The sequence below is a fragment of the Delphinapterus leucas genome, chromosome 2 (genome assembly GCF_059928025.1).
Source record: "Delphinapterus leucas isolate spDelLeu-1000000601 "Yukka" chromosome 2, BTC_Dleu_Yukka2, whole genome shotgun sequence".
NCBI classification, from domain to species: domain Eukaryota; kingdom Metazoa; phylum Chordata; class Mammalia; order Artiodactyla; family Monodontidae; genus Delphinapterus; species Delphinapterus leucas.
In genome coordinates, this window is record NC_143130.1 from 123916993 (window position 1) to 124061171 (window position 144179).

The window sequence follows — 144179 nt, forward strand, 5'->3', positions numbered from 1 at the left end:
CCACAGGTGATTTTATTTAATACTCACAAGACTCTTTGAGTTAAGTGTCATTACAGAACTGAGGTGAAGAGAAGTTTAGTAGCATTCCCCAGATCACCAACTAGAAAATTATAGAGCCTGGATTTAAGCTCATTTAGACAAAGCACCATTATGTCTTAGGTAACATTTATCCCATTCATAAGGTTTTTGGGGTTGTTTTGTTGTTTGTTTGTTTGTTTTTAGTTAGAGCAAAGAAACCACCCTGTAGATAGGCAAAGACATCCAAACAGTATTTATTTTTAATCCAAGAATATTAAATTGAAGTACTGTGTAGTTGATTTATAATGTTTCAGGTGTACAGCAAAAAGAGTCAGTTATTTTTATATATATATTTGTTTTCAGATTCATTTCCATTTTATGTTATAACAAGATATTGAATATAGTTCCCTGTACTATACAGTAGGCCCTTGTTTTTTGAATCTATTTTATATATAATAGTGCATATCTGTTAATCCCAAATTTCTAATTTATCCCTCCTTTCTTTTCCCCTTTGGTAATCATAAGTTTGTTTTCGAAGCCTGTGGGTCAGTTTCTGTTTTGCAAATAAGTTCATTTGTATCATTTTTTTTTTTAGATTCCACATACAAGTGATATCATATGATACTTGTCTTTGTCTTACTTCGCTTAGTATGATAATCTCTAGGTCCATCCATGTTGCTGAAAATGGCATTATTTCATTCTTTTTATGGCTGAGTAATATTCCATTTTATATATATATATATATATATATACATATATATGTATACATATATATACGTACACACACACATATATATGCCACATAATCTTTATCCATTCATCTTTTTTTTTTTTGCCGTGCGCGGGCCTCTCACTGTTGTGGCCTCTCCCGTTGCGGAGCACAGGCTCCGGACGCGCAGGCTCAGCGGCCATGTCTCACGGGTGCAGCTGCTCCGCGGCATGTGGGATCCTCCTGGACCGGGGAACGAACCTGTGTTCCCTGCATCAGCAGGCGGACTCTCAACCACTGCGCCACCAGGGAAGCCCCCATTCATCTATTGATGGACATTTAGTTTCCTTCCATGTCTTGGCTATTGTAAATAGTGCTGCTATGAACATTGGGATGCATATATCTTTTTGAATTACAGTTGTAATCTTTTCTGGATATATGCCCAGGGGTGGGATTGCTGGAACATATAGTAACTATTTTTAGGTTTGTAAGGAAACTCCATATTTTAAACAGTATGGTTTCATGATCATGGTTTCCATCTTATTCATAGGACTGAACCTGCTGATCATAACCTAAATTTCAATTAAATTTTGGTTTTAGCTTGGCATGTCAAATAATATCTATTATGATTTTAATCATGATCTCTGTCAAAGGTTATGGCACTTTATGCTCCACTGACTCTGATTGCAGAGAAAAATAAACAATTTTAGTTTAAAGAGTAAAGGATGGGGTTGGGGGAATGAGAACTTGAAGCCAAGAATTTCTTAAATATATGAAGACAGTGATTTTAATGTCGCTTTATGTTTTATTATCACTTAAAATATAAGCAATAAATAAAATTTCTAAAATATACAAAATTTCCTATAAAATATAACTACTCTATATGGCTCAAAATATTCCCTTTTTTAATTTGACAATTGTATAGACATTAATTTCAGTCATTGTTTCTGAACGTTTATGAATAACACAAGTAACTACTTTTAATCCATGTTTATTTGCCAAGAAAATGTTTAAAAAAATACTTTGGACGCTTACATATTCAAATACATACATTTTTATTATGGGAAAAATCCAAAAGTACAGTGTTCCCACTAAATCCTGTATTTTACAGAATTGAAAAAATTATCAATGATTACTATATTATGTGTGGGTTTATGCATATGTTTTTGTGTCTGAGTATGTTACTTTCGAAACATTATAATTTTGGAACAAATCATTTCATGGGAATTCCCTGGTGGTCCAGTGGTTAGAAAGCTGTACTTTCACTGCCTAGGGTGTAGGTTTGATCCCTGGTCGGGGAACTAGGATCCCGCAAGACACACAGCATGGCCTAAAATAAAAATATTAAAAAGAACTTTGAGCATAGTACGGGTAATGCTCAAGTAGTAGATGTTCAGTAAAGATTTTAGTAAATACATGAGTTACAGAGAAACAAACTACAGTATTTGGGGCTACCAAAGGAGATAAGCAACTACTATAATTTTATACCCAGTGAATGGAACAATATTACAAAATAAGTTTTGTTTTCAGTGACTGAAGAGAATTAGTAATTATAGACTTCAGGGTAAAATTGATCTGTTAATTCCATGCTAAGCTACACATCAGCACATTTTCCCAAAGCTCCAAAATCACTTTGATTAAATTGCAACCATCTTCCAGGAATGTGAAATTCCAATTATAACATCAGTATTAGCAACTTCCTTTGGTTTATATAGAACATCTCACTGACTCATGAAATCCAGTATTTAGATAAATGTTTCTTTCTTAAAGCAAAATAACCAATCACTGTATCCAGTAAAGACAACTCTTTAGAGAATGGAATTTTGGAAAACTAATGTCAAAGTCAATGACCTAGTAATTATTTTAAAATATTATTCCATGAAGTATGAATTTATACACTTAGCAATGAATAAAATGTCAATTGTTAGGTCATGGTACACATTTATACATGTGGGAAAACTGAGATGGTTTATAAGAAGTCAATTTTGCACTTGATAATTACAGAAAAATCTTCATTAGCAAGTACAGGAATTCAGATTATGCAGTGATCAAATATGCTTTCAATTTTTACTAAAATGTGCAATTGTTATTACCAGTCAAGCTACATTCTTTCTACTAATTCAAGACCTACTATTATATTCCATGCCCACCCTATTCATAAATGATTTCTTAATACTTCCCCCACGCATACTTCAAATAAACCCCCTCAGTATTTTTCCATGTTATTTCCACTGCAGTGATTTGGCTCATAACACTCACTCTAACTAGGATACCTTTATCTCTCCTTTACCCCAGCAAAATCTCCCAATGCTTAAAAGTTCAACTCAACGATAACAGTTCATAGGTATGATCATTTATGTTCAAGGCATTGTGACAAACATTTATCCAAATTACCACTTACAATATTCTAATGTAGGTACAATTATTAACCTTACTTTACAGATGAGATTTGGCGTTTGGAAAGGTTAAATAACTTGCCCCAAACCTCACCAGTACGAATTTGTGGGGCCAGACTATGTAAGAATTCTGACAATCAGTTCCAGAGAGACTGGAGGGGCCCTGAGGTGACATGGAAAGGGAGAGGAGCTCAGTCATCCTTACAAGGGCATCAGATATGTGCCTAAAGCCAAGTTAGTTTTTCAAGACCAGAGCAGCAGCTCACCAAATCAGCAAAGAACCACAGTCAGTGTCACATGGAGATGAGTAATTTTCTAGCTGAGCCCTTTTCAAATTCCTGACTCATAAAATTATGAAAGTGAAGAAAATATAAACTCCAAAAGAGTTCAACATCAGGCCAATCCTCTAAACTAATACACTAGACAGTAGTCACACACAAGGCCCACTTTCTTAATTTTTTGCTTTGTTCATTCAACAAGTACAGCAAATGCCAACACTTCTCTGGAACTGGGGATCCAATAATGAGCAGAGAAAATTTTCTGCTTTCATTTGCCTTTCATGGGAGCGGTAGAGTAAAGATTAGACAATTAACAATAACCTAAGTGACAAATGATCTTATATTTTGGTAAAATATTTCAGTATATTGAATTATGTATCTTTCTGTAATTCTATTTTTGTTGTATTCCAGAGTGTACAATTCTATACTTAGTAGTTTTAATCCATCATTGTTAAATGGTTTCATTAACTAAGAGTATCCCTTTACTTCTGTCTATCTTCAGTATCCCTAAAAAGCACTTTGAATATAACCTGCATTCTTTCATACATTTGAGACCCAACACCATATTGACTCCCCTGATAGATTATCTTATAAATGATGTTATTCAGACCATTAAAGGTATGCATTTTGATGCCCCTCAGATGCAAACTTCCACAGCAAAAGTCAAATTTAGAAGGCAAATTTCAAAGACATCAATATCCCAAACTAGCTCCTAGTTTATTTTTTATTTTCTCATTTTCTGCTTACATTCATTTTCACCTTCCTTTTTCCTCAAGAATATATCTTATTATCCAGTTAAAAAAACAAACAACCAAAAAACAAAACAAACAAAAACACTTCTCCAGTTAGTGTATGTAATAGTCTTAAATTTAAAAAAAAAAAAACAAAAAACTGCAGAAGATTGCTTTTACCATGAAAAAGGTATTGAAACACCAAGTTGCATATTACTATGTACAAAGTACACAGATGGTTTTAGGAATCAAAGGAGTACCTGGTGCCTATGTATAAATAACAGCCAGGTGCCAATTTATCTTTATTTCTGTCTATCTCAGAGCCTGAATACATTATGGGGTTGATTTTTTTTTAATTCCTGAAGGCCAGTTAAGCACCAAGAATTTCCAAGTAAAAATTAAGTAGTCATTTTTTTCAAGTGATAAAAACATTTAATTTCTCCAAACCCATCTGATGATATGAAGAGGAAAGTTTATGAGTTGAAAGACAGTGCTAGGCAGGGTTGAGAAATAGAAGTGTGGAGTTATTTGCTGCTGGTAGAACTTCCTTAACTACCAGGAATATTGGTCCACATCTCAAGTTTTAGATAACTGAGAAAATAACTACCCACATATAAAGATGTTCTTGTTATTCTAAATTCAAAAATAAGACTAAGTTGTCTAAACCATTATTAATGACAAGGTTGACTAGCAGCTAAGATCATGGACTTTGAAATCAGACTGACTTATGTTGGAATCCCAGTTTTGTTACTCATTTTAATTCTGAACCCAGTTTTCTCAGTTGTAAAATGATAACAATGATCATTGGACCCACTATTAATTTATTTCCCAAAAACTTGTTTATTGAACAAATGCTAGACATTATTCCATGTGTGGGAGATACAGTAGTAAACACAGCAGACAAAACACATGGAACTTACATTCTTTTAGGGGAAACAGACAATATAAAAAAGGCAAGGAGTGTTATGGGGGAAAGTAAGCAGAAACTAAGGTTAAAGACTTCTGGGAGTATAGAGAAATTTTATGAGGGTATTTAAGGAAGCACATATTGAGAATGTGACATTTGAACAATGTATAAAAGGAGGTGAGAAAATGTACCATTGGGTTTCTATTTTAATAAATACATCCTAGCTGGAAAGCACAGTTTTAAGTGTGACAATCCAGAGGTAGGAAGTGAGCACTCTAGTACTGGGCACTGGCACCAGGTGTACAGTGAATAGAGGCCAAGGAGAGCTGCATACTCTTGTTGTCAAACAGAGTTCCCATAAATTTAATTTTTCAAAATAAGTAAAAACAAATAATACATGGGTCTTAGAAAAAATTTGGGAAAAACTCAGGAATAATATGCTGAAGTTTCAGAGGAATAATATATTTTACTTATCCTAATCATATTATTTTGATATATTTTGACACATCTGACATTGGGATTCAGATAACAGTCAATGTGTTAAAAATTTTATGATTTAATGGTCATTTTTTTCTTAGTTGTACAAAAAACAATGATGCATCTTTTAATTGATGGCATTATAGACTCAATGAAATATGGTAGCTATGTAAATTACTTGAAAAAATAATGAGGATGAAAAAATTAGAAAACTTTTGCATCCTTCACAGAAGGTAAGAGTTCTCAATTTCTTGGGAAAAAAAAGAAACAAGCAAAAGGACATAACAGGTCTAGGTTTAAAAGGTGATAGGAAAACACACACCAAAATGAAAAAAAGGGTCAAATGGAACACAATGATCATACAGAAAACCATATTTCATTTTGAGAATTAAATGTTGCTGTGGAGATTGTAAATGTTGAGATGCCTATGGAGCAGTAATGAATAAGATAAACTTAAGAAGTTTTCCTTTTCCTAGAACTAAGCAGAAAAGTGCAAAGGGGTAAAATTGATAAGTGAGAAGGTGATAGTGATAGATTTGCCTCCAACAAAATGGAGGCCTCATACCAGGACTGAGGAAAAAATGCTGGACAGGAACACAAGCAGTCATTAAAGACAAAACAAAATAAATATTCTTGATCTGAAAGTGACACAAGTATATAGAACAAACTAATTTGACATTTTGCCAGTACATATAACAATTTTTTTGAGACAAAGAACTGTAAACATTTAGTGAGAAAAAAGTGAAGAAAGATTATTCATAAATGAGCACAAACCAGGACAAACTCTGGCTTTCTTCTGCATCAGTAAATGCTTAAAAAATAAAACAACAGTGAATACAAAGAAGTAAGGAAAAAATATGTTCTCCTAAGAATTTTGTACTCAGACAAATTAACTTTCCAGTGTGAGGGCTATAACCCCCCTTCCAATTAGGTGGTGTCTGTGCTGGGTGCTCTCTTGTCATAAGGAAAATTAATCCTAACTTCAGCTGAGTAGCTACATTTGAAGACTTCACCAAAATATAATCTTGAACTTGCTTCTACTTAAGAAATTTCAAAAACTTGACTGTGAGCAACAATATTTATGAGGATTTTCTGTAGGGTACTACTGACATCCAATTTCATAGACAGGTATTCATCAACTATGTTCATGTGAACATAAATATTCCCAGAATTATTTGTAGAAACACAAAAAACTTTCTGTGATGAATATGCCAGGAGCATGCTGAGCTAAACTAAGTTAAACAGAATTCTCTTCTATAGTATTCCGCAGAGCTTGTAAGAAGCAAACATGCTTTATAAATCTTTAAGAGTAGTATATAGTGTACAGTATTCAAACGTATCCATTTCCATTGCATCCCTAAAACACACGGAAATCCCTTATCATTATTTCACATAGTACTAATACTCCGTAGACCATTCTTTGGGAAATGGACTTGAGATAGTTTTAAAATGTATCCCTGTAAATGCCGTGTTTGTTTTGATCTGTTCAGCCTGCATTGGGAGAGGTTATAAGAGATTTACCTATAAAACTCTTGATCATATCAACTACATTGCATAGTGGTGTTGTCTTTACATGAACCAACAGGAGAAATATTCCACTGGTCTTAATACTAAGAGTGGTTGTGATTCTCCTAAGAAACAAATATATTTGTTACTATGAACCTCCTAACTTATTGAGTTTTTCTTTTTACATTGTCTGCTAAAAACCCTACAGAAAAAAATTGTGGTCAACTTCCCTGGAATGTGTAAAAGAGAAAGATGCAAACAGGGAAGAGAACAGCAGTACAATGATGGGCTTGGCAGTGTCTGTCCCACCACCCAGATCTAGCCTTCACAGTGGACTTGACCCCATGAGTCCTTCCAGAGTTGTGAGCAAAAGCTACAGAAACTGCTTTTCATGAGAGATATTATGAGACTCGGTATAAGCAATGCTGCTCTGGACACAGGTGAATACATGGCAGGAGAGAGCATTTTCCTTCCCATTTGTGCTCTGACACAAGTAGGACTGAGTTATTGTTTTGGCACCTTAGGAGTTTGGCAGTTAGAGGACAGTAGGGTTTATGCTAAAGAAGGACTTGTTCTTCCCAGAGGGGCAGTGGCACCTAGGACAGCAGAGTCTCAGTGAAGACAGCCAAGAATGGCTGCAGACTGATACTGAGACACACGGAAATTTCAGAAATGCTTGAGGAGAAATTCTCAGGCATGAGTTCCTGCACTAATAAGGATGAGGGCTAAACAATGTGTGGAATTTAGGTACAAATGCTAATATTAGTGCATTATTTCCTTAGGATGGTGGGGCCTGGGATTATCTGGGCTTCTTGTTTTGATACTAGCTCCAATTACCTACTCTTATTTTCTTTAATCTTACTTTTTTAACATTAAAAAGTTTTATATTATGGTATATCTCTTATTAATGCACATTAGATAATGACTTAAATAATTAGATAAAACTAATTATTAAATACATGATTAACTAATTGATATTTCACAGTAGAAGAAACTCAAATGATCAATAAACATGTGATGCCAGTAGGAGCTTGTGGTGGACAGAATAAGGATCCCTCGGAGTTGTCCACCACTTACTCAGCAGTACCTTTGAATGTGTTGTCTTATATGGCAAAAGGAACTTGATGTGGTTAAGGATTTTAAAATAAGGAGAGCAACCTGGATTAACTAGGTGGGTCCAGTATAATCACAAGGATGCTTATAAAGCAGAAGGTGGAGGCAGAAGAGTCAGAGGAGATGGTGCAATGCAATCAGAGGTCAGAGGGACACAGCCGCGAGTCAAGGAATGTGGGCAGGCACTAGAAGCTGGAAAGGGCAAGGAACAGATTCTTCCCTAGAGTGTCCATAAGAAATGCAACTCTGTAAGTATCTTGATTTTAGCACTGTAAGACCCATTTAGGACTTCTGACCTCAAGAACTGTAGGAAAATAAATGTGTTATTACAAGCTATTAAATTGGTAGTAATCTGCTACAGCAGCAATAGAAAACCCATATAAAACTTCAGTGAGATACACTTTATTCCTACTAAATTTTCTTTTGTGGATAGCACTAAATTTTTAGAGAGTTTAGGAAATATAGAACTCATATACCACTAGTATAATATAAATTGGTACATTTCCAGAAGGTAAGCTACATGGACCAAGTTCTAAGTCCTTAAAATAATTTTAGCATTTTGACCCACTAAACTAAACTTCAGGAATTTATAGTGAGAAAATAATCAGACACATGTACAAATATTTTTGCATAGTGATTGTATTTAGATATTATATATGCCAAAACTGGAACCAAATTAACGATCCAATTATATGGAAATGGTTTAGACAAACTTCACTATATCCATGCCAAGAAGTATTATACAGTGGCCAACTCCATAAAATGCTAAGGGAAAGAAACAGACATCCAAACTTATGTAAATTACAACTCTAATATTGTAAAGGTAGACATAAATAAAGTTATATACAGGAAAAAATTAATTAAAATACACTAAAATAACTGATTATTTTTGTATTATAAGATTTTGTGTGATTTTTATTTTCTCCCTTATATAGTACTGATTTTTAAACGTATTTCCCACAGAATTAATGCATTACTTTTATAATCATAAAAATTAAATATGAAATGTATATTTAATATACTGTTATGAGGAAACTCAATACATAAAACATATCATTGTTGCTATGTCAGGAGTGGATGTGGCAAGCTCAGAATCCTCACTGTTCTCCTTTTTGTACGATTGTCCTGCAGCCCTCCTTTTCCCCCTCCCCTCTTTCCTGGATCCCCACGGACCTCTGAGCTTCTAGGGAGCATAGTGTGAAAATCACTGATCTAATCCAGTTCACTCATTTTGCTGAAATCCAAGAAACCTAAGTGAAAAACTGTTATTGTAAAGCTAGATCTAGAAGAAATGTTTTCTAGCTCCTAAGGCAGTGTGCTTCCAGTTATATCAAACTGCACTTCACATTTCCCCCCAGACTGGTTTGAAAAAAGTATGAGTATCTGAATGTCTCCTTCTCTACTGAGACATCTTGCTATAGAAAAAGAAGAAAATAAAAATAAAAAGAGGAATCCAGCTCATGCTTAGCACCTCAAATAAGAGGAATGTTTAGTCCACAAATCCATTTGGAATCTTGAAAATCTTAGCCTTTTGCCTGTGCCCTGTAATCCTTTATGGGAGAAAACATATGTATTATGTTTGTCAATAAAAGAGTTGTAGTGTTTTGTTTTTTTTTAATTGGGCCCCAAATACACAGAACTTACTGTAGAGTTGCTTATTCTTTCCACGGTGTGTTCACTGGCAATGTTGAGCTATGTCCTGCAATTGCTGCCTAGCGAAAGTGGATAAGTTGTGCTGCACCTCAGTTCCTCTCATAGAGCAGGAACACCAAATTGTGTGGCTGTCTTTGTTGTGTTGTACTGATAGTGATGTTCTGGGCTAGGAATGCCTGAGGCAGTGACCTGGCCCATATTTCTCATAGGGAGCCCCCATGGACATTTTCCCCACTGGGGCCAAAGTTGTGGCTGGACTGACCCTTATGGTTCTTATGACTGCAGGATGTACTTCAGCAAAAAGTAAATTTTGACAAGATGTATCACTCTTGTGATATCACAAGTCCTGGAGGGTATAGGCAGGGGTCCCCTGTTAGTAACCAGGCCACACAGCAGGAGGTGAATGGCAGGGAAGTGAGCGAAGCTTCATCTGTATTTCCAGCAGCTCCCCATCGCTGGCATTACTGCCTGAGCTCCGGCTCCTGTCAGATAAGCAGCTGTACTAGATTCTCATAGGAGCGTGAACCCTACTGTGAACTGCGCATGCAAGGGATCTAGGTTGTGTGCTCCATATGAGAATCTAATGCCTGATGATCTGAGGTGGAGCTGAGGCAGTGATCCTAGCACGGGGGAGTGGCTGCAAATACAGATTATCATTAGCAGAGAGGTTTGACAGCACAGAGACCATAATAAATCAATTGCTTGCAGACTCATATCAAAACCCAGTCAGTGAGTGGCAAGTGACATTTAAGCTGCATCTGGTGGCAGGCTTTATAGTAGCAAGTGAGTTGATGTACTGCAATTGTACAGCTGCATCTGGTGGCAGGCTTTAAGTCAGAATCCGACACTTATTTTAGTCTGAGTGTGGCCTGCACATTATTTCATTTACATGAAATAATGTAAATCATCCACGCCTCTTTCCCACACTGCGCACTGTCTCAGTCATAGTTTTGGTAAGCTAACCCTAGCCAAAATGAGTAAAAAACAAACGTCGCTGGAGAGCTTCTTTGCAAAGGGGGAAAGACCCAATGATGAGACAGCAGAAGACTCTCTAAGACTGCCAACAAAAAGAAAGCTGCATTAAAAGAAAATATTGAGTCCTATTAAATTACAACAGGGTTCATTGGAACAGGTGATTCACATTCTTCAAGCCTGCTTTGTATAATATGTGGCAAGTGGCTATCCAGTGAAGCCATGAAACCTTCAAAACTGCTTCACCACATGGAGACCAAGCATGTTGCATTAAAAGACAAGCCTTTCTTTGTAGAACAGAAGCAATTATTGAAGGCCACCACTTCATCAAGTGTGTCTGCACTGAGAACATCATTCTTAGTGGCTAACCACATTGCTAAAGCTAAGAAGCCCTTTACTATTGGTGAAGAATTGATCCTGCCTGCTGCTAAGGACATTTGTCATGAACTTTTAGGAGAGGCTGCAGTTCAAAAGGTGGCACGTGTTCCTCTTTTGGCTAGCACCATGACTAGATGCATTGATGAAATAGCAGAGGATACTGAGACAATTGTTAGAGAGGATTAATGAGTCACCGTGGTACACAATACAAGTTGACAAGTCTACCGATGTTGACAATAAGGCAACAGCGCTTGTTTTTGTGCGATATATTTTTCAGGAGGATGTGCATGAGGATATGTTATGTGCACTTTTTTTGCCAACCAACACCACAGCTGCAGGCCTATTCAAGTCTTTTTTATGATTACATAGCAGGAAAACTGAATTGGTCAGTTTGTGTCGGTATATGCACGGACGGAGCGGCTGCCATGACTGGACGGCTTTCTGGTTTCACTATTTGGGTCAAAGAGGTTGCTTCTGAATGTGAGTCTACGCACTGTGTCATCCATAGAGAAATGCTGGCTAGCCGAAAAATGTCACCCGAACTTAACAATGTTTTTCAGGATATGATTAAAATTATCAACCACATTAAAGTACATGTCATTAACTCATGTCCTCATGTCTGTTCATGCAGCTCTGTGAGGAGATGGACACACGTCTTCTCTTATACACAGAAGTGAGATGGCTTTCTAAACGTAGATCACTGGCCAGAGTTTTTGAGTTATGGGAGCCGCTCCGGAGATTCCTTTTAGAAAAACAGTCACCACTGGCAGCACGTTTCAGTGACACAGAATGGGTTGCAAAACTTGCATACTTGCGTGACATATTCAACCTGCTCAACAAAACTCAATCTGTCACTTCAAGGGAGAATGACAACTGTGTTCGAGTCGGCAGATAAAGTGGCTGCATCCAAAGCCAAACTGGAATTATGGGGGTGACGAGTGAACATCGGGATTTTTGACATGTTTCAAACATTAGCAGAGATTTTGAAAGAGACAGACTGAGCCAGGGCCTTCTTTCTCCCAGCTGGTGCATGATCACCTATCTCAGCTTTCTAAAGAGTTTGAACATTACTTCCCAACCACACCCCCAGATGGGACCATCTAGTTGCAGGAAAACAAGCTCAGGGCTCCCACTGATTCTGCATTATGGTGAGTTGTATAATTAATTCATTATATATTACAATGTAATACTAATAGAACTAAAGCACACAATAAATGTAATGCACTTGCATCGTGCCGAAAGCATCCCCACCCACAGTCCGTGGAAAAATTGTCTTCCACAAAACCGGTCCCTGGTGACAAAAACCTTGGGGACTGCTGGTATATGGTATGCTCATGGTTCACACAGCGAGTTCTCAGGTAAAGAGAGTGAGAGAGCATGAGAGCAGATCTGGGGCTCTACCTTTGTTAGTGTCCAAAGGTGGGGTGCCTAGAGTTTCCTAGAAATCATTTTGTTCTCAAATATTTATCCTTTACCTTCCATTCCAATTGCTGCCACCTTTCAGAACCAATTCCCTAAGAGTTTGGTTAATCTCTCTGCTTCCAATCTCTGCTTCACACTTGAACCTGCCTTCCTATCCCTGCCTCACCAGCACCATCACCAGTCTCTGCTGAAAAGCTCTCAAAAAATCATCTTTCAAATCACATATTTCCATATCAAGGAGTGCTCAATAAGAGCTAGTTCTTCTATCCACAAATCCAAAATCTTTAGTTATATTTGTAAAGACTTTTACATTCTCTGAGTACATATTTCACCCAAACTTATTTCTCAAAACTTCTCAGCATAGATACTCCATTTCAACCAAGTTTACCTCTTTATTGTTTCTTACACATCCTTGGTCATTTCATTAGCATATGTATCTTTGCTCAGCTTTTTCCCCAAAACCATTTCCCCCAGTTCTTTGGAAAGTCTCTCTTTGTCCTTCCTATATAACCAAACAATATTTATCATGTAAAACCTAAATCAAGTTCCATTAATTAAGCTTATAATCAGTCTCTTAGAATTCTGGATGCCTAGAATTCTAGAATTCAATTCTAGCATATTGAATTCCATTAAGTCTGGTACTTTGTTATTTTCTGATTTGATAAGTATACAACACCAACACATTCTATTGTATTTGAAGTACATATACTCATCCAAATTATGTATGCATTGTACTTGATGAATGGTTAACCCACGTAAACTCATGAGATGTGCTTATAGAGATAGGCTCTACTAATCAAGAGTGAAGTCAAGGTTTCTCCTCCAGTTGTCATTCTCATATCACCCAGTCTCTGTACCCTTTTTCACCTAACCCATGTGTCTCTGCCATCTTAATGACACCACATTCTCCTGCATATCATTTCTCTAAAACCTTGTATGTTTCTCTTGAGTGAGTCGCTTCCTCTGAAAAATACCTCTGAACCAACATATTCTATCTCCCTTCTTCATTATCTCATTCTTCACTTTCTCTCTCCTTCTCTTTCTTTTTCCCTCTTTATATAGTGGGCTCATCTTTTCTCATAACTTCGCCCATGTCCTCCAGGTGAATAAATCGTATATCCTCATTTCCTTTCTGATGTCTCTCCTAAATTTCATGCTCATATTTCTAGTAGTTTCCTGCATATTTTTATTTGTATTCATCTTTTGTGTATTATTTATAATAGTTAAACTTCTTGATTTTTTTTCAAAATTCATGTTTTTGAAATCTTCTCTCTACTAATGTAATTACCATCTTCTCAGTAACTCTTACCAAATGTCTCAGCTGTGTTTTCTATTTCTGCTTTCCCAAAGGTCTGGTGTCTTCCTGAGCAGCATGATTCAGTAATTGATATAGAACTTGTCAAGTGAACCACATTTTTTGCTGTGTTTGGAACAAAAGTGCATGAAAGTTCTTTTTTTTACTTGGGTAATGTTTCAAAATTTATGGGGGATATTCCACTAAAATAAAATACATCCCCTCTCACCACTTCATTTCAACATTGTACTGGAAATCTTACCTAATGCAATAAGACAATAAAAAGAAATAAAAGATATGCAAATGGTAGAGGAAGAAATAAAACTATCTTTGTTTGCAGATGACATGATTATCTAAAAATCCAAACAAATTAACAAAAAAATTCCTGGAACTAGTAAGTGATTATAGCAAGGTTTCAGAATACAAAGTTAATTTACCAATGTCAATCACTTTCCTCTACACCAGAAATGACCGAGTGCAATTTGAAACTAGAAACCCAATGCCATTTACATTAGCAACCAGGAAAACAAAATACTTAGGTATAAATCTAATAAAGTATGTACAATATTGATATGAAGAAAATTACAAAACCCTGATAAAAAAATAAAAAAACTAAATAAATGGAAAAATAGTCCATGTTCATGGATAAAAAGACTCAACAAGATGTCAGTTTTTCCCAAGCTGATCTACTGATTCAATACAATCTCAGTCAAAATCCCAGCAAGTTGTTTTGTGGATATTGACAAACTGATTCTAAAGTTTTATATGGAGAGGCAAAAACCCCAGAATAGCCAACACAGTATTTAAGGAGAAGAACAAAGTTGGAGGACTGACATTGCTTCATTTCAAGACTCACTCTAAAGATACAATAATCAAGACACTGTAGCATTGGTGAGAAAAAAAATAGACAAGTAGATCAGTGGAACAGAAAAGAGTGACCAGAAATAGACCCCCATGAATATAGTCAACTGATCTTTGACAAAGGAGCAAAGTTAATACAATAAAGAAAAAAAGTTTTTCAATAAATGGTTCTGGAACAACGGGGCATCCACATGCAAAAAATGGATCTTACTCAGACTTTACACCCTTCACAGAAGTTTACTAAAAATGGATCATAAACCTAAATGTAAGATGGAATATTATAAAACTCCTAGAAGATAACTTAGAAGAAAACCTACATGACCTTGGGTATGACAATGACTTTTTAGATAAAACACCAAAGGGATAGTCCATGAAAGTAATAATAAACTGGACTCCATTAAAATTAAAAACTTCTGCTCTGCAAAGGATAGTGTCTAGAAGATCAGAAGACAAGCCACAGACTAGGAGGAAGTATTATAAAAATACATCTGATAAAGGATTATTACCCCAAATGTACAAAAAACCCTTAAAACTCATCTATAAAAAAACAAACAACCCAATTTAAAATTGGACAAAAGACCTGACCAATGTATATCAAGAAGATATACAGATGACAAGTAAGCACATAAAAAGTTGTTCAACATCATATGTTATTGGGAAACTGCAAATTAAAACAGCAAGGAGATACCATTACACTCCTATTAAGATGGCCAAAGATGAAAACGCTGACAACACCAAATGTTGATAAGGATGTGGAGCAAAAAGAACTCTCATTCATTACTAGTGGAATGCAAAATGGTACAGGCACTTTGGAAGACAGTTTGGCAGTCTCTTACAAAACTAAACACACTCTTACAGTGCAATCCAGCAATCAATCTCCTTGACATTTACTCAAATTAATTGAAAACTTATGTCCACACAAAAACCTTCACATGGATGTCTATAGCCTCTTTACTTATAATTGCCAAAGCTTTAAAGCCACGAATTTGTTCAGTAGGTTAATAGATAAATAAACAATGGTATAGCCACATAATGAAATATTACTCAGTGCTGAAAAGAAATGAGCTATCAAACCATGAAAAAGCATGGAGGACATTTAAAGCTATATTACTAAATGAAAGAAGTCAATCTAAAAAGGGTACATATTATGAATCCAATTATATGACATTCTAGAAAATGCAAAACTATGGTGATAGTAAAAAGTTCAGAGGTTGCAAGGGCTTGAGGGAAGGAAGGATTAAATAGGTGGAGCACAGAGGATTTTTTAGGACAGTGAAACTATTCTGTATGATACAGTAATGGTGGATACATATCATTATACATTTTTTGTCAAAACCCAGAGAATGTACAACACCAAGAGTGACCCCAATGTGAACTATAGACTTCCTGTGATAATGACGTGTCAATGTAGATTTATCCATTGTACCAGGGGCAGGGCTTTATGGGAAATCATTCTACCTTCCACAAAGTTTTGCTGTGAACCTAAAACTGCTCTCAAAAAATAAAGTCTGCTTATATGCCAAAAAAATTTTTAAAGACACAAAAGATAAAAATACATTTTCTTTCAAAGGCAAGATAACAATGTTTTAATTTCTTAAAAAGTACAACATTGGTATTTTCTACTTGTAGATCACACAATAAGTTTGAAGTTGTATGATAAATTATCACAGATACTTAGGGAACTACATTTCTAGAAACACACTTGCATTTCTTGTCATTGTCCTCTTCCTTTGTAATAGGAATAGCCCAAGTTTAGCTTGCATAAATTTAGGGGGAATGACTTTTTTTTTTTTTTTTTTTTTTTGCTGTACGCGGGCCCTCACCGCTGTGGCTTCTCCCGTTGCGGAGCACAGGGCTCACGGGCCCAGCCGCTCTGCGGCACGTGGGATCCTCCCGGACCGGGGCACGAACCCGCGTCCCCCGCATCGGCAGGCGGACTCCCAACCACTGCGCCACCAGGGAAGCCCAGGAATGATTTCTTTACATGATTGAGAGGATGTAGAAATTAAAAACTCTAAAAAGAGTCTGGAGAATAAAAACCTAGGGAAAGCATACCTCGAATATTCTAGACCACTAAGCAGAGTTTTCAGGATAGGTGGATAGCTTTCATTTCCTAATTACACAAGTAATATACAATAAAATTCTACACAAGTGAGATAAATGCCTAATTGAGGTCAGCCCGGCTAACACTGAAGTCTGGTTGTCAATGTCTCCCAGGATTCTTGTCTATTTTTCTCTTTGCTTCTGTCTTTGCTCTGATACTGATTATTTTCTGCTCTTTGCCTATCATTCTATTTTTGAACAACTACCCTAAGATAGAAACCAATAATGCAAGAGGAACTGTAAAAGCTGCTTTCAACTTTCAGATGAACGGCTTTCCTGTCTGAAAGTTACCACAATTGCTTTCACTGAATAACCAGCTCTCACTGTTTTATGAAAGGTTTTCATCTGCTATGCCATGCACCTAAAGACTAAGGCTTACAACACATTATTTTTTCATGCTGTACCTTGATGCCTATTGTAAAGCTTCTGAATGATTGACAGGTGCCAGCTAGACAAGTTTCCATGTGGTAAATCTTAAAACATATTTAGAAGGCAGTAAAAAGAACACTGCTAAAAATGTTTTGCCACTTTTAAGACTGATCAAGCAGTTTAACTGATAAATCCCCCCTTAACATAAAAGAACAAAAGCTGTTAAACTACTACATATAATTTTTATTATTAAGCAGTAATGTTATTTATTTTTTGAAAAAACACTTTACTTCCTTGCAAAGTAGGAGAACACCCTAAATCAAAATGTTTATTTTATAGAAGTAATGCCACTCAGTTGACTAATATCCAGCCACTGACTAAGGGTAAAATATTGAAGAGTGATACACTCAGCTTCTTAAACATCTAAACAGTAACTAAACTGAAGAATGTGAGGTGACAAATTTTATTTCTCATAATTTCTATGTATTCAGTTTCATAAAGAAGAAAAAATATATTCTCTGGCAATGGTATCTTTTACAAATAGAAAGTATAAAACTACTTTTGTAGAGGAGTAGCAAAGAATTTGTGTTCATCTTCATATTATCACATTAGTATCTATTGAATTCCTACCAATACAAGGGGCTGTGAGTAATGTAATCTTCAGACCCTGTTAGCTAGACAAACTGATAATGTAGTTGTACTCTTTTTGATCCTAGTTCTCCTCAAGATTAAGATCATAGGGTAAGAAATGTACTCAGTGTAGTTAACTTATTCTGCAACCAAAAATGTATGGATAGGGCTTCCCTGGTGGCACAGTGGTTGAGAATCTGCCTGCTAATGCAGGGGACACGGGTTCGAGCCCTGGTCTGGGAAGATCCCAGATGCCGTGGAGCAACTAGGCCCGTGAGCCACAACTACTGAGCCTGTGCGTCTGGAGCCTGTGCTCCGCAACAAGAGAGGCCGTGACAGTGAGAGGCCCACGCGCCGCGATGAAGAGTGGCCCCCGCTCGCCGCAACTAGAGAAAGCCCTCGCACAGAAACGAGGACCCAACGCAGCCAAAAATAAATAAATTAATTAATTTAATTTAATTTAATTTAAAAAAATGTATGGATAGAACTTGGAATTTCTTGAGTGTATAAGTAAATTTTAATTATTTATGCTGTTTCCCTTCCAATGACATAATTTTTATGCTAAAAATCAAAATCTCTACAAATCAGACCTCTATAGCTTTTCCACTAACTGTAATATTTTAAATGTGTATTTTCTGAGAAAATAAGGTTTTGAAATAGCATTGAAATAACATTTCTTCTGATTTTGGGTTATACTAATGTTGTGTAATGTGATAAATAAACGTGTAAGTTTGTTGTGGTATATTATTTTGTTGATTTTTCAAAGAATATGAGAAGTATGGCATAAAACATATATATATTAAACATTCAACCAATATATAAAATGACATAGAATAAGAATCAAGTCCCAAAAGAGAGAGGAGGAAATAATGAGTGTGTGTGTGTGTGTGTGTGTGTGAAAGTACTCTCATAAATAAAATTTTCTGTCCTGTCATGAGAATTTTTTTCTAGATGAAAATACTAACAAGAATATCTCATATTTCTTCTTATTTAAAGAACACTGACCTATGTACTGGGTAGTCTTTCAACAAGATATTTATAAAATGATATTCCATATTATCCATATAGATATTTTCATATAACCTTCAAAGAAACTAAGGCATAATGTTAAATCACAGCCCTAAGGAAATTTCTATGGAGCGTTAAAGAAATTGAAATAGGGTTGAAGATTTCTGGTAATCTGACTTGCCACAGGTGCAGAACCTAAGGAAACTAAAGCAGTGATTCTCAAGGTGTGGTCTCCAGATCAGAAGTGTTAGCATCAGAGAGGATCTTATTCGTGTGACTATTCAGGTCCTACATCAATTCTATTGAATCAGAAACTTCTAGGGCAGGGAAGGAAATCTTTATTTTATCAAAGCTCTTCTGATGATTCTGAATCACACTAAAGGTTGAGAACTACTAATCCAGTGCGACATTTCTCAGAATGTGTTTCATGGAACATTAGCTCCAGGAAGTATTCCAGGGAGGAAAAAATAATTGTTCTAGTTAAAAAACAAAACAAGACTTTGTGTGAAAGTTAAACAGATTTCTTTAAGCTTTCCTCTGGGTTTAATGTGATACACTTGCCTTAATACCACAGAGTTGGTTCTCCAACCAACAGCATTAGTATCACAGGGGAGCCTGTTAGAAATGTATATATCAAATCCCATCCTGAAACTACTGAATTTGAATCTACATTTTACTGCACATTAAGTTTGCAGAGCACTGTGCTGAAGTGTGAACTAGGGGATATGACAGAGTGCAGATATGATATGCAATCTGTTAAAAATGCAGTGGAGCCAGTAATGGGAAAATCTGATCCAGAGATGTGTGTCCAACATATGGTTAGAAATCATTCATGTCTAGGATGACCTGGGTTGCAAAAGGCAGAAGAAAAGCATCCCCTTATACAGTATTCTTTTTCACTGTGAGCCGGGGGGCAGGTGGCAGAGCTGGGGTTAGATGAAGAGGCTGTCTTAGAAATAACCAGAACACTTGTTTTCAAATGTTTAATGTTGTTTTCAAGGTACTGTCAACCAGAGAAACGGAAAGTAAAAATATTAGTCTATGAACATAGGAAAAGGAGATGTGTACAAAGATAGTTGATTTAACAGAGTATATTTAAAATCTCTTTTTACTAAACGGATTTGACTTTAAATGGCAAAACCTGATAGTAGTTTGCATTGAAAGAATGGTTCCAAGAAGGATTTAAATAGCTTTGGAATTAATACAAAATGAGAAAAGTCTTCCAATAATAACATGGTCATATCCAGTGGTTTCTTCCTTAAAGCCACATAATATTTTCCTCACATTTCCAACAGAGCATCAGCTGGATGGTCTAAAATTACCAACAACTATAAATAGCTAAGGTATTAAAGCTATCATTAAGAAATCAGAAGTAAGATATAATAATGTGTTTTATGCTATACACTCTAGCAATATACATAATTTATAAAATTAGAAGCAAAAATGTAAAAGAAGATAATTCATCTAATTTTTATAAAATGTCTGTATGAGATTAAAAGTAATTGTAGTTTGGAAGTTTTGCCTACTTGGGTAAAAATACTAGCTATTATTTCACTATAGTTAAAGTGACTCACAACTGTGAACCCAGTAAGATGCAATTTTATTGAACTATTAATTTAAAAAATAATAATTTTCTGAAAAACAGAAATATCTAGAAAGTGATCATTCTTCTTACTATTATTAGAACATAATTATGATGCTATTTGATGCTATCTCATATAGTACTGTTGTAAATATACCAAAATATTTTCAAGTAGAATTATATTATAATAAAAACATATAATTACTTTAATGGAAAATAGTATTTTTCTTCTTACTATCTTGTGAAAATTATAACACTTAATTTTCACATATTAACTGTGTATTTAATTAAAGCTAGATAACTAGTCAGGCAAAGAAATAACCAGTACTAGAATTTGTAATACTTGCGTCCAGATAACAAAAGAGATATCCTATTTTGGAATGTAGTGGAAATTCTAATATGCTTAAAGTTATTATACATAGAAGAACCATTTAAAAGCTACCATTTTGCCGTGAAAAAAGAGTATTTATTAAACACTTACCTTTTAAAAGAGTTATTGAAGGAAAGGACTATGATTTGGGAAGCTGGTGCCTGTTAAGGAAAAACAGATGCTTTGATGCATTCATGCCCTCTACTGTCCCCTTTTGGCTTGAGAATCCTTCTTATATTTCCAAAGACGAAGATTTCTTTCAGGCCCACTTGTGAAAATATCACTTATATGGAACCCCTGCTGCGTGAAGCAAAAAAAAAAAAAAAATCACTAACTGTGGGAGAGATGTGTTTTTTCCTCCTCACCACAAATGCATTTTCCTATGTTGCTTTCTTAATGACCTTGGAAACTTCTAAATAATCATTACAGGTCACAGGGATCTTGCGGCCATATATACACGTTTTTTTGGTCCATGTATAAACTTTGGCAAGACCAGTGTCTTTTTATCTTTATATCCCCAGCACCAACAACACTCCTCCTCAAGAAGATACTCGTGTATTTCTTGAACGCATGAATAGCCAGGTCAGTAAATATCAGAGTGTCAAAGCAGAAGGACCCTTCTGCTTTATGAAATACAGAAGTTTTAGAAAGGTATTGGACTACACTGGGATTCATGAGTCTAAATAAAATCAATTATTTATTTAGTAGAATTATTGAACTTGAGGTCATTTAGTACTGCAGTGTCTTGTTTGGGATTTGTGGACTCAATTTAGCTGCCATTGTATTGGAAGTATCTGCATTAGTTTTAATATTTCAAAAGGCCTAAACATTTGCACAGAGTAAGTAAAATTCTAAGATTCTTTGCTTTAGCTGAATTTATACCAATTATGATGAGTTTGTAGAGGCAAGTATATATGACATTAAATAATTTAATATATGTATTTTAAATGTGTGTACATGCATATATGTATAGGATTTATATAAAGAAAAGTTAAAAGATAGGTTAAAAAATTAGAGATAATTTCTCCCATGCCAAATGATTCATCTAAGTCAAATGTCTACTTGGTAAACAGGCCAAGACAAACATCTGACTTTACTTCCTAATCTAGTATTCAGTTTCTGGAATAATAGGGAAGTTTATTTCACTACGAGGTAGGAACTACATTAAAGGACAAAATGTAACAGCATTACCTTTCAAATTTAATAAAGCAACAACGGTAAAAATCATGAATTTATATTCCATAAATAGTAACTAGGCTGTAGAAATACATGATAAGGCAATTATCTTTAATTGCCTTAGAGGAAAAGGATTTAGGATGATAGAATATGTTATAAGCCTAAGGCAAACAATGCATTCCTGTTTAGAAGACCATTATGGTTTTTTTTTGTTTTAGAATAATTTTAAATTTACAGAAAAATTGTGAATGTAGAAGTTTTCCTGTACTGCACATCCAGTTCCCCCTATTATTAACAACTTATATTAGTATGGTACATTTGTTATGCTTAACTAATTTTGATACTTTATTATTAATTAAAATTCCATAGTTTATTCAGATTTCCTTAGTTTTTACATAATGTCCTTTCTCTATTCTAGGATCCCACCCAGATATTACAGTGTATCTATCATGTCTCCTTAAGCTCCTCTTGGCTCTAGTAATTTCTCAGAATATCCTTATTATTAATAATTTTTACAGTTTTTAGAAGTACTGATCAAGAATTTTGTAGAATTTGCCTCAGTAAGGGTTTTATCATGAGTTTGTTGTTTTTATCATGATTCAGCTGGGCTTATGTGTTTTGGAGAGGACTGCAGAGATAAAATGCCATTTTCATCACACCATGTCAAGGGTATATAGCATATGTGACTTACTGTGTTAACCTTTATCACCAGGCTGAGATGGTGTTTATCAGTTTTCTCCACTTTTAAGATATTTCCCCTTTCCATGCTGTACTGTTTAAAATAAAATCATTACAAATAATTCACACTTAAGAAATGAGGTATGCTTGACCTCCTTGAGGGAGGAGTATATCTGTAACCATTTGCATGTATGTTTAGATAAAAAAGAGTTCATACTGTTTCCAATAATCCCCCTTGGATCCTTCTGGTCTCCTCCCCTTATCTCAGAATGTGATCTTATTTGGAAATAGGGTTGTTACAGATATAGTTAAGATGAGGTCATATTGGAGTACAGCAGATCCCCTAATCCATTATGACTGGGATTCTTATAAAAAGGGGAAACTTGGGCACAGATAAACACACAACGAAAACACTGTTGGTTCAAAACCTCAGGAATTCCCAGGTAAAATCTTAAACTGGCCCCCATACACACAAGGCAAGGACAGAGCAAAGAAAGAGGCAGATCACTGCAGACTGGTAGGTGGCAATTTTAAAAAGCAAGGGAACTTACTTGCAAGGTTTGTCTTGGACAGTGATAAGTTGAGTAGATCTCCACACCTGCCTGCCAAAATCTTAAGTATTTACATAGAAAGGTTTGATTGGGTTCAGTCACATACACCATCCAGATGGTGTCGATAACATATTACTTTCTCAAGGCTATATCCTTGTAAATGGTTCCCACTGTGGGAATGCTGGGCAGAATGTACATTCCAAAGACAAGTGAGGAATGAGGAGCCTCAGATGGCCTGGGTCCAACTCCTGGGTCCACTGGCAGTCTCATCTTCTTGTTGACCTCCTCTAACACACACCATGTTAAGATTAGAGTAAACATCTCCCAGCTACAAGCCAAGGAACTACCAGAATCTAGAAGAGAGACCTGGAGCAGGACCTTCCCTATTGACTTCAGAGAAAGTCAATGGCCCTAAGTACACCTTGATCTCAGATTTCTGGTCTTCAGAACTGTGAGATAATACATTTCTGTAAGTTAAGCTACCTAGTTTATAGTACATGTTATGGCAGCCCCTAGAAACTAATATGAGCAGTATCATAATTGCTAGCCTGTACCCTGAGGAGAACAGGTTGATCCATTAGAGTACAGTGTTATTGTACAGCTTTTCTTGCATTGAGTCGTTTTAAAATCCACTCCTTTCCAACGTTATTAGGTCAGCAGCCTATTCCTCACGTCTCTTCATTGAGGCTGTTTCATATGCTTGATTCACATATTAAGGTGTTCCATCACATTCTGCATTCTATCCTTGTGTCATTCAATTTTCTAAATGATTTTTTTATCTGCATAAAGTGAGGTTCTCATTTTGTGCTATAAAACTCTAAAGAGTTTGACAAATGCATAGTGTTATTTATTCAACTTTACAGTATCATACAGAATAGTTTCACCATCTGAAATAATCCCCTGTGTTTCACTTATTCAAACTACCCTACCTCTCCAACAAGCAAACTCCTGGAAAATATGAATCTGTTTATTGTCTCTATTTTTGCTGATTTGGAATGTCATATAATCGGAATCATACATTAAGCCTGTCCATACTGGCCTCTTTCACTAAACAATATGCATTTAAGATTCACCCATGTCTTTTTGTGGAATAATAGCTCATTTTTTATCACAATAATATTTCACTGTGTGAATGTATGACAGTTTGGTAATCCAGTCACCTACTGAAGGACATCTTAATTACTTCCAGTTTTGGGCAGTTTTGAATGTCTGATATAAACATTTGTGTGCAGGTTTTTGTGCGGAAATAAGTTTTCAAATAATTTGAGTAAATACCTAGGAATGAAATTACTAGATCATAAGACTCTATTTAACTTTGTAAAAAAGTGCCAGGCTGTCTTCCGAAGTGGCTGTATTATTTTGTATTCCCATTAGCAATGAAAGAGCATTTGTTGTTGCTCTAATCCTTGCCAGTAATTGGTATTGCTAGGGCTTGGAATTTTAGCTATTCTAACAATGGTCTCTGACTCTTTTGAATTCTCACAACAAATGATGTTGATCATATTTTCACATGTTTTTTTTCCCACCTATATATTTTTAAATTGAGGTAACTGTTCAGATTTGGGGATAATTTTTTATCAATTTCCTTATTGTTGACTTTTAACATTTAATTTTTATTTTTTGAACATAAATCCTTTATCATATATGTGTTTTACAGATATTTATTTCCAGTGTGTGGCTTGTCTTTTCGTTCTCTTGGTAGTGTCTCTTAGAAGTTCTTAATTTTAATAAAGTTTAACTTATCAGTTTTTCTTTCAAAGATAGTAGATTTAATATCCAAAATATACGAAGAATGCATATAGCTCAATGGTAAACACACACACACACACACACACACACACACACAATCCTATTAAAACTAGGCAGAGGATCTGAATAGACATTTTTCCAAAGACATACAAATGGTGAACATGTACATGAAAAGATGCTGAATATCACTCATCCTTAGGGAAATGCAAGTAAAAACCACAATGAGATAACACCTCACATCTGTTAGAATGGCTATAATCAAAAAGACAAGAGACAAGTGTTGGAAACTGTATAGAAGTTTCTCAAAAAATTAAACTATCACATGATCCAGCAATCCCATTTCTGAGTATATATTCAAAAGAATTGAAATCATGATCTCAAAGAGATATCTGCACTCTCATGTTCATTACAGCATTATTAAAATAGCCAAGTTATAGATATAACCCAAATGTTCATGGGTAGATGAATGGACAAAGAAGATGTGGTATATACATACAATGGAATATTATTTAGCCTCTTTAAAAAAGAAGGAAATTCTATCATATGTGACATCATGGATGGACCTGAAAGACATTATGCAAAGTGAAATGTCAGCCACAGAAGGATGCATAATTCCACTTAAATGAGGTATCTAAAATAGTCAAAATTAGAGAAGCAGAAAATAGAATAGTGGTCACCATGGTTTGGGGGAGGGGGAAATGGGGATTTGTTGTTCAATGAGTAAAAAGTTACTATTATACAAGATGAATCATTTCTACAGATCTGCTGTATAACATAGTATCTGTAGTTAACAGTAAGGTATTTTACACTTAATTTATTAGGAGGGTAGCAATCATATTAAATGTTCTTACCACAAGGAAACAAGCAAAACAAAGGGCTCAAGGAAACTTTTGGATGTGATGGATATGTTTAATACTTGGATTGTGGTGATGTATCAAGGGTGTATGCATGTGTCCAAACACATCAATTTGTATAAATGAAATATGAGAAATTTAAAAATATTAATTATACCCCAATAAAGCTGTTTAAAAAAATACAAAGAAATTTGCAATCCTCTAACCACAAAAAGTCACAAACAAGTAAATTTAAGATGAGGAGATTATCCTATATTATATGGATGCACCTAATATTACTATAATCGTTCTTATAAGTAAAAGAGGGAAGCTGAAGTGTTAGTATCAGAGTGATGCAATATGTAAATAACTTGACAAAAAATTGCTGGCTTTGAAAAAGGAAGGAGTCACGATCCAAGGATGTAAGCATTCTCTAGAAGCTGGAAAAGGCAAAGAAATGAATTCTTCCCTAGAGCCTTCAGAAGAAGCACAGCCCTGCAGACACTTTGATCTTAGCCCAGCAAGACCCATTTAAGACTATTAAACTCTAGAACTCTAAGACAATAGAAATACATTGTTTTAAGTCCCCCAGATTTTGGTAATTTGTTATAGAGGCAAGAGAAATCTAGTGCAGGTGGTGTGAGTCATCCAAATTTATTCCTCTTCAGTATTGTGCTGGCTATTCTAGGTATTTTCTTTTAACATATAAATGTTAAAACAATTTGTTGATATCTATAATATAGATTGCTTGGATTTTGTATGGATCGAATCAATAGATCATGTTGAGAAGAGTTACATGTTAACTATATTGAATCCTTTAATCCACACACATGAAATATCTCTCAATTTATTGAGATTCTCTTTAATTTCTTTCATCAATGTTTTCTAGTTTTCAGCATATTGATCCTGTTTATACTTTATTAGATGTATACCTGTTTCATTTTCTTCTTGCCATTTTGTTTTGTATTCAATTTTTAATTATTCACTGCTACTAGTTTATAACAAAGCAATTGACTTTTATATAATAACCTTGCATCCTGCAAAATTTGCTAAAGTCATTTATTAATTCTAGAATGTTTTTGTTGATTGTTTTGGAGTTTCTACATAAATAATTGTCATCTGTGAAAAAACACAGCTGTATTTCTTCCTTTCCAATCTTTGTTATTTCATTTTCTTGTGTTATTGCACTAGTTAGCACTTCATGTACAATGTTCAACAGGAGTGGTAAGTGAGGACATCAACCTTTTTCCTAGTATTAGGAGGAAAGTGTTTACTCACCATTAAGTATGATGTTATTTGTAGGTGTTCTCTATCAAGTTGTTTCCATCTATTCCTAGTTTTCTAAGAGTTAATATCATGAATAAGTGTTGGGTCTTTTAATATTTTTCTGCATGAATTGCTATGATATATGGTTTTTCTTCTTCAGTCTGCTGATGTGGTGGTTTACAATGATTGATTTTCTACTATTAAACCAACCTTACGTCACTGGAGTAAATTCCACTTGGTCATGAGTATAATTCTTTTTTATAAATAGTTCTATTCTAGTTGCTAATTATTGTTGAGGATTTTTGTCTCTATATTCGTGAGAGATATTGTCTGTAGCTTTCAAGTAATGACTTTATTTGATTTTGGTAATAATGATTTCACAGAATGACTTAGGAAATGTTATCTCTGTTTCTATTTTTTGGAAGAGATTTAGAAAATTGGTATAATTTCTTCAATTGTTTGGTAGAATTCACTAGTGGAATTACATGGGCCTAGTGCATATATTTTGGAAAGTTAATAATTATTTATTCAATGTCTTTAATAGATATGGGCCTATTCAGATGATCTGTATTTTCTTGTATGAGTTTTGCTAGTTCGTTTCTTTTAAGAAATTAGTGCATTTAAAGCAGTGTTGGTGGTTTAGTGGTAAGCATAGCTGCCTTCCAAGAAATTAGTTCATTTAACCTAAGTTATCAAATTTATGAGAATAAAGTTGTTCATGTATTATTTTGTAGACTTTAATGTACATGGGATGAATAATGACAAAGCTTCTTTCATTACTAATTTTGGTAATGTGTGTCTTCTCTCTTCTTTCCATGGCTTGATATAGCCCATTTGTTTTTAGCACTGAATAGTAGTTCATTGTTTGGATATACTACAGATTATCAATTCATCTACTGAAGGACATCTTGGTTGCTTCCAATTTTTGGCAATTATGAATAAATCTGCTATAAATATCCATATTCAGGTTTTCTGTGGATATAATTTTTAACTCCTTTGGGTAAATACTGAGGAGTACAATTGCTGGATAATATGGTAACAGTACATCTAGTTTTGTAAGAAATTGCCAAACGGACTTCCAAAGTGGCTGTACCATTTTGCATTTTGCAATGAATAAGAGTTCTTGTTGCTCCATTTCCTTTTAAAATTTTTATTGATTTCTACTCTAATTTTTAAAATTTTTTTCTGCTTGCTTTATGCTTAAATCTCTTTTTTTCTCTAGTTTCCTAATCAGGAAACTTAAGCCATTGTGTTCAGATCTTTCTTTTTTACTAAATTACACTTAGTACTATATATTTCCCCCTAAGGAATCCTTTTACAAGGTGTATTTTTATTTTTGTTTGGTTCATAATATATCTTCTCTTGAGACTTTCTGACTCGTGTATTATTTAGAAATGTGCTTTTTAAAATTTTAATACTTGGGGAATTTCCGGATATCTTTCTGTTGTTGATAATCTATTTTCATCAACAGAAATCATAGTTTCATTATGGTCTCAAAACGTACTTTGTATAATTTCTATTTTTTTAAATTTGTTAAGGTACATGTTATTATTAAGTATGTGGTCTATCTTGGTGAATATTCCACGTGAGTTTGAGAAGAATGTGTAATCTGCTCTTGTTGGATGGAATATTCCATAAATGTCAGTTAGATCAAGTTGACAGATAATACTAATTAGGTCAGTTATATCCTTAACTGATTTTCCATTTGCTTGGTCTAATAACTTTGGAAAGAGATTTGTTGAAGTACCCAACTATAATAGTTGCTTTGCCTATTTCTCCTTTCAGTTTTATCAGTTTTTACTTCATATATTTTGACACTCTTGTTAGGAACATATACTTTTAGGATTGTTTTGTCTTCTTGGAGAACTGACCCATTTTTTATTGCATAATACCTCCATTTATTCCTGATAAATTTCCTTATTCTCAATTCTGCTTTGTCTGAAATTAATATTGCTACTTCAGGTTTCTGTTGTTTAGTTTTAGCATGGTGTATATCTTTTTCTATCATTTTACTTTTAATTTATCACAGGCTTTATATTGAAAGTAGGTTGGGGTTTTTTTGTTGTTGATTTTTTGTTTTGTTTTGTTTTTTTGTATACAACATGTAGTTGGGTCTTGTTTTATTACAGACTCTGACAATCTGTCGTTTAATTGGCATATTTAGACCCTTCACATTTTAAGTGTTTATTGACAGAGTCAGATTAACATCTATCATGTTTTTAACTGTTTTCTATTTATTACATTTCTTCTTTGTTTCATCTCTCTACCCTCTCTTTTTTTGCCTTCTCTGATTCTAACTGAATATTTTATATAATTCCATTTATATTATCTCTTATCAAATATATTTTAAAAGAAACTTTTAGTTTTTTCACTAAATTTTTCATTATAATGTATCTACTAGTCTAACTAAGCCTACCTTCAGATAATGCTAGAGTCCATTGCTTGTGGTGCAGGCACCTTATAACAGAATATTCCTAATTTTTCCCTCCCATCCTTCTTGACATTGCTGTACTTATCCATATGCTGTACTCATTGATAACAATGTAACAATTAATAACAATTAATAACAATGTAATACATTGTTATTATTATTACTTTGAATAAAAATATCTATTATTATTTTTAAAGGAATTAAAGTTTATTTTAACAAAAGCTCCATAAGCAAATCTGTGTCAACAAAAGGCAGAGATTTGTACTGATTATAGTATAGACACCGTTATAGTATATCTGGTCCTTGACTACTTTGCAACTTAATTAATTTAAAAATGAGAAAAATAAAAGATTTCATTTTACCTTCATATATTTCTTTTTTGATATTCTTCCTTTCTTTGTGCAGAACCAAGTTTGTGACCTATATCATTTCTTTCTTCCTGAAGAATTTTTCTTTAACATTTCTTGCAGGACTGGTCTGATGTCACAGTTTTTATTTATCTTAGCCTTTTTCTCCTTCACTTGAAGGATTATTTCACTGGATATATAATTCTGTGTTGTTGGTGGTGGGGGGTTCCTTTAACACTTTAAATATTTCACTTTACTCTCTTATTGTTTGCATCATTTTTGATTATAAGTCTTCTGTAATTCTTATCCTCTTTCCTATATAGAGAAAATATTTTATTTTGCTGGCTTTTTTTTAAGATTTTCCATTTGTCTATGGTTTTCTGCAGTATGAATACAATATGTGTGTACAGATTTTTTGGTATTTATCCTGGTAGGTGTTCATTTTTGGCTATTATTATTTCAAATGTTTTTTCTACTTCATTGCCTCTTTCTTCTTCCAACTACACATATGTTACATCCTTTGAAATGGCATGTGGTTGAATATTGTGTTATGATTAAAAAATTTTTTTTTCTCACTGCATGTCAGTGTGGGAAGTTTCTATTGACGCACCATCAACCTCACTGTTTTCTTTCCTTAGCCTTGAACAGCCTGATGAATCCACATCAAAGGTATTTTTCTTTTGTTATGTTTTTAAAATCTAGAATTTCCTTTTGATAATTTCTTAGAGTTTACATCTTTCTGCTTACATAAGCCATGATTTCTTTCATACTGTCTACTTTTTCCATTACAGCCCTTTACATATTAATTGTGATTATTTTAAGTTCCCTGTCTGATAATTACAATATCTGTGTCATATCTTAGTCTAATTTTGATGCTTCCAGTGTCTCTTCAGACTGTATTTTCCTTGCATTTCTTTCAAAGCCTTTCTTTGGCATGCTTTGTAATTGTTTTTTTGTTGATGAAATAAAGATGTATTTAGTAATAGAAACTGAAGTAAAAAAGACCTTTAATATAAGTATTTATATTGACCTGATTAGGAGTTGTACTGTGTTTAATGTTTAATATAGCTAGCTCTAGGGGCCAGCATCTTTCAATTATTGTAGTGCTCTTGTTTGTGTCCCTTCCTGACTTTGTGCTTCCCTGTATACTCCTCAGGGAAGGTCTATGTCTTACAGTTCTTTCATCCATAATCCACTCTTACACTGGTGTCCTGTTGATGTGGTGTTACAATGTGGGACAGGCGCAGCTTTCTACATAACTTTATGGTTAAATCTCAGTATTTTATTGGGCCTATATGTCTTGGCTTTGACCTTAGCTGGTATTTTTGGGATGATATAGGTTTATTTTCCCTTAGGTGAGGCACAAGAAGCCTAGAGGAGGCTGAAGTGGGTGGGAATTCCTGTCCCCTTTCCCAGCTGAGATAGGGCTCTGATAAAGTCTTTTCCCCTGGAAAATAGAACACTTCGGGTGTATTTCACTATGATTACACTTTCCTTTCCCCTGCCAGAACCAAGAAGATACCTTTGTCAGATCCTTACCATAAAAACATTGTAGGATTTCTAATGAAAAGGCCATGAAAATGTGAGAGACCCTGTAATACTGTAGTCCCCAGGCGTTTCTAACTATCATGCTAGTCCACACTCAGCCTCCAGCGATATATCAAGATTACCATTTAAGTGTTCCTGCCTGTTTTATTTTTTTCCCAAGTGTATATTGACTGTGATTCTCCATATTCACCTGTCTGTCCAGATTCAGGATGGCAGTTTGTCCTGAAACCTCGTATCTCTGTTGCGTCCAAGAAAAGTTGTTGATTTTCAGTTCGTACAGGTTTTTCTTGTTGTAAGGATTAGGGTAATGACATGTAGGACCTGAAACTGTAAGTTTCATTCCTTTTTCAGTTACACAAAAAGTTTCCATCTTCACATTGCTGTTGAAAACTTTGTTCTTACTTTGATAAACTTCACCTTCAGAAGGCTATTTTTTTTTAATAAAAGAGAAACCCTATATTTCCTATTACAATTTAGAAAAATTCTAGAAAAACACCATCAATTTTAAGATCATATTGTAGACTTCAGTTTACCTGATGTGGCTAAACATTTATATTGCCTTTTATGCCAGTAGACAGAGCATTTGTTTTATAAAGGAATACATAATTTTCCCACAAGGGAAAGCAAATTTCATGCTAAACTCTATCTCCTAGATTTCTTCCCTTACATGGCAGAGTTGTAGGTGATGTTACATTCTGCTCTGTTCTCATCAAAGACTTCTTACCTCAACCATGGATATTCTTTGAATCAGACCATCCCACCAACACACCATGTAGCCAACATCCAACAATCTGACCATTGTTTTCTCTGGCTATTTCAAGAATAAACTAGGCTAAGGCAATATTTTGTTAGAAATGTTGTTCTAGGGCACTAGAATCATGAAATGCAGTTATAGTTATCACCATTTGGGCATGATTATATTTTACCACCTTCAGGCCCAGTTCACTGTGAAAAATAAAAAATAGAAACCACATTTATTCTGTGTTTCCGTCTTCCCAATTGCCTTTCTTTTTCCTGACTCGAAACAGGATTGGTTTCTTCAGCCGCTATCTTCTTTTTATTCTTGCGTGACTATTGTGATTCTCCCTGAGAGATGAGCCTCCTCACATTACTTTCATAAAAGTGAAACACCACTGCTACTTGAAGGGCAAGACTTCTCCACGTGAAGCCTTCCCAGGCTTTGTGCGGAGATGTGGGCTGAGAGCTTCCAGAAGGAGGTGTGATTATGTTCCAGAAAACAGCACGTGGTTTTATCACATTTCTACTGTGCTCACTTTTGGCTTCTCCAAATGTTAATCTTAGCTGTTTACCACTGAGCCTGGGACAAACAGCTCCTATATGGGATGCTTAAGAACAGGTCAGTGGAAGAGGTCAGTCCCCCACTTGAGTCTCTTTTCCTATCCACACTCAGGAGCAGAAGCAGTTTTTGAGGAGTTAAACTGTTTGGTGCAGACCATCAGGAAAATCCATATCTTATTCCACTATAATGTTTCCTTGATTTTAGTCTCAGACATTGTTGTTGTTGTTGTTCTTCCCAGACATTGTTTACTACTAGGATAAGAAGTAAAAAACCTTTGCTATGTCTGATACTGAGCCACTCCAATGTTGCGGCATGTCGTCTTGAGAACAGCTCCTATCTTTAGAAGTATTCAGCAGTTCCTTCTCCTCCAAGTGTCTCCAACCATTCAATATGTCTTGTTTTTTCCATGGAAGTGTTTCTTATGTTTCTTTGTAAGATAAAAGGAAAAGTCTAGATGGTCCCTGAGTTCCCTTTGAGTTCTTACATTTTGTAATGAATACAAATGTCTTCACAAGGATGTAGTTATAGAGAATCTGCTCATAATCTCTCATTTTATGTAATTTTCTTATAACTTACATTTTACATATATTTTCCAAGTAATTAGTGTCATAGATAGAATACAACCATTTTTTGTTAACTCCTGGGATACAACGAACTGAAATTCTTACCATACTTCTAAATAGGAATTCAGTGGCACAACTAACAATTACATACTGTCACATGAAAAATAAAAGCCACACAATGATATTTGACTTTTTTTTCAGTCTTTGGATGTTTAACTCTCACCCAGGCTTGGAAGGGTGGGGTAACTTCTTAGGTATCTCTCAAGTTCAATCTCCAGTATCTCCGAAGACTGCAAAACTCTAACCATGACTTTATTCATGTATTCTTTATTGTTTCTTTGATCCATTTGTTCAGAAAGTAATTGCTTAGGCACTGAGGGAAAGACACAGAGCGGATCAACAAGTAAACATTCATAATTAATTGTGTTCTGTGCTCTGTTAGGACCAAGCACAGAGGGCTAAGGGAGTGCACAAGAAGGGCACTTGAATCTCCTTTGGGAGGTGTGGGCAATCAGGAAAGGCTTCTAGAGGTAAGAGGATAAGGGGGGCGGGGAACGGACAAACAAACAACAGTAAAAAAGATATTCCAGTAAAAAGAAGCAGCATGTACCAAGGCCAGAGGAGAAATAGAGTAAAATCATGGGAAACAAATCCTATGTTCAGAAAGCTTGAAACATAGGATAGAAAAGACTTGATGTACCATGACAGGTGTGGGCAGGGAGCTTAGAGGAGCAAGTGTAAGTGACAGCAGTAATGAAAGCCTTCTCCTTCCCTTTTTTCTCCTGCTCATTTCACCAGGTCAGGAATACAGTCTCTGTTCCTCAGTCTTCTTGCTCTAATCTTATTCTCTGGTTTATTCCTCTAGACTCGTCTTGTTAAAACATTTTATATTTTTATTTCAAAACCTTTTAATGTTACATTCAAAAATATTTTAATCTGGTAAATCTTCAAAAAACTAAAATAAATGAAACTATTGATCTAAAAGAAACAAGTAAAGCTGGAGGTTGTCTTCTATGATGGAAACAACCAGGTGAGACATGAAGCCGAAAAGGTTGTAGAAAAGACAGTTACAAGTTTTTATTTGTTTGTTTAATGTAGGCCAGTGTAATATAAAACTGTGTGATCTTTCCATAATTTTCATTCTTTCTTTTCTACTCTTAAGCTGGCAAAGGCATGGGAGGGCAAGAGAAATCTGGAAACTTAGATTTTTAAGTCCTGATAAGTCCTATTAAAATGAAGATGATAGTAATAAAAATTTATAACATAAAAAAACCTAAACATAATGCTGGCATTTAGCAAAACTATTCAGATGTCTCAAATATGATAAACCTATTACGTATGAATAGAAATAGAGTAAAAACACATGTGGGCATATCCTGAAGCAGAATTTATTATCCTTGGCACTATTAAAATTTGGGCCAGATAATTCTTTGTTGTGGTAGTTGTCCTGTGCAATGTAGAATGTTTAGCAGCATCATTGGCCTCTACACACTAAATGCCAGAATCAACCCACTGCACAAGCCATGGTATATAAAAACATCCCCAGACATTGCCAGAAGTTTTCTGGGGGACAAAATCACCCCTAGCTGAGGCTGCAAAGATAGATTGAGGGCATGTTTTGAAAGATCTTCCAGGCTGTGTTCAGAAATTGGGGACATTTTTCCATCAAGTGCTAAAGGACTAATTAATATGTTAGAGTACATTGGCACAATATTTGTGTTATGAATGTAATTTTTGAGCTTTATTTTTAAATAGTTTAAAATAATATTATAAAACAATAGTCTACTATCCATTACTTAGATAACAAGACTAGGAAGAGGTCTAAGTTTTGCATCTTCAAAGCCCTATCTCAGATTAGTGATGGTTTATCAAATTACAGATCACACATCTTCAATGAGATGGGTAACTTCAGGAAGATTAGCCTCACAAGCAATCTTCTCTGTTTTGCTAATGAATAGATGACTACTTTAAACAACAAAGTCTGAAAATTATTTAAGAGATTTTTATGACATTGTTGTAACAAGTAAACCAAAATATAAATATACACTGAAATAAAGACTTTGATTGCATTAGACTACATTAGGAATATTTTGAGGTGATGAATGCAGCCAACAACTAGATTAAGGTTGGCACGTGTCCATGAATAGAGTTGAGAGCCACTTGGATCCTCCCAGAAAGGACTCCAGTTCTTAATTAGCATAGACAATATTTTGGCTGTGTGCACAGTGCTCAAGTTTTGATAATATTTTGATAATCAAATAATCAGAAAAGATTATATTCATCACTATTCTGCTGTTTTTAAAAAGCCAAGTAAAACATGTTTGTTAATGAAGAATTATTGTTCACAAGTGATCCCAAATAAGCCCCACAGTATTTTGTTGTCTTAATATTGGTGGAAATGGTATGTAAACAAAATATCATACTTAAATGAAAGAAGTTATAATAAATATAACCTTATACCTGTGTTATTTATATCCCTGGTTTAAAATATAGCTTATATTTATTCTTCCTTTTTCTATTCTATTGTATTTTATTGTCATAAAAGTTTTGATATATTCTAATAGGCAGAGATATGAAATAATTGACTAAACAATGAAATGTAAAGCATGTCAGTTAGTGATAAATGGTATGAAGAAAAACAAAGAAGGGTTATGGTTGTAGGGTATACTTCTGTGGGATGGAAAGAAGAAGTGAGATGAATGTAGTCTTTACTACAGCAGAGACCAGAGGAGAGAAAGTAGCCATCCATGTAGACATATGGTGAAGAGTATTCCAGACAGAACTAACAAATGCAAAGCTCCTGGTAATGTGTATATTAGCTCTGAGGAAATGCAAGGAAGCCCCCAGAAGTTGTTTACTGCTTTGTCCATAGTATCTCAAAAGTGCTCACCTCATTGTAGGAACTCAATAAATAACATGCTGAATCAGTCCAGCATTCTAGAGTTGAAGGAGTGAGGGGAAGAGTATAGGAGATTGAGTACAGAAGTTCCAGAAGGCACTTGTAGGCTAGTCTAGCAAAACCTATGGCTTAGTCTGAGAGAAATGGGAAGTCATTAGGGGATTTGGAAAATACAGGTGATATCAACGGACATATGCTTCAATAGGACCTCTGGTGTTGTGCTTTTAGAAACTTAAGAAGAAAAGTGAAGAAGCAAGGAGAGAAATGATAGCATTTTGGACCAAGATAGTCACAGTGGATGTTGTAGAAATGGTCAGATTCTATATATGATTTGAAGATGTAAACTGTAGCATTTGTTAACAGATTTATGAGTGTGATTTTTAAAAAAAGAGTCAAATAGGACCCTAAGATTGTAAGTTATATCTGTAAGAATGTTATAAGGCATCTGTAAGAGTTATATTTACTGAGATAAAGAAGACTATGGGAAGAACACAAGGGAAAAAGTTGTGGAACAAGGAGTTTGGGAATACACTGAATTTGAAATGTGCATTAGACAACTCTATGAAGTTGAATGGACAACTAGAAGTACAATGCTGAAGTTCAGGTTACAGTTCTAGACTTGGGAGTTCTTAACATACGTGGTATTTAAAGCCATATGATGAGATCATCAAGAGAGTGAGGGTGTGAAGGAAATATCCACAACTGAACTCTGGGGCACAGCAATATTCAAAAGATAGGGAGATGAGAAGGAACCCATAGATGAGATTAAGAAGGAATGTCAAGTGAAGTAGAAAGAAAATAGAAAAGAATCTCGGCAGGATCATGTATTAAGGAGAAAGTGATGAAGTCAAGACATCCATAAGATGAGAACCGGTATATCAAATGAGTTGAAAGCTGAAAATTAATATGACAGTCTTTGGTGATATAGACAAAATCTGCAAAAGAGAGATGGAAACAAAAGTCTAATTAGGAAGTTTCAATTTAGAAAGGAATTATAAATAGCAAATGTAGACAAGTCTTTGGATAAATTTTTCTTTAAAGTTAACAGAGAGATTGAGTGGTATCCAGAGGGATATGTGTGCTCAAGGTTTTTGTTTGTTTTAAAAAGGATAGTATTACATGATATTTGCATGATCACAAGAATGACTCAACAGAGTGGAAAAGTTGACAATGCAGGAGGGGGAGCACTTTGATACAATGATGTACTTTGATACAGTGTTGTACTTAAATGGATGAGAGCCAGTATGATGAAATGAGTGGTTGTTCATACATATGAATCGGCAATTCATCCATAATTCCAGAAAAGAAGGCAAAAGAGAATATGGGTAGATTGGTAATATGTAGAAATCATTTCCTTTATTTCATTTTTCTCACTGAAGCAGAAAGGAAGATCACCTACAGGGGGTGAAGGAGGAGGAAAGAGGTGCTAGAAAATTAAATAGAGGAGAAAAGAGGCAACCATGGTTGTCTAAGATTGGGAGCATGAACTAGGAAACATATGTATTAGATTTACTAGGTAGTACTAGAGTCTCATGTAGGCTTGTGGTCATTAAGTTAAAGTAAGGTCAGTGGACATAGTTATGTCCTTTTCCCCAAACATGTTCAGTCACCTGCTATGGACATGGAGAACGTGTAGAGCTGCGTATAACTAGGATTGGGTGTGAGATTAGTCACAAGTTAACAATATATGCCGTATGACATGCATTCACATATAAATAACTTCACGCTAAAAAAAAAAAAAATTCCCGGCCATATGAACATATACATAAAAAACATGATCCTATTTTTGTCTACTAGTCTTAAACTTAGAAACAACAAATGAACTACTCTTGTTTTGGCTGTATAATCTTCAAGTAATCTTATTTAAAATAACAACAACAAAAAATAACATATACTTTATTTCCTTGTAGACACTGATTTTTAAATTAATGTACTTTTAGCACAGGTCAAATATCAATCTCTCTGCCTCTCTCTCTCCTCCTTCCTCTTCACCGCTAAACCCCACAAAAGCACTTTAATGTGTTTTTATGTGATAGGGAAATAAATGGTGCCTAGACCTGGTCAGGCATCAATATAACTTCAGCTCGAAAGTCACCCTTGTATCTTCATATCTGAGAACTACAGCTCCTTCTAGTGGAAGTGAGTGCTTTCTTTCACCTACAGAGCGATGAAAAATGTACCTTTCTCTTTCACTGGGGGCATGGTCATTGTTCATACAGCATTTAAAACAATGCTTTTCCTATCTCCTAATAGGTATTTTGGCAAAATAGACTGAAGGCTTCATTAAAAATATAAGACTAATCCTGGAAAACAAAACAAAAAACAAACAAAAAATTTTAAATGGCCTTTTTTCACAGTAGGTTCTCATTGACTGGTAAAAAAGCAATTTCATGAAACTTGTGACTGATTCCTTTATAATAATGTGAGTGTGGCTGGAACCTAGCAGTAATTCTCCTCATTTGGAGCAATAATGTCTTAGAAAGAAAAACAGAATTTGCTCTTAGAAATATATTTTTTGAAAGGACTCTTTTAATAGGTTTTTAAAATATATTAGAGGCAATTGAATATTTGTGTGGTAGAAGACTTCATTATTATTCTCATTACAATAATTAATATAACAATAAAGAAAGCAGTCAGCCATGAGCTGTATGATATTTAAAGTGATTTACATAGTTCAAGTTCATGCTTTTCAGTACCAAACATTTTTGAGGGTCTACCTTCTTTCACAAACCATTTTGACAAATTTCAGAGGAAGAATTATTTTAAGAAAAATGAACTGAATGACTTGCATGTCTACAACCTGTATTCAAAAATGGACTTCCAAGTTTTACTAGACAGTCAGGAGAGCTGAATTATCCTTTGAGCTTACCGTTAACTGACAGTTCAAAACAGGAACAAGATAATGTGTCGGTGTCTCTTTCTACCTCTGTACTTCATCTGTAAAATGAGAGATGGAGTCCAATGGATTTGTAGAGGAGGGAAAAGGAAATTAAATATATAAGTTCTTTCCCCCTGTTTTTAATTTTTAAAAAATATGAACTTGTGTCCTTTTGTGTATTCTTTTCTGAATATTCAGCTCTTGCACGATGTTATTGGTAATCCAAGGGTATACCTCTCTGACTCTCAGTTACCGCATCTGTAAATGAGAATAATAAACCCAGACTGCTGATCTCAATGGATTGCTGCCAGACATCAATAAAACTACCTATAAAACTATCTTTTAAATGCTTAAGGACCATTTAAATGTAAAGTATCAATATTAATCCTTAGGTCCTCTTAATTAGACATTCTATTTAGAGCAAACTGGATGTATAATATTTTGGCAGAAATATTTGAAGAAAATCTTTTACAAATGATCAGAAAATTATTCCTTAAAGGAAAATTATACTATACTCACATTCTCTTGCTATTTCTGTTAATAAGAAATTATAAACCTCTAGGAGAAAATTCATGTAGATTTGATTCCAATGGGAAATAATTTCTGGGAAAAAACTGTTAAAAATAAACAAGAAAAAATTTAGAAAGCTTAAAAATGAAATTAGATTTTGAATGTCTTTTCTGATTGTTCGATTTTGTGGTTTTTAGTTTTTTTCTTTATTTCCCCTTTATTTTTTAACTATGGGGGACAAGAACAATTTGTTAGTTCGTCCAGGCTTTTGCCAAATAGCTTGCATTATCTTTGTCAGCCTTTGTTGTTACTTATCTATCCTCTGTCTTCCGTTACTTTTAAAGAATTTTGTCTTACCTTTTCTACTCTGTGTTGTTATTATATTATTTTATTACTATTAGAAGGTGAGCTGAGTAAATATATATATTTTCCTATGCAAAGTATATCAGAATGAAATACACATGGTGGTTATGGTCAGGAATCCAGGGTAGCAAAATGAGCTAAATGAAATTTATCAACTGGTTTAGTGATGGATTGCCAAGAGAAAGGAAAGAATCAAAGGGATGAGTTCTCAAGTGGATAAACCACCAGGTGGAGTTTGGAAGACTGGACAAACAGCCAGATGACCCAGAGGGTCAGATATGTGGTATGACCCCAGTAATAAGGATAATGATTATATTAGGGGTTATTGTATTATGTCATAGTGTGATATTATGTGATAAATTACAGACAGGAGATAAGGAGCATATCCATAACCTTAAAAAGGAGAAAGATATTTTCAGAGTATAAGTAGAAACAATCTGCTTGTCTTGCACAATAGAGTGCTTTCTGAAAAAAATATTTTTATAGAATACAGTGACACCAATTCCATGCATCATCTGGTAGTTAGGGAAAATAACACCATTCTGTTTTCAAATTCAGTCATTATAACATTACAAAAGCTAATTAATAATAATATCTAACAACTATTGAGTACTTACAATGTGACAGGTAATGATCTGAGCACTTTTAATCCATACAACCACCTATGAGAGTTAATACTTTTCCCTATTTTATAAATGAGGAAACTCTAGCATGAAATAGTTATGTAAATTAAGCAAGGCCACTTAGCTAGGGAGTTTTGGAGTGGGCTTTCACACCTACATGTTGTGATTCTAGAGCCCACACACTTACAGGAAAAAAGAATAGTGAACCTGGGAATCATCAGCCATTCATCAGGTCTTACTGAAATCCATATGTGCCCCCACCATGTAAAGAGGATGATGAGAGATAAGAAATCAAAAGTTTTCCCAAGAAGCTTATGATCTAGTTGAGAAGTCATGAAAGAAAAAAATGGGGAGTCACAATTTTAACTGTCCATAATTTAAACTAGAGCTTGGTTTATATAAACTAGAATAGTTTTTTTGTTTTTTGATTTTTAGAAGGCCTGATGAGGACACGGACCTTTTAAAAGGAATTAAGATGTTTATGGGTAGAAGGGAGAGAGGACAATACTTCTAGTGACAGCATTAAGAAAACTGCCACCCTTTTCTAGGAAACAGTTTACTTCAAAGAATCACCTTCCCCATACAACTTGGATAATACTCACACATGCTCTCCTGTTCACCTATGGCAAAGCCAGACACAGACCCTCTGAATTATTCTTTCATAAATGATCAGCTGAGTTGTTTGCTTCATTGACCAATCTGGACAAAATGTCCACAAACTTGACTTGTCCAAACTTACGTTCCTCTCCTTCCTCAAGATTCCAGAACATTGATCCCCCTTCAGCATGAACTAGCATACAACCCCTCTGTAAGGGACTCTCCTAAGAATCAGCTAACTCAAGGGAAGATATTCTTTAACCAACTATGTGATCATGCCACTCACGCATTCCACTATTCAGGGTCTTTCAAATTTTCTTTACCCCTCCCTAGAAAAGAAAAGCCTTTTCCTGCCCAAACACTGCACATCTCATGGTTAGAGTGTTCTATTGCAATAGTTCCCTTCACCCTATTGCAATCATCCCTTTCCCACTCTTCCATTAGTCTCCAAATAAAGTCTTCTTACATAAGTCCCAATTTGTTATTTGACACTAGGTAAAGAACGATATAAGGGGAAAAAAAGACTCACAGAGGAAAAAACCAAGGATTTTATTATGTATAGGACAGTGAGGGACTAGCCTAAAAAGAGCAAAAAAAAGATATAATTTTCAGAGTACAAGGAAAATATTGTGTGAGCAACCCAGAGTAACATAAGACTTTGATTTGTTGTTTACCTGAATAATCATAACCAAAGCTGTAATAAAGACATTGCCATATAAAATGAATTGAGTGCTTATATCATACCAAGTGCTTTACAGGGTTAGCTTCTTTAAGGCTCATGGGGGCCCTATTAATTAGAAATTGCTTGTAAGCACTGAATTGTGTCCCCCAAAATTCATATGTTGAAGCCCTAACCCCCAGTGTGACAGTATTTGGAGATAGGCCTTATACGGATGTAAGAAATGCTAAGGGAGGTCATAAGGGTGAAGTCTTATTCTGATAGGACTGGTGTCCTTATAAGAAGAGAATGAGAGACCAGAGAGAGATCTCTCTCTCTCTCTGAGTATGCACAGCAGAAAGGCCATGTGAGGGGACAGCAAGAAGTTGGCCATCTGCAAGTCAAGAAGAGAGGTCTTACCATTAACCAACCCTGACAGCAACTTGATCTTGGACTTCCAAGCCTAACAATGTGTGGAGCTGCACCAGTTTTAGTGAGGTCTCAATGGAGGGCTTCAAGTATAAACTGGTCAACAATTTGGCAGGAAGTTTCAAGTCTTAGAAAGCGGGATAAATAAGGTAAACTTAGAGACCTTCACCTCCAGATTCTTTCCTTCTCTAATCTGGGTTAAGGTGACCAGACAACAGACAGGGTGATGATAGTGGACACACAGAGGCAGGCAGCAAAATATTGTCTTTCAAAATATTAATTATAAAAACAATGCACAGCACTCACTGCCCTTGAGGCAATGATGCCTTAAATTCAGTACAATTCCATAATATTTTCACTATTTGTTTCTACTAAATCAGGTTCCATTTGCTTTATTCACACAATAATATATTATGGACATTATTTCAGGGTAGTATGTACAATCTACCTATTTTGTTAGCTGTTGTCTTGTATTTATTGCATTTGTGCCATAACTTACTTAACTCTATTAATGGGCCTTCATATTGTTTTCAGTTTTTCCTTTTCACAATTGATAAGAGCAAACTCTGATAAGTGCTTTTGAGAATATATGTATAAATCCATACAGATGTTTGTAAAATTTATAAGGATTTATCCCAGGATTTCTAGGTATAGACTTGCTGGGTCAGATGTTATACATATTTTAAATTGTGAAAAAATTGCCAAATTATCTTCTAAAACTGAATGGACTTTATGGTTCACTAGCAAGGAACTAAGTGACTATATTCCTTGCCAACCCTAAACTTTATTTAATCTTTTGCAATTTAGTCTTCCCATTCAGTAATAAGAAAAGTATCATTTGTAAGAATACATAATTAAAATAAAATACGACTTTTTTGTTAGAACTGTTTAACTGACCTTCTTTATAAAAAAAGAGGGGGGAGCATGAAGTGAAAAGTAAGTGTTCTGAACCTAGTCTCAGAGTTAATCTCTGTTAATGGTTTTGGCACTCCTCACGTAACAGTGTTCTGTCACTTGTTTTCTCTTTTCTTCTAACAGAGTTTATATTTTAGAGTAGTTTTAGCTTCACAGCAAAATTGAAAGGAAGGTACAAAGATCTTCTGTATATCCCCTGTCCCCACACATGCATAGCCTCCCCGACTATCAGCATTCCCCACCAGAGTGGTACCTTTTTTTAAAACTGAAGAACCTATGCAGACATATCATAATCACTCAGAGTCCATAGTTTACATGAGGTTTCACTCTTGGTGGTGTGCATTCTATGTATCTGGACAATTTTATAATGACATATATCCCCCATGATAGTATCATACAGAGTAGTTCCGCTACCCTAAAAGTCCTCTGTGCTCCACCTGTTTTATTTACTATATCCTGGATATTCCTACATATTATTAGTATACCTTTTTAACAGGAAGTTTTCTACTGAAGACACTTACAATACTTTTTTAAACCAGCTTCATACTGATAAATAAACATTTAATTGTTTTTAGGTGTTTGCTATTATTTACAAAAAACATAATAAGCATTCTTGATATAAAGTCTTTATTGCACTTTTGTGAATATATCTGTAGGATAATGAAAGATTTTAAATGAGGAGGAAAAATGAATGAGTCAGCAACTATGAACATAGTCATGAACAGGGCAACAATGAGACCATCCAAATTTAATGTTAGAGAATAAATGAGAGACAGGAAAGGATGGGAAACTAACATTTGTTTGGTGCATACTATGTACCATAGGTATAATCACATTTTTCCTGTGAACAAGATTTCAAGTTAACAAACATCATCCCCACATTTTAGAGGACTGAACTTAAGTTCAGAAAAGAACAAATGTCTTTATGTGGTCATTCATATTGGGAGATAGGACTGTCCTTCAGACCAAAAGGCATATTCCTGTATAGCCTTCCTGAGGCCAAGGGACTCACCTTGGACCACCTGCAGGCTTTGTGGTAGAACAGGTTTTGAACCCCAGAATCAGCCCTCTTTGCTATTCTGGAATAGCAAAGGAAAAGTTGTCAGAAACAAAGTAGACACTATTCCTCAAAGGCCTAATGTTCTGTCTCAGTTACCAAGACAAGGATACCAAAACTGAGATAAAGGCAGATGTCCAGGTATGACAACCTGGGGAGATTGTTCTTAGCCAGCCTGGTAGCATTTATTCCTTTGTTGAGAATATCAGAGAACTGGACCTGCATGTGAAGGTCAAGGGGCCTGTGAAAATATAAATGTCACAGTTGCTGAATACTGGAAAGCTTTGAAAGTGCTACTCTGATCTGGAGAAAATTGGCATTATAAAAATGTTAAGTAAATGGAGCAAGAAGCTATTGTAAGTAAAATTGCCCAAGCAATATCAGTCATAATGTAGGCACTAAATAAATATTCATTGAAATTTTGTTTTATTATTTTAAAATGTGCATATTTAATAACAACCCATATTAGAAGTAGGTTTTGAATACATTTTATTAATTCAATGGAAACTTTACAATTTCTACAATTCCCACATTAAATACTAATAAATAAAAACATGAAAATAGCACATAACTATTGTTAGACCCAGAAAGAGTTAGAAACTTTAAATGCTGCCCTTATTGAGAAAACTAAACCAAACTATGTCACCTAATAATAACAGATTTCTCTTAATGTATGTAAAGTCCTGAACGATTACAGAATTTTTAAAAAAAACCTATTCAATCAAACCAATTTCTAAATTATTGTGCTTTAAGAGCTTCACTGTATGTTAGAGATGCATATTATTTAAGAGAGGATGCAACAATTAAAATGTCAAGTATGGCTGAATTCCATTAATGGAGGAGATGAGAGATAACATCACCCATCACAGTTTGTCACAATGAGAGAATGTACTTTATCCCACCAAATACATACAAACATGACTTGAGACTTAATAAAGCCAATCAGTGATATAATCATACCTAAGTTTAGCAAAATGTAATATGTGACTAGTTCTACAAAACAGTTCATAATATGATGCCAGATATCTTGTTTTACAAATAAATTTATCATAAAACTTCTTAAATGTGTTCTCTAATGCATCTTAAACATTTTTTTCAGGCATGTAAAAAGTAAGCACAGTTGAATGATGAGGCATGTGAAAGCAAGTTATGGTAAAATATAATGATCTTTACTACAGACACCAAACCAATTCTACAAACTGCCAGTCAAGAATCCGATTTTCATAAGCCTATAGATGAAAGTCTATAATTTCAAGAGAAAAAAGAAATTAATACCTTCTCCTCCTATAAAATAAACAGAAGGAAAGAGAAGTTTCTCCAAGTGGTAGCTCCGAAATTATTCCTCTGGATCCAGAAGCAAAGATTTCTGCAAACTATAATCAGGAAATACTAAGTTACGTATTTTGGTTCAACCAAAATTAAACGAACCACTACGAAGCAGGCACTGAATTTTGCACTGGTTCAGAACACAGATGTCAGGGCTGTACCAGCTGGGTTCTGACACTTAATCAGCTGTGAGCCTTTAGCAAATTCCTTGGAATCTAGTTCCTTCATCTGTGCTTCAGTTCCCTCATCAGTAACACATTAGCTGATGCTAATAGTAATAAAAATGCCTTCAAAGCGTCATGAGGATTTTGAGTTAACATATGCAAGGCACCTAGAATAGTGTCTAGAACATAGCAGATGAGCAGCTGCCATGTAAAGTTCAGCTGTTATTGTTAGTTTTTTTAAATAGATAAAAATTTTTCTGTTCAAGTATCTCACAGTCTAGGCCTCGTTAAACTAGAGAGTACCAGGAAGAAGTGTTATTGCAATGTGGTAAGTATTAAGATTGTTACCTGAAGAGTGCTTCATATCTTACAAGTAGAGTGCTAGGCACTCTATTAAATCATCAGGGGTATGATTTAATACTTACATGTATATATTTAGGTTTATATCATGTCAATATGAGCTTCACAAAATTATAAAACTCCTGGCAAATATACTTGATTGACATTCCATTTGAAATATTACTTATGATAGGGTATCTTCATCAAAATTATTTTCCATTTAACATTTTCTTTGACTCAATTATGACTGAATTTTCCTTTTGCAAGGCTTGGGGAAGTTCCACATAAAAAAGCATTTGTAGAATATACATAGGAACTAGCATAACCCATCGCTATATAGCTAATTTAACAAAAGAGGAGAACACTGGAGATTGATGCAGTCTATGGCCTTCAAATATTAAAATGTTATTTAATTATTGCTGCCATCCATCTACAGCCCATATAATATTTAATGTTGGAGACAACATCCATAAAAGCCAAATAAACTAAATGACATTTTCCAAGTTGTTATTGTTAAGGTCATAAATATGCTTGGCACAATTAAACTAGCTCCAAGACTTGTCGGATGTTTTAACTTTATACGGCAGTTGGTTGGATATTTAGGGGTAGGCTGGCCTCTAGATAAGTCTCTCTGCAATTACTCTTAAGCTTCTTTGGGGGAAAAAATGGAAATGTATTGTTTTAAAATACATAAGGTTTTTTACTTTATAACTGACAATCTGTGGTATCAATCAGGATTCTTAGGAGTCTAGGTTAGCTATTAGGTGTATTTGAATATCTCAATTAAAAATTATAAAGCACAGATGTTATTTTTGTCAAGTACTTTATCTCTAAACTTTTACAATCAAGCATCATTTTTAAACATTCAGTTATTTATCTCTTCATTAAACTGTAGTGTTACTTCTCTTGGTAATACAACCAATTCAGACTTTGGTCATCAGGCTCTTACAACACTCAAGACTGCCCTGGAGACTTGACATTTATTAATCCCTGGACAAGATCTGTGTTTAGAATATAGCAAATATCTACATCCATATAAATCTTGATATTGCAGATAAAACCAGAATCATGGCCTAGAAATTCAGTCAACAAGTATCCAAACCATATCTTTGGACAAATACAAAGAAGTGACTTTTTAAAAAATTCTCAAAGAATCATAATAGACCAGCTAGAAAACAACTCAAGAAACACAAAGATGTGGAGCCCTATTCTGAAGAGGCTACAGGAAATGAAAGCAGACTGACTGAAATTACAAAAGATGCCTACTGAAGATTGGTTACTCAGATTGCTAAAGAGCAGCTACTCACAGGGCTATAAAGGGAAGAGGTGAACAGTAATTAAAAGAAAGCTCTAGAAGGAGAGATATCATTCTGCATTTTATGTTCTCTTGATCTAAGTATAAATATCATATATGTGAAGGGTCTCAACTTTGGAACTCTTAGAGATAGATTTATTTCACAATTAATCACTTCTAAACTTCTCAAAATATCATTATTAGAAGAAATATTGTAAGGTAAAATATGTAACCAAATGGAGTTTCAGGAATTGCATTATCATTATTTTGTGATGAAAATTATCTTACATAGACTCATAACCTGGCCACAGAGGCGTCAGGTTTATCACCAGTTTGTGTTTCCCACAAGAGCTAAGGAAAATGATAGGGATTTCAGAAGGCAACAGAAGATAAATAGACATTTTCTACTGGGAGTTGAAAAGAATCTTTTCTTCTTAGGGAATCTAAATCTGAACAAATCTAAATTTAGTTGTGTGTGTGTGTGTGTGTGTGTGTAGTTACACAAAGTTAGTTCTCAAATGGTTATATTTTTCCAAATATGTTGTTTAAATATAATAATTCTACTAGCCCAAAGTTCACAATTAATTATACATAATTATGTATCTTTATATATTCTCCTTTTTACTTGGAAAAAAAGATGATATTACAGAAATAATATTCTTGGGAGTCAAGACAGATGTGTGTTCCTCCATATTTATTTAACTTTCTGAATAACATCTTTAGTCATTATATGTGTATTACATTGAATGAGCACTAAATATGCCAAGCACTGTAGCAAATGCTTTAGAGACATTATATTATTTAATTTTCACAATAATTCTAAGAGGTAGATACTATTATTATAACCATTTTTCAAGCACAGAGGGTTAGATTATGTAACTTGCTTAAGAACATGTCACAACAGCAGTGAATATGGAACCAGGACTCATCCTAGGCAGGTTGACATCAGAGTCCACATGATTAATCAATGTGAGAGTCTGCCTTCTTGGAACATAAAAGAATGGTCTTGGAGATATAGGTTCCCTATATTCTGGAGTCTTGCTGAGTTCAAACCCCATTCTACTACATATAACTCTGTTTATTTAATTCTTAAAATGGGTATGTAAACCAGGAGTTTTTTTTTTTATTTTTAAACAGATAGATAAACTGAGGCTTAGGGAAGTTAAGTAACTAAGTTCCCTGAGGGAACATGACTAGGAAGTGGAAAAGCCAGTATTTGACATAAATTGTTTTGACTCCAAAGCCTATTCTCTTCCCAATACACTGCAAGGTAAGTCAGTCCTATTATCTACCTTATTATAAACAATGGAACACGTCAAATGACTTGCCTAAGTTCGTCCAGTTATTAACTATCGGAGCTAGGGTTCTAGGCCAAGTCTGTGTGACTCAAAAGTTCATTCTCTATGATAAACCTTTGTCACTGAACAATTCTTATGATCAAGCTGCCCATCATATAGAGGTTTTTGACAGATTAAGAGCTTGTTCATCCTAGCCTTTGCTATAAGATCCTGTTTGTTGGTAAATGAATCTCAAGCACAAACTTGACCATTTTATAGCAGTCATTTGTTTTCCTAATCTGATCCAAATGATGCTTGGAAAACATAAAAGACTTAGAAAGGCAATAGACTAAGAAGACGATATTGCCATACAATATTTGGAAAGTTTATTTTTGGAAATGAGTTTACAATATTTGGACTATTTTAAGTGAGTTTATTTAAATATTCATTTAAATAATTGAAAATGCCTATTTCATTTATTTATATACTTCCTCATTTTACCAACAAATTATTTAAGGAGGCTTTAGAATGGTATTTTATTTTTGTTAATAGATGATCTCTAGAATAGATCTTCTTTCAAAAATGGAATTAATAATGATAAAAGTCATTCTTGATTTAGAGATTACATTATGCTTGGCACTTACAGCAAATAGATGGCACACTCAAATTAGGATCATCTGGGGAGGGTTTATTGGTAAAGCAACCCTTTACTAAAGTTGCAAAAGCATGGGAAAAGGTGGGAGAAACACAAGGACTAGAGTATATGTCTCAAGCTGTTACCACCCCTCGTCCTGTGTGGATGAGGGAAGGGAGAGGTTGCTGGAATCGGGAAGGATTGAGCATTGAGTAGAAAAGGCCAGTCTGAGTAAGCAGTGACCTTCTGTCACTAGGCATACCAGCCTAAGGTAATTGCAGAGGATGCAAAAAAGAGGGAACTACTGACCCTATATTTCTATCCTCCTGCCTTTTAATCTTATTTCTTGTGCCTCAGGTTGGCCTAACTCAACTGTAAGTCAGCGGGTGGGAACCTATCGATGTTAGCTATACAGGTTGGTCTCCTAGGACAGAAAGTAGGGTGGAGAGGGCAGAGAGCAGAACTGGAGGGACAAATGGAAGTATCCAATACAGAAATTAATACTCATGTTAACTAATTATGTACTCATGTATTCATATGTATTTTATGTAATCAACCAAGTTACATACATATGCTGCTGCAGTATATCAAAACTTTAGAATAATAATAATTGTGATTAATAATGTCTAATTATAAATACATAAATATTTGTAATCTATCTCTTAACAAGAAAACAAAGAGGGCCAGAGTAATATTTTAGAAAACTCAAAAGGGCAATGAGTTAGAATTCCTACACTTAAGTCATTTATTGAAGGTGTGATCTTGAACAAATCAGTTAACCTCTCAATATTTCAGTTTCTGTTCTGTTAAATAGAAATAATAAATGCCCTATCTCTCTCCTGAGGATGTGGTGATAGCCTATTGGTTACAGTGAATGAGGCAGTATTTTGAAAATTTAAAGTATTATTTATTTTCAAGAAGAAAGTATCACATTGAATTAGATCATCTGGAAAACAATCTTAAATTCTGTTTTATTTGATTTTTTAAAATGAAAACTCATATTAAGAAATTATGTCTACACACTATTTATATATATATATATATATATATTCAATTTAGCTTAACCTGAATGTCCTAATTTCTGTCTTTAAGCACAATTGCCTTTTAAGCACAATTTCTGAATAATTGACAAATATAATCCTTACCATATGGTCACCTTACATAAGCCTGGAATACTTGTAAAAGGAACAAATGTAGCAAGTATACTTTGCCATTCTGAAAATCTCAAGCCTATATTAGCAGTTGTGCTTATTTAGATAAGAATATTAAAACACTCCAGAAACATAAAATAGTTTATGTAAGTTCTTAAACATGAATTTAATGGTTAGTTAACCTTCCTATTTTCATTCTATGTACTCTTCCTGACATATTGCACAACATGGTTCAGTCTATCAGCTATAAGACAACAACTTCCAGGTCGTTATTATCATTATTATTAGTTATTATTCATTGTAGGCATCTCTACTTTTATAAATCATAGGTACCTGAAGCTCAATATGATAAAATGCAATGAGATTATTTTTTATCCAAAATGATACTGCACCTTTATTCAACATCTCATTATCTATCCAGACACCCAGAAATTTGGATACTAGCCAAGTAGTCACCACCTCCTAATCACCTACAACTAATTCATGGCAAAACACACAATTTGGTGGCCCTCGTCTCTAGGCTAACCTTTTCAGTCTACTGTTCACAGTGTTGTTGGAGTGATCTTCTAAAACACAAATGTGAATAGTTACTTTTCTGCCTAAAACCTTTTCATATCTTCATAACAGCGAAGTACCTGATGATGGGAGACCATTATTTGAGCTTTGTCCAGTTACCTCTACTTTACCATCACTCCCACCCTACGCTAGTCCCCAACAGATACAGATATCTCCCACCCTCAAGCCTTTTCCTAACGATCCATGGTGTTTCAGGTCTCCATGTCTTTTGGTCACACTATGCCCTTCCCATAGAATAGTCTTCTTATTCTCCACCCCATCACCACCACCAGTCTGGCAGATACTCATCATCAAAATATGCTCAGTGTTACCACCTCTATGTGTGCTCCTCACTTTTCCCAAAGAATAGACCACATCGTCTTTTGTGGTCTCTTATCATAGCACCCTTATTTTTTTATCCATTCCTTTCCCCTGACTGGAATGTAAAACTCCTTAAGTTCAACAGTGCTGACTTGGTATTAATAATGATTAGAAAAAGCAGAGGGTTAAAAATTACATATTGAATGAAAGAATGACCAGAAGGACACAATTATATAAGAATAATTTTCTACTTTTACCATTTTATCTCTGGATTCCCCAACCGTCCTTGATGAACCTAAAAATAATGATTGTTTTTGATACAGTAAGAGGAGTGTACTAAAAATGTATAAAAGAAATGGTTGGATAACTAATAGTTATAGTAGCATAGTTCTCATATAATATTTCCCAACAGATTAAACATGCAAAATAACAGTAAATCTGTTATATTTCACTGTTTCTTTTCAGACTAAGCTCAGGATTTTATTCATAGTTTTATCACATAACTATTCTTTCACACTGAACTTTCTGCCCCAAAAGAATTAGATACTAAGAGAGATAAATTCCCTATATTTTTTGCCAAGATGAAAGAATTCTCTACTAAATTTGTTCTATCTTAAAATAAGATAAGAATTAAAACACATAAATTTGCATTCTCAATATAAAAGTTTACATTTAAAAAATCAAAATGTGAGTTAGTCATGTCTTTTTTTTTTTTTTTTTTTTTTTCTGGACGCGCAGGCTCAGCGGCCATGGCTCATGGGCCCAGCCGCTCCGCGGCATGTGGGATCTTCCCTGACCGGGGCACAAACCCGTGTCCCCTGCATCGGCAGGCAGACTCTCAACCACTGCGCCACCAGGGAAGCCCTAGTCATGTCTTTTAAGTATAGAAACATTTTAAAATTAGAGCTGTACTTATGGGCACTTGAAAAAGAGACATTATCAACTTCAAGTCACAATTCTTTTCCACTTGAAAATTTTTTCAGATCAAATTTCTCTGCCTACCCTTATGTTGAACTGATATAATTTTGGACTATTTAACGATAGAATTATATGAACCTTATGTTAATTAATCTATGGTATTTTATTGAGTCCATCTTTTTCCAACCATATATTTTGTTAAAAGTAAGATTAGGAGTCTATGTTCTTATTGTGTTTTTTCTAAAGTAAAACAGAAAACATTATCATAGCTAGCATCTACTTTACCCCAGGGGAAAGATTTTATAATAAGAAATACAGCATACATATTTTCAGTATGTTTCATATAGTGTAAAGGAAATGGAATTTCTTAAAGTTCAAGTATTTGCAACAAATTTAAAAAGAAGCAAACTTTTGAAGAGAAATTTCTAGAAATTCTTGTCACGAGATTTACAGAAATCTTGTTAGAAGGCTGTATTGTAAGCCAGAGTAGGGAGGCCTTCTAACAGAAACTGTGAATTATTTTCATTTATCACACAGCCCTATGGAAAGCAATGACCTGACGAATAAGTCATAGCACAGTTCAGTTAAGAGTATGTGACAGCAGGAGCCACAAAGAGGTAAATGAACTAAGGCAACTAAACAGGCAGAAAGCCCTGGATGGAGCATGAAGCGTATTCCTCTCAGCCATGACTTGTTACAGCTCAGAGGAATCAGACTGGCACAGTCTGATGTGTTAATTTTTTTCCTTTCAATGCATTTTTTTACTGAGATATAATTGACATATAACATTGTGTAAGTTAAGGCATACAACATGTTGACTTGACACATTCATATATTCAGTGTGATCAGTACCATAGAGGTAGGTAGCAGCTCTATCACATCACATAATTATCATTTATTTTTTGTGGTTAGAACATTTAAGGTCTGGTCACTTAGCAACCTTGAATCATATAATACAGTATGGTGGTGTGTTAATTTTTGAGACAAAGAAACAAAGGTAAATCAAGTTTAAATTACCAGTCCCATATTACATAGCCAACATCGATCAATTCAGAAGTAGTTATATCTCCTTACAGCCCTTCTCTCCTAACACATCACATATTTCTATTCATAAGATGTTTCCTGATAAAGAATGCCTGGAGCTGAAGTAGAAAAGATCCCAAACCCCATCAAATATGAAAGTAGAGACATACACAACTGTGTCCGCAGTTGCTTGTGATTCTGGGATTAGCGTGAACAAGAGGGCAGAAGCATAGTTAGCTGTAGAAAATATTTTGTAGTACAAGTCTCACTTCTGGGCCTCATGCTTAAGTCTATTTCTTTTTCCAGTGTCAATCATAATTCCACATAGCCTCTATTTTCATAAAACACTATAAAAAGATATATTATGTAATGACTTAAAGTATAATGTAAATTTTCCAAGTCAAGACTGAATTTTGTGGAAAAGTGCTGGTGTTTGACTGCTTAGGTTCAAATTTTAGCCCTAGTTTGAGCACATGTGGGCAAATTGTTTAATCTCTTCATGCCTCAGTTTCCCTAATTATCAAAAGGCAAAACTAACAGTATCTTAGTGTTGTGAGGCGTATATAAGTAAAAATGCCTAAAGCCTTTAAACAGTGACTGGCACACAGTGAACCCCATGCTTAAATTTTTGTCATTATTGTTATTTTATTACTAAACTTTAACAAAGGCATTCACCTCTAAATAACAATATGGACAATTTTTTTCCTTGAGTTTTTATGATATATTTAAAACATATGAACTATATGTGTTAGTATTTTACATTAAAATATTTTTTCTATTTCAATTCCCTCTATATTGTTTTAAAGTCTTTCCCCTTTCAAAGCTGACAATATTTCACCCCTTATTGAATATTTTGAAACTGAATATTTCCTTATTCAATCTCATTTCTTTTTTATTCCTCTTCTTACTGTTTTCCAACCTGATTTAAAGAACCTGAAGGGAATTCCTTCACTCCTTGGATGAGTCTTATACCTAGTAAGGGAATATTAAGAAGGTAAAGAAGCCAGTACATCAGTGGATCAGCAAGAAAGTGGCTCTATACTCAACCTATCCCTCCCCAGAAAGGAATCTTGTATGTTTATTTTTTCATATATTCATTTATTTATTCATTTAAGAAACATTTATTGAAATCTGCTCTGTGCCAGGCATTGTGTTGGGCATTCAACATACATTATCTCTTAGCCCTCACAATAACACCATCTATCTATCTATTGTTAGTAGTACTATTATTATCAGTTAGCAGTACTATTATTATCAACTAGCAACGATTGTGCCTTGGATAAGCCTTACTGTGTATGATACTGCTACTGCACAAAGCTGGCAGTACTGTTTTTATCAATCTCAATTTATACATGAAGAAACTAAGGTTCAGAAGTTTTAAGTAACTGATCCCAAATGGCAAGTGTTAGACACATCTTGCTGACTTTCTCTACAAATAAGTCAGTCAGATAATATTCATACAAAACTAGAGCAGGCCATCATTCACTCATTTATTCATATAAGCATTCATTTTTTTTTCTACAAAAGGTAATTGTGTGCCCAGCTTTGTGCTAGGTATTAGGATAAAGTCTACTTTTAGGGAAAAATTCAGTGATACTTACCAGTGCTGATGCTTTATGTATGTTAACTAACCTGCTTCTAGAATGGTCTGGCCAAGTTTTGGTCCAGAGGACTAAATAAAATTGTTCTGCCAACCTGGCTCAAGGGTATTATCCTGTACAATTTGGACCTGATTGCCAAGATTTGGTTATTCTTTTTGAATAACGCTCCTTGAATTGTTGCAAGCCTTTGATTAATTTTCAGAGTTCTGAAAAGGCTGACTTTGACAGCTTTTGCTATTGTTCTCATTGGTTTATTGAAATGCAGATTTTTAGGCTCCTTACTCCATCATTCCAGAATTCCCTCCCTGCTGTGGTTTTAAACTCACCTCTAGCATCGCATTCCTGTCTCATTCTTTGTGATCAAATTCATTGGCATCCTTCAGTGGCAGTAACTGAGTCTTGGCTGTGATTTGTTTTGTAGTAGTTCAATATCTCCATTGCTGAGGTGGTGCTACCTAGTTTAATCCATCTTCTTAGAAATCATGTTGCTGAATCCTAGTATTGATCCCCACTCTCTGCTTAAAGACTATTTTAGAAAGGTGATCCCCTTGCTACTCTCTGTGTATATATCTGACATAGAACTTAGAAAGGGGATGAAGTCACTTCTCATATTCTTTTGTATTAGTCCTGGTATTAATCCTGGTGTATGGTGTAATTTATATAGAAAAGAAAGTCACCTTTCTCTCTCTGGGCCTTATTCTTTGGACTTAGATTTGCAGAGGAAAAGTTATCCTAGATGCAATTGTTTAAAAGATGGTCCTTGCCATATGAAGACAAAAGTCCCAAGCTGAAGATGAGAAAGCTATATTTTAAAACCAGCTGTCTTTGTTGACTGCTACTCTGAGTTTATTTTCCTTTTATTTTAATAAATTTCTTAGTAAATTCCTGTGTAGAGATTTTAGCTCAATCTACAGCGTACTAGGAGCATGTGATGAAGGGTATTTTGATATCAAGGGAGGACCATAAGCCCTAAGGTCAATATGGTAGAGAAAACTACAATTAGTGAGAGACCTCCAAGAGAAATGTTTATCTTTTTACAGGGTAAAAATAAGGTTAGAAGGGCCACTACACCTCAACATAGATAATTCCCTTAGTAACCTTGGAACACTGAAAGTTATATTAAGGAAACCTAGATTTTCCCTTACATAGATATTATCTGCTAACTACCCATATCCCTGAACTTCTTGAGAGAAGCCCTCCATGAAGATCTAAGTATTTATATCGAGAAATCTGCCATGACCTCCCTCCCCAACTGCAGGCTGGATTAGATCCCCCCATGTCCCCGCACCTCACTCTGTACCTAACCATGCCTCCTCTATCAGCCTTTCCTTAATCTATGGACCTACAAGAATTTTGACTTGCCTTGGAATTTCAATGTCTAGAACAGGACTTGGTGCTATTAGATGCTCAATAAATTGCTTGTGGGACTTTTATTTAACATTCCTCTTGCTAGTTCAGACTTCTTTTCGTTACTTCCAAAAAGTCTGCCAAGCTGAGCTATTTGTTCCAGAAGGATTTTCTTACCCTTTGAAGTTCGACCCATCTGACTTCAAGAGTTACTATACTGTCTGGGGCTTCCCTGGTGGCGCAGTGGTTGAGAGTCTGCCTGCCGATGCAGGGGACACGGGTTCGTGCCCTGGTCCGGGAAGATCCCACATGCCGCAAAGCAGCTGGGCCCGTGAGCCATGGCCGCTGAGCCTGTGCGTCCGGAGCCTGTGCTCAGCAATGGGAGAGGCCACAACAGTGAGAGGCCCGCATACCGCGAAAAAAAAAGAGTTACTATACTATCATCTAATTCTCTTTTCCCACTGGCATTTTATCTTGCCTCTGCTTCCCTATAAAACACACTAGTATTATTTTTCCTTTCTTTTACTAACAAGGATCATATTGGGGAATTTAGCTTCCTGAATTAATTTCCTATTCCTTCATTTCCTTCTACTTGCTTTCACTCCCTTTAATATGTTGAAACTATATGTATGTTGAAACTATACAGTAGGTATCACAAACTTCTAGTCTCTAAATAAATAGTTTTCCTCATCTCCCATAATTCTAAACATTGTTTCACATTACTGATCTCACCTTCTTAAAGCTTCTTGCAAAACTCTTGAATTGCTACCTGCTTTGTGAGAGCTCCTTTTTCAGTGCCCTCCAGAGTCTAGACCCTTCTCACTGGAGCATCCATGACACTAATCAGCTATGAACGAAATACTGCTTAAATCAGGTTAGAGGGCAGGTGTCCCTCTCCTGTGATTTACTCATCTGCAGATGGTTTGGATCCAGAAATATTTCTCTATCTCTCAATGCAAATTCCGTTCCCTACCAACCACGTTGTGTCTGATTTGAGCCCTGTGTTGTTATTGTATACAATATTGTTATTTTATACAGCGACCTTAATTCTGCTTGTGATCACTGTCGATCAGGGGGCTGCACAGAAACTCCACTCCTGCTCAAACTCTGTGTGCTGCCCCACCCAGAGGGGATTTCAGCCTCAGTTCTGCTGGGAGGACTCAGGAACCACACCCATGCTTTCCCTTTCCCTCTCCGTCTCCCTCCCTTTCTCCCATTCTTCTGACATGGTTGTCCCTTTTCTGTCTTCCCTCACTCGCCTTATCACTCACAAGTCTTAACATGACTTTCCCCATTTTCTTCCTTGGAGGGTACTCAGCCTCCCATCATTTTTCATTACCACAGATCACTTTAAAATTTATATTCTTTGCTGCTTTCTCTTAAAACAGTACCTGACCCTGCAATATCATTCAATAAAAATCAGCTTCTATTACCATTTTACTTATACCCATTCCATACCCTGGGAAGGCCCAGGGGCTAGGATTTTCTCGGACATATAATCGCCTGTGCTGTGTAGTTTAGCTCAAGTGATTTCTCCATCTCTCACCAAAATGTGTGTGTTGAGGGTGGAGGGATGGGGGAGTTGACTTAGAGCTTTTATAAGAACTCCAGTTATTTGAGACTTGTGTAAAACTATTTACTGGCATGTCGAGATGACATATAAATTCCTGCCAAGGCTTCTTTGGTCTTTGTGCTCATCTTTTCGGTTCAATACACAGAGGCTACCTCTTTCATGTATCTTTCCTACCCATTCCAAGCCATTGTGTTGTTTTCCTTTGGTATCCTAAAAATGTTCCACCCATGTAGTCTCTTGCATGATTGTCACTTTTCTGTATGCCTTTGACCCCAGTTTTATTAGGTCCCTTGAGAACCCACCCTATTTTATGGGCTGAGTGTGCACACACAAATACATGGTCAGGTATGTGACCACATCGTGGTATGTGACCACGTTCATGGTCACACACAAAAGAATGAAAAATTTTCCTTCAATCCAGAATAACTAGTCGGAATCTAAGACCTTATAGCAAGTTAAATCAGAAGGGACAAACACAGCACAAACTTACAACTGTATCATAATAAAACCTTGCACGTTCATAAAAAATTCTTCCAGCATAAGGACTGTTGAATTAAACTCTTTGATGGTAAAATTTATTCTAAGTAAAACCTCACCTCCATGCTGTGCCCTTTCTACATAAGAATTGGAATGAACTATGCATATCCTGCACCTGTTGAGTTATACAGAAAACCTGCAGGAGACCAAGAGTATGAGTACGTGTCATTAAATACAAAAGATTAGAATAAAAACCTTAGGTGGCTTTGGTTTCTGGTGTTATTTTAACTCTCCATGCTCTTGTACATTGTATAACATTAGTGGGCAAAATCTCACATAATAAATTACTAGCCTTATGCTTAAAGTTCTTAGACAATGCATATTATGTGAACATCTATGGCTGTTCTGAGCACACAAAATGATTAAGCCAAACAGAAAGGTTATCACGTTGCGTTTATGAATTTTGATAACAGTGGCCTTGTGTTCTGCATGTCTGTGACTCTGAAGAGCAGATTTGGGTTCAGGCTTGTGGCAGCTCCTGTAGGGGCTAATCAGGAGAGCTGCTGTGACTAAAACTGAAGTGGAAGTTGCAGCTGCCTGGGAGATGATTTTCATTAAAGCTGCCTGGCAGTGTCAACACAGAATCCAGACTGGATTTTAGAAATGAAACATGGCACTTGCAAGGCACTCGGGCAGAGTATTCATAATTTTCTAATGGTGGGATTGCATCTTTTCACTTAGAATGGAAATAAAATCACTAAACAACTAGTGACATAAAATTCACTAAACTGGCTAACCGTGAACATTTCCTTCTAACTAATAATTAAAATATATATGGAGGTTTTGTCATTAAATATACATGTCTTCAGCGTTTGAAAATGAATTATAGCTATGGGCAGAGATTAGAGTATAATCCTGAGTTGTGTTAAAGTAATGAAATTGTGAGTATCTTTCTTCTTTTTTCTATTACACTTATTGTCATGTTGCTTTATCGCAATGAGATAAATGTAAAAATTTTGGTAACAAATTTTGGTTCATTTAAGGACAAAGGTTAATCTTGAGTTAAAATTATATTTATAGTACTATACTTTTATCCTTGGTTTCAAAAAGTAGCTCTATTTACAGAAATTTTTCTAGTAAGATAACAGATATTTAGGGAAAAAACGCATGACTTTCAGGAAACCTCTAATAGATATCAGAGTTTCTATGGCCATTAAGATATAGGTTTAATAAATAGTATTATCTTCATTATTTCAGTGTTAGTCTACAGATTTCAGATGATAAAATGATCCTATAAGATGATATAATCCTTTGTTAAAATAAATTTATTGCTTAGAAACTAGGCTGATAACATAAAAACAGGGAGTATTATTTTCCAAGGGAAACAAATAATGTGAAGAGGAGTCACATAAATGCTGTATTAAAATAATGGTATTTGGCTTCAGGCTAGAAAAAAATCCTCCCCTCCATTGCTTTACCTCAATAAATATATTATTTCTTTAGTCACATGCACATTATATTTGATTTTTTTTAATATGTTAAAATTTATTTGAGAAATAATGAGGAAATATCTTAATTCAAGACTATTTCCTGACACGTGCCTCCAAGTACCATCCTAGCCTACTAGACTTTCCTCCTGTGCCTTTGAGACTGGCTCACAGGAGTCCATGATTGAGCCACATCTTTGACACACACCTTGTGCTCAATAAATATTAGTTTACTAAATGAATTTTTCTGGTTTCTACTACTTCAACTGAAAGGATTCAACCTCTGAATCCTGTGCTCCAGAGCACAGAAAATCTGAATGTCTGGAAGATTCTGTACCAGTGGTAGATAAGAAACACACCTGAAAATTCATGATTGCTTACCAAAAAAATTTAGATGGTTGTTAAGAGCATATATGTATAATTGTATCCTTTTAGATAAGTGCAATAGAATGCTTCTTGTTTTAGTTATTAGGGTTTAAACTGTTGTTTTGTTTTGTTTAACAACCAAAAAAAAAGAAATAAAATCTCAGAATCCAAGAACGGAAGAAGTAATTGTTTTGCTTGGGACCTTACTATCTTAGAACAAATGAGCACCTTCACAGTTTCTTCAGACACAGAACTGCACTGGTGTTTACCACAAAATCTTTCAAGGTAATATAAATCCTAGGGGAGACATAAATTTCTCAAAGAGGAAGAGAAAGAAATGGTACGGCTTGATGAGATGAAGTTGCCAAAACACTGTAGAACTTGCCTATCTCCATGCATGAGGTTGACCCCTTTGCTTGCAAAAGTCAAATGATAACTTCTTGATGCATGTTATTTGAATGTGTGTGCATAAGTAAATGTAAACACAGAAGTTTTTTAATTCAATTGCTGTTTAAGTCTCAATAGAATGCTAGTCATTTCAATCTGAGAATAATTTGTTTCTGCTTAGTAATACTTGGTACATGATAACCACCCCCATCAGTTGATCTCTCCAGCTCCAGGAATCTACTTGTGTTACTTAAACCAGGGTTTCCTAATTCAGGCTTTTACTCCAGTTTGCCCTTCTCACTAGTACCTTTGCTCTACATTTTATTCCTCCTGTTTCCCTTCTTAACATGCTGGGTTGGGTTCACTACTGATGCCTAATTGTATAATCTGAAACAGAATTTTGGTTTCTGAAACAGAAATAAGATTTCATAGTTTAAAATCTCTCTACTCTCAGCTAAGCCTAAGGGAGTGAGTAATGTGAAAACATCAGATACTATCACAGGGTCAGTTTGTGCACAATCTCCTAAGATCTACCTGATACATGTACATGTGCATTTTCTACACATCCTGAAGTCTGGCTCTGTATGAATATCCACACTTACAATTAATGTCCTTATATAGCTTAGAGTTTCTGTATGTATCCCTTATATAAACACATATAAGGGACTTCCCTGGTGGTCCAGTGGCTAAGACTCCATGCTCCCAATGCAGGCGCCCAGGTTCGATCCCTGGTCAGGGAACTAGATCCCACGTGATGCAACTAAAGATCCTGCACAAGGCAACTAAGACCCCGTATGCTGCAACTAAGACCCGGCGCAGCCAAATAAATAAATAAATATTTTAAAATACATACATATATATAAGAAGGTGAATAGACTTTTCATATCTATACTCAAATTATATTTTGAACTGTATGAAAAGAAGTCTTTTCCTAACCTGAGTGAACTTGTGTCAAATTTTTAGACATTATAATTAGAAATCTTCCATTAGGATTAGTAGTAACAAGAGCCTGTGGAATTTGTAGAAATAGATAGATGCCCAAGCCCCACCACTATGGATTCTAATCTAGTGTTGAAAAGGGCCAAACCATGTAGTTTTTAATGATCAAAAGTTACTAGTTATTACATAAATTATTAAGTTATTTAAATTTCAAAATCTATTTGATTTAGAAATATTGCTTTAAGTGTGATCTCCTAAGTGCATATTGATATGTCAAATTCTATATCTCAGGATTCATGGTGAAATAAATAGCAGTCACAAAATTCAAAGTTTTTGCTGATATATCTCTTAACATTTTATTTAAAAGAAAAGCAACACGGGATATTACTCAGCCATAAAAAGAAACAAAATTGAGTTATTTGTAGTGAGGTGGACGGATCTAGAGTCTGTCATAAGAGTGAAGTAAATCAGAAAGAGAAAAACAAATACCGTATGCTAACACATATATATGGAATCTAAAAAAAAAAAAAAAATGGATCTGAAGAACCTAGAGGCAGGACAGGAATAAAGACACAGACGTACAGAATGGACTTGAGGACATGCGGAGTGGGAAGGGTAAGCTGAGACGAAGTGAGAGAGTGGCATTGACATATATACACTACCAAATGTAAAATAGATAGCTAGTGGGAAGCAGCCGCATAGCACAGGGAGATCAGCTCAGTGCTTTGTGACCACCTAGAAGGGTGGGATAGGGAGGGTGGGAGGGAGATGCAAGAGGGAGGGGATATGGGGATATATGTATATGTACAGCTGATTCACTTTGTTATAAAGCAGAAACTAACACACCATTGTAAAGCAATTATACTCCAATAAAGATGTTAAATAAAAATAAAAATAATAAATAAATAAATATCAGCAAGTGAATTTTTAAAATGACTAACGCTGCAGATATGCAGTAATGTCCCCCATTCTCTATTTCTCTCTCTCTCTCTCTCTCTCTCTCTCACACACACACACACACACACACACATCACTACAGTTGGAAGCATTTTTTGAAAAAACAGCCTAACCATTTTATCTTAGGCATAATATATTTTTAAAATAATAAAACTGTAGTTGTTAGACAATATCACTTTGCTGATATTTATACTACAAAGTTTTAAGCAAAATTAAAATATTAACCCTCCGTTTCCTCAAAAATAGACAAATCTTAGAAACTTTACCAAATTTCTCAGTTTACTAATGAGTGATATACTGTATTTTATGTAGAATTATAGATATTGCTATGTAGATTATACATAAAACCTCCACAAATAGAATGGTGGAAAAATGAGATAAGAAGAAACAGGGAGACTAGCCAAAATATTTAAAAACTCAAATATACATAGCTGATAAGTCCAGTGCCTTATCTTCTGCAACTGAATACAAGACTGTGATGGCTATTTGTTGTCTTTCTTTTTTTTTTTTTTCTACCAGCTATTCAGAATTCCCCTTCTTTATGTAATGCTTCAGTTCTCACAGCTTGGTGATTCAAACCTTTGTTCCTAAGGAATCAGAATCCTTTGTAGTCCTGACTATATTCTTCTTCTAATATTTCCCACTGATGGTGATGTAAACATGGGACTTCAGGGATGCCCTAGATTCTGTTCACACTTTTCCTGGCCCAGTTTTATAGCACCATATCATTTCCTCTTGATGGGAAAGACTTTAACCCCAGTCAACACCTAAAACCCCTATTGTACCTATTCATTCAGGGGCATGCAGAGCACAGTAGGAGCATTTTTCCATGGACATTAAAACCTGTACACCAGCAGACCACAAATTAATAGGGATGGGAAGCAATTTTTTTGCCAAGAGATCACCACATATTTGAGTGAGAGTTACCATTTCCATTTCTATCCCTTTGTTCTCAAACATATACTCTAGTTATGGGGAGAAAATATTTTATATCATTCACTGGCTTAGTGCATACATCACAGACTGCCAGAGTGTAACTCAACACTGACAAGGCACTGTCTCTTAACTATTACCATAACTGTCTTATTTTCTTTTTACAGTCAAATGAAATTATTTTAAAAAGTGATAGTTTGTGACGTAACATGGTGTTGTACAAGTCAGTTAGAAATTCCTCAGAGGATGATTCTGGCAGAGACGTGATGAAGAGAAATAAATTCTAATCCAGGTTACATCTATTTACATGTGAGGAAAAAAGGCCAACTCAAGGGAGTGGGTCCATGTAATAAAACTTCCTAAGGTAGTGTGCAGTGCAGGTCCCTTCAAGGTAACATTCCCCACTGGGGCCCAGTATTGATTGTTCCTCGTAGAAAGGTACGACTTAACTGGGGCAGTAGCCAAGTTAGCCTTGTCAAGGTGAAAGTTTTAGTAGCATGAATAGCCTCTATCTTTAGCGTGGTCATTTGTATGACCCTACAGAGAAAGCATTGAGTAGGCAATTTTCCTTGTTTATTTTGGAGACCTTATGTGTGAGTATTTATATGGTCAAATAGTATCAGGTTCTGGGCCTATGCCCATTGTGAGCGATCCATCTACTTGTAACTTCCACGAACCTCCTTCTCACTAATGTTAGTTCTAAGTCCTACACCACCTAATCATCCTCACAAAGCAATGTAGGTGCTAACTTCAAGCCATCTTTGCTTTTAAACAAAGTAGACAACAAGGTGTACTACTGGATGTCCTGCCCACTGGGAGGATTTCTCTCCTGAATGCTTTTCCAGGGCCACACCTCAGTGAGACACAAGTGCCCTTCTGGCCTGTGCAAGCATGTCATGTCGAACATTCTGTGGCCCATCCGCCAATAGTTTACTCCTTTATCAACAAGTCTTGGGGACTCTGTATGAGACCCCAGTTTCAGAATAAGGGAGAGAACAGAGTATGCAGAATCAGGCATCCTTGGAATGTGATGGTAAAGAAGAAAACAAAAGTGAAAATTACATCGCTTAAGTATGAATTGTCATTCTCGTGTCCAGAATGGCTGCTATAGTGTGGGCATCTCAATATGGAATCCAAGAAAAGATTATTTTTTCAGAGACATACTTAGACAGGTAGGTAGGCAGTTGTCATGACATTGTTTGGAGGGAGGAAGTTATCCAAATAAACACCATGTAGTGGAGGAGAATGGTATTTTCAGACAATGCGTGGATTTAGATTCAGGAAATCCAGGTTACAATTCTGGTTCCTAAGAGGGTCAATGCTGAAATGGCAGAATATAGACCTTCAAAAATCCATTCCTGCATGTGACTAGAGGAATGGAAAAATCTGGAAAAAATTTCAAAATCAACAAATTTTGAAATCAACATTTTCAGAACTTTGGAAATCAACTAAAGACCTGCAACAATCTAAAGTGTGTTTATTCAAGAAAAATGGCTGAATCTCAATACAAGCAGCAAGGTATGTTTACTGCCTTAATCTCATTCCTTGCCTCTCCAGCTCTGCAGTAGCCTTGAAAACTAATAGCGTGGCAGTTATAACTGCTGTGAAAACCAGCCACTTGGAAGCTACTGGATGAGACAAAATAGGATTGGAATGCCCCAAAACCTCCAGAGAATTGTCACTATTTGACCTGTCTGGCAGCTACTAAGAAGCTCCGTTCACAAGGGATGTCTTTGTTTGATGTGATTTAGGCCCTGCTCTGTGAAACAGCCATCCTCTGAACATTTGTCAAAAACAATTACAGACGTCTCTTTGTATTTGCAGGCGATTAATTCCAGGACCCACCATGGATACTAAAATTTGCAGATGCTCAAGTCTCATAGTATTGGTGGTTCCACATCCGTAGGTTCAAACAACCTCAGGTCATGTAGTACTATATGTATTTATTGAAAAAAATTCACATGTAAGTGGACATGGCAGTTCAAACCCATGTTGTTCAAGGGTCAACTGTAGTCATCATAGCTGCCTAGGTAGCATTTCAAGTTGGGGCCAATAAGAGGCTGATCAAAAAAAGTAAAAGGGAAAACTGGGGAATGATATGTCATTTAAAAACTCCAACACATTCCTGGGAATCTAGAAAGCTGTATCTATGTGCAAGATCGTGCTCATGCTAAGGAAAGACTTGAGAATGTTCTAATCTCTGATCTCTAGTTGACCTTAAGGATCTACACAAGCAAAAAGTGAATACTAAGAGAGACTGATGGACTGTTTGACAGAGCATTTATGGTATGTCCCAGTATAAACACAGCACCCCTCAGCAATATCTAGGAGATTCACTGGTTCAAAGCATTGAAGGAAATCTCTGTTCAATCATTAGTTGACCACTAACTGAAACAAGCAGAGACATCAGTAGCATATATGACAAAGAATACATACTCTACAGTATAAGCTCAGGAAAGTAACCAAACAAACACAGCAAAAATAACAAACCCCAGGAAAGGGGAACATTCTGATTTCCAGATCTGAAATATTTTATTATTTAAAGTGTCCACTTTTAGCAAAAAATATGATTCATGCAAAGAGGAAAGTATGAACCATATACAGGAATAAAAGCAGTCAATAGATAATGCCTCTGAGGAATCCCAGATGTCGAACTTACTAAACAGAATTTAAATCAGCTATTTTAAACATTGTCCGGGAACTAAAGGAAATCATGTATGAAGAACGAAAGGAAAGTATGAGAAAGATTTCTTACCAAATAGAAGATATCAATAAAAGGATTATAAAAAAGAATCAAATAGAATTCTGCAGTTGAAACTATAATAACTGAAATTAAAAATTCACTAGAGAATAACAATAGCAGATTTGAGCAGGCAGCATTAGTGTATTTGAAAATAGGTCAATTGAGATTATCTATTTTAAGGAACTAGAAAGAAAAAGAATGAAAAAAAATGAACAGAGTTTCAGAGACCTATGGGACAGCATCAAGCATACCAATATACATTTAATGAAAGATCCTGAAGAAGAAGAGAGACAGAAGGAATATTTGAAAAAATACTGGCTGAAAATGGCCCAAATTTAATGGAAAACATTAATCTGTGCATCTAAGAAGATTAGTGAACTCCAAGTAAGATAAATTCAAAGAAATCTACGTGTAAATATATCATAATCAAATCTTTGAAGGACAAGTACAAAGAGAGAACTTGGAAAGTAGCAGGAAAAAAAGTGACTCATCACATACAAAGGATTTTCAATAATATTGACAGCTGACTCCTCAGAAATCAAAGAGGCTAGAAGCCAGTGGGATGATGTACTAAAAGTGCTGAAAGATAAGACTGTCAGTTCAAAAATTCTATATTCTGCAAAACTATTCTTCAAAAAGTAGGGAGAAATTAAAACATTCCAAGATAAAAACTGAGAGTTTATTGCTAGCAGACATGCCCTGGAAGGGAGTTCTTCAGGCTGTAATGAAAATAAACTAGATATTAATTTGAATGTGCACACAAAAAATTAAATGCAATGGTAAAGGGGCTATACAGAAAAACATAAGAGACACTATAAATGTAGTTTTTGTTTGCAACTCTTTTATTCTGCTATCTGATTTAAAATACAGTTGCTTAAAGCAATGTTTTTAAAACTGTGTTGATGGGCTTATAATGCATGAAGATGTAATTTGTGTGACAGTAATTGTACAAAGAGGGAGGAGAGATGGAACTACATTGGAGCAATTTTTTATATCTTTGAAATTGACTCAATATTAATATGATTTAAATTATTTTCAATTAAGATGTAAATTGTAATCACCAGGGTAACCATTAAGAATATAACTCAAAAGCAAATAGTAAAAGAAACAACTAGAGCATTAAAATATAAAATATAAAAATGAGACAGTTTAAACCATCAGATCAGTAAAAATTAGTTTAAAAATCCACCATAATTAACAATACGCTTAAATAATTACTATTTTGGTGTTTACTTTTCTAATCTTAAAAAAGAAAGTTCACATATATTTGTACACACATATGTATCTTCATTTAACATGATACTGTAAACCTTTTTTGGTCTCAAATTTGGATTTGAAATATATGGTGGGGAATTTTAAACTAATTTTTCTGTATATTGTAGAATCTGTACTTGTACACAAGTAACCTGATATTTTTTGTTATATATAATTAAAATATATATATGGATTCACGACATGTTCATTTCTGTTAAACATATGAAATATTTTAAAATAATTGATTATAATTTCATAATCAATTTGAAAGTTAAAATCAAATCCAGTCATAATTCTTTGCATACTCACATGGTATAAGGAGCTACCAGTAATATACATGCTAATACTTATTCTTTCTCTGAAAGATTTTTATTAATCTGAAAACAGTTTAAAGAATTCTTTAACCACAAAGGGTTATAAAGTGTTTTAATAAGCAAAAGTTGATAACATTTAAAATAAGTTGCGTGCCCCATTCAAATGCTTTTGGTTTGTGGGCACGTGCAAATTTGCTCAGTGTTCCTTTCACATGGGGATTTCTGTGATGTTTGTTTTCACTAAGAAGGAGAAAATGGAAAAGCTATTTCAGAACCTGATTTGATTGCTTTGAAAACAAACAAAAATACTTTTTTCTTGTGGCTTTGGGCTAATTGCTCTTCCCTTCAAACCTCTGTTTTCTTGGTGTGTGGGTTTTTTTCCCCATTTATCTATTTTCAGGTAGATTTAATGGCTTATGGGAAAAACTTTAATTTACTTCTTCCTTTTGGAAAAGTTTTCTTCTGTATCTTTTCTTGCCTTACTCTGTAAAGTCTCATTTTAGCCTTAGCATGTTAAGGAATTAATAATGCATGTGACAGATTTTTTTCCGATATTTTTCAACTTTTAAGAGGTTGTGCATAATGATCTGATGCCAGAAATGATATATCCTCATTTCAATTCTGCCTCTGAGCAAAACTATATTATCTCCAGAGAGCCATGACATAACCTTATCCACCTATCAATCGCCTTACCTATACAATAGAAAGGGAGAGAAGCCCATTTTAGATGAAAGCACTTTGAGTTAAAAAAAAAAAATAGGAAATTTACATAATTAATTTTAATGATGTGAAAATCTAACGTAGATACGCTCATACCCTCAGTAATTGCTGACTAACCTTAACTTCAAAACTTGCTCTTGAAATCTCTGTACCCAAGTGATTTCTTATGTGTTATTTTCTTACACAAAAATAATAGCTACTGTTAATTGAACACTTACTATTTACCAAGCACTATTCTAGGCTCTTGGTATGTGTCACTTCATTCAATAATCATAACAGCCTGTTAAGTAGATACTATTATTATTGCAGAGGATTCTAAGGTAGAAATAGGTTGAATAACCTGTCCCAGGATTTGACTTTCAGTAACGTTATAATACAACCTGCAATTTTAACCTCTATCCATTGTTAACTATGGAAAAGTTATCGACAGGAGAATTTCATTTAGGATCAAAAATAGCTAATGTCTTTCCTACTGCACAAAATATAGACACATATGTGGAGTTATAAATAAAAGTAAAGATGTCAGAGATCCTCCAATGATTAAAGCTCTATTCACCATAAAGTAGCAAGTTGGGGCAAGATTTGGAGGTAGACATTTGTCAAACATATTTTTGAGGCTGGTTTATCTAAAATGGATGCCAGATATTTATATCTGAATTTTTTAAAGTATTTTCTTGCTGATTCAACAAAATGCAAGTAATCTAGTCTTAAACAAACAAAAAAAAGTAATGTTTTTAAAGACCTCAAGAAAATACTAGTAGTAGCATTCACTTTCATATTTTTTATTAAAGAATGAAAATTATGGTTCCGTCAGATATACACTAAATTAATATTTGTGGTTGGGTCAGAGACCTTTCTGACTAAAGCATTAATTTATGGGTTTAGAATAAATTTATAATTTTTCTAAAGTCTTTGAATGAAAACAACAAAAAGCAAAACCATATACATTTGAGCTTAACATTAAAATTTTTTTTAAATAATAGTTTATTTTTTTAATTAATTAATTAATTTATTTATTTTTGGCTGCATTGGGTCTTTGTTGCTGTGTGCAGGCTTTCTCTAGTTGTGGTGAGTGGGGGCTACTCTTCATTACGGTGCATGTTCTTCTCATTGCGGTGGCTTCTCTTGTTGCAGAGAAGCTTCAGGAGTTGTGGCTCATGGGCTCTAGAGCGCAGGGTCAGTAGTTGTGGCACATGGGCTTAGTCGCTTAGCGGCATGTAGGATCTTCCGAGACCAGGCTCGAACCCAGGTCCCCTGCATTGGCAGGCAGGTTCTTAACCACTGCGCCACCAGGGAAGCCCTAAAAATGTTAATGTTTAATGTCTTAACATTAAAAAAAAAATGTTTTAATGTACTTTTATGTTATGCACATATTTTATGCCAGGTGCTCCTCTATGTGTTCCACAGATGTTACTTCATTTCATCTTTCTACCTACTGTGTGCAGTGACTATTGTCACCTAAATTTTACAGATTAAGAAACTCAGAAAAGTTAAACAGCTTGCCCAAAGTTATACAGTTGAGATGTGGCAGACATAGTAAATAAAACTTCAGGTCTGATTTCTAAACTCATGATTATACCACTATCCTATACTGTGTATCTTGGGCTTTTAAAATTGACACCAGTTCTCTCTCTCTCTCTCTCTCTCTCACACACACACACATACAGACACACACACACAAAGTAAAACAATCGAAGTCTCTAAATATGTCTAACATTTTATCGATGGGTCAGATCATCCAGGGGAATTATTGTAAGGATTAGTTAATGTATGTTTTATGGAAAATTATATTACTCTATAGTCTGAGTATATACATATACGTACACACACACACATACACATTCACACATTGTGAGAAGTGGTGGCCCTACATGTAAGCCTGAATTATCTATTTAGTTATACTCCTAAAATCAGCCCATATATTTCATGATGAGTATTCAGGTGTTTTTATTACTAAAATTATTTCCAGTACCTTTCTTTGCATTAATTGGTAGTGAAGTTTTAGTCATGGTTAACAATGAAGAAGCAGTTATTCCTTTTCAAATAGAGTTGGAAAAATGTAATTTTAAATTAAAAGCTTGAGATTCTGAAATGAATAACTATTATCATTTTTTTCACCATGCACCATTCTGAGAAGATACTCATTAACCATTTCTGTTAGAGAAAACAGTGACCCTACCTTGAAAGCACCTACCACTGGAAGTTTTATTTTCTTCTGTGTACAGGCATACCTCAGAGATATTGTGGGTTCAGTTCCAGACCACCACAATAAAGTATCTATCACAATAAAGCAAGTCACATGAATTTTTTGGTTTTCAATGCATATGAAAGTTATGTTTACACTATACTGCAGTCTATTAAGGGTGCAATAGCACTATATCTAAAAAACCAATGTAGACACCTTAATTTTGAAATACTTTGGGGACTTTCCTGCTGGTGCAGTGGTTAAGAATCCGCCTGCCAATGCAGGGGACATGGGTTCGATCCCTGGTCCTGGAAGATCCCACATGCCGCGGAGCAACTAAGCCTGTGCGCCACAACTACTGAGTCCGTGTGCCACAACTACTGAAGTCCGCATGCCTAGAGCCCGTGCTCTGCAACAAGAGAAGACACCACAGTGAGAAGCCTGTGCACCGTAAGGAAGAGCAGCCCCCGCTCGCCGCAACTAGAAAAAGCCCGTGCACAGCAACGAAGACCCAATGCAGCCAAAAAAATTAATTAATTAATAAAATACTTTATTACTAAAAACTGCTAACCATCATCTGAGCTTTCAGCTAGTCATAATCTTTATGCTGGTGGGTGTCTTGCCTTGATATTGATGTTGCTGACTGACCAGGGTGTTAGTTGCTGAAGCCTGGGGCAGCTGTGGCAGTTTCTTAAAGTAAGACAGCAATGCGGTTTGCCACAATGATTGACTCTGTCTTTCACAAACAATTTCTCTGGGCGTGCAATGCTGTGTGATAACATTTTACCTATAGTAGAAATTCTTTCAGAATTGGAATCAATCTTCTCAAAACCTGCCACTGCTTTATCAACTAAGTTTATGTAATATTCTAAATCCTGTGTTGCCATTTCAACAATCTTCACAGCATCTTCACCAGGAGTAGATTCCATCTCAAGAAACCAAATTCTTTGCTCACTCATAAGGAGCAGCTCCTCATCCATTAAAGTTTTTAAAATTATTATTATTTTTATACAATTTTTAAAGGATATACTCCATTTACCAAATACTCCACTGCAGAATATTGGCTCTATTTCCCATGTTGTATAAAATATCCCTGTAAAGTTTTATCATGATTGTAGCAATTCAGTCACATCTTCAGGCTCCACTTCTAATTTTAGTTCTCTTGCTGTATCTACCGCATCTGCAGTTACTTCCTCCACTGAAGTCTTGAACCTCTCCAAGTCATCCATAAAGTTTGGAATCAACTTCATCCAGACTCCCGTGAATGTTGATATTTTGACCTCTTCCCATGAATCATGAATGTTCTTAATGGTGTCTAGAATGGTGAATACTTTCCAGAAGGTTTTCAATTGCTTTTGCCAATATCCATCAAACTAATTACTGTCTATGGCAGTTATAGCCTTCCAAAATGTATTTCTTAAAGAATGACTTGAAAGTTGAAATTACTCCTTGATCCATGGCCTGTAGAATGGATGCTGTGTTTGCAGGCATGAAAACAACAGTAATCTAGTTGTACCTGTCCATCAGAGCTCTTGGGTGACGAGGTGCACTCTCAGTGAGCAGTAATAGTTTGAAAGAAATCTTTTCTGAGCAGTCTCAACAGCAAGCTTAAAATATTCAGTAAACCACATTCTAAACAGATGTGCTGTCATCCAGGCTGTGTCATTCCACTGGTAGGGCACAGGCAGAGTAGATTTAGAAGAATTCTAAACGGCCCTAGGATTTTCAAAATAGTAAAGGATGATTAGCTTCTTTAAAGTCACCAGCTGCATTAGCCCCTAATAAGAAAGTCAGCCAGTTCCTCTGAAGCTTTGAAGTCAGGCATTGATTTCTCTTCTCTAGCTATGAAATTCCTAGATGGCATCTTCTTGCAATACAAGGCTCTCTTGTCTAAGTTGAAACCCGTTGTTTAGTGTAGCTGCCTTCATTAATTATCTTAGCTAGATCTTCTGGACAACTTGATGCAGCTTCTACATCAGCACTTGTTGCTTCACCTGACACTTTGATGTTGTGGAGACAGCTTCTTTCCTTAACCTCTTGAACCAAGCTCTGCTAGCTTCAAACTTTTCTTCTGAAACTTCCTCCCCTCTCCCAGCCTTCATAAAATTGAAGAGAGTTAGGGTCTTTCTCTGGATTAGGCTTTGGCTTAAGGGAGTGTTGCGGCTGGTTTGATCTTCTATCCAGAACACTAAACCTTTCTCCATATCAGCAATAACACTCTTTCATTTTCTTATCATCCATGGGTTCACTGGATTAGTACTTTCAATTTTCTTTAAGAAATTTTCCTTTGCATTCACAACTTGGCTAACTGCTGGGCACATGAGTCCCAGCTTTCCACCTGTCCTGGCTTTCCACAAGCCTTCTTCACTAAGCTTAATCATTTCTAGCTATTTTTTTTATTAAAGGGGTTGCATTTATTCTATGAAATTTTATTTTATTTTATTTTTTTGGCCACACTGCATGGCTCATGGGATCTTGGGATTGGTTCCCTGACCAGGGATTGAACCTGGGCCCTCAGGAGTGAGAGCATGGAGTCTTAACCACTGGACTTTCAGGGAGTTCCTGTTTCTAGCTTTTGATTTAAATGGAAAGATGTGTGACTCTCCCTTTCACTTGAACACTTAGAGGCTATAGTAGGGTTATTAATTCTCCTGATTTCAGTATTGTTGTGTCTCAGGGGAAAGGGAGGTTCAAGGAGAAGGAGAGAGACTGGGGAACAGCCTGTGAGTGGAACAGTCAGAACACACACAGCATTTATAAAGTTCTCCATCTTATATGGGTGCAGTTTGTGACATCAAAACAATTGCAGTAGTAATATCAAAGATCACTGATCACCATGACAAATATAATAATAATGAAAAATTTTGCAATTTCGCAAGATTTACCAGTATGTAACACAGAGACATGGACTGATTAAATGCTGTTGAAAAAAATGGCGCCAATAGACTTGGTTGATGCTGGGTTACCGCAAACCTTCAATCTGTAAAAAACAAAATATCTCTGCAGAGCAATAAAGCAAAGCACAATAAAACAAGGTATGCCTATACTCAGGGTTGCAGTGGAAGATTTTAAAACTTAAATAAATTATACATAAAATATACATGATCAGCCACTTATCGTGGCAATGAGAAACCAAGAACTAACAATTTTTAATCACATTTCATAACTAGAAGTTAATTTCATACACATTATCTTTAAGAATCTTAAGTTAGATAGGCAGGTATTATATATTCCCCATATTTTTGAATAAAGATAAAAGAATCAATATTCATAGAGCACCGTGATTGCTGATAATTAATTGAGTAACTTTAAGAAAATAATAATTCTTCTGCACCTCAGTTTTTTAACCTACAGAACAGGGCTGCTAATATACACTTGTCTTACTTCAAGGGGTTTCTACTAGAACCAAGATAAGGCAGGAGAAAAGTAACTGCGTACTGCAAAGAGTTTTCCTTTGCCTCTGTTTTCTCATGTGTACAACATGAGCTAATGTTAAGGCCATAAAGTAACATGAAAATTCTTTCTGTAACAAAAAAATTCCGTTATGTAAGTGTGAGATATTATTGGTCGTTCATGCCTAGGTTTTCAACTTAATTTAGCAAGACTTTAGGTTATTAGTGTTAATATTTTTCTTCCTCTCAACATTCATATTGTACAATTAAGATTTTTAAGACATTTTACTTCTGTTTTCCTGACCTGGATTCACTCAAGGTTAAGTTTGTAATGCATTCCTCTTCTTCCTTCTTACCCTTAAGGGGATTAAGAGACTTGCCAGGTCTATCAGTGTTTTAAGGGGAAGCATAACAAAAGAACAGCAGAGCACTTACTTTTGATGATAAACAGTCTCTTCCATGTAAAGCCTAATAAGTGTTAGTCCAAAACTGGGATATTAACCAATGCATATTGGTGTTATAGAAAGACTTGATGCCTCACTTTAAATGCATTACTAGTAGGCTACTATTTTATAAGTCTAGCAATTGAAACCCCTTTGAAGATACAATTTCATTACACCATAACCCCATAACCATATCATTTACAAAGGCTTGGGTCATCATTTACTACAAATGGTTTTAATCAAAGGAAAACCCTTAGAGGAACAGAACTGGCAGAACTGGCTCCCCCATCTTACGGACTGAAGAATATAGACTGGAATTCTTCTTTTGATAAATAATATTAATGACACCTGTATTTTATTTTGTTAATTCTATTTTCTTAACTCTTTCAAAGAAGAGAAACCTTATCATTGATATAACTGTTCCAAAAGTATTCATTATTTCTACATGATCTTTGAGAAAATAAAATCCTTACAGGACACTGAAAATATCTCAGTGACCATGATATTTAAAAGTCATCTCGTAAAGATTAATAAATATCATGGATATCTTATGTCCTTTTAACATGTTCTAGGAAAATATAATTTTATCTTCTTATATGCTTAAAAGTGATGTTTGTACTTGAAAAGTCTTTTTTAAAGGTTTCTTACATTTTGATAACTTAATAACAATATTCAGGTTTTCTCTCCAAATTAGTTTGACTCAGTACTTAAACAAATATTTATTCAACATTTTCAGTCTTGCAAAGTAGCTGAAGTAATTACTAAGTAACTTACTTCAGGTATCCTTAATAATGATTACATAGATAATTCAATTAAAAATCCTAAAAATTACTTACTTAAGACAACACAGGTAAAAGGATTTTCTTTCTGAAATTCATAAAAAATTGCATCTACATATATAAAATTAATATATGTAAATTATATAATATATGAATTAAAATGTTCAACTTTCAAAGTTTTATCAGGCCCTATATACTATAGAATTCTCCTATATTTAGCAGTATGAAGCAAACACACATTTTATGAGAACCAGAAAGAAAAGAAGCTCACCACATAAAAAAACTCATAATAATGAATAGAATAAAAGACAATTGCAGGTACTTTTCATTTTATAAAGTAGGTATTCAACAGCCTATTAAATGCAAAACAGATTTAAAAAAAAAAATCAACATCAAAGACATGATTCCATTTGGGGAAATCACTCCCCCACTCCCATAGACACCACCACCTAGATTTCTTGAGACCATTTGGCAGAAAACATACTGGTTACAGCAGTTGAATATTTAACAATGGAGCCATGTGAGGACACTTTTAGAACCCTGTAGCCAGTTGTATGCTGTCACCAGTTCATTGGCTAGCTGAAGCTAAGTGTGTGTATCTCTTCCCAAATCTGTGGTCACTGATCTCATATGGTAGCTTGAAATCAAGCTTGAATCATTTAAACCAAAGATTGTGTATCAGACCTTTTCTCCTCCTTTCCCCAAATCCTCCTTGGTTGTTAAACATTTACCAGCACACTTTAGCCAGCAGTAATTCCAAACCTATAAAGTATTTTTCGGCATCAAGATTTCCTTTTTTTGCTGTGCGCTCTGTGAAACATTTCCCAAATTCCTGAAATTTCTCGTACTGTCAATTATCTGGGTCTGTGATGCAAGTACAGAATATAGAACTTTTTTCTTTTTTTTTAAAGAGGTTGGAAATCTGATCAGGGTGCCAGCATGGTCAGGTTCTGGTGAGGACTCTTCCTGGATTGCAGATAGCTACCTTCTCACTATGTCCTCACATGGCTGAGAGAGACCTCTGTAGTTTCTTCCTCTTATAAGGCCACCAGCTGTTTTCCAGCTTCTAGAGATTGCATTCCTTGGCTTGTGGTCCTTTTCCATCTTCAAAGCTATCAATGTTGCATCTCTCTGACCCTTCTTCCATGGACATATCTCCTTCTCTAGAACATCTGTTTTTGCTTTTATACTCATATCGTCTAAATTGTTACAGAACTACATTTGGTAAATGAGAACCATTATCTAATACATGAATTTTAATCTGAAAATTCCATGATTTGTCATCTTCCATGAAATTAAACGTTGCCATACATAATTTATTCCATAGATTCTGCAATCTTGTGAAATTAGTTCTCAAGAGAAAGTAAGAAAAATTTAAAATTAATGTAATAACTAATTACTAATTTAATATAGTTGTTAAAGCTACAACATTTTTTTTTTTTTGCCGTATGAGGGCCTCTCGCTGTGTGGCCTCTCCCGTTGCGGAGCACAGGCTCCGGACGTGCAGTCCCAGCGGCCGTGGCTCACGGGTCCAGCTGCTCCGCGGCACGTGGGATCTTCCCAGACTGGGGCACGAATCCGCGTCCCCTGCATTGGCAGGCGGACTCTCAACCACTGCGCCAGCAGGGAAGCCCTACAACTTTACTTTTGATGCAAATATATATTTGTGAATATACACAGAGTATTAGAATTTTTTGCATACTTCAAGCATTTTTGCTAAACATCAACAACTAATGTAAGCTAAAGGCACAAGTACAATTAGAATGGAGAAAAGAGAGAACTCAAATAAAATAAAATTAAATAAAATACAGGTTTATTAAAGTGATTTTCTTGTGTTTTTTAATTCAAATATGCAGTGAAGTAATAGATGAACTTTAGTATTTAAATAAAACGTGTTTTGTCATTTAAACAGAATTAATAAGAACTGTTTAATATTTAAATAAAATTAACATAAAATTGGAATATCTGTTTTGCATCTATAATAGTTATTATAGATAAATAAGCACCTTAAACAGTGGTTCTCAAAAGACAAGGAGCACAGAATCACCCAGAAGACTTGTTAAAAGATTCCTGGGACCCAGACCAGAGTTTCTGTTTCAGTAGATCTGGGACTAGAATTTGCATTTCTAACAAGATGCTGATCCAGGGACCACACTATGAGAAGTACTGCTCTAAAAGTGAAAGTCTTCTAAATACTGACTTTGTCAAGGCTAACCACAGTGACACGGACAAATTACTCAGATCTTTGAAAAATGAATTGAGCTGTTATCTATTTAATAAACCATAGCACCTTTGCTTTTAGAAACATAATAAAAATAGTTTTGAGATTATTATCCTATAATTTTAAGTTTCTTCATAAAGTATTGTTTTGGAAAAATCAACATTTTTCTGTGTGCTTTTAGAAGAAAAACTTTTACCTATCTGAATTCTTGTAAAAGTTGTGATAATTGGTGACAGAAAAACTAACCTGTCTTTGAACAGTTTTTGTTTTTCTGATTTTTTTGTTTAAGTAAAATTTTATGTTGTCTTTGGTCATTTACTTAGTTTTTTAAAATATCTAAATGCTGGAGAGGGTGAGGAGAAAAGGGAACCCTCTTGCACTGTTGGTGGGAATGTAAATTGATACAGCCACTATGGAGAACAGTATGGAGGGTCCTTAAAAAACTAAAAATAGAACTACCATATGACCCAGCAATCCCACTACTGGGCATATACCCTGAGAAAACCATAATTCAAAAAGAGTCATGGACCACAATGTTCACTGCAGCTCTATTTACAATAGCCAGGGCATGGAAGCTAAGTGTCCATCGACAGATGAATGGATAAAGAAGATATGGCACATATATACAATGGAATATTACTCAGCCATAAAAGGAAACAAAATTGAGTTATTTGTAGTGATGTGGATGGACCTAGAGTCTGTCATACAGAGTAAAGTAAGTCAGAAAGAGAAAAACAAATACCGTATTCTAACACATATATATGGAATCAAAAAAAAAAAAAAGGTTCTGAAGAACCTAGGGACAGGACTGGAATAAAGATGCAGGCGTAGTGAATGGACTTGAGGACACGGGGAGGGGGAAGGGTAAGCTGGGACAAAGTGAGAGTGGCATGGACATATATACACTACCAAATGTAAAATAGATAGCTGTGGGAAGCAGCCACATAGCACAGGGAGATCAGCTCGGTGCTTTGTGACCACCTAGAGGGGTAGGATAGGGAGGCTGGGAGGGAGACGCAAGAGGGAGAAGAAATGGGAATATATGTATATGTATAGCTGATTCACTTTGTTATACAGCAGAAACTAACACACCATTGTAAAGCAATTATACTCTAATAAAGATGTTAAAAAAATAAATAAATAATATAAAATATCAGTTGGCTACTAGTTTGTTTACAGATATTTATTTTATAGCTTTTTATAATACATCTATCATAGAACATTTGCATCTCAAAAGACAGATATTTCAGTATTTTTACTATATACCATCATCCTCAATTTAATTAAAAATATCAGGAAGAAAAGTCATGCAACAGTTAAAGTAAATATTTATAGAAGAACTTAGACAAGGCAATATGAACCAGCTTCCGTCATGGTCCTAGAAAGAAGTTTCTTCTACATGGGGCTAATCCCTCATGGATAGGATCTTCTACTAGCTCCTTGGGTATCTTGCTCTAGCATTTTTAACTCTTTTCCTTGTATTTTAATTTTTATTTCTTAACGGAATCTGACTTGATATATCCTTCAACCCCCTCCATCTGCGCTTAAGTCTTCTCTTGTGAATGAATGATCCAAAATCCTGTCTTAGATTTCTTATTTACCATTTTCTCCTTGACCCACTGAAAGAAGAGGCTGCTCTGCTCTATCACTTCACTGAAAATATTCTGGCTGACATCACCAGTGATGCACCATAAATCTCCTCTGACTTCACTCTCTGTTATTAGTCTCTCTGCAACATTTGCTACTGTTCTCCAATCTATTTCCTGAAATTCTTGCGTCCTTACTTTTCCTGATAGCATTCTCTCCAACTCGCTATTAAGATATATTCCTTTTCAACTTCTTCTGATCTCTTTTTTCATCAATTCCTTGGCTATTCCTATACTACTGGGGTCCATCTTTAGTCAGATGTTCTCACTCATGTATTCTAAATTAATCCCATGATTTTAATGGTCACCTATAAGTTAATGCCTTTCAAATTGTATCTACATCCTAGATTGCTCCTCTGAACTCAATTTGCATATCCAAATACCTCCTGAGAATTTCTTTCAACCGTCTTATTCTCATATGTAAAAACCGAATTAATTATTCCCACCCAAACTGGCTTTCTTTCTACATCCATATATTGGAGAACTAGAGATTTCAATATGTTCTTTCCTGTATCTAGACCCACTTCTCAGAAGACCCAGAATATCTCTTCTTAGAGTCTGGCTCCCATGGCTGTTTGCTGAGTAAGTAGCAGGGTGTATTACCCCATCCCCTGAGCATAGCTATATCTCTTCTGGGGACTAAAGTTGAGACAGACAGAATGTGGTATTAGCGGTGGGTGAGATGATCACATGTGGGTAATGTTCTCTAATTATCAAGCAGGAAAAAAAGCTGGTCTGAAGAGAAAGGTTCATTAAAGCGCAGGTGAAGAGAGCAGTAGAAATGAGAAAGTGTTACACTAGTAAGTGAAAAAGATGGATAGGGTAGCTGCACTGTTTTCTTATAACTCCTGAGTTCTTCTGTACGTTCTTTTCTTGGGATAATAGAGATGTTCCTGTATGGATACAGTAAAGTTTGATTGATTCTAAGAGTCAACCTAGTCTACTCTGACAGTGATCAAATTGGCCATTAGGCCACATGAGTATTAACTTCTTAACAACTTTTGAATCCAATCCTCTTTCCCCCATTCATAGCCATACCCTCTTCTCACCTAAAGTACTACAGTTTTCCATTAGAGCTTTTCTTTTTCCTCCATCTCCTTCAACCCTCTATCCCTCTATCTTTCATACTGTTGCAGGACCAATCTTTACAAAATAGGAATCCATATTTATTATTCTTCTGCATGTGCCATTTGCCATTTCATGGCTCCTTGCTGACTACCAGAGGAAGTAAATGCCTTTAAGCAGAGCATGCTAACTCCTCTGTCCAGAACCTGGCCAACTTTAATTCATCTTGAGGGTTTGCTGTCCTCTAACTTTTATTTGACTCATGTTATTCTTGCTGCCTGGAATACCCTTCTCTAACTTGTTGCCTGACCATTCCTACTTATCTTTTCAGACCCAACTCCACTGTCTACATTTGCAAATCTCCCCTGATCTAGCAAGTAGAGCTGATTATTCCCTTCTTTGGAATATACACACATACACATTTATCCATTCTGTATCATTTACTTATCTAAATGCCTTTCCTTCATTTTAGAACATGAATTCATTGTTGATGGAGAGCAGTATTTCATAATTTATGCAGCATTTATTTCTTTATTATGATCTGACTAAACTTAAGAGATTACTGGTATAATCCAAAGTAGATCTGGGTTTCCTGGATCCTAATGATTGACTACTGGTCTATGTGTTAATCCATAATCTAATTCACTTTCTCTTCGAGAAAGAGGGCAACTTTAGAATTATTATAGCTCATACTACAAAATTCAATTTTAAATATCAAGGAGTTCATGTTAAAAGATAAACTGAGGCACATTAAACTTTTCAAGAGTTTATTTGAGCATGCATCATTCAAATTGGGCAGCACTAAACCAGAGGCGGTTAGAAGTACTCCACGCACAGGAGGTAGGGAGATTTACTTACAGAGAAGATGTGGAAGCAAACTACAGAAATTATCTGATTGGCTACAGTTTTAAGCAGTTGCCTTATTTGGGAAAGCCTAGTTGGGTGTTGGTGACTGGTTGTTCTTAAGTTTCATTTTCTTAGATTGGAGGACATTGGCTCTGTTTTAGGTTTTGGTTTGCTTGTGTAGGCTATCAAGGCATTAGAGTCACCTTAGGCTAATGGTCTTCTTGTTTAATTAATTTAACACCCATATTTAAATTAATGGTTTTCTTCACAGCACTTCAAATTGTGACATATATTGCTATGATTTCTTAGAATTACATTTTCCTACTCAAATTCCACACTTTTTTTAACATCTTTTTTGGAGTATAATTGCTTTACAGTGGTGTGTTAGTTTCTGCTGTATAACAAAGTGAAACAGCTATACATATACATATATCCCCATTTCTTCTCCCTCTTGTGTCTCCCTCCCAGTCTCCCTATCCCACCCCTCTATGTGGACACAAAGCACCGAGCTGATATCCCTGTGCTATGTGGTTGCTTCCCACTAGCTATCTATTTTACATTTGGTAGTATATAAAAGTCCATGCCACTCTCTTACCTTGTCCCAGCTTACCCTTTCCCCTTCCCCGTGTCCTCAAGTCCATTCTCTACGTCTGCGTCTCTATTCCTGTCTTGTCCCTAGGTTCTTCAGATCCATTTTTTTTTTTTTTTACATTCCATATATATGTGTTAGCATACGGTATTTCTTTTTCTCTTTCTGACTTACTTCACTCTGTATGACAGACTCTCGGTCCAACCACATCACTACAAATAACTCAGTTTTGTTTCCTTTTATGGCTGAGTAATATTCCATTGTATATATGTGCCATATCTTCTTTATCCATTCATCTGTCGACGGACACTTAGGTTGCTTCCATGTTCTGGCTATTGTAAATAGCACTGCAATGAACATTTTGGTACATGACTCTTTTTGAATTATGGTTTTCTCAGGGTATATGCCCAGAAGTGGGATTGCTGGGTCGTACGGTAGTTCTATTCTTAGTTTTTAAGGAACCTCTATACTGTTCTCCATAGTGGCTGTATCAATATACATTCCCACTAACAGTGCAAGAGGGTTCCCTTTTCTCCACACCCTCTCCAGCATTTATTGTTTGTAGATTTTTTGATGATGGCCATTCTGACTGGTGTGAGATGATACCTCATGGTATTTTTGATTTGCATTTCTCTAATGATTAGTGATGTTGAGCATCCTTTCATGTGTTTGTTGGCAATCTGTGTATCTTCTTTGGAGAAAGGTCTATTTAGGTCTTCTGCCCATGTTTGGATTGGGTTGTTTGTTTTTTTGATATTGAGCTGCATGAGCTGCTTGTAAATTTTGGAGATTATTCCTTTGTCAGTTGCTTCATTTACAAATATTTTCTCCCATTCTGAGGGTTGTCTTTTGGTCTTGTTTATGGTTTCCTTTGCTGTGCAAAAGCTTTTAAGTTTCATTGGGTCCCATTTGTTTATTTTTGTTTTTATTTCCATTTCTCTAGGATGTGGGTCAAAAAGGATCTTGCTGTGATTTATGTCATAGAGTGTTCTGCCTGTGTTTTCCTCTAAGAGTTTTATAGTGTCTGGCCTTACATTTAGGTCTTTAATCCATTTTGAGTTTATTTTTGTGTATGGTGTTAGGGAGTGTTCTAATTTCATTCTTTTACATGTATCTGTCCAGTTTTCCCAGCATCACTTATTGAAGAGGCTGTCCTTTCTCCACTGTACATTCCTGTCACCTTTATCAAAGATAAGGTGTCCATATGTGCGTGGGTTTATCTCTGGGCTTTCTATCCTGTTCCATTGATCTATATTTCTGTTTTTCCACAAGTATTTTTAAACCAACTCCTTTTATCCAAATGTGGGGAGACTTACTAATAAGATATGAGAGTGGGAGAAGGAGGCAGTAAGATCACTAGATCATACTCTATGAAGCTTGAAAAGTTAGCTTAAGGTCTCTATCTTTCAGTTTTTTTAAACTTAAAATTAGCAGTTGAAATAGCTAATCTATAAATCCCCTCGTAACTCTAAATTTCTGTTCTTGGAAAATCAAAACATTTATAAATATTAATAAGAAGAATAATTTGGAAAGTAATCATTAGTGGCCAGCATGCTTACTTCTATTATTAAAGGCATCTATTACTGCTTATATAAACATAAATTAAAATATATTAATGCATTTTTCCATTCCTAGGTAGAAATAGCACAAAACATTTTGACTATAGTAACATACCTATAAAAGTATAGGGGCTATATATTAATGTAAATTTTAAATATTTGATTTTTATCTTTAGTAAATGAGAGATATAGTACAACAGAATCTCAGATGAGATAGAAGACGTGTTTATTCACTTGAAGGTAACCTCCAATAGGTTGTGTTCCGGGAATGTTTCATCATCAGTTGATGCAGTTAAAAGCCTGAAAAAAAACCACTACCAGAAACAGAAAATGGAGCAAAGCGTCAATTGCTTTTGCATTGTGACTGCTAAATATAAAGGATTTGTTATTTTCATGGACTACAGCTTCTTAAAGTCAGATATTCTGTTTCACCCATTACAGAGTTACTAGCTTAGAAAAAAATAAAACAAAAATACATTTAAAAATAAATATGTTATACCTTTATTGAACAGTCTGTTCCATGTAAATTTTATGTATATGGCTCTTTTTAACATGAAAATAACAGAGGATCTGTTTGAACTCACCAAATAAATGGTTTTAAGAAAGCCTGGCACATTATCTTATGCATATGTACATTATCTTCCTAAACACTTATGTGATACGGGAATAAATATTAAATTTGAAAAGATAAAAGACAAAAATTAAGGAAGTCTCTGTATTCACTATATTTAAAAAATAGTTATCACCTTGTGTAAATGTGATCTACATAGAATGTGAAACACTGAATTTGCTGTCTGGATCATGGTTGAACAATTGGGAACACTGTGATGGTGTTCAGTCACTTTCTTTTGCAAAATTTAACAACTTTGCTCAAATCCAGGATTTATTCTCTTGGGCTCCTCACTGCTGTTGCCTTTCAGTTCCAGCATTTGCTTCTTAGTGCAGCCATGGCACAGATCCATTGCACCAAAGCACAAAATAGGAAATGAACCCCAGTGGGAGAGATTTTATACATAAAAGTCAAAGCAAAACCCCATAAAGAAAGTAACTATGTGTTTATACATTTCACAAAACAGAAAAATGTTCAAAGGAAAGTAAAATTAGCTTTCAAAATAGTTGCCTCTTGAACTGGATATCTGTTACATGACTGTAAAATTACCTTGCATATTTTTATAAAGAAGAATATTTTCACATTTACAGAAGGTAGCCTAGGTATAGCCAGTCTACACATATTGTTGTTGTTCTTTAACATTTTAAGAGTCATTGTAATTTCCAATTTGGGTATTTTCTGCAAAATTTTCCAGAAGCCTCTTTCCTAACTATTCAAAGAAGTACTCAGAAATTCTCCAATTCTAAGCATAATATTCCCATGTTGCTTGGTGTTAGAAAACAGACATACATTTTACCTACAAAATGGTATTCTCTTGTCAAGAATAGATCAGAAGTGATTAAATAACAAAAGCAGGAAAGAGAAGCTAGTGGCATAGTATAAAGACAGAATACAATAGGCAGAAATGAGTTCAGGAGGTTGAGGAATCCATCTCATAGCTCACTGGCAATTTTCTAAATGAATGAGTAAGTATAGTACTACTGAATCCAATCAAGGTCTCCAAGATGAGGTCACTAGAAAAAGAAACTGTCTTACTCTAGTTCACTGCCTCAAACAAATGTCCGTCTTTCAAAATTAATACACTTTCTTTTTTTGCATTATGAGCATTTTCTCATTTAAAACAAAGTTAAGATTTAAAACTGCATTTCAAACTCTCCTCTACTCACAAAATGAAAAATAAAACCTTTAACATGTTATAAAGATCCATTATATGTGGCTAAGGATATGTGCATATTTGACATAATTCTTCTTGTCTTTCTTATAAATCTTACATTTATCCGCATCTTATTTAAAGTCTATAAAATAAATGTCTCAATGGGATAGTATGAAAATGCTTTTGGAAATAGGGAATTAATGTCTGAACTGAGAAAAAGCATTTCTAGACAACATATAGGGAATTATTTTTGTAGTTCTAAATATTATTAGCTTTACAACTTGCCCTCATTCTTTGCTTCCCCCTCTCCTTTTTTTTTTCTTTCAAGATATATTGTCCCTTTTAGTATGAATAAAAACTGGAGAACAATAACATCTCTTAGTACATGGAGTCAAGGACAGGAAGAGCCTAATCTTGAAGTATAACATGTAGAAAATGAGTGAATGAATGCATGAATGAATTCAATGCTGAAGATTTTACACTTTTGGCTACATTTATCAGTAATACTGGAAATCAAGAGAGTCTTGAAAACTTTCTACCAGAAAATGTAGCAAATTACCAAATTTGTAAAATGATAAAAGCTAAGTATAATCAATGCTGATTATGTTTTGAAAACCATATAGAAAGAATGCAATCTCATATAATTTTTCACAATGATTTACCATCTAACTTTTTGTTAGCTCCTAAATTCTGTTGCTAATAAAACCAATATAAAATATCTGATATGTCCCAACAATCACTAAGTTATCATGTTAATTGTTCAACAGTGTATTCTCTTGGATTTTTAAAAAGGCTCTAATTTTATAATATTACCAAAAGGTTAAAACATGCCAATCTAACACAAAATAAGACAATATTTTGCTTATGTTTTTGGCATATCCATTCAGAAACAAAAGATACAACAGATGGATAATAGTTAATGTTGCCAATATACAAATTCACTTTAGAGAAACTGGGACAATACCATTGCATAGCAATATAGTGCAATAAAAAGAAAATGGGTTTCTGTAGCTCTCTTAAAGGGGAGGGAATTTAAGGAACTAATACTAAACTTATAAAATACATTTTGAAGCTGAATAGTATCTAAAGAGAGCAACTTGAGTATTCAAGATTTTGCTAAATAATATGTCACCAAAATTACAGAATATTTAATATGAAGGAAAATAATATTAGCAGAATGTTCTAGGCATCTTCCTGAGGATTTTTATCTCACTTTTATGAGGAAATTTTCTTGACTAAAAAAAAGCAGATTATTCTGAGAATCTAGATTATTTATAATATCCTTTCAGTGAAATTGGCTATTCATTACATAATTTGAAATAAACTAATGGCAAAGAACAGAAATGATATGTATGCAGTACTTGCTTGTACTGGGTAGTTTATACAGGTGAAGTTATTAAAATCTCTCAATCAATCCCAAATCTAAGTACTATAATTTCCACTTTACACACAAAAGAGTTAAAGATTCAGGGTAGAGTTAAATGATTTCCACAGGTAATGCTGTGAATTTCAGAACAAAGATTCAAACCTATGTGTACTATATTCCAACATTTTATCGAATATGCTGTGTTGATCTTCAATAAAGGACTATGTATATTTCAATACAGTTTGAATGAATATGAGAAAAACAAATTAGAAACTAAGAGCAGTGAAGAAACTATCATTAGAGTATATAGGGATGGGTTCCAGAGGTCTAACAAAAGGTTTGGACTTCATAGCAAATTGCTGTTGGTGAAATTAAAGCAAGGTCATATTGTACTAATCTGCTTGTTAGTCTTATAACCTCCACTAAATAGTAAACTCTATCATGGGGACAGAGACCAAGAGAATTAATCTTCTCTCCCCACTGCCTGGTGCAGGACACTGGCTAAAACAAGGCATTCAATGAATTTCCAGGGAATGAACCGAACTGCAAGCAGAGAAAGGCCATAGTCTGGAGAAATAAGTTTGGTGGTAAGCAATCACAGAAAGGGTTTGCTTTCATTACGAAATTAGAGCCATTATGGCTGAGAAATGAATCCAAAGGAGCTTTAACACCAAGCTAGTCAAGAACTCAGAGCCAGTCAAAGGACCAGAATGACTAGGATGTAAAACAAGAGCAGAGGCCTGAGAAGTAACTCAGTATCCTAAAGAGACCTTAATTAAAGGAGAACTGGTGAAAAAGATTCGGAGGGAATCACCTAATCATGCCTTTGGAATTTATGTTAAGAAATCATTGTGCTAAAAGAAATTACCTGCTTTTATGTAGATAAAACTTATCCAACATTATTTATTTTAATGAAAATGCATCTTTCATAAAATAAATAGAAATTAATTCTTATTTCAAAATTTATGGTGGTTTATAAGAAAGCCAAACCCTGTGGTCTGGTCTCAATCACGTGAGAGTGTCACCTTACTGCCGACTTGTGGCCAGCTGACTGAAATTCAGGGGCAGACTCTGGAGAAAAAGAAATATTAGAAAACAGAATCTGTAAAGTAAAGCTTAAAAGCGAATGCTTTTTTCTATAGTTTATCATCAGGTTTTGCAGAATTGAGAGTAATATATGCGTTTTGAAGAAGTTAAGTCCATAGACTTTTGACAGCTTATTACTTCCATCTAATATGACTTGGTGGGCTTACCAGTAATTATAAATCATAAGAACAGTAAACAAACTTTTGTTTTTAAGATAATTATGAGATGACTGGCTTCATTTTAAAATAAAGTTTCAAGATCAAGTGGAAGTTTTCCTGAAATACTAACTGGATATATAAATATAAAACTTTCTAAATGTTTTTTCCAAGGTTAAAAAATAGGTTTGAATAATTGTTTAATAGCATTTCAAAAAATAAAATAGATAAAAATAGTACCATACTTAACATTCAACCCTGTATACAAATTTAAAGATGATTGTGGTGTCTTTGCTCACTTTATATGTAACACACTTTGCCAGAAATTCTACATTTTAGAAATTAAGTTGGCTTCACATTTCTGAAGTGGGTAAACTGCTAGACACTGACACTTTAGTTTGAATTAGCATTATATGATTGTTTTCCCCTTAAAAATTTAATAAGATATATCTAATATGACTAAATGGAGGTTTTGATGAAGATAGGAACATAGATCCCAGTATCATACCAATCTTCTCTGGGTTAGATATTCCTAGGTAGGATGCTGTACTTGGGGACTTTTGGGTAACTAAATGGAAGCCCTAGACAAATACAGGGAGTTAATACCAGAATTTAAGCAAAAAAGTAAGACAAGATGGACGAGTATTTACATAAAATTTACTTTTTACTTGCTATTTTGCCTAAGAATTGCCTTACCTGTCCAGCAATGTTTATCTCTGAAATAACCTCTTATCTTTGAGCTCTCACAATTTTTGCCAATGACACTGTCTTCAAAAATCACTATGTTTGTGTTTTACAAATTAAACTTTAAAAAATACTTTTCTTAGTATAAGAAATGACCAGTTCCGTCCAGTAATTTATCGGGTTCTTAGTGCACAGCTTTCATGAGGTAGATCTTAATCACCTAGTATGCCATCATCATGATCCATAAAAGTTAAAAAAAATGACAAAGATTCAGGAGGAAGGGAAAGTAAATAAATGTATGTTTTACAAAAGATCAAGTTAAAAAATCACATAAAAATTAAAAATTTATTTTTATTTAAAAATAAAAGGGAAAATGCCTTTTGTAGCTCAGAAATATATTAAATAGTAAATAAATTTGATTTTGGGGAGATCCAAAATACATAAATGAGCAATCTGTTTATTTAGGACAGAAATATGCTGGGTCTGCAACTCTGTTTACAGCCCAGTTGAATCATGTTTTTGGTAAGATCTAATTGCCATCACAATTTGTATCTTAGGACTTTATAGTCAGGTACAACATCAAAAATATGTTTCTAAGATAAGCAGGTCTCTTTTTGCATTTCAAAAATACAAGGGGCACAACTATGATAGTGATTTTTTAAAAAGCTTGATGTTGGATTTCAATTATTATATTTTAACAAAGTTTTTTTTTTTTTAAAGTTATTCCTTCATTTCAGAAACTTGTATTTCCCTGTTGTTTCTTCACATCATTTTCCAGTCTTGAATTTACAGATAACTTTATATTAGGAAAAAGAATCAAATGCTCCTCACAATACCAGTTCATCACCCAGAAAATATGGAGATAATTCCAATTTTAAAAAGCTTTTTAAAGCATACATCAAACAAAAAATGAACTAAAGCGACAATATATCACACACTTTTAAACCACAGAAATAAGAAAATTCATGAGGTAAGCAGACTAATTGTTGAAAACAATTTTAAAGCAGAGTAAGTCATGCCTTTCTCACTGCTTTAGGAAAAAATGCTAAATAATAATATAACCAGAAACTCAGGTTTCCTTTTGGTATTCATCATTTTAAGTGTAAATCATTCATATTTCCATTTATTGCCTGAAATTAGCAAAACACAACTTTTTTCAAATTCTGCATTATTCTGGGAAAACACAGTTCAATATTTATGACCAGAGGTCCTTGGAAAAATGATTGGGCCGAGAAAGAAGCCTAATGTAATTTTTAAAATGACGACATAAACACTGGATTTGGGGATAAACTAAGATTTTTTGGACAGTTAAAAGTATACCAATTTCAAAGCTGGTTTTGCCAACAATACTTATGTAGGCAAACTACAAATTGCCATCTTCTTTTTTTTTCAGAGGCCTTTTTTTCCTTTGGTTGAAAGAAAAATTACCCTCTGTTAACTCTGAGATCCTTTGGGAAAGAATATCCTAGCCTTTCCTTGAAAGTCTTCCCACCTCTACTGTCAAGCTAAAACAAAGCTTGTTTCTTCCTCCCTACTGGTGAACTCTAATCAGCTTGTATAGGAGGGAAAGAAACAAATATTGTACCTGGACAGTGAAAGGTACATGACTTTACCAGCGAGTGCTTTCTTGAGATAAGATGAAATGGGGAAAGCACTTTCAAATATAACGTATAATGTACAACGGGAAGGCTAAACTAAAGGAAGAGAGGATGGTTTTGTGAGCTTGGTAGGGCTTGCAACAGAAAAGAATACTGGAAAGTTACACATTACTAATCCCTAAAGAGACGTTGATTACACACACACACACACACACACACACACACACACCCCGTTACTTAGCACCCAGGAAGATATCTGAACTCCAGCTCTCGTCTTCTTACAGCTGGTTAAGTGTACCCTCTCCTCACCTCGGTCCGAGCACTAGAAAAAAAAAAAGAAGACGAAAAAGAAAAGTTATTTATTCCAGCAATGCAAGGTCTTTGGGCTTCTCATTCAGCCTCTCTCTATACTTTGGTCCCCAGGGGAAACTGCAAACCTTTATCTCCTGGTCTTCATTGGTTCCTATCAGCTCAGTAGGGAAGGGTGGGGGCAAGTGGGAAAATCCTTAAGGAAAAAGGAGTCACCCCCGTGTCCAAAAGTATTGGAACTGCTCGCTCGTATCTGCTTGTGGTCCGTGCTGGTGCTCCGCCGCCGCCCCTCAGTGAAGTCCGAGAAGCGGCCAAGTTTAAAGTGAAACGAAGATGGAAGCACTCTCTCTCCCTGTTTCTCAGAGAGTCCCTGAACTTATTTCGCAGCAGGTTCTTGCCCTGGACTTTTCGGAAACCTTTTTTCACTTCAGGGGACAAAAAGCCACAGGGGCAGCGCTGATGGTTTTAGTGGAGAGTCTCCTGGCCTGCAGTGGTGTCCGCTGATGTATTTGTCCTTGGTGTCCCTTTGGTTTATTTTTCTGAGGTGTCGGAGGTGTCGCCACGCAGACCCGCTGCTGCGCGAGTTTGCCACCAGCTCTCGAACTCTAATCGTCCGGCGCCACCCGGGCTCCGCGGAACTCGCCCCAGAGCCCCGGACCCGGCCGCCAGCGGACCTGGAAGGAGGAGGCGCAGCAGGAACTGCGGCCCCTGAGCCGAGCTCCTTCGGAACAAAGCCTCCGGAAGAGTTGCGCGGATTCTTAAACCCCGGATTGGACCTGGAGCCCGGTGGGCGTAGAGAGGAAGAAGAGGAAGGAGGAGACACGAGAGCACTTTCCACCTCAAGCGCCAACACCCCTCGCATCCTCTCCTGAAAGAGGCAGCTGTGTGGGTCCTGCCTACGCGTGGGTGCACGTGTACGCGCTTGGGAGAGCCCGTGGGTGTGTTCGGGTGTGAGCGCGTCTGGAAACCCGCAGGGCAACGCTGAAGGCTGGGAGAGCTCTATTGGTAGCCAAATTCGAGAACGCCCTATCCTAGGAGGCCACTAGCACGTGGCTTTGACAAGTAGGCCTGGAAGAGGCCCTCATTAGCCAGCTTCCTTTGGCAGCTCCCAACTCTTACATTCTCTTTGGGTTCAGACTGGTTTCGGGGCCAGCAGAGATCCGAGCTGAGAGGGAGTTCCTCGCTGGGGCCGAAGACCAAGTGCTGGTGAACCGGTTAAAGAGAAGTGACAGGATTTCCAGGCTCAGGAGATAGGAACAGCTGATTTCACTCGGGGTTCCCAGGAGAAAGCCTTTTTCCGGGCTGGAGGGAGGGTAGGGTCGAGGAGAATAATTCTAGGATTTGTGGCGAGAAAAGTCGACCTCCGCCGGCGGGGCCCTGTCTTGCTTTCTCCCCATCCCTCTTCTCTTTCCTGCTTCAGACCTGTTCCCTGTCCCAGTAAACTTAGTGGCCTGGTCTGGCTTGTGACGACTATTGGGTTTACTTTCTGCCCTTGACATACTAATATGTGACCAACTGCAGTACTGGTAATGTCTGATGCTCAACTGAGTTGATTCTCAAATATAATATTCTTTACAGCTTTTGCGCCCATCGATTAGTAAGTAAACTACCACCTACTACTAAGGGGACGGTGGAAACCAGTCGCAGACGACTGAGACCCCTAGGTCAGCAGTCCTCCATCTCAGATATTCCTGGCGGGTTATAGCTAATGACTTTTCCCTGTGCCATAAGCAGTCACAGCCTGACCCGGTGATACTCCTTTACCCCGTAACCGTGGGGCAGTAGGCGGTCAGCAAGTACCCCCGTCGCAAGAGACTGGGGACTCCCCTGAAGTTCGCCTTCATGCTCCAGATTTTCTGCTTTCTCCCCTCCCCCTGCCTGCAACGCCCCCGCGCCTCGCCTGCCCCGGGATTTGCCGGCGCCTGGCTGGCCCTTTACTCCAGCCCTGGGTAAATCAGCCCGGAACTCGCCAGGCTCCGAGGCGCGGAGGGAGGCGTGGCGGCCCCGGCGAGGGTCTCGCCTGACTCCCGGAGTCTCGGCGGCGCGGCAGCTCCTGTCACTGCGGCGAGGGTCGGGCTCACGGCCGCGCGCCCCGCCGCCGCCACCGCCTCCATGCTGCAGCGCGGGGCGCAGTTCCTCCCGGCCCGGCGGCTGCAGTCGTCCGAACACGCCGGCTCGGGAAGCCCGGAAGCCGGGCCCGCCCGGGCCACAACCGCAACGCGGGAGTCGGGCCGCCAGCCTCTCGCCTGAGCCGCGGACTCGCCCGGAAGCCGCGGGCAGCGGGCGGGGCACTGTGCAGTGGCGCGTAGGAAGACCGCCGATGTCTGCAGAGCGGCCCGAACTGAGGAGTCTGTGTGCGTGCGCGCGGGGATGCGTGTGTTTGCGCCTGTTTTTCCTTCTTCCCTCAAGGATGGCAATGGCTTGCAGCTGGCTGCTCCCTTAGGATTCTAGAGTTTGTGGAGCTCTAGGTTGTGAGCACAAACCACCCATATAATCCATTTTGCACGGGCGGTTTATATCAGGAGAAAAAAAGCGCAACTGGACGGGGGTGGGGCAGACCAAGGAAACCTTCTGGAAATACAAACACGCACGCACAACACTCATAAGACAGAGGAAGAATGAAAGACCTGGGAAGATGTCTGTAACCTTCCTGCTGGCCCTTCCATTTTTCCGGAAAGATTCTGGATCGTTTCTACCTTTTGAAGTCATCTTGGCATCTATTTTTTTGTAAGCTCTCTCCAGCTTAGTAGCGTGCGTGAGGGCGTGTGTGTATGTGTGCGCGCGCTTATCTGATGCATTTGACTGTCTTTTGTACAACTGCCCAGAAGCAAATGTGTTAACTCGGCGGTCCCCCTCGATGCCTGGCTTCTCGCAGAGCGCGGAGGACGCCCAGACCCATTTTCCAGTCTGGATTCGGAAGGGCTGCTCAGCTTTGGACCCTTGTGTGTGGATCGCTTTACCCAGAGGCTTGGAAAGCGCCAGTATTAACCTGCTTCCAGGTACATCACAAGGTCACCAGAGGGTCTTGCAGCCGTCTTGTTTCTGTGCATCTAGACCTTCCTGTCTTGGCCCGAAGGATATTTACGTTTCGGTCGACATAATTTGAAGCCAAAAGTTCAGCCTGTCGAGCTGGTTTCTGCACAATCAAGGTAAAAAGAATTGCCTTTCAAACTGCTTAACAAAATCCCCGACTCTTCGACTCTTCCTTGCTGGTTCCTGGCTCTTTTGCCTCCCCACCAAAATGTCACCAGCTCTTGAATTACGTGGATCTGGGTTGGAGGAGAACTTGAAGGAAACGTGATAGAACCGCTATGCTAGACCACTCTTTTTGCTGCCCGTGGTCCTGTGGGCATCGAAGCCGATCGTGAGAAGGACCAGTCACCTCCTTGCTTTTCCTTCCCCGTGCTGTACTGTGTGTGTGTGTGTGTGCAAGTGTGAATGCGAGTGCGCGCGCGCCTGTCTGCGAGTGTGTGTGTGTGTTTGAGTGTGTTTCTGTGTGTGCGTGCGCGGCCGCCCTACCTCTGCCCGATCCCTGGGTGCAGAAACGCGGGTTTCATGGGGCGATCGCCGCGGATCCCCCGCCCAGCGCGACCTGCGGGCAACGGCGGCAGTGGCAGGAGCCGCCTCTCGGACTCCCTAGGATGCGGGTGCTGAGCTATGGCAAAGGGCAGCGAAGTGACGAGCGAGACCCGCGTACGACTGTGAAAGCCACCTGGAAACACCTTGCCGGGATTGTACCTGCGGGCAGAAAGTCTTCCTACGCCCGTCTTTCCTCTAGAGGCACCAGGTAACAAGCAAACGACTTCCCGCCTCACCCAGTTTCCCTCTGATCTTATTTCTAGTGTCTTATCTGCATTGCAGGCTACTTTACTTATTAATGTTTTGAAAATCATTAAGAAGGGCTGGGTATTCAAGGGCGCTCTGTGATGTAATATAATTTCTAGTAGGTGGAATATAAATCTATACCTGAGCATTTAATATAGTAGTGAAAGCTAAGAAAATATGGATACGCTCCACCCTAAGTGATGTTTTTGGAAGCTAGGCGTGTTGAACCTGTCTGAAGATGCCAGAGATTAAAGTCCCGTGTTTTCTTCAGGCTATGGTTGCCACGGACCATTTGGTATCCAACCCTTCCCAGATTGTGGAGTGTGAGAGGGTGTTTGGTTTCCACCCATCGTTTCAGGCAGGGATCACTTTGACCCTTCTCTTCCTCTGGTGCCAGGTTGTTTTCCTGATTGTCGACGAGCTTGCCAGATCCTTTAGTAGTTGTAAATTATGCATCTGGAGACTTTAATTCGAAATAGAGTTTTCTTGGAACTTGCTTTGAGTGGAAGGGAATTCATTGCCACGGGTGTATGTGTTGAGATACGGTGTTTAACTGCCAGGGTTGCTTTTATGTAGCAAAATAGATCCATATCTAGAGGAGCGCTGCTAAAACCACAACCTCAGTCCCCAATTGCATTGTCTCACTTGTGGAGAGGGGCTTGTACGCGAGTGGTTTGTTTTTATTTTGTTCTGCTTTTTTTTTTTTTTTTTTGGTTTGTCTCTGTATAATGTGTATTTTGAAAATTCTTGCCAGTGCCTTGATTTACAAGGAGTAGGGTGGATTTGCGACTGCCTAATTAACATATTGGGTCCGATATGTTAAAAATGGAGATTCCCACAGCCGGCTGAGGCAGAACAAATTTAGTGAACTTCCAAAGCCCCTTACCCTCGCACCTTATTTCTCTCATTTCCTATCCCATCACCTCTGCATCCCCTACAGAAAATTTCTCTCCCTTCTCGAGGGCATTAGAATTAAGAAAATAAAGCACTTCCAAAGTAGTCTCATCAATGTTTTATTAGACAGTGAAGGCGGTCTGAATAATTCAGCTAGGGAATGCTCGTTTGTCTCCCGCCTTTGGGAGCTGCCTGCTCGCTGCACTCAACCAAGGGTTTGGCTCAGCCGAGCGCACGGTGCCCTGCTCCTGGAAGCAGTGACTGGGACTGCTCCGGGGGTTTCTCTTTGCTGAAGCCGCTTGGAAAGTGGAGGGGCGCTGCCTGCTTTTCCTCCGCCCGCTGCATTTTTAAAATAGATATCCGTATGATGGTATTTGCAGACTACAAGCCGGTCGCTAGCTAGCTGCTGTCGCTGTCCCTGCGCCTTGATGTCCCCGACTACTCTGGAGATTGGGCTCGGCTGCTGCTGCATCCCTCGCAGGCTGGTGGTGCTACAAGGCCGTGTTTGCAGCGGGCTTGGGGGCTGGGCTCCACCACTGCAGCTGCCAGGCCCGCGTTGACACTTTCTTGGGGCCGGGCGGGAGAGCTCAGCGGGCCCCCTGGCAGACAGCGGGCGCATCATGGCAGAGGTGGCTGCCTGGATTTGAGACGGAGGAAGTGGAGAGACACACGTAGGGGGGTGGGGGTGAGCAGTGAGGTCCTGCCCGATTTCCTGCGCCTGCAGCCCCCTCTCCCTTCTTGGTAAATGAATATTCAAGTACATAGAAGGAAAGCTGGCTGGCTGCAAAAATGCCTTGATATTCAGATACTGCATGATTTCTCAGGATTCAAAACCTGAAACGAAGTGTGCTTTTCCTAGGCCTCTATTTGTTCCTCTCTTCTCTCCCCTCTTGCTCTCCTGGATTTAATCAGGTCATTTCTACTCCTGTTTTACCTCCAGTTGAAATACCACTGGAAAGACTGCTACCTACCCGCACCCCAACTCCAATAAACACGAAGGAGTTGAAGGCCACTCTTTAGACAGATTTGCTCTGTAACTTTGAGCTCTAGGGAGAGCCAAGAAAGGATAGGGAGTATAACTCGACTTTAACAGAAAAGCAGGTCCCCCCTCTACTTTCTGAAGACTCAGAAAGAAAAGGGTACTGCCTGCATACATAGAGACTAAAAATAACTGACTTTGGGAGGAATTAGGTGAGGATTTTTCTTTTCTTTCATCTTTTCCTTTTTCTCTTTTAGTGAATTTATTTGTATTTCTCCTATCGCTCAGAAAATCATAGTCAGAAAATTGATTTGTGTATACTAAAAATCTGACAGAGATACCTTTTTGTCCCCCAGATTTCTTCAGAATATTATTACAACAGAAACTATAGCATACTCATAATATTTGTTAGCAAATAAGCCATCCCTGTTTAGAGGGTGCCCAAGAAGGATGGGATACTGGTGGAGAATATTAGTACTTGGGAAAATTTTGTGTTTTCTCCATGTCCCTCATTTCATTTCACCCTGGCCTTTTCTCATTAAGGATTCAGTCCTTTGCAGGTTAAGTCTTGCCCTTGTGCCCTCATCCTCTGGGAAGGTTGAAACAAATGTATTAACTGGATGTTGAGTGATCAGATGCCTAAACATAGATTTTGGTGTGATTCATGTTTAAAAATGCCATTCATTGGTGCAGACTGGAGGTAGGTGAAATGTCAAAACCAGACAGTCCCCCTAGCATAGAGTTTCATGTATAGAAGTTCCTTAAAAAATGGAGCTTTCTGCCTCCCTTCTCTTCTCTCTTGTCTGGAGAGAGAGAGAGGTGCAAACCAGTTTGAGGATCTGAGTCCACTGCCCTTGGTCAGCGTTGTACTTAGAGCTGGCTTGACTCACTAATAGGTCAAGACTATCAGGTATTGATAGAAAATTTCCTAGAAAAACCTTCCTTCCTTGTCAGCTCTCTTATGGTCACTAACAAGAGGGGCAGAACAATAGGAAAGCTAGGATACCCATGGAAACAGATGTGAGCATATAGGCAGGCGGAAAGGAGTTGTCATTTAGCTCCTGTCCTCGAGACCATTCCTTTTTGTCATTTTTTCACTTTCTCTTTTCAAGAGGAGAATGACCTTGAGCAACACCAGTCTTCTGTGCTTCGCATACCTCTTTTCCTCCCTCAAACATGTGATGTATATATGAACACACACACATACATACATACACACACACCTGAGTTTTGAAATGAGATTCTTGTGCTTATGTGTTTTGGGAGGGGTTCATCAAATGTATCTCTGACTGACACCAGCCAGAGGTGATTTTCTTTCCTTTTCCATAAGAGTATGTAGCAAGAGCTGTGGTCACTTGAGGCAAGATTGCCCCACCCTTATCCCCTCTTCCAGTATTTTTATCTCGTCTGTCATTCAGTGTATTCCTGGTATTAAAACAGTGTCTGATTATGGCACTGGTGTTTAAGTGACCATCATATGTTATAACTGCCTTTTATCTTTTTATGAATGACCATAAGTTCCCTTTTGTGCATTTAAACCAGTGTTCTGTTTCCTCTTGCTTCTTGAAGCACTTTAGACTTCTTAGTTTTGCTGAGTTTTCTAGCTGGTGAAATTAGGATCTTGCTTTCTGCTGATACTATTGCTGTGTTGATATGTGGTTGGGATGAAATGCCTGCAGATTTCTAACAGTGTTCCTGCCTCTACATAAAACTACTATATCATAGTTCTATATCATAACTTAGTTATGATATATCTATATCATAACTATATCTATATCTATATGATATATCTATATATCTATAGATATATCTATATCTATACCATAACATAGTTCTATATCATATCCAGTTATTTTAAGGAAAATTTACTATAAATAAGATTGCTAAGTATTTTTGCCAATTTTAAGGTTGGAAGAAGAAAGCTACTTGAAAGTTTCTGATGGCTTAACTGGCTAATCTACTGACTCATTCCAGTGAATTTTATTTTCTGTTTACTCAGAAATGTAATATACTGGCATTACTTTCAGAGTTTTGTGTATAGTATAAATGGTTCTGAGTTTTATGTTTCATTGAAGAGTAAAGATATAAATTCAGGCCTTTTAATAGATGTGTTTGTGACCCTGGAGGATACATGACTAACTGGTAATTTTGCTAAATCATTCCACTGACACACATGTGCATAGCTCTGCCTTGTTCAATAAACCTTGACAGTGAGACTACTTATTATATTTCTACAGCCCACATTTTTATTCCTGTGGCATCCTTCAATCATTGAGGACTATTTAAAATCTAAGGCGGTATAATTTGTCCATTACATGGTGTGTTCATGGTGAAATTAAGAAGTATTATAAGTATTGAAGCTATTCTGGTTAGAGGTGTACCATTTTTATTATGCTCTATCAACATAAATTATATGTTATTATGAAAACTCCTGTTTTATGTAAGTATAACAAGAGCTAGAAAAAATAAAGAATTTAATTCAGATATAGTGCTGTTTTTTAAGCTTTTTCATCGTAGTGTTCTGATAGATTCTATTCTGACAGAATGCTTTTTACTGATCTATGACATAATTTAATACTAATTATGAAGATGGTTAACAAGTGATAGAAAATTACAAAGGAATTACATGGTTATATAAATGCTCTGTCACTTTACTGATAACAAGTAAGTCACATGAAAAGGGTTTTTTATTTAAACTACAAACTACATCCGTAAGGTTTCTCGGAAATTGGCTTTGATAGCCTATGTTTATTAAGTTACAAACTTGGTCACATTGGGAGGAAAATGCCAATTGACCAATTTAAGTGCTCTTAGAAAATACATCTTTTAATAAAATCTAATTGTAAACCTCATGCTTTTCTTCTTTTCTTTGTAGGAGCATATATGTAATTTATTGCTTTTTAAAAAGCTTCCAATGAAATATTTTGAAATCGGTGTTATTATAATCCTTATGAAGAACAATTAAGAATTACCACTGAATGTTGAATCTATTTTAGATTTTGTAACAAAAAAAACTCTCCAGAAAAGTAACAAAATACAGGAATAAAGCTGTAGGATCCTTTCACCAGCTCTGAGAGTGTTTCTGAATTCTTAGAAAAAGAACAAAAGAAAATGCCAGTTAGTTCAATAGATACTTAATTAGAACTAGTACACTTAATCAAGAGTTAGAAGCCAAAACAGTGCTGTTTACATTACTGTATTTTCACTTTGCCCTTTGTAGCTCTTTTAAGGAGTTGCTAAAGAGACCTAAAGGACATATATTAGTTGCTCTCCAGATTCTGTCACCCATGTTGACTTCTCATTTCCTGTCTTGAAGTAATCATGAATCTTAGTGGTATCACTTCCAAAGTTATATTTGCATTAAAGTGATTTACTAGTGGAAACATATCAACTCTGTAACCATGAAAACTAACTTCCTTGTACCTTCTTTGGAAGTAAAGGCTGTGGTATTTTCTCAATAATTAGCTCTTTTTGTTATTTTTTCCCATGGTGTAAAAGTTAGGTTACCAAGTGATTTATGTGCACTTGTCTTATTAGTGCTAAAGCATTTGTATAGCAGCGTTAAAATGCATATACTTTATAGGGAAACATTGAACACTGAATTGAGTACTCAGGACATATGCTTTATTCTACATGGATAGAGTTATCATTACATCACTAATATTCACTAATATATCACTAGTATTCACATATATTTTAATTTGAAATGCCTCACTTAACAGAAATATGCCTACCTTTAAATTGAAAATTTGGGGTTATTTATAGTAACTGTGTAGGACATTTGCCTTGTATTGACTCTTCAAATGTCAGGCACTTTGTCAACATGTAACTAGACATTGGATGCTGACCTCAAGAAACTTATTTTCTTAGTAACATGAAAGATATAACAAGTGTATAGCTTGAAAATAACTGATATTTTAAAATTCTATTTTGATATTTTATGCTTTGTAGTAGGGAAGATAGAGGAAATCAGGAAATTGTAACTGTGTTTTGTGGACAATGGTATTGCACAGTGGTTAGAAGCATGAACTTTGGGATTTCATATACCTGTGTCTCAGACCTGTATAACCTTGAGCGAGTCTTATAACCTGTCTGAGTCTTAGTGTCCTCACTTCTAAATGAAGCTAATAATAAAAGACACTTAGCTGTAGTCATCATCATCATCACCATCATCATTATCATCTCATCATTAGCTATCATGAGGGTAAAGGAGAAAACTAAAAGAAGTGGTAATTGAATGACTTCAAAGCCTATACTTGGGGCCATAGATGCTCAGGATTCCAGGGAATGCTAAAGGTCATCCAAACCAGGGGTCGTGCAGTCCAGTGTGCTCAGAGATCAAGCAGAAGATGTAAAGCAGGAAATCTGGCTGGCTTTAAGAAATTGTAGGCTGTAGGATCTCTGTTATACTGGAGAGTGCCTGACTTACCCAAGACATTCAAATTTAAATTCATTTTAACCCCTGATGAGTTTGGCATTATGAAACTTCTAAGTTATTCTGACATCCATTCAATCTTAAATTTTTTGGAAAGCATTCCTGCCATGTGGTCATCTTGACTCAGCTTGGATACCTTCAGTGATTCCAAAAATTACTCCATATAAAGTAGATTATTCCAATTTGTATAGTCTTATCATAAAATTCCTTTTTGGGATTGAGCCCAAAATCTGGTATCCTGTGGCTTCTGATTAATTTTAATATGGGAGGAGAGACACACAATAAGTCTAATTCCCAGTAACAGTACCTCAAATATTTAAAGTCAGTTACTCAAGATCCCTAACCGACAATTGCTCTGCTTATGATTAAACATAACTTGACCTAAACAGGTTTGGGACAGTTTTCTACGTGTCATGATTTCAAGCCTTTTACACTCAGTAAATTTTAGCTATCATAAATCTTCATCATTACCCTCTTTGAGATAGGCTCCAATTTGTTTTCTTGCTTCTTATTGAATTATGTTACCAGCACCAACAAGCCCTGTGGGTCTACTAGCATAGAGTTGAGCAGGGCCATTGTTTCCTTACTCTTGACACTGGAGAAAGCTAGGTACATGCAGTAATCCTCCATCTAGCACTCCTGTCAGATATTACTGTTTGATCAATGACTTCTTCCCTTTTGAGCCTGGACAAGTCTTGAACATGTATCTCTAAGATGCTACGACTTGTCAATTCAAGTTTTGTCACAAGATTTAAAGTATTTGCCATTCTGAGTCTAGGCACTAGTAAAGATGCCTGAGACCACACTTTCAACATTCACATCACATGATTTGCTCCTAGTGCTCAAATTAATTAAATCTTCTCCACTAAATATTGAGACAAGTAACATAAATTTCAGTGTTGGTGTTCATAATATATACGAGAAACAATGGAATGGAGTAAGACAAGGTGGATTTTCACCTCGCCCTAACTTTATGGGTTGGCTCTCTGATTTAGACAAGAATGATTCAAGGCCCATTCTTTGATCCATTTACCAAATATTTCGTCATTATTTAATTCATGCTTTGATACTCTGCTAGCCATTTCTCCTTTGAGACGCAAAAGCCCAAATGGCATAGATACCACTCTGGGAAGCTGAAATCTCGAGTGAGGAACACATATTCTTTTAGTGAGGTAGCCCTAGGCCTGAGTCAGTCTTGATGGTATTCCCATATCTCTGCCTCTTAACTTACCCTTAAACCTAGATGATGTTGATTTCTAGTATATTTACTAACTTAATTTGTGCTACCTCCTCCATTATTGAATAAAGCCCATGTTTAGGCTCCTAGTAGTTTCCCCAGCCTTCATATGAGGTCACCTCCTAATTTCCAACAAAGGGAAAATTATTTGAATACAAAAGGAAATAGTCAAACTCCCTTTATCTGGTATCCTTGTAGAATGAGTCTTCTCCTTCTTGACCATTCTCCATGGTCTTGAATGTTATTCTTTTGAGGCATCATATTTAGAAATGCTTTTTTTAGATGTTTACTTTTAATGGAAATGCTGATAGTTATTAAAATTAACACACTAATTCTGAATATAGTTAACCTTTTCTTAATGACTTCATGTCTTCATTGTATATGTTGGTGATTGCAGAAAGCCCTTGGGGACCAGCCCATGACATGTTTAAGGCAGCTTATACTGATATTAAATTTTCCCCAACTTCTTTTCCTTCCCTTTATCTTCTGTGTATGATTAAAAACATTTTTTTCTTTGTTCTCATATAGCTAACATTTTTTTTCAGTGGGTCTGTTTTCCTTTTTAACGGACTGATTGGAAATTTATTGACAGAGTGGTAAGATTATTAGCTGTTTTTGTAAAATAGAGCCTGAGGATGACTAAAATTCTAAGATCCTCTCTATTGAGGAAAGCACATGAGTTTTCCTCCATGTACTATGTGGAAAGCACTGAAAGATGCTAATGTCTCCATGTACTATGTGGAAAGCACTGAAAGATGCTAATGTATCTTGCATAATATATGATTAGATGACGATGATGATGGTGAACAGGATCATCATCGTCATCATCACTTTCTGAGAATGTCCTTTGCGTACACTGTTGGTTTTTACTTTCTTCTAATCCATGAAATAACCTTCAGCTTAGGCATGATTGTATACATTTATAGAGGAGCAAGTTTGAGGCTGAGGACAGTTTCCTTGTCTGTGATTATATGACTAACAGACAATAGGGCTAGAATTGAAATACAAATATTTCTGATTCTAAAGAAGATGCTATATTTGCTATATGTAGATTTCCCTTTTCTCCTATCTCTTAAAGCTGTTTTTTGTTTATTATTATATAAATGTGTTTTTAACCTCTTTCAAGGATGCTGGCTATCTTCTGAATATGCATCTTATTCTCAATTTCTTTTCCCTTTGTACTCTATGAATTGCCATGTTTCATATCTGGAGGTTTTTGAAAGACTTTATGGTTATCCATTAGGGGATTCTCTAGCTGTTTGCATTGAGAAGGGAATGTTTGGTCCTGAGTCTGGAATATAAGTATATAATAATAATTATTATTATTATTTTTTGCTAAACAAGACTGTGTGATTTTGGGTGATTTACTCAATTCCCAATTCCCATCTGCAAAAGGGACTTGCAAGCCATTATAAACTGGCTTGTACATCTAGGTAATTAATAAATAATTGTTCCCTTTAGTGCTTTTCCTAGTATAGAAGAATCAGAAAATTCTGTGAAATGTTAGGACTGGATGGAACTTGGAGATCACTCTGTTTATCATTAAAACTTTTGCATGTGTCTAATTGTGCTCTACATTCCACTTGCCTCTGTGTGCAGGCTGCTGTTGCAATACTTAATGAGTGCTTCAGGCTTTAGCCCCAGATACCCCCTCCCTTTGGGACGGGGTCAGAAAAAAGTCAAATAACAAATTCATTTCTTCACCTTGTATCCAAATTTCTGTGCATTATTTCAATGACAGAGGGGCCTGACAGCCAAAATCTGATACTTAATTCTTGGTGTATCTGTTGGCAGAACGGACCATTTCTAGAGAAAGCCCTGTGGTCTGTTCCCATCTGCGATTTACGTTCTTACCTCCCTTGATGAATTCAGAATAACCACAAATCCATTGCAGGTCTTCCGATTGAGAGTAGATGTCTGTTTACCTTCCCCTTGAATCTGGATTGGCCTTGCAACTTGCTTTGAACAATAGTTGTGGCAGAAGTAATATGGTGTAACTTCCAAGCCAAATCCTCTAGAGACCATGTATCCTTCACTCTTAACCTCCTGGAGAAATGTTAACATCATGCGAAGAAGCCTGGGAACCCCTGCTGTAGGTAAATGGCCCAAGTGATCTCTAGCATCAATGGCAAGACATACTAATGAGGCCATCTTACACCATCCAGATACAGTTAAGCTTCCAAGTAATTATAGTAACATCATGAGTGATCACAGGTGAGAGCAGCAGAAGAACCTGCTCCAGTTGATGGTTGGAAAAGATAACTGAGACAACTACCACCCGCCTCCCACCCGCCTGCCTTGGGTGATGGGACATAGCCAGCCACCATGCCTATTTTGGAAAACAACCCTGCCTCCTTTTTTTTTTTTTATTCTTTCAACAAATATTTGTTAAATATCTACTATATTCAGGCATGCTGCCCCTCCCTCTCTGGATTCATGGATTTTTTTTTTTTTCCCTTTCTTTTTTTTTTTTTTTTTTTGCGGTACGCGGGCCTCTCGCTGTTGTGGTCTCTCCCGTTGCGGAGCACAGGCTCCGGGTGCGCAGGCTAAGCAGCCATGGCTCACGGGCCCAGCCGCTCCGCGGCATGTGGGATCCTCCCGGACCGGGGCACGAACCCGTGTCCCCTGCATCGGCAGGTGGACTCTCAACCACTGCCCCACCAGGGAAGCCCTGGATTCATGGATTTTTGAAGAAAAGTATATTTTTTTCTTAAGCCTTTGGAAGTATTGGCTGATTCCTCAAATGCCTCAAGTTTCATCAGATTGATTTTTCCTAAGATGGATGAATGTATGTGAGAATTAATTTTGATTTGCCTGTTTTCTATTATAGCCACTTATCACCTGCCTTAGAGAAGCTTCCATGAAAAGGTTGTCCTCTCATGCTAGGGATCATGCTAGTCACCTAAAGCACGAGGGAGAATTTGTCTTTGTTTCTTCAAGTTACCTTTGGGCTTGGTTTGGTTCAGAGTGACACTTTGTTATTTCTCCAAGATTTCATTTTACCTTCTAATTATGTTTTAGTGATTCATATTTACTATTCATTTCTTCTGTAAATTAAACCTAGATTGCACAATTACTTTATTCTGGATCTTCATATACACCTCATTTTATTTAATGTTCTCATTTATGTATCAAATTACTCTACAGGAATTTGATATACTGTTATAGATATAATAAGGTGCAGAGTATAGGCCATGGGGCAGTGCAATTATAATGGTTTTATAGCTTTCTGATTACTATTTATTTACAAAAAAGACATAATTACAAAAAAAATAAAGTCAAATTCAATGTTTTTACTTTTGATAAAAGAGATACATTTGTTGGGGGGGGGTGCATGAGGATGCGTATCACATTCACCTCAGTATTTTCTACAAAGATGTTTTGTTATGGATTTGAAAGTCTCCCTGGAATGTGTGGAATATGAAATATTTTATTTACATTTTCTTTCTCCTGTATCTTACTGTGATTTTAAAGTTTAATATAAGATAGGTAATATATGTTGCGCTAATCATTTGAAATTTCTGCTTGTGAATTCTAAAATAACCAAGTACCTATTCTATTTGCTACTTGTTGCAATATACATTAAAGTTGAATTTTTTAGCATGGTAGTATCAATTTCCGCATCTGTAAATGGGGCGAATGTTGACCTCCCACGGCCTACTGTGAGGAATAATGCATTCCCAGCACTTCACAGATTAACTGGCAAATGATGGAATGCTCAAGCAGCACTAGCAAAATATATGTCCTTGTATTTTATATATCAGAGTGTAATATTTGGTTTGAGTAGATTGTCAGCTTGCAAACATCTTTCTACTTTACTTTGTTGAGGTCCCAAATTGAAGGAATCTTCTAAGATAATATCAGGCAATACTTTGCTTCCCATTTGAATGCAGAAGTTTTTTAAAAAAAATATTAACAAAAAAGCAAACTTTCATATAGATCTAGAATAAGTATTGTTAAACTAGCTGGAATAATATTTTAAGAGAAACATCTCAAATAATGTATGGCTTTTAGAACATGATTAGGAAAACTGAAGATAATTATTTTACCACTTATCTAATAGGCACAACCAATGCAAGTTGTTTAGAGTTTTAAAATTATACAATTTGGGGGAGCTTGTGAAGAGAAAAATATATAAAATTACAAACCCAAAAGTTAGATAAAGTATCTTGTAAGGGGCCTGTGTGTGTAACACTGGCTTTGTGGCCTATCTGCTTTTCTTATTAAGGACATGTTCAATGAATTCAGGAGAAAATTAGTAACTTTCTTTTTATTTTCCTGATTAGGAAACTTGATTTTGTGGTTGTTTAGAGTAATTTGTCCTAAGAAATTTTTAAACTCATGGTAGCCTCTTTAATAGTTCCAGTACTTCTTCAAATATATTTTTATTAATTGAAAATTGAAATATTTATCTAAGTAGCCATATGACTATATGACTGTAGCACTTCTTGTTTTATTGGGATCAAAATAAATGGAGAAATCCATATGTGTAATTGGTGACCAAATTTTTCCAGTGATGTTGGAGAAATAGTTTATTCAATTTGAGGTGATGTCTATAGCATTACAATTGATAACATGGAAAAAATAATTATCTCTAAAGTATATTCAAAAAAGAAGCAGATTCCAGGCAATATTTGAGGAAAATAGAGAATTTCAGTGAAATCATGCTTGGTACAAAATGTGCACTCAGGAGGTGTTGTTTGAAAATTGATATGTACATTAATTAATAAATATTTGTTTTGGGATGTGGCTCTATAGCACAAAAATCTATTTTTCTAAAATAATGGGAAGAAATTAGTTTCATTTTTATAGTCATTTCCTGTAAATTGTTATTTACACTTTAATGTTATGAAAAAGAAAAAAAATCACTATTTTTGAAATATTAAAAAAAGCAGCCCTTGAAAAAAAATGTAATGTCATTCTGAAGATTTTCCCTATCTTGTCTGTTCACATATTCCCTCTTCAAAATACAGTCTATACAGGGAATGAGAAGTATCAACTCTTTCAAACTGATTCAAAGCACATAGTACAAAATTTTCCTTGATGGGGTAATAAGTTTTGTGGGAATCTGTGCTTCTTAGATGGAGAGAGAGTCCATGTGAGCTGTGTGTGAATGGAGTTAGTACTCATTCTTGCTGAATTGGTACTGTCAGTAACAATTTGAAGACATGATTTGCCACTGTAAGTTGAAATCATGTGTTGATTATATAGCAATCCAAGGAGGAGAGACCTGCAGGTGAAAGAGTGAAACAGAGTGATAGGAGGATCCAAAGCTTGTTAGAGTTCAGGCTGTTTCATCAGCATTCTTCAGCATAAGATTTTTGGTTTCAGCACCTTAAGTTAAGGCTGGAAAACAGGGTTGTGTCACTTGGGACTCATTTAGCTGCAAGTGGAAAACCCAACCCACACTGGCTCAAGCATCTAAGGAATTTCTTGGTTCATACAACCAATAGCCTTAAGCAGGGTTATCTTCAGGTATAGCTTGATTCAGGATTAAAATAGCTGAAAAACGTGGATCCCACTTTCAGCTCTATTTTCTCTCTATTAATTCCCTTCTCAGATTTGGAAGGGTGGATTACCTTAGCTTCATATCATCACACTATGAAGTTGAAGTTCAAAGGTAGAAGGAGCAGGACAAGAAAGAGGGAGGGAAGTCAGGGGTAGATAAGGGAGAAGAGCAAGGAGAAAGGGTGGGAAGGGGGAAGGAAGAGGCATTGCTTCCTGACAATCTGAATAAGGTCCTTTAACTGGTTGTTTTCAACCCTGGTTGTTTGACTTGCATCCTGTTAACATCTCTGAACTTGGAACTTGGTTAGAAGGAGTCAGATCACTGCTTGTTTCATTTACTTCTTCCTTCCTCCTGTATTCTCTTCCTTCTTCCATGCTTCCCTCCTTTCCTTTCTTTCAGAATTATTTTCCATGGAAAGCCCCTCTCCTGTCCTCCATGTGAAATTCAAAAGCCCATACAGCTTTAGAGAAATTTTAATATTTGGCTTTGATATTCAGTGTTTCATGCTATAGGGGAAGAAATAGTTTTTCCTCTGCTCTTCTAAGTTCGTGGCTGAGACCGCCCTGTAATAAATAAAAAGATTAACAGGATAAAAACAAACAGAAATTTAATAACATGTATACGTCCTATATACATGGACAATACCCAGTAAAAATGAGTGACTCCCCTAAATGGCCCAAGCCGTCACCTCAAAGACCATCTTTAGCTAAAGACAGAAGATTTTGGAGGGAGGGAGGCCAGTTATGGGAGATTATCAGGCAAAGCACAGTAAACAAGGATATGGTTGTTATGTAGATCTAAGTTGGCACCTTCTCCATTGATAAATTTTTAGAGATTTAGTCACCCTCCTCTTCCTTGCTGGTACAGAGAGGGAGACACTCTTACAGGTGGATATTTTCTTCCTAAATGTAAAATGTCTTTTACTAAAGGGTAACTTCTAGGTATTCAGAGCTTTTCCTATGTCTGCCGTTTCTTAAAATAATAAACCAAGAATAAACTTTTATGCCAAAGAGGCATATTTTGGGGTGGCATATTCTGCTCCCCTTCACTGCTTTAAGATTTCTTAGCAAGTTTTGTTATTTTGGGGGAATTTAAAGTTGTAAAGCCACAGACTTACTGTAAAAATCTTTGAAATGAGTGGGTCTAATAGAATTTACCTACAAAGAAAATTGCATCTGTATCATTGAGAGGTTAAATAACACATTATTTGAATAAGACAAGCTTCATCTTACTATAATAGAACAGTAAGTGGCTATTTGAGTATACACTCACACACACGTATCCACATAAGCTTATTTATTTTTATCAAATTCTAAATCTTCATTAATAAGCATGCTGTATATTGTACTATTTGTAATTATCGCACTTTAAAGAAGATTGTAAATAATTTCTAAGCTAAATGGTTTTGGAAAAATAATAGTTTATTCAATTTTGAAATAAAGTTTAGTAAAATTATAAAAGAGAAAATGATAATGAATGAATTTAAATATAATTAAAATAAAGTCTCAGGTAGCTTCTTTTTCTCTTTGTAAAACAGCTGTTGTACAAATGCTGAATAATTGTTGAAGCTTTTGCATTCGTTTTCATAATCTGTCTTTCAACCTTCTGAAGGGTAGCATTCTTCATTATGATTTAACCATTTTTTGAAGCCATACTCTCTTCTTGATAGTACTGTCTCTCCCACTTCCTTTTTAACTCTCTACTATAATTTAATTTTAAGGTTATAGGTGATAATAATGAACTGTTGTAACTGGGATAGACCATCATTTTGTATTACTTTCCAGTGTGATTTCAGTTGAAGGAAGCAAGTAATAAAGCCCTGGCATGGGGTGACCTGGGTCAGTTAGAGAGCTTTTGCTTTAGCATCAGAGCAGCTCAACTGTTAAAGTTCAGCCTCCCTGCCACCCCAAAGGTTCATCACAATTCCCACAGGACCATTCATTAAATGAAACTTCCATTTGAGGAATAAAACAGACAAAAATAATGCCGGTGGGATTTTGAAAAATTTCTGTGTGTTTGAGTTCCTATTAAATGGCACATCGGAAAAGTAATCAAACACACTTGTGTTTTGTAGGGAGCACAAAACGTAAGAGAGTTACTGTTGTATGCACCCTCTATTAAGTGGTTTTAATAACCAATTTTCAGTGTCTTTGTTATAAAACCCATGAAGAAATTTTTTAAAATGTAGCCCTGACTGTTTAGCCTGAATTGATAACTATAGGCAATCTCTACCCATATTTCTATTATATTTTAATTGCACTGGGCAGGATCCTTAAGGTATCATCCATTCTTTAAAATTTGGATAGTTACCTTCATTTTAGCTTACTTCAACATAGTGGTGATGGAATCATTCCTTTCACAGTCAACTTTTGGTCAGAATACTCTAAAATTAATTATAGTGAAATGATAATTCTGCATTCTTCATTGGAAGGAAGCTGGTGGCAACCTCTGAAGAAAATGCAGTGTGGTTAGCCAATGTTCCTGTTTCTTCTAGTGTAATGTAACTAGTTTAATCAATTACATATGCAACAATAAGTTCCTGAATTACCAAGAAGGAAATGTTTCCTGGCAACTATATATAAGGCATTTTGATGTCAAATACTTCGAGCTTCAGCTATCCAGAGTTTGAAGTAACTTCTGTCCCTTACTTCACGATGGGTAGCACATAATCCATATATTTTACTACCTACGCATACTTTAGAATATTTAGTCTTTTAAGTATAGTCCAAGACATTGCACTTTAATCAATGTGGATTGAAATTTGAATGACTGGTTAGGTTTCCTGCAATTAGTCTTTTTGTGGAAGTATCATTGCTATTATTTAATTAAAAATGACAATAGATTGTTCATAATAGTGAACAAGGAGGATATACTGTAATGTAACATCATATCATTTGCAGTCTCTTCAGATGATTCTACAGAGGGGAAAAACATTGAGCTGGAAGGTTATCAGCAAAAATAGAATATAGCAAGAGAGTTAAAAATAGTACTGTCTTCCCTGTCTTTTTCAATCCAAGTAGAGCACTCATTGTATGATACTGCACCAAATCTGCAAAGTGCTTTAAAGAGTCACTTTTAATTGAGGTAACCCTGAGCTTTTTGAAGTGTAACCAGTGACAGACTAAAAGGGACATTTTGATTAAGCAGTGGTTAAATTATGAAATACTGTTACTCTACATCACTGCTGGGAACCTTAATTGGTGTGAGGAGTCTAATGAAAGGAACAAGTACAACAACAAAGCAGAAACAAATAAATAAATGAATCATAGTACCTTTTTATATCAGTTCTCTCACAGTTCACACACAGAAAAAAAAAGACTTGTAGTTTTTTCATTCCATTTTTTTTTGTTCTTTTGTTTGAATCAATAAAGAATGCCCCTACTGATTTTTTTTCCCCTTTTCTTTGTCTCAGTTCTTTAAAAATTGACTAATTGGGCTTCCCTGGTGGCGCAGTGGTTGAGAGTCTGCCTGCTGATGCAGGGGACACGGGTTCGTGCCCCGGTCCGGGAAGATCCCACATGCCTCGGAGCGGCTGGGCCCGTGAGCCATGGCCGCTGAGCCTGCGCGTCCGGAGCCTGTGCTCCGCAACGGGAGAGGCCACAACAGTGACAGGCCCACATACCGCAAAAAAAAAAAAAAAAAAAAAAATTGACTAATTGCAGTTAAAAGATCTTAATTACAGGTTAATCAGTTGCCAGTTTAATTGTTAATGAATCAACTCTAAGGATTTATATCTTGCTAACATTTTCATTCATATTTTTCTAAGATACAAATTGCTTTATAATCTTCATCATGATTAAGTGATGGATATTTAGAGATGCATTAATGAACCAGAGAGAATAGTACAGACTGCTTTTTGCTATAGAGTACTCTGTAGTGGACTCCCACATTGTTAAATGTTAAACAGGATCAAGGTATGGCCTTGATATTTGTCTCATAGATATAGTTATACAAGAAATATATAAGAAAGTTAATTGCAATATGAATTATAATAGCAAAAATATATTTTACAAAATACTATGTAACCTAAGTATTTATCAATAGTAAGCAGGTTTCTTGACAGAATATTTGCTGCTCTTTAAATAAATGAAATAGATCTGTATATGTTGATAAAGAAAGCTGTCCAAAATATATGGCTACATAAGAGTGGAAGTTATGGTGACTATAATGTTACCCTCTTTGTACATATGTAAAAATAGACATACACATATGCAGATGTATATATGTAAAATATGCATACATATATGCAGATGTATATATGTTTAAAATGTACAAACACATATGTAGATGTATATGTGTATGTATCTAAAATATACATTCACATGTGCAGATACACATAAATGCATATTTATGAATTAATATTCTTGGAATGATACATATACACAAAAAGTAGGTGGTGGTTTCCCCTGGGTGATTTTCAATATTATCCTTTTATGGTGTTTGAAACTTTTTATCACATACACTTAATGATTTATAATAATTACAAGCTTAAATATAAAGTTTTAATAGCCATTACTATTACAGATCAAATAAAATTAAAAATGAATATTTATAAATGATGAAATGCCACTATATGCTAAACTTATACTATTGAATGTTTATATGTCAAAACATCAATGATATTACAAATTTATTTTCTGTTAATGAATTTCAGAAATTTAGCAACCCAGCTTATCTAGAATGTTGATTACACTGTGTAAAACAAACTCAATGTATGGTTCTTAGTGGGAATCTCACTAACTATGAAATGCCAAAAACATTCAGTTGCTTCAGTGTTTCAGCTATGCCTTATATTATTACAGTTTTGGGAAGAAAGTATCTATAAAACCTAGACATTTAATTTAACCTAAAATAGTAGGAAACTTTGACTTCCACCCTAAAGGAATTTCAGTCTGGGCTCTATTTAAGTCTATAGCTTCATGTTCCTGGAGATAGAAATTTTGAGTGTTTGGTGCTTGTTTGCATCAGACTCCAGTGCAGTGTTTGTCATGTAGATGAATGATTGCATCATTAAATTAAAAAATTTTTTTTTTCTATAATCTTAATGTAGTTTGAAAATAAACTGTTTTCTAATTTACTCCAATTTATTTATTTTTTAATTTCAGTATCATTGATTTATAATATCAGTGATTCAGTTATATATATTCTTTATAAACATATATATATATATTTTTTTCTTGCGGTATATATATTTTTTTCTGATTATTTTCCATTATAGGTTATTATAAAATATTGAGTATAGCTCCCTGTGCTATGCAGTAGGTCCTTGTTGGTTATCTATTTATACATAGTAGTGTGTATATGTTAATCCTGTCCTCCTAATTTATCTCTCCCCTCCTTCCCCTTTGCTAACCATAATTTTGTTTTCTATGTCTGTGGGTCTATTTCTGTTTTGTAAATAAGTTCATTTGTATCATTTTCCTCTAGATTCCACATAAGTGATGCCATATGATATTTATCTTTCTCTGTCTGGCTTGCTTCATTTAGTATAATAATCTCTAGGTCCATCCATGTTGCAACCAATGGCATTATTTCATTCTTTTTTATGGCTGAGTAATATTCCATTGTATATATATCTCACATGTTCTTTATACATCTGTTGATGTACATTTAAGTTGCTTCCATTTTATTAAGCAAATAAACAAAACAAAACTAAAGGAGACAAGAGGTCCTGCTAGGAGACCAGTCTAGAATATTGATAATGGAAATTTAAAGTGCCACTAAATTCCACATTAACAGAGATAAAAGTTTTATTTGGATTTTGTACAGAAGAATGAAGCTAAACTTTTGAAAATTATTTTATCTCATATTTAACAAAAGTATATTTATAACTATGCATATTCCTAGAGCAAAAGAAACACTCAAATCTTATCATTCCTCTGCACGTTTTCAAACAATATTGATCAAGAGCAGAAAAGAATAGTTTTTACTTCACAGTTACCTTTCACAGCAGAACTCCAAGGATGTTAATTTTTTAAAAATTTATTTTCCACTTTTTTATTGACATATAATTCACATACCATATATATGTCACCTTTTTAAAGTGTACAGTTTAGTGATTTTTAGTTAATCACAGGTTGTGCAACCATTGTTATTATCTAATTCTAGAAATTTTTCATCTCCTTCAAAAGAAAATCCATACTCATTAGCAATCACTCCCCTTGCCCCCTCCCAGGAGGTTAATTCTGGGGATAAAAAAACCTGAGGAAAATAAAAACAGAAGAAAAGTACACACACACACAAACTAAGGCTTTAAAAAAATAATTTTCCCAAGGGCCTTTCTTAATTTTTTCGGTAAGTAAACCAATTTATTTTGAAGCATCTTGCAGATATTTTTTCATTTATCACGTGGTTTCATTCTGCCAAATCATTTTCAGGAGCTATGCTTTTGATTCTAGTGGTTATTCAACATCATTTTCATTGACTTCATGAAATTCTAATTTTTATAAATGAAATAAAATAAATTTATAATGCAGTACATTTATAATGCAAAAGTGATGATAAAGAAGTAGACAACATGGTCAAAGACATAGCTATTTTTATATTGATCTATCTGACCATCTATCTATACTAGTGTTAAGTGGAGAGAGATATTTGAATGGAGTTAATCTTTATATAAGTGAATATTCATTAGTGAATATTGTCTCGTAGTGACACTTTTTGCTGTTTTAAACAGCCTTGTAATTTCAGAGACTTGAGGAAAGAATACTAGATTAAAAGCCTCTATGTATGTCACTTGAAATTATATATATTTTCTCCCTCTCGAGAGAGAAACAAATATACTTAAAGTTTCCATTTATGAAATCTATGATTGTGAGTATTGCATTATAAGAATTAATTTTACTCATTACAGATAAGAAAATTAATATTTTCTCAGTATTTAACATTCTAGGTTTTAGTGATACTTACCTGATTACTTATTTCAAAGTTGCTGAGTTAATATTTGTTGCAAAAAAGGTCTGTGCACTATGCTGGGACTGTTCTGTCAAAGGTGAAGCTTATCTGGTCTCCCAACTCTGGATTGCTGAATCTTGACTATAATTTTAAGTTCCTTTTTAGCTCTCATTTCTTCTTAACAATATCTCACTTTTTCTCACTAAGGCCTCCATGAAACCATTTATTAGAGTGGATAAAGGAAACAATTCTCTTTTTCTGTTGTCAGGCGCTACATCTTTAATTCACTGACTGATTCATAAAGATATATTGATAACATTCTACATTTACTAGAAGTAGTGGTAGGATCTAAAGAGTCAGCAGTAAACAAGAGAAATAGTATTGTTGCCTGTGTTGAATGTACAGAGTAGCAGGGAGAAAGATACTCAGGAATTCATGGATTCAATTTGTCTGATACTGGTATTTGCATGAAAGAAATAGAGTTGCTTCACATGTGTGAGGACTGTTATGACACAGGAAGTTCAGTGCGCTCTGGGAACATGTAAGGTGGGATCCCATCCATCAGGCTCACTATCTTATGGGTCTTAGCCCTTGCTCCCTAGGTATGAATGATGGCACATGCTGGACTAGCTTGTTACGTCTGGGCTGCTATTCTGACTTGTAAATTCTCATTTAGTCTGTAAACTAGTAAAATTCAAATGACTAGATTCATCACCAGCTGGTTTTGTAAAAAATGTATTTACAGGAATATATATATACAAAATATATATTATATATATTATATCTATATGTTGAAGATGCCATGTGTCTCTGTATTTGCAAAAAGATACTTTCTGCAGTTATTCATGAGGTCTGAGGATTTTCCTTTTCTTTCTATTTTAGATAAAATAGACTGCTCTGGCTCAAGTACTGGCTTGAAATTTATTTGAAGAGTATTTCCCATTAATTAAAAACTTACTGCTCTATGGTAGTTTCTTATATTACACCCTCAGATAATTTATCCAACAACAGAAGCCTGGAGTTTTACTGTTCAATCAACTTTGTGATCACTTATTGGTGGGCTACGCTTCCATGCTGCTTTATGGCCTTGAAAGACTTCCCTGTTATTTGTAAAATAATTACATTGTTTTACTTCAGCTCACTCCACAGCTACATATTCAGAGTTTCCTGCACGTTATTTAGGTGAAATAAACACCTTTTTATTTCTTTATTTCTCTGAATGGACTTCCCTAATTCTAGTCAGTACAGCTGGCATAAGATCTTGTCCAAGTATTGCTGAACTATTTATAGAGTTCTCTACACATACTAAGCTCTTTCATGTTTCTATGTCTTTGATTTTGCCTTTCCTTCTGCCTAAAATATCATTTTCTCATCATCCTCAAATTGTTTATCCAACAATATTTCCAGAATCTCCTTCTGGGGAAGGCTTCTCTGATGCCTCAAAGTTGAGGATCTCATCACATTTTTGTTCCCATGCTGCCCTCATATCATAAGTCCTAGGGAGGTGTCAGGTGGGTTTCCATGTTTCTGTGCAATGTAGCTTTGTATTGTACAGATTCCGTCCCAAGATCTTTGAGCAGAGGTTTTTCTGAGAATTTTGCTTTTCTATATAGTGGCCATGCTGTATCAGAGCATTTTTTTCCATCATATCACGTTGTAGTTCAATCATTCACTTATCCTTCTTTTCACATATACTAGATAGACTTTGATGCCTTTGGCATATTTAACATATTTTTACTTTTTGTAATCCAAATACCTAGAATAGTATTTGAAATTACTGAATTGATTTATTGAATTATTGAAATGAAGTACTCATTTATGTGTAAAAGCAGTAGTGGTGACACAAAAGAAGGCAACAGTTTTCTCAGAGATTTTTCCCAAGCTTGTTGATATTAAGCTAAAGATTTACTGTAGAGTAATATTTGAAGACCTTTTCTCAATAAAGAAATACTGGAGAGAACTAGAAATGACCTATATACACATCTTGAATAAAATTACAGAAAAATTTTTCTCTGAGTTAAATCAGTTTAAGGTAATAGCTTCTTTCAGATATAAAATTATCATTCTGAATTGGCTGTTAGATCATGTAAATTCAGTAAATACTATAAATATTTATCACTTCAAAATTATAATTTGAATTATTGATCCTTTTCAGGGATTTCTGAAGCCTATTTTTGAGAAATATATGGATTTAAGATGGATCACTTTATATTCTTCCCATTTGTTAAATGAGACCATATATTCTCAGAACCTAGAAATTCTAATTTCATGGTGTATATTATATAGTATAGCTATGATTTATTTGCTGCTAATTCAGAGGTACAGTAATCGAATAGTGATAAGAGCCTCATTTCTTTGAAAGCATTTGCATCATATACTTTTGAGGGGACATAAGTGGAAACAGATAATTTTCTTTGACAGCAGGATATCTTAGTCATATAAGACATACCCCTGCTTCAATCACTGGACATATATTTCTCTACTTGGGTTTTCTTTTGTCATTTAAAAAAGTATATTAATTACATACCTTGTATTTTCTTGGGATTTTTCCTTTGATGTTTGATACTATATCTTCTATAGTAAAGACCTTTACTCTTAATTCATTGACATTAACTGGAAGACAAATTAGAATCTGAATGTCTTTTCTGACTTGTCAAATGTTGGAGTGAGTTAGGTTGGAATGGTTCATATAAAGCTGTAAACTCTCTACTTATAGTCTTTCCTCTTTTAATCCATACTATATTCCTGCAAGATAAATCTTCCTAACGAGCTTCAGTCATGTATTTTCCCTACTCAAAAACTTCCAGAGGTCCCTCATCGCTTATTAAATTAAATTCAAACTTGCTCTCTGACATTCAAGGCCCTCAAATCCCAATAAGATCCAGCCTCTAGTCTCAACTATGACTACTCCTCCGTTCACGCTGCATACAACTGTAAAACTGAATTATTTTGCTCGCACAGACTCTGTTGCCTTTTTTCCCCACTCTGTATTTCCTTGGGCTTATTCTTCCTGGAGCACTTGCTCTTGTATCATTTCTGACTGTTCAAATTCAACTGATACCTCAAAACCCATTTCAGAACTCCATGACTGTAAGAAGCCTCTGCTGATTTATTTATTCAACAAATATTTATCTGCTAGGCATCAGTCAAGGACACAATGAGTGAAAAAGTTAAAATCCCTATTATCATAAGCTTATTTATTGGGCAGAGGTGTTTGACAGTAAATAAATAAATAAAAATATAAAATATTAGGCAATGATAACTGCTATGAAGGAAAATATTGAAAATACCATATGGGGTGTGGAATCGGGAAGGAAGGCTTCCACATGTCCTTTCAGATGAGGAGACTTTTCAGAGACCTAAATAAGTGGGGGGATAAGTCATGAAGCTATCCAAGAGAAGAACAGAGATTGAAGGAAGAGTGAGTTCAAGAACTCTGGGGGCAGCAGCAAGCTCCACATGTTTACAAAATAGTCAGGAGGAGTTTGTGGCTAAAGAGGAGTGAGTGAGCAGAAGAATCTCTAAAAAGGTAAGAGAGAAGTAAGTCCTGAGGGTCAGCCTAAAGACTTTGACTTTGAGATAGGAAGCCAAGGAGCGTTTTGAGGAGACATGACAGGAAATGACTAATATTATAAAGTATCGCTCTGGCTGCTGCCTGTGAATAGACTGTAAGGACACAGGGAAAGCTAGGGAGCACAAAAGGCTATGCCCATCAAGATTTGATGGAGGATTGAACCATGGTTTTGGTATAGGAAGTGACTAGATTAAAAAGGATTCGTTTTGTAAAATAAAGAAGTATGTTTAAAAGGATAAGAAATCACAAAGAAAAAAATTTGGAGAATTTTGGAAAATCTTTCTTCATCTTCAAAGCTACCATTACTTTTTCTTTTCTACAGTAATATCTTGTGCCACATACTTTACTAAGCCCTTTACTTTCATTATCCATATTTAAACCTCATAACAACCCTAGGAAGTGTGGGTATTATTATTGTTACATTTTTACATATGAGGTACTTGGAAGCAGAGAAGTTGAATTATAAGAGAATATCATGTATGTCTATCTCTCTGTATTCTTAGAGAAGAAAAATTATGACTGGCAATAAATACATCAGAATGCTAATAGTGTTAGATGAATAGGTATTTTTTTCTTCGTATTTATCTGCATCTCTTTTAAGAATACATGTTGGTTTTCTTTTACTTATTTTAAAATTCCTATGCTTAGATGGCTAGGATATTACTTTCATAATCTGATAAACATTAAATGTGAAAATCATGCATTTTAACTCAATTTACCAAACTCTTCTCATTTTATAGTTGACAAAGTATGGGATTTGTACTCAGACTTGATTTCAAATTCTGTCACCTTGGGCAATTAATGTAGCCTCTCTGAACTATAATATCTCATCCGTAAACTAAAGCTAATAACCCCAAGGGTTCAGGCTTGTTTTCAGGACACAAGTGGATGACACTTTTAGGCACAATGTCTAAAACATAATAGGACACAATAAATGGTCACTATTATGATGTCACTATTGTGTCAGTTTTCAGGTTAAATTACTTAATTGATAAATAAGACAAAGGATGTACTACCACAATATATGTAAAATAATATAGCTGAAGTCCATCTGTATCTAATAAATTACTATAGAAATTAATTCCAGTTAAAAACTTTGCTTAATTTTTCAATTTCTTTCGTACCCCGATATCGTGACTTGATTATAGACTTTTGTGCTACTTTGGGGATGGTATTTATTTTCTTAATTTTTTTTGTATTTAACATATATTTATTTCCTTTTATTTTAAAATGCTTTAGGTACTTTTAAATAGGTTTGAATATGTTTAAATACTCAATTAAGGATCACTTTTAGATACTGGTTTTAGCGTGGGCCAGGGTGGTTTAGTGAAAAATTCCACTGATACCGGTTGCGAACAGACTTGACGTCAGTGTGGGTTCATTCTGCATTCATTTTTTAGGATTAGGTCCAATTCCATAAAAATCTTTGGAATTATGACATTTGTGTGGCAATGCCATGAGTGTAAGTTAAGATATTCCTTTATTCACTTACATTTTAAAAAGTCAAAAGTGTTCTCTGCGATTTTGTAAATGTTGCCTTCTGTAGTTAAGAATCTTTTAAAAAAATTCGTAAAATAAAAACTATTTACATGACGTAGAAAATAATGACCCCTAAAATAATGACATAGACCTCATCTTCCTAATATGCATGTATATATATAATATATACACGTATATATGTATGTAGCAAATTTTTTCCTGTCTTACAGCTAGCAGTCCAATGAACAGCTGTTAGATGCCAATTAGTGTGACTGAATTACATCTTTTCCTAGGGAGAGGAATGTGAAGAAATAGAAAATATGTAATCTTCTCCACTGTGTTTCAAAATTATCAGTCCTACTTAACTATTGTTGTATTATTTACATTGTATTGGTTTGGCTTGCCTCTAAGTGCAGTTATTCCCATTGGCTTTCACTCTTTTTTAATGCCACTGGATTTTTTGTATTCCAGTGATTGTTATAAAATAAGCTCAGGATCACATTGTAATGATTCTCAATAAAACTAAGCAAAACTGGGTCCAGTGTGTGAAGGGCATCCACTATAATGAGCTCCGCTACACTCACTCAGTTATAGAGCTGTATGAATCTCCAATGCTTCTCACTTTTCTGAAATTAGATCTTTCAGCATCTCCTGCTAGATTAGAGATCATACTCATCTTTTTAACAGTACCAGAAAAGTGTCACTAAGTTGGGATGTTCTTCCAGCAATAGACCCATCCAGAGATATCCCTTTGTTTAATGCAGATTCTCCCCATGGAGTCTCCCGTCATTCAAGAAGCCATAAAGGCCAATAGCTTAATGCAAAGAAAGGGCATACAGTGCTGTTTTGGTCAGGTACTAGATCATCTGTACTTTAAGAGTGGAAGTAAAATAGTAGAATCATGTAATTGGGAGATAATGGGTAATTTTTTAATCCCCTATGACATCGGTCCCCAACGTTTTTGGCACCAAGGACTGGTTTCCTGGAAGACAGTTTTTCCACAGGGCGGGGCAGGGGGATGGTTCAGGTGGTAATGCCAACGATGGGGAGCGATGGGGAGTGGCAGATGAAGCTTCGCTCACTCACCCACCGAGCGCTCACCTCCTGTGGTACGGCCCGGGGGCAGGGGGCGGGCGGTGTTGGGGACCCCTGCCCTATGAAACACTATCTGTATAGATAAAATTCCTGAGACATTGAAATATGAGACTTTCTTCTAGGGCATGATTAGCTATAATATGTTTTGAAGACAGACTCTAGGAACTGTATGTTCCAGTATATAACTAAAGAGCCAGTGTTTAAATTGATCAAGGTGATCTGTTTCCTTTTAAGCTGTCAGATTTGGGTACATTTTCAGTTTTGATTCTCTGTGACATATTGAGAAATGTTTGAAAGTGAGTTTTATTATTTCACTTTTCTACCTATACTGGATCAAGACTCCCTTGAGTTATTGTTAAATGTGGTATATAATCCGACAAATGCATTACTGTACTCCCTTTAAGAAACTATTCACAAATAAGTACAAGTTGCTCCCAAATTACAAGTATAGAAGGGCAGCATGTTAATATTTTTATGATTTTAGGACCTAGAGAAGTGTTATTTTTGTTTCGCAGTGAAATTGGAACCCATTGCTTCCCAATAAATTATATTTTAAAGGTCAAAAACCATATTGAATTCTGAACATTGACTCAGATACATCCTTCAAATCCAAGAACCATTAGAATGCACCATGGTATTTTTTAAAGTGTCTTAATTTTCATAATTATTTTTAAGGACAAATACAAAACTTGCATATTCACAGGGCTCTATCAGCTAGTACATATAATTTACCTGAAAATTTACAAGCCAAAGAACCCAAATACTCAGGTGTCAAGATTTTGAGTCCAGTAAACTCTTGGTCCAAATAGGGGTTCATTTTGTGGGTCTCCCACACTCTTCCTGACTGTGGGCATTTGCTCTGGCCTGTGCAGCCCCTCAGCACAGATCCACTGCATAGGCTGTAGAGACAAGGTGCTCAGGCTATGGTCATCAATTGGAGGTGTACCTCAGGCTGCTTAATTCCATGATTGCAATTAGGGAGATTTGCTCTCTGTTCACGTACTTTCAGCATCTTATGATAGTGGAATTATGAGGTTTTCAGCATGGCATGTTCAGATTTTTGTTTTGTTTTCTTTTAATCATATAACGCTTTAAAACTACCAGAATTGGGATGGGGAAGGGGCAGGAATTTTTTTTTTCCTTTTCCAAATCTGCTTTCTTCCTTTCTAAAGGAAAAAGAGTCTAATAATAATAATAATAACAAATCAAGAGACTCTAATTAGATTGAGATTCTGTCCATATTAGTCTCTTAATTCTTAAAGAGCTTCATTCTGAATTTGCATGCATTACCCTCAGCCTGCTATCCCAGCAAAGCATCCAGGACTAGAATTATTCTGTTTACCCAGTTTGGGGTCTGTCTCAGTCAAGGGCCAGGCCTGCCTGGTGGCTCCATGTTATTCTTTTGCTCTGAGCTTTTTACACTTCATTTAGAGTTTTTTGATATATAGGGTCACTTAGGTGTAAGGGAAAATTGCAGCCTGTGTCTAAGGGCAGGGATCAAAAGTGCATATGCTGCTGGATTTGCATTTTTTATTGAGGACCCAGGGATATGACCACATTCTTCACAATATCAAGAGAGTCTTTAGGACCTTTGTGGGTGGGATCAAATTGTCAAGTCAGTTCAGCACCCTGAACATTTTCTCTCTGCCCAGAGTCTCCACTCTGGGTACCCAAAAAGGTTTCTTTCTCAAACATAAATTTGCGTTAGGGAATTTTTCCAGGTTTTGCTTCAAATCCAAATTCTGTTCTCTGTTTACTGCCTTAGATTGAAGATTAAAACCTTCCCTTATTTTCAGACCCATTTTTGCCTGTGGTATCTACACCAGACCCTTTGTGACTGGACTGGCTCCACCCTAAATAGATGCTGCTGTAATAGGAGAACACTCTGTCCACATGGGTAATAAGACCCAGATATCTTTACTCGGCGCACAGAAATGAGGTAATCCTGAGGACTTTGGACCATTGCAATTCCTGCCCTTAGTAGTGAGGACTTCATAAATGCTATTCTGTGTTCATGTTACACCAGCTATAAAAGTTGTTCCTCCTAATTAAAATGGTAGGGAGTTAGGAACCAAGGTTGCCTTGACCACAAGCTGTCAAATTCTTATTAGAATGCAGTGGGGGGTATCTGTATTTCCTTATTTGTCAACTCTACACTGTCAGGGGGCTATTGCCAGAAATTACTGTAAGGCAGCCCTCCACATTCTTGCTTAAATGTATTTTTGATAGGTTGAATGATGAAAGCCATTTAGTGAAGAAAAAATAGACTTCAAACCACATTCCATATAATATTTTAATTGCTTTCTCTTGCTAAATGTAAAAAAGACATTTAAAAATATCTGACTTAGCAACTTCTATTTTGCAGTTCTGGTATTGTACATCAGTTCTCCTTACTAAACTTTAATATTCCTTGAGAGAGACTTCCTGGTTCTTAAAAGAAGTAATTCCAACAAATCTCAGTTTTTAAAAGTTAGATTTAAAATTAATATAACCCAAATTATATAAAACATGTCATTTTTATAACATAAGCTAAATTATATAATTTATAAGCAAATTTAAATTTTATAAAGCTTGGAAGTAATGATAATTAAATATATTAACATGTTTTAAATATTTTTATTAAAGCTTTTAAAATATGCTTCTGGAAATACAGTATCAATAATAAAATATATGTGGTATTTCAAATACAGACAGAAAAATATTTTATATTAGTATATCTTTTTGGCATCTCGTAGAAAGCATTTTTCTCACATTAGTTCAAGAAATGCTGTGAGGTAGAAAAGGTTGGTATCATTGTCTTTACAGTAGAGATAAGGAATTTGTTCAATAAAACATACTTGAAAAGTGACAGAAATGGAACTAGAGCCTTCTGATTCCTACTATTATTCTGCCTCTTTTGAAACGCTAAAATAATATTTGTTTCCCTAAAGACAGAGCTCATGAACCATTTGTTCAACAGCAGGAATCCATTATGTTCATCTATGACTGGGTATTTTGCTAGGCACTGGGAAGGCAAGGTAAATGAGGCAGTCTTGGCCCTCAAAGGATGGACAATCTGTAAATATGTTTTATAGACCATGTCACAGCCTAATATGGAAATCACAGATTCAGAGAATTTGTCTCTGATTCCTTTTGCAAACAATATAATGCAGTCTTATATTTTCTCCTACAGTGTTACGAATTGCTTTTTCTGCAGGGTTGAATGGATAGCCTTGGTAGAAAGGGCATTCTCCTCAAAACCGGGCACCTGGATTCTGTCTTTACCTCTGAAACTAACTTGTTGTACTTTGATCATTTAACCTCCTCAGTCCTTAGGTTTTTTATTTATAAAATAATCATAACAAAACTTGGTCCACCTATCTTGTAGGATTATTGTGAGAAAAAAATATTTTATAGGTGAAATGAAAAAATGTAGGAGGACTGGACAAATATGGGTAATAATGTCTAATTCTGGCTACTATATCGAGAAATTACTAAGAGATAACTAGTTTTATAAAAAAACTGCAATATCCAGCACATTCTTTAATTGGGTGGCATATCCACTGGGATCACAGGTGAAAAGTAAACTGAGGTAATAGAAATGTCAGAAGTGAAAACATATTTAATCATCACTCTGAAGATCCTGACATTCCAAGTAAGCTTTATCAATATAGTGTCCCAGGGTGAGGTAGATTGGAGTGCCATTTTTCCTTTGCTTTAGGCTGTTAATATAAAGACATACTTTTTTTATGCCAAACCAAGTGAGGATAAGTTATTGTTAGAAACCCATAATAATTCCAAAATTTTAAGACCTCAAAGGACTATATTTTTATGCAGTTCTACACTAAAGGAAAACCTCTGCTTTTGGATAAGCAAAATGATGATGCATTTTCGCCCTCTAATTGTTTCCATTATGACCTTTATTATATCACATTTTACTTGTGTTTATATATCTGGAGGAACAACACACAGGAAAGATTAGGACACTATAGAGATAGTCATGTGGAGCGCTCATGAAAAATTAAACGCCCTCAGCATACACGAAAGTAGGTCATTTCATTTTTTATTAAATTTGTATATCAAAGTCACTGATTAACCCGTATTTGAGTATAATAATTAGATAAGTCTGAACTTTCTTTATTGTCAAAGCACCTACCATCTATAACAGACAAATAGTATCAAGTTAAAAGTTTATCTGAGAAGTTTCTTCCTCAAATTTCATTGCCCCTTGTCTCATATTTCATGATTTCACATGAACCTCTTACATACTTCTAGGCTTCTCTATCTAAATGACCTATTTTTATCTTCCGTTGCTTGTGTCAGTAAAAGATGAAAAATCTCAGAACTATATAGAATATACAGGGCATTACTTTAGGAACCATATCTGAATCCCCTGGTGTTAGAATTTCAAGGATGAGTATTTGAAGAAATGACACAAAGAACTTTATGCATTTCAAAGATAGAGGATGGCTGAGTAGACCAAGAATAAAAAATAATTCACTGTCTCTCAAGTGCAAATCACATGAAATGTCGGCAGACATTCCCCTCCTAATGTAAAACCACAGCACAGTAACTTGAGAAAGACTTTATCATTCCTGGAGACAGGATGATCCCTTTGGAGGACATTTGAAAGCATTATTCTGAAGGTCTGAAAAGGACGTTGGATGGGTCATATGAAATATTAACTATACATTCAAATGTTATTTTAAAGTACTCTAGAGAAGGGGAATGCATTTGATTGTGGATTTCAAAAAATGTATGAAAGAAGTAAATTGATATTTCACTTTCATCATCATTAAGAAAATATGACCTGTATTATTTTTGATTACTTATTGATTGGTTAGGAATAGTAATATTTTGGTTAATTTCAATTGCAAATTTTAGCTATTTTATGATAATATATTTTTCAGTGGTACCCACATCATGCTATATTAATAAGATTACTATTTTCTCATTTCATATAAACATCAGTACTTTTAACATGACATGGTTTTTTAACCATTTTTATATGGATATTTTTAGTTTGCTTGGGAGGATAACACAAAATTCAACACAAAATTGCTCCTTAAATTCCACAAATATGCTGCCAAAGTGACAATTATTAGATTTGTAGTGCCCCAAATCAGATATTCACATGGTTCCTTGTGGTTTGATAATGGCTTTATGATTTAGATTTAAAAGATTTTGAAAGGTGAAGGATAATTGTACTGCCCTGAAATATCAGATGTTGAAGATTTGAAACATTACGGTAGTCACAAAAATCAACCAATTTCCCTTTGTTTTCATAGTGCAACATAGTTTCCCTTGTTGAAAATGAAGGCATCAGCATAAAAGCCTCTTGAGCAAGAAAAATGTATATTGATCACTGTAAGTGTATTTCTGTAATACCTTGGAGTTACTGAAATTGACCCCAAACCATGCTTTATTCCCAACAATAGATTTCTTTCATGTGTTGATATTTATTGATTTATAGTTTAATAGAAATGCAAAATAATTTTCATTGCAAAAAAACACATTTGTAAAACCTTGTCTTACAATTCGAATTTGTTTATAGCATTAGGAAAACATCACAAGTGTTATATTCACTATAAGAGCAGATTACCCATCATAACTCTTATAACACTTCTGTCCTCCAACACTGTGTTGAAATACATATGCATATTGACTCATCCATGTTACCTCAAAGTACACCTGGCTAGTAAACATGTGGAAAAATCAGATTCTAGAGCTAAGGGCTGTTTGTGTTATAACCTGAGTTCTGGTTTTTCTCAGACTTACCATATCATCACTTTGCACTTCACATTTTCCATTTGGAAGGTGGTGATAATGTTAGTCTTCCTCTTGCTCAGTGGATGATACAGAAAGAGATGAGACAGCGTATGTGAATAGTTCACAGAGCTTTGAAAGTTTTTGTGCAGATTGAGGTAATGTGTAGGTCAAAGCTACTGGCTAAGTCAGGTGCTTCCTCGTTGTTATTTAGTTTCTCCCATCCTAAGGTCAAAGCAGGCTGCCTGCCAAGAGACATGGAATATCGTGAAGAACTGGCATACATTCCAGGACTTTAGCCCTGTCTCCCACATTCCTGATGACGTGGATCAAATGGTGACTGCCACTGCTGACTGATAGTTTGCTTCATGATATACAGACCCTCAGTTGCTACTTAGAAACTGTCTTTTGTATTTCTTTTTTTTTTTTCTTAGCATCTTGAACTCTGGAGTAAGTAAAACACGGAGGAACACGTCTTATTGTACATGTACAATATGTACGAAATTATACTATCTTGTACTTGTCTTGTACATGTACAATATGTACAGAATTGTACATAATATGTTTCAGGTGTTTTGAATGCTAGGTAAAGGTTAGAGAAGCATAATTAGCTGGATTAAACCACTATTCATTTAAATGCAAATAACTTGTTATACCTGTATGCTGTTATTTTATACTTCATTGTCACAATCTATACCATATGTTTAGCAAAAATAATAAAAATGGATTAAGAGCCTTACATAAATAATCAATGTGAGACAGTCACACTAAGCACAATATTAAAAATATACCTTAACTAGTTTATAATTCAGGAACAAAATGTAGTGCTTAGGGAAATCATATGTATTTTGACTCCACAGATACTTTGTTGGTAAGCAAATTTATGATTACACAGGTATGGATTTGTGATTTCTTCATAAAATAAAGCAAGAGAATAAGGTATCACTATGAATTTAAAAACATTCTTAATTTCATTATATTTTTCAGAACATTTTGAGTAAATAAAGATGATGAAACAGAGACTAAACAGTTGAAACCAGTGGAATGTTGAATACATATTAGAGCAGTTAAAGCTATATATTTTGATATATGGAATATCCTGTGAGGCTCCTGAGGGGGAAGATATTTTAGAATCTATTTCCTTTCAGGAGTATTTTTTGAAACTAAAACACTTCCCCTAACCCACTCAAAAATTATGTATGTCAGTTTCTAAATGTTCTAATATATTTGAAAATCAACTTTGCATCATTGGGTCAATTTAAGATCCTGGTTCTATCTTTAGTAGCTCCTCCGTATGCACTAAAAAAGGGCAAATTCAATAATGTCATTTCACGTTCCTTCATAAACTATCTTCCCTGAGCAGGATCTCTCCCTCTGCACTGGGACACACACACAACACACACACACACACACACACACACACACACACAACACACACACACACAACACACACACACACACACACACACACACACTTCCTGCTTAAGCTTATTTACTATTACTCCCATATATTCTTTAAACCTCTGCTTTAGCTCTGCTCTTCTCATCTTTCCATACACAAGAAGCCATATTTCCCTCTCTGTGTCTGTGCTCAGGTTTTTCCTGGGCCTGGAACACTTGCCCTTCTAATCTCTTCCTGTCACAGTCTTAAGTGAATTCTCCACTGAATACACCAAAACTAATCTCCTCCTCCTCCTCAGAACCACTGTAGCCAATGCACAGTTTAGCAGATTGTCTTATATAATGGGTGGTGACATAAAGATAAATTACTAATGTAGAAAATTGAAGTGAGAAGTAATTAGAATACTTTTCCCGCTTGAAGTCACTGTTGAAAACCGAAAAGTGGTGTTTTGTTTCGGGTACTATTCAGTTGGCTGCCTTATTTTTGCAAATCTCGGAAGACTATAGAGCAAACAGATGCTCTGATATCCTAAAAATCTGACAAAGTGATTGTAAACAGTTTAATGCTTCAGACGTTTCATGTATGAGTTTCAGATTTATAGTGCACTTAAAATCATCTGTATCTGTGAACACGCATGCAGGCACATTCCAGGTCTTATTAATAGGTCGTTGAATCTCTTTTAAATAACATATCTTTATCTTAGCACATGTAGAAAGGAAAAAGACCATTTATGTTGCTTCCACTCACTGTTGAAATCTGTCATGTAACCAGGAAAATAATTTCTTTGAATCTGCTTTTTAATGCTTCTATAACATCATAATCGATAAAATGTAGATTGTATTATATAATAGATAATATGCATAATGTATAATCTATAAAATAACTCATGTCCTACTACATGCAGGATGCCATCAGTTTCATTACATATCATAGACCACACCACATACTGTGGAAGGATGGGGTAGGCAGATAGTGCGAGTGTGTTTGTGTGTGTGTATTAGCAGAGGTTAAAGTTCAGGTTACCTTTTGAACCCTGTGATGCAAGGGAGAACAAGTATCGTCCTAAGCAAAATGTGTAAGGATGTTGCCGTCAGCATGTATTTTCTATCCTTCCCCTACATCCTACAACTTTCAGTCACTATGTATTTGATACTTTAATTCCCAGACATTGCAGACCAGGACAGATGGATGCTGGAATCCTGGGAGAATCTTGGCTGAAGACACGGGTTTATTTTCCGCAAAGAACATGAGATAAGAGAATCTTAAAAATGAGATGGGAAGAAATTTCAAGGATCATCTTTGCCATTCCAAATTAAAGCATTATTTCTTTTTTATGGTCTTCTAGTTCCTTTCGAGCAATGACAGCAAGGTAACGATAGTGTAATGGTTAAGAGCTTTTGCTGTGGCTCAGTCCGGCTGGTATATCTGTTCTACCTTTGCCAGATCAGAGAGCTTAGCCTTTTTTATGCTTCAGTTTCTTCAACTGTAAAATGAAGCTAGTAATAATACTTACCTCTCAGTGTGGTTGAGGGGATTAAAAGAGATATGATGCATGGAAAGCTTGGCACCGTGCCTGGAAGAAAACTCTCAATGACACTTAGCAGTTGTTTTTATATGATTACATTGTTGGAAAGCTCGTTAGAAAGTTTTTTCCATATTTTAAGTCCCAAACAACAATCTTGCTACTTCTACCCATTAGAAGAGTCTATGCCTTGTTGGAGGTATTCAAAAGGACTATCTCTTTGAAATGAGAACCATGTAGACATTTAAGTACAGGTAACATATTTCTCTAAGTCTGTTCTTTTTGAGGATAAAATCTTAAGTTAACCTAGAAATCCCCCCAAGTCAATAAATATATTAGAAATACTAGAATTTTGTCAATATGCCTGGTCATAATATAAATATGTATGATTCAGTGGCCTACTTTTAAAAATCAGCACTAATCAGTTGAAAATAAAACACTTGTGTTATCAAAAGAGTAACAGAAGCATAATATACCTAAGAATAAGCTAAATAAGACATGTACAAGAACTTAATAAATAAAACTATAAGACTTCATGAGGGAAATTTAATAAGACCTAAATAAATTGCATCATAAGTCCCTTGAAAATGATATATCAATATTGTAAAGATGTCATTTCTTTCAAAATACTTTTATGCATTCATTAGAATCCATTTACCCAGTGCTGTAAACACAATGGCATCGTTATTTTGGAACATGACCAAATAATTCCCAATTTTGTTTGAGAATAAACCTTTACATTGAAGGAATACATCAGGAAATTTATGGTAAAGAAGAATAATAATATAAAACTTGCCCTGTCAACTTCTAACATGTAATTAAAATATTGGTCACAAAACTGACAAGGAATTTAATGAGACTAAATTGTTATTAGAGAAATAAGCCCAAGTAAGTAATGACAGTTTGCTTTTGAAACTATAATTTTTATAACATGGAGAAAAATAGATTATTTAGTAAATAATGTTGAGATAATTTTAAATTTGGAAAAATACTTAAGGTAAGATATTTACTTATCAACATACATCAAAATAAACCTCAAATATTAAGTATTTAACTATTAAAATACTAGAATAAAATGAGATGAATAAATTTACTTTTGTAGAACTCAAAGGCAAGAATCACTAAGAAAAATACTACAAGGTTTCATTATGTAAACATCATCTTTTTCTTTTTGATAAAAAAACAAAAACAAGGTTAGCAAATTATATACCGATAAAAGAAATTTGCAGTGTAGATGAGAGTCAAAGGTTTAATATATCCACAATATAAATAGAAGTAAGACAATATAGAAAAACCAAAAATGATTAGGTGATTTATAATAGGCGAAATGGTCAGAGTTAATTAATGTGAAGATATAACCAAATTCATTAGTAATTAAACATGTGACCCTGTGGCAGCAAATCTGTGAGCAAATGGGAATATATATGAACTCTTTGTTGGAGGATAAATTGATTAGGCCGTTCTAAGGACAACCTGACAGTATGTATAAAATTTGAAATTAGCAAGCCTTTTGGTTCAGAAAATCCACACCGAGTAATATCCCATCAAGAAATAATTGAAAACTTAAAAAAAGTGTGCATTTATAGAGGAATGTTTATAAAACAAAAAAGAAGAGGAAAACAAATTATGTCAGTTATGGTTAAGTTAAAGTACATTGCCATACACACACCCAAACACGTACACATACATTAGAATATAGTGTGGCTATCAGATACGTAAATCAACATGTCCAAAATATAAATACAATCCATTAAGAATAAAAGAGACAGAGAAAGGGAGAGAGAGATGATTTTAGTATGCAGTGGCTAGAGGAATTTACACCAAAATCTTACAAAAATGATACTGGGCCTATAAATTATTTTAATTCTCTAAATTGTGCTTCTTATATATAAACTAAGCATATATTAAGTTGCAGTTGGTAAAAGATAACGTTATTTATAAGTATTGTCTCATTTATTCAAACATGAAGGCAGAGAATTTGTTCTGAACTTGGCTTATGGAAAGAGAGCACATAGTGCAAATTATTTGCTGTCACAGCACTCTCATGAATCCTCAACAACCACAAGCAGTTGGAACTTCCTTAGTTCAAACTAAGTGGAACTTTTTAATGAGTGTTCAAGTTATGCTAGTATAATGCAGAGTCACTCAGCTGACTTGAGATAGTAGTTCTTTAACTCTGGAGTTTTCTGTGGCAAAAACTAAATCTCAAGAGCAGAATACTCTCTCAAGCTGTGCTTTTGAGATGTTCCCTGAGAAAATCTGTGATGTGAGCTTTTTAAAAAAATACTTTAAATAAGAATTAGCCAGCTGTAATACAAAAAGATAAATGGATAAATTTTGACATTTACACTCACACAAAGAGTTGAAATGGGGAAAAAAAAAAGATGCATTAGCTTTCCACATCTTCTAGCAGGTAGGAGTAGTACAGGCAGTTCATTTCAGGGATCTTTAATCTCTCCATAAAGGTATTTATCTGAGCCATCTGGCAAGTGGTACTAGAATACATCATCCTTTAGAAAGACTAAAAATAGATATGCAAATACTAAACTGTATAAATCTTAACATTTTTGTTGTGGTTAATTTCAGAAGGTATAATTGAGCCACAGATACTACCAAGCAAAGCATGCTATATTACCTGGTTGCTATTCTCAGCTGTCAGTTAGTTTATGAGAGCTGACCTAACAGAGTACCGCAGACTGGGTGGCTTGAACAACAGAAATTTATTTTCTCACAATTTTGGAGGCTAGAAGTCAAGGTTGGTATCTTCTGAGCCCTCTCTCCTTGGCTTGTAGATGGCCATTTTCTCCTCCCTGTGTCATCACATGTGTGTGTATGTCCCAATCTCTTCTTCTACTAGGGACACCAGTCATATTCTATCAATGACCCTCTAATGACCCCATTTTAACTTAATTACCTTTTTAATGACCCTATCTCCAAAGACAGTCACATTCTGAGGTACTAGGGGTTAGGAGTTCAACATATGAGTTTTAGCAGAACACACTAAATTGAAGGAATGAATGACTGTATAAATGAGCAAATGAATCTTTCGTACTGTTGGTATCGTTTTGTTAATATATTCAATTAAGAAACACGCAGGAAAATATTGAAATGGTATAAATTATCTGAACATGGGCAATCGAAATCTTTCCATGTCATATTTTAGTGTAGCATGTTTATAAAGTCATGCCATTTCTTTGATATTCCTAGAGGTACAAACTTGTAAAATATAAAGATTCTAGAGCAAGACACCTTAGGTTCTGTGATATGTAATTATTGTTAAATCACTGGGTTTGTCTACAGGTAATTATAGAGTGAACCAGGCACTGATGTAGTTACTTGGGATAACAATAAACTAAGGAAATCGAGCCCCTGCCTTCAGAGAGTTCACACTCGAAAGGGGAAGACAGTAAATGAATGTGCAAACCAATAAATAAAATAATTTAGGAATTTTATATGCTACCAAGAGAATAAAATAGGAAAATATGGTAGAGAGTGACTGAAGCTGGTATCTACTAGGGTCAGGGAAGGTCTCTGCTGAGATGAAATTTGATTTCTATGACCTTACTAATGAGAAAGCCTCTCTAATTGAAAGAACAGCAAGAGCAAACCCCTTTAGAATGATATGATCTCCAGGTGTTAAAAGGCAGGAATAAGATGATGGTGATCAAAACGAAGTGAACAAAGTAAATGGAGGGAGAGATTGTATTCAGAGAGAACTTCAAATTATAGAAAGATTTTGGGGTTGCACTAAAAAGTTTAGATTTTGTTTTAAGTATAATTGTATTTCATTGAAGATTTGAGGTAGGAGAGTACTTGACCTCCAAACAAGAAGTTAAGATCACTGTTGCTCAGAAGTGAGGCAGGAGAAGGAGCGGGGAGACCAACAGAATTGCTGCCACCGTGATACAGGCAAGAGGAGAAGATGGACTTGAGAAGGGCTGGAGAAGTGGAAATGGGGAGAAGGTACCAAATTTGGGATATATTTTGGAGATATATCTGACAGGAGTAACAGGTGGATTGGGTATGTGGTGTATGGAGAAACAAATAAGCCAAGATGAATCTAAGACTTTTTTGGTTTTGTAGCTGTTGAAAGGTGGTGTCACTTACTGAGAGCTTTTTGGGTGGTATATTTGGAGGGAAAATAACAAGCACTCTTTTGACAAGGGAAATTGGAAATGGACAAGATGACAGACAATTAGATATGCATCTTATTCTCAGGGATAAGTTTCCATCCAGGCAAGAAGTATAAGTTTGAGAGTTATCAGTACATACTTGGCATTTGAAGTCATGGGGAGCTGAATGAGGTCATGTAGGTTGAGTACAGAAAGAGAAAAGAAGGGATTCTAGGACTGTGTTAAAACCTTGCAAATTTCCCTGGTTTAGAGGAGAAGGAGGTCCTAGTAAAAAATAGTTATGCATTAAGTAAAAGGAACTCAAGAGTCTGGAGAACCTAGATAAGTTTTTAAGAAGGGGGAATAATCAATTGTGTCAAATTCTACTGAATGGTTGGGTAAGAGGAGAACAGATAATTTCTCATTTGCTTTGGCAAAATATAGGTCTTTGGTGTTCCATTAAAAGCCATTTCATTGGAGTGATGAAGATAAAGCCCTATTTGAATACATTTAATGAAGAATGTAAGGTGAAGAAGTAGGTACGGGCAGGGTAGACACGTTTAAAGATTTTTACTACTGTAGGGAAGTGGGCTTTGGCTGGAAGCAAATGTGAATTCCAGAGAATTTATGCTCGTGGGTATGTGTCTGTGGATGTAGCTTAAATTAGGTGACATTGGTTGGTGCGTTTCAATGAATTATCCAGTAAAGAACAAGAAATTGGTAATACAAGAGAGATAGGAATACTTCAGGAAGGAATTCTGTGACTACTCAAGAAGAGATGGAATCCAGGACAGGGAGAGAGAGGTTGGCCTTAGATAGGAGTAGAAGCACTTCTTTCATGGTAACACGATGGAAGGAATATTATGGAGATAGAGATGTACGTGAATTGAAAGAATTTAGTGGTAGGCAAATGAAAGAATCGTCATTTTGTTGCATTTATTATCTTTATGTATTAAGCAGTGGTGTCATCAACTGAGGATGTTGGGATGAAAAGGTCTAGGAAACTTGAGGAGCTCAAGGCATTGTAAGTTACTAGAGAGTGGCAAAGTGAATTTATTAGAGAAGTGTAGTAGTAGTAGAGCAGTCTGGCATTGGTAAAGGATTCCTTGAACCATGTGGTCATAAACTTGTGATTGGTACTGCTGAGTGAACCAGTAATGGTCAGCTACTGGGCTTTTTTTTTTAGGTATAATTACGTAATGTTATATTAGTCTCATGGGTATAATGTAATGATTTGATATTTGTACGTATTGCCAAACGATCACCATGATAAATCCAGTTAACATCTTTCACCATACATAGGTACAAATTTTTTTTCTTGCGATAAAAACTTTCAAGATCTACTCTCCTAGCAACTTTCAAATATGCAATACAGTATTATTAACCATAGTCACCATGCTGTACATTACTTCCCCAAGACTTATTCATTTTATTACTGGAAATTTGTACCTTTTGACCCCCTTCACCCATTTCACCCACCCTCTACCCCCTGCCTCAGGCAGTCACCAATCTGTTCTCTATATCCATGAGCTTGGATTTTGTTTTGGTTTGTTTTTTGTTTTTAGATTCCACATATACATGAGATCATATGGTATTTATCTTTTTCTGTCTGACTCACTTCACTTAGTGTAGTGCCATCTAGGTCCATCCATTTTATTGCAAATGGCAAGATTTTATTCTTTTTTATGGCTGAATAATATTCCATTGTGCGTGTGTGTGTGTGTGTGTGTGTGTGTGTGTGTATCTATCTATATATATATGTATGTATCACATTTTCGTTATCCATTTGTCTACTAATGGGCGCTTAGGTTGCTTCCATGTCTTGAGTATTGTAAATAATGCTGCAGTGAACATGGGGGTGCAGCTATCTTTTTGAGATACTGATTTTATAAATACCTAGAAGTGGAATTTCTGGATCATATGGTAATTATATTTTTAATTTTTTGAGGACCGTTCATACTGTTTTTCATAGTGGCTGTACGAATTACATTACCACCAATAGTGCATAGCGATTCCCTTTTCTCCACATCCTCACCCACACTTGTTATTTCTTGTCTTTTTGATAATAGCCATTTTGACAGGTGTGATGTAATATCTCATTATGGTTTTGGTTTGCATCTCCCTGATGATTAGTGATGTTGAACGTCTTTTCATGTGCCTATTGGCCATCTGTATGTCTTCTTTGAAAAATGTGTATTCAGAACCTCTGCCCATTCCTTGATTGGACTGTTGGTTTTTTTACTATTGAGTTGTATGAGTTCTTTACCTGTCTTGCATATTAGCTCCTTATCAAGATATATGATTTGCAAGTATTTTTCCCATTCTGTAGGTTGCCTTTTCATTTTGTCAGCGGTTTCCTTTGCTGTGCAGAAGCTTTTTATTTGGATGCAGTCCCACTTGTGAATTTTTGCTTTTGTTGCCTTTGCATTTGGTGTCAAATCCAAAAAATCATTGCTAAGACTGATGTTGAGGAGCTTGCCGCCTATGTTTTCTCCTAGGAGATTTCAGGTCTTGCCTTCAAGTCCTTAATCCATTTTGAGTTAATTTTGTATATGGTATAAGTTAGTGGTCCAGTTTCTTTTGCATGTGGCTCTTGGGTTGTGTGTTTGTAAGGGGTACACAGAGTAACAAAGAAGGTCAGGATATGTACAGGCAAGTAATGCTGCTAAACCATTGAATCTTGGCTGAGCAAGAGGTATGTGAAGATATGAAGGAGGTGATGAATAGTGAAAATCTGCTATGATAAAGAAGAGGCCTCAACGAGATCAGAAAATTTTTGGATGGTCATTTTAGAATAAGTGACCTGGAAAGATTATATGTGACAGTCAGATAGGAGGTGCTGTTACCAGTGATAACAGGGTCTACTGTATGACCATGTGCATTGGGAACTGAGGTAAAGTAGAAGAAAATATCATTGAGACAAAGAATACCAAGGAAATGAGAGGCCCATCATGTTAGATGGATCATATTCCTGACTTTTAATGTAGCTAAGGATGGTGAGAGCCTCAGTTGTTAGGAACAAAAATCATCGCTGAATGATGGATGTAATAAGAATGTCAGAAGGTGAGGAAAACTAGGAAGGACATGGAGTAGAAAAGTCTGATGGCAAGCATTGCAAAGGAGCTGGGGTTTTGAAAGGAGGAGGAGATAGTTCAAAAATATCAAGGAAGAGCACAGAGGACACTTCTATGCCTTTCTTACTCAACTTACTTCTCTGCGTGGGAGAAACAAAACAACCTATTCTTGAGAAGGTGGCAGGGGAAGCATGAAGAGAACAGTCAGGTGTCTGAGTAATAAGGACTCATGAGTGGAAGTGAGTTTCAGAGAAACTTAGGATATTAGAGAGCATGTTTTAAAGGGAATAGTAATAAGACTTGTGAGGGAAGGGGCTGGAGGGTTCTTGAACACAAGAGTTAGCATATTAATATTGGGTAGTTGGGGAGACTGGGTGTTCTGGTGGTGACTGAGTTGAATGGGGAATAGATGTAAGGCATAATGGTAATATCTCTGGCCCTTAGGGCTGGATGTTATTTAAGATATCAGGTAGCAATCTCACCTGTGACTGGTGAAACTTTTTCAAGGAAGGAAAAACTTATAATGAACCTTCAGGGAGGTTGGTTGTAGTCTTGGGAGAATGAATACCTCGTAAAGGAGTTGATTTAAGAAGAGCAGGACTTTGGAAGGAAGGGGTTCTGGATTTTTCTGTGACTGGAGGTGATTTTAAAGTCATTGTAGAACATAGGCCAGTCAAGATGTCTGTCATGACGTGGGTTGCTTCGTTCATTGTCTATGCCAACCTCCCTCTAATGGCCCTTCCTATACTGCAAAGGTTGGAAGACTAAAAGCTACATTACCCAGGCAAATTTCAACAGGGTTTCTGTATATCTTTTAGATTCTGTCAATCAGATGGGTTTGGGTAAGACTTGACTTTGGAACTGAGTTAAGGAGAGGAAGGCATAGGGAATAAGGCAAGGCCATCATCGTTCTGCTGGTACAGATGGTGATAGAGAAAAAGTGATTCTGGAGCTGGCAGTTCCCACCCCCAGCAGCTGGTTTCTTGATAACCGAAGGAGCAGCAACTTCTTTGGTGCCCAAGTATGAGGCATTAGTTTTGGAGGCCCAGCCTGGAATCCGCCTCTTGGGCTCACTCAGTGATTCTGTAAGCCATTTTATAACGTGTAATAAATGTCCTTTGCTTAAACTACCAGGGTGGTTTCTTTCCTTTATAACTTGTACCAAACCTTTCTACCCCTAAAGCTATCCCTGCCCAATATGATTGGTCCACCTGAGGTTGGGGGGTACCCAGTCTAGTACATATATTGGCTTTGGGGGTTAAACTTATTAACTAGAACCAGCAAATTTTCTCTCAAGATTTTTTTTTTTTTTTTTTAGAAATAAGATAAGAACCAGTCAATTATGAGAGGTAAGGGATGTTACTTTCATAAGATGAGCCTCTTTGGGTGGATAATTGGGAGAAAAGAGGAAGAGAGATAATTGGGAGTTGATTTGTAGTGTGTGTGTGTGTGTGTGTGTGTGTGTGTGTGTGTGCGTGCGCGCGCATGTGCGCACGTGCATATGTGTCCATAATAGTATTGAGTAGCTTAGAAATGCCATAAAGTGACTCTGAAGTGACTCAGGATATGACACTGTTTTTCCAAAGTCAGAAATCACCCTCACCCACAGGCTATCAATTGTTTTCTCCTATTTACCTTTCTATTTGCAAGTAGAGAGAAATGTTATTGGGATCAACAGTCACTCATTAATTTCTGAAATACTTATTATATGCCTATGTGTGTCAGGCCCTAGGCTAGGTATTGGGAATACAGTTAAGAAAAAAAAAAAAAACCCAGACAAGACTCTGACTGCATGAGGCTTATAGTCAACTGCAGAGGGTAGATACTAAACAAAAAAATTAAGTTGGATTAGTATTTTGTACAGGGAAGACTTGGTGTTAGAAAGCAAATCTAGTAAGGAAACCTAAGCTAGTATAGGTGGTTCTTGGGGAAAGTTTGCTGTCAATTGATTTCTACATGTAATAGTGAATTTAACACTACATGCCGTAACAGACTCAAGTCTCAAAGGCTTATTAACAAAATAGAAAATTATTTCTCATGCACATAATGTCAAATGGAAGTTTATTGGGTGACTCTCCTCTTAGTGTTGACCCACAGGTCCTTTCTTTGCTTCTCCAACATTTCTTAGTTCTCTAGGGTCTCCTTAGATTCCCCTGCTACATTTAGCTGCCCAAAGAACAGAGCCAATTTGAGGACAATTGTGTAGTGATACCTAATTTCAGTCTGGAAGGGATTGCTCACTTTCCATAGAGAGCAGTCATATGGACCCAGCAGATACAAGGTGAGGGCCAGGTGCAAAGAGAGGGGTTTGGGAAATACAGTTATTGACAAGGTAGCTGCTTCCTGGCAACAATCCTGTACTCTGCAAAAGAAGGAGAAAATTACTACTTGAGTAGCTAGTTGTCTCTGCCACACGAGGACAAGCATACACACTTGCATTTTTTGAGAAATAACTAGACTCAGAAAAAACTGACATAGAGAAAAATATGACTGCAGAATGAACGGTTACTAACATTAACTATAGTACTGTTGAGGGGATGCTGCGCTTAAATAGGTGTTTTCATATAGCACGTGGAAAATCTAACCCTTACAGTTTAGGTCAGAAATTAAAGTGCACATGAGGTATGCTGTGCTCTGGGAGCTAACATTAGTGCACTATGGTGTACACTAACATTAGTGTACTATAGATTACTATCTATCCTAGAATTTAACCTGGGATCCCATTCACAAGCTTGAAATATTTAGGAGAATCCCAGTGGTAGGAAAAAATGTGGATTTGACACAAATTCTACTTTCAGTCATTGTGTAATCTTCAAATTTTACCATTGTTACTGATACTTTTTTGTATTCAGATTCTGTATGTGAAAATCAATGTAAACAATGGAGGAAAGCTACATAATTTGAATTTTAATGGAAGAATTGCAGGGGGCCAAAAAACTCATTTATTAACACAAGTGGACCTGGGGCAACAAATTACCTTTACTTTTTAAAGTTTTTTAAATGTTTCGATGTTTCTTATGGTTTTAGAATGTAGCCTGTGACTTTGTGATTAATAGTAAGAACTATGTATTTAGTATTAGTCCCCATTTCTGACACTGAGTTCCCAAAACCCTTGGAATTTCTGAAGTGTTAAGAAACACTAAAGTTGTCTCCTGTCATGGTAATGAGGTGACTTTTGGACCCCGTCTAAGGAAGGGGAATGGTTGCCAGGTAGAACCAACCACGTGATTTAGAGGGTTGGGAGTTTAAGTCTCACCCCTGACCTTGGGGAGGGGAGAAGGTGGGGGGGCTGGAGGGTTGAATCAATTGCCAGTGGCCAGTGGTTTAATCAGTCGTACCTCTGTAATGAAGCCTCCATAAACACCCGAAAGGTTCAGAGCGTTTCTGTGTTGGTGAACACGGAAGGGTGCTAGAGGTGCTGGGAGAGTGGCCTGCCTGGAGAGGGCATGGAAGCTCTGAGCCCTTTCCCCCTGCCTTGTCCTATGTATCTCTTCCATCTGGTGGTTCCTGAGTTATAGCCTTTTATAATAAACTGGTAATCTAGTAAGTGAAATGTTTCTCTGAGTTCTGTGAGCTGCTCTAGCAAACTAATCAAACCTCAGGAGCAGTTCCTAGGAACCCCTGACTTATAGCCAGTTGATCAGAAGAAGCACAGGTAACGTGGGCTTGCAACTGGTGCTGAAGTGTGGGTATGGTGGGAATGCGCGTGGGTGTGAGGGGAGTGGAGGGCAGTCTTGTATAATAGGACTGAACCCTTAACCCGTGGAATGTGATGTTATCTCCATGGTAGATAGTGTCAGAATTGAATTGAATTGAATTGTAGGGCACCCAGTCTGAAAATTGCTTGATAGTTTGGGGAGTCTTCCACATACACACATTGGAATTGGGTCAAGGAACTCAGAAGATAGACTTTTCCCCAACTATTTTTGAGAAAAAAAAATAACTGACAGAAAAGTTGAAAAACTACAATAAATTCCCAATAAATTTTTACCTAGATTAGTAATTGTTAATATAATAATATATTGTCACTTTAGCTTCTTCTCCCTATTTCTTGCTCAGATCGATGGATAGTTAGCTAGCTATAGATAAGAGTTCTTTGCTAATCCAGATGAGATCTTGCAGACATCATGACCCAAGACCCCTAAATAATTGGGCATGTCTCTCCTAAGAGCAAGGACATTCTCCTATATAAAAATAATACAGTTTGCAAGGCAAGAAATGTAACACAAATACGATACTCTTATCTAAAGTATACTGCATGTTCAAGTTTTTCAATTGTCTAATAATGTCCTTCATAGCTAGTTGTTTTTTTTTTCATAGCTAGTTTTTAATCTAATCTAGGAACCAAACAGGGATCATGCATTGCATTTAGTTGTTGGGATCACTTTCTCTGCCTTAAAAAATATTTTTTTGATAGCATTGACAGTTTTGAAGAGTCAAGCTAGTGTTTTGCAGAGTATTTCTGAGCTTTGATTTCTCTGATCATTTCCTCATGCTTAGATTCAAGTTGAACATTTGTCATAGAGTATTGCATCTGGACACCTGTGATATTAGTTTCTCCCATTATTGGTGATGTCACATCTTTACATAGTTATGGTGATGTCTGACTGATTTCTCCATTGGTAAGCTACCTTTCCCCTCTGTCACTTACAAGTAAGTGGTGAGTTGATGTTTTAGGAATGTGTGAAAATCTGCTTCTCCAATAATTTTTTATCCTATTGATGAACCTTGCCTGAAATAAGTATTAAAATTTCATTGCAAAGTGGTTATTTTCTATTTTGATTGTTCCTACATCACTCCTTCCCTATATACTCCCTCTCTCTCTCATTTCTTCCCTCCCACCATTCTTCCCTCTCTTTTTTCCTTCCTTCCCTCGCTTTCTTCCTTCTCTTTCTTTCTCTCTTTCCCTTCCCTCCCTGATTATCACTGTGGACTTTGAATTCAACGTGTTATACCTACTGTAATCTCAGTTTCCGTTTCCGTCATTCCACTGGGCAAAGACTGTGTGGTAGCATCTGCTGTGTATCGGACACATGGCTGTATGCTAGGCTAATATACCTACTTTGCAGAGTGGACTTGAAGAAAGCAGGCAGAATGATGCTTTGCATATGATTTTAGGAGAGCAGTCAGAATGATGCTTTGCATATGATAGCTACTAAGTATTTGTCCTTTTGCCAGAACTCCTTCAGTTTTCCAGCCTTTCCTTACCTTCTGGCACAATGAGACCCACTTTTGTTCTTTCCCTATCACACTCTTGTTATCCAGCTGGGTCTCCTAGAACTCTGGTTCTTCTTTTATTTATTTATTTTATAATTTTTAATTTTAATTTTTAATTTATTTTTTAACATCTTTATTGGAGTATAATTACTTTACAATGGTGTGTTAGTTTCTACTGTATAACAAAGTGAATCAGCTATACATATACATATTTCTTCTCCCTCTTGCATCTCCCTCCCACCTTCCCTATCCCACCCCTCTAGGTGGACACAAAGCACGGAGCTGATCTCCCTGTGCCACGGGGCTGCTTCCCACTAGCTATCTGTTTTACATTTGGTAGTGCATATATGTCCATGCCTCTCTCTCACTTTGTCCCAGCTTACCCTTCCCCCTCCCCCTATCCTCAAGTCCATTCTCTAGTAGGTCTGTGTCTTTATTCCCATTTTACCCCTAGGTTCATGGCATTTTTTTTTTCTTAGATTCCATATATGTGTTAGCATACAGTATTTGTCTTTCTCTTTCTGACTTACTTCACTCTCTATGACAGACTCTAGGTCCATCCACCTCAATACAAATAACTCAATTTCATTTCTTTTTATGACCGAGTAATATTCCATTGTATATATGTGCCACATCTTCTTTATCCATTCATCCAATGATGGACACTTAGGTTGCTTCCATGTCCTGGCTATTGTAAATAGCACTGCAATGAACATTTTTGTACGTGACTCTTTTTGAATTATGGTTTTCTCAGGGTATATGCCCAGTAGTGGGATTGCTGGGTCATATGGTAGTTCTATTTGTAGTTTTTTAAGGAACCTCCATACTGTTCTCCATAGTGGCTGTACCAATTCACATTCCCACCAGCAGTGCAAGAGCGTTCCCTTTTCTCCACACCCTCTCCAGCATTTATTGTTTCTAGATTTTTTTGATGATGGCCATTCTGACTGGTGTGAGATGACATCTCATAGTAGTTTTGATATGCATTTCTCTAATGAGTAATGATGTTGAGCATTCTTTCATGTGTTTGTTGGCAATCTGTATATCTTCTTTGGAGAAATGTCTATTTAGGTCTTCTGTCCATTTTTGGATTGGGTTGTTTGTTTTTTTGTTATTGAGTTGCATGGTAGGCATAGAGGGAACTTTCCTCAACATAATAAAGGCCATATATGACAAACCCACAGCCAACATCGTCCTCAATGGTGAAAAACTGAAACCATTTCCACTAAGATCAGGAAGAAGTCAAGGTTGTCCACTCTCACCACTCTTATTCAACATAGTTTTGGAAGTTTTAGCCACAGCAATCAGAGAAGAAAAGGAAATAAAAGGAATCCAAATCGGAAAAGAAGAAGTAAAGCTGTCACTGTTTGCAGATGACATGATACCATACATAGAGAATCCTAAAGATGCTACCAGAAAACTACTAGAGCTAATCAATGAATTTGATAAAGCAGCAGGATACAAAATTAGTGCACAGAAATCTCTGGCATTGTTATACACTAATGATGAAAAATCTGAAAGTGAAATTAAGAAAACACTCCGGGCTTTCCTGGTGGCGCAGTGATTGAGAGTCTGCCTGCCGATGCAGGGGACACGGGTTCATGCTCTGGTCCAGGAGGATCCCACATGCTGTGCAGCGGCTGGGCCCGTGTGCCATGGCTGCTGAGCCTGCGTGTCCAGAGCCTGTGCTCCGCAACGGGAGAGGCCACAACAGTGAGAGGCCCACGTACCGCAAAAAAAAAAAAAAAAAAAAAAAAAAAGAGAAAACACTCCCATTTACCATTGCAACAAAAAGAATAAAATATCTAGGAATAAACCTACCTAAGGAGACAAAAGACCTGTATGCAGAATATTATAAGACACTGATGAAAGAAATTAAAGATGATACAAATAGATGGAGAGATATACCATGTTCTTGGATTGGAAGAATCAACATTGTGAAAATGACTCTACTACCCAAAGCAATCTACAGATTCAATGCAATCCCTATCAAACTACCACTGGCATTTTTCACAGAACTAGAACAAAAAATTTCACAATTTGTATGGAAACACAAAAGACCCCGACTAGCCAAAGCAATCTTGAGAACGAAAAACGGAGCTGGAGGAATCAGGCTCCCTTACTTCAGATTATACTACAAAGCTACAGTAATCAAGACATTATGGTACTGGCACAAAAATAGAAATATAGATCAATGGAACAGGATAGAAAGCCCAGAGATAAACCCACACACATATGGTCACCTTATCTTTGATAAAGGAGGCAGGAATGTACAGTGGAGAAAGGACAGCCTCTTCAATAAGTGGTGCTGAGAAAACTGGACAGGTACATGTTAAAGTATGAGATTAGAACACTCCCTAACACCGTACACAAAAATAAGCTCAAAATGGATTAAAGACCTAAATGTAAGGCCAGAAACTATCAAACTCTTAGAGGAAAACATAGGCAGAACACTCTATGACATAAATCACAGCAAGATCCTTTTTGACCCACCTTCTAGAGAAATGGAAATAAAAACAAAAATAAACAAATGGGACCTAATGAAACTTAAAAGCTTTTTCACAGCAAAGGAAACCATAAACAAGATGAAAAGACAACCCTCAGAATGGGAGAAAATTTTTGCTAATGAAGCAACTGACAAAGGATTAATCTCCAGAATTTACAAGTAGACTGTATTTTAAAGCTAAAGACCACAGGATTTGTTGCTGCGTTAGATGTGGAGAATAGGAGAAAGAAAGAAATCAAAGATGACTTAGAGTTTTGACCAATAAATTTGGGTCTCTGATAAGATTTGTACAGTTAGTGCACATAATGCATTTTCAAACAGTGCCTAGCACATGATGAGCAATCAATAAATACTAGCTTATTATTTTTAAATGCCTGTCAGTTACTTTCCACTCTTTCCTTTATGTCATTATGTTTGTTTTCATGTTTTTGTCTTTGTGATTTTCACTTGGCTGTCACCTTAATGCTATTTCTGTCAAGCACTAACCATCTAGCATTATAAATTTTAGTAAGGCAGTAATTATAGTGCCAATGCCTAGAACTGAAATCAGCATATAGTTCACTTACTGTGTAGCTGTGAGCAAATTACTAATCTCTCAATTTCATCTCCTATGAAGTGAGGATAATGATATTTACCTCCCAAGACTATTATGAAAATTAAAGAATATCCAGATTCAAAAATAAAAGTCACTACAAAGTATGAGTTATTGCAGTTTTTATTGTTGCCTACACTCTGAGAAGGCTTTT